Source organism: Tenrec ecaudatus, chromosome 2, assembly GCF_050624435.1.
Source record: "Tenrec ecaudatus isolate mTenEca1 chromosome 2, mTenEca1.hap1, whole genome shotgun sequence".
NCBI classification, from domain to species: domain Eukaryota; kingdom Metazoa; phylum Chordata; class Mammalia; order Afrosoricida; family Tenrecidae; genus Tenrec; species Tenrec ecaudatus.
In genome coordinates this window covers 125917500-126061678 of record NC_134531.1, presented here as the reverse complement: position 1 = coordinate 126061678, position 144179 = coordinate 125917500, and the positions used below count along the sequence as shown (strand labels likewise).

General features: G+C 43.4%; 1 protein-coding gene across 1 annotated transcript; it reads right to left on the bottom strand.

Annotated features, from left to right (window-relative positions):
• Positions 1 to 26076: 26076 nt before the first annotated feature.
• Positions 26077 to 141467, bottom strand: SNCAIP (synuclein alpha interacting protein). The gene is made up of 11 exons (XM_075543093.1): positions 141225 to 141467; positions 130290 to 130392; positions 109692 to 109764; positions 83740 to 84608; positions 81796 to 81975; positions 70864 to 70977; positions 58876 to 59001; positions 54780 to 54949; positions 44589 to 44681; positions 43228 to 44287; positions 26077 to 26646 (listed from the first exon to the last, which is right to left on the bottom strand). The coding sequence occupies exons 2-11, from the start codon at positions 130347 to 130349 to the stop codon at positions 26641 to 26643; spliced, it is 2751 nt and encodes a 916-aa protein (XP_075399208.1). The 5' UTR covers positions 130350 to 130392; positions 141225 to 141467; the 3' UTR covers positions 26077 to 26640.
• Between the last annotated feature and the right edge of the window lie 2712 nt (positions 141468 to 144179).

Here is a 144179-nt window from a genome sequence, read left to right as displayed (position 1 = left end):
CCTTCAGAAATGGACAGCATATTTCTTCTCTGTTCTTATTTTGAAAGCTCCACTGAAGCCTGTTCACCACGGGTGACCCTGCCAGTATTTAAAATACCAGTGACATGGCTTCTGACATCATAGCAACACACAAGCCACCACAGTAAGATAAACCGATACATGAGTGGTGGGTACGAGCAGTCAGAAAAATGCCAAGTTGGTTAATTCTTAGCATGTGGTCTACTTTCAAAGGGCAGCAATTATTCCATTGGTTACTCTGGAAAATTTCCTAGATAATACTTTTCCCTCCTCTCTCCCCTGTAATTCCAGATTTCTGGTAACCGAGTATCTCAAGAATTGTGAAACTGGTGGAAATTTCCTTGGCTCTATCTCTGGCCATGTAAGAAAGGCTGGCTCAGATCGCCTTACCTAAAAGCATAGTTTGGGGTCTTTCTTCAGGAAAGCTGTTGTTTTCAACATTCCTAAGGAATGGGATCAGCAGTCCCCTGAGCACTGAAAGATTTCCTTCCACCTTTGTTACTGCCAGCTCTGGGTTTGAACTGACTCCTTCACTCTCCATTAGGAGCTTGTATCCTATGGTGGTTTCTGAAACCAAGATTTGAATTCCTCAGTCTTTGGGATTCTGAACTTAAAACAGAGCCAAACTGACTTAGCAGTGAAGTTTTTAAGTGGTTTGAAAAGAGGAAACTCTTCTTGGGGGAAAGTTGTACTTTTGAGAATATAACCTATTAAGGTAGCTTATGAGGCTTTCTACTCCCATTAAAATAAATAAGATTACAGTCTTTGAAACCTACAGAGGCAGTTCTACTTTGTCATACAGGGTTGAAATGAGTCAGAATCAACTCACTGGTAGTGAGTTTGGTTTGAGTTATCAGGCTTTACCCCCACCTCACACACTCTTCCCCATTCCTCATGAAAATGTGCACAACTTTTTTTCCCCATTTACATGGAAAAGTGTTCGTCAGGAGACCGATGTCTTCTTTTGGCTAATTTGTAAGAGTAGGGAAGGCAGAGGGGTACAGGAAGAGGAGGCACATCTTGCAATTTATCAAAAGTCGGAGGTAACAGAGGATCCCCAGTGGTGTGGTTATGAAGCGCTTAGATGGTAACCAAAAGGCAGGCTCAGACTCACCTGCTGCTCTACGGCAGAAAGATGTGGCGATCCACTTCCGTAAAGACTACGGTTTTGTACACTGTCTGGGGAGGTGGTTCTCTGTGCTACAGGGTCACTGTGAACAGGATTCAACTTGATGACAACAGGTCTTAGGAAGTAACGTGTGTTTCTCCCGCCTCCTCTCCCCCTTTCCTTCTCTCCCCCCTTTTCCTCCTTTTCCCTTCTCCTTTCCTCCCTCCATTCCTCCAGTCTTTTCTTTCCGTCCTAGACATGCATGATGATAGTCACAGAGTCGGAGCCTACTTGTTGAACTGAACAATGACAACAACCCTTTTCAATTATATTGGAATAAGCTTTCTTATATTAGAATATAAAATACATATAAAAAAGTAAAAACACAAATAAAGCTTTGGGTTACAGATGTTATATTGGAATTATATGAAAAATTGGGTTCACAGTTTGCTCCTTTGGAAGCATCGGAGTGTTAGGGACCTAGATGTAGTGAGGTGCAGGCAAGACAAAGAGAATATGATTGGGTTAGAAGAGGTAATAGATTTGCTGTGAAAATTACACTAGAAAATAGACCAAAAGAGAATTGTGTGGTGTCTCATACAGAGCAAGCCCTCAATGCGCGTAGAAGAAGAGAGGGGAGGGAAGCATGCCAGTAGATGGTGCTGTTGTTGTTGGGTGCTATCCAGTCAGTCCTGATCCACTGCGACATGCACGTACAATAGAAGGAAGCTGGGCCCGTACTGCATCCTCTGAACAACTGTTTGTCTGTGTAGGCCCACGGTTGCAGCCACTCTGCCAATCCATCTCCTTGAAGGTGCCCTTGTTTCCACGGCCCTTCCAAAGATGATACTTTTTCTAGGGACTGATCTTTCCTGATAGTGCACAGTAAGGAACAAACGAGAGGCATGGCCACTATTCGGTAATTTAGAGAGGATTCCAGACTGGTCAGAGAAAACTCCTTGAAAAAAATATTTACAGATACGAAATGCCAAGTAATTGACTAGAAACAGAGCTCTCCGTTTAGGAAAAAGCTTAAATATTTCTGAGGGATAAACCCTTATCAGGCAATGTTTTATTACATCTGAATTCATTAAAATCACAAGAATTCTCAGCTCCACAAATGATGAATTTCATAAGCCAGACATAATAAAGCCACTGCTTCTCAGTCTTTTAAACAATGTCTTTGGGTATTCCATGAGCATGTCTGACAGAGGGATGGGTACATTGAAAGAAGGGGCAAAAGAGTCTTCTCCAAGGACAACTGAAAAGGTAGCAGAGACATGGCCCGCACACCATGATCCTCTCCATTCACTGCTCTACGAAGATGGTTGTGAATTTGAATGTGGATTTTACGTTCTTTAAGTGACTTCTGCCTTGTAAGTAGCTATTATTGGTATTCCTCCTAAGCTTTCACTTAGGCTCTCTGATTCATAGCTGAGTCTGAAATATTTCTTTTCTCATGTGAGGGAAAAAAAATCCAACTCCAATTCCACGTATTTCATTAGCTAGTGTTATGGAGTCTTACCCAAATATGGATGGATTGGGATCAAGTTTTCATTTCCATTTGGATCAAGCGCTCCCTCCAGATCACCCTGGATTTTGGCACACTCGAGAACTTAGTCTGGTCTGAACTTAGAAATACGTGATGTGGGAGAAAGGCATCCTGGTGGGGCTATCAGTCACCATGAGAACTTCTAACCACAAGGGTGGCAGCTCAAACCCACCAGCCAGGGAATACAAATGAAGCTCTCTGCTGTCATCAAGATGAGAGACTCAGAAACCCTGTGTCAGGTCACTCTAAGGCAGAAATCCTGTAGGGGCTGGTTATGATTTGGAATCTATTTGATGACAATGGGGTTGCTTTGACGTAAAGTGAGTAACTCAGGGTCCCTTCAAACTGCTATTTATTTTTAAACAGTTTTACTGGCACTTTATTCACATATTATACAATTCAAAAGTTTAATCATATCAAGAGAAGTTATATAATCATCACCACAATCAATTATAGAACATTTTCTTCTTTCTATACTCATTGACATAAGTGCCATTATTTTTTAATTATGGCAAAAACATACACAAGAAAACACTCTCCAATACAGCAACTTCTACATGTAGAATTCAGTGCCATCGATTATACTCTTTGTGTTGTAAAACTATCATTGATGTGCTTTTCCAAATTATTCCACCATCATTAACATAATCTCAATGTCCCCCAAGTAAAAACTATTCCTCCTTTACCCATGGTAAGCATAGGTCAAGTTGGGCTTGTTTCTTTTTAGTAGTTTAATAGTTTTTTTGTATGTAATATTCACATATACATTTCCATAATTAAACTGCTTTTTAAGAGAGTTGTATAAACATCATTGCCATCAATTCTAATACTGATCCCTCCCTCTGGCATTCATTGTTTGCTCCCCAATAATAACAATAATATAAAGTAAAAAATAAAGACTAAGAAAGAAAAGGCCATCAACAATATTTAAACAGCCAGAGAAGAAATTTCTATCATGGAAAAAGAGAGAAACATTTTGGCCTAGGGCAAATTCAGGTTGGGTCAAAAGGGAAGTCAACTGACCGTATTTTACAATGGTTTAATCCACCACAATCAAGTTTACAATAATATCTGTGTCTAGTGACAGGAGAGGTGGGTGGGCGTAATCTGACTAGATTCTCTGCAGTTGGATTTCGGACTCCTACGCTCCTCCATAGCCTTTTACAAATTAGGTGTTCACAATTTAAGCTCTGATACTTTTCCCTTCATTATCTTTGGCTTCAAACTGTTATTCTTTATAGATTTGTTTTACATTTATTTAGTAAGGAGGAGAAGAAATTTATTTTTGTTAATAAAAGAGTTCTACATATCTTTTTTAATACTATCAATTAAGAATTTTCATTTAAAAAACGTATGTGTCGCTTCTTGGAATTGCCTTTATTTAGACTGGTTTCTTGTGGAACATTAAAGTGTCTAGACTTTAAATCAATTACTTGTTCTCAATAAATAGGATTCGGACATGCTTTTGATTGTTTCAGAAAGCTATTAGCTGACTGTCGTTTAGATTCCTCATATTGGGCAGAGAGCCCTCTGGGAAGAATGATTTATACATCTCCACGAGAGGAACTGGCTACTATGTCAACAGTAGAATCTATTTGCATTTTATTGGTGTCATCTACATCTTGGCTAGAAACTGATGCTAATATTGCCATCCTTCTAAATTATTCTGCACAGCTGAATTGAGCTCTGCACGACAGGCTGGGGCTCCAGCCTCCTCTGGTATTTCCTTTAGGGCTTGCTCTTTGGGAATCACTCCTCTATGACTGCTGGCAGGGTCTTCTTATGGCAGATTTATAAAAGCATAATTGACTATTTAACAACATATTGAGTCAATTCCAACTTGTGGTGACCCTATAGGGTTGTATAGTTATGGAAACCCTATAGGATCACCACAAATTGGAATCATGATGCTGGAGAAGAATATTGAAAATACCACGGACTGTTAACTAGACAAACTGCCCTGTCGTGGAAGAAGTACAACCAGAATGCTCCTTACAGGCAAAGATGAAGAGACTTTACCTTGCATACTTTGGACATGTTGTCAAGAGAAGCACATTTATGGAGAAGGACACCATGTTTGGTAAGGTAGAGGGGCAGCCAAAAAGAGGAAGCCCCTTGAGGGGATGGACTGACACCATGGCTGTAACAATGGGCTCAAACCTGGGAACAATTGTGAGAACAGTCCAGAGCCAAGCAGTTGTCCGTCCCATTGTGCGTAAGGTTGCGATGTGTTGGCAGTGACTACTGGCACATAACAACAAAGTCTTCGCTGAAGCAGACTACCACATCTTTCTGGTTTCAAACCATCGACCTTTGGGTTTGCAGATGAATGCTTTACCATTATGCCACCAAGGCTCCTGATTCACTGACCAGATAGACTTAGTAAAACATAAGGATAATTCCAGTAGGACATCTTTCAAGCATTAAAAGTTACAGTTAAGTCCCTCATGGGCATCTTTTCCTTTCAAATTTTGAGTCATCTCCCTTTCTCTCGAGGGTTCCTCCTTCTTCTCAACTCACTCCTCCTGTCTGGCCTAATTTATAATAGATAGCAACCAGAACGATCGATAGGATGAGGATGAGTTTGGTTTCAGAGCCAGTGTATTTCTAAGTTATTTTGAAAAGTACCACAGTGTCGGCGGGACAACTTTTACCTGTGCCTTTAAGTGATCACTTCGATTGCTTTGACTCTCCAATTGAGGTCCTATACTACATGATTTGCCCCCTGGTGGAGTAGTGGTTACCAGTTGAGATGCTGACCACATGAACCATGATGCTGGCCATATGAACCATGAGCCACTCATCTGGAGAAAGATGGAGTTTTCTACACTGGTAAAAAGTCTCAAAAACTCACAGGAAGTTCTGCTTTATCCTATAGTGTCACAACGAGTCAGAATCAACTGGATGGCTGTGAGGTGTTTTTTTTCCTCTTTATTAATTTATCATTTTATTGGGTGCTCTTACAGATAGCATAACATCCCTTAGTTCAATCACATCAAGCAGTATCGTACAATTGCTACCACAATCAATTTCAAACATTTTCTTTCTTCTTGAACTTCTTGATATCAGCTCCCCTTTATGACCTCCCTCCCCGACTCTATCCCCAAGCAACTCCCTTTATTTTCCTCTAATGGTTTTTTTTGGTGCTATATCTTACATGATCCAAAGTATCCATTTACATACAGTTCTGTTGTTTGATCCAGTCAAGTGGGGTATTACAGTCATCCATGCTATCAGCTCTCCCCATTCCCCCCCCCTTCCTGTATCACCAGGGAACCATTACTCCTATTACTATTTCTGAAGGGTTATCTGTCTTGTCTTTCATGTGCCAAATGATCTGAAATATACAAACAAACATATACAAATCCAACATGATTAATGAGGTGAAACAAATAAAAGTCATAATAACAAGGGGAGGGGACACGCAGAACTAGAGGACAGTTACGTGGTTCAGAGTGCCTCCTAGCACTCGGCTTGGACACTCTGGAGTAGCTACGGTAGATTTCTTGGTGTTCCTTAAAATACGCTAACTCATTCCCATCCCAGGGTTGTGGGTTTCCTCCTCTTTGTCTGCAATGCTGCTCCCTAGGTGTTCACTTGATTCCTTCGCTCACTTCGTGAGGTAGGTGTTTGTTGCAGCATCACCTCCTCTGAGAACTTTATCTGATCACTCGTCTAAATGAGTCCCCGGCCTAACATGCCCTATCACTTTATAGATTTGTCTTTAACTTACCGCTAGCGTACCACTATATATTTATACTGTACTATAATGTGTATGCTCGTATTATTAAGTTCTGGCTCACCAGATTGCTAGACTGTCAGTTGTTGCCATGTTTGAGTCTATTGTTGCCACCATTCCATCAATCCATGTCATGGAGTCTCTTCCCTTTTGCCTCTGACTTTTCCAGGAATGATGTCCTTCTCCAGGGACTGGTCTCTCCTGATAATATGTCCAAAGTACTTGAAACAACGTCTCACCAGCCTCGCTGAGATGAGTTTGCTCTTCAGTCCAGCCAAGGTCTTCAGTGTGGTCTTTGGCATCAACACCAGAATTCAGCTGCATCGCTTCTTCCTTTTTGCCTTCGCTGTAACTGTGCAACTTTTGCACTCACTGGCCTTTGAGAACGACACAGGCTGAGCCAGGCTTTCCTTAGTCCGCCAAGTCACGCATTTGCTATTTAACACTTTAAATGAATTATTTGAAAATTTACCATATACGATATATTTGATTTCTTGACGGCCAACTCTCTGAATGTTGATTGTGGACCCAAGTAAAATGAAACCTTTGACAACTTTAAACGTTCCTTCATTCATCATCATGTTGCTTATAGGTCCAGTTGTGAAGATTTGCATTTTCTTTACAATGAGTTCTAATTCACACTGAGGCTGTAGTCTTTGACCTTCATCATCAAGTACCATATATACTCGTCTATAAGCCAAGTCTGTCAGCACATTTTTGGGTGCAGTTTTTGTGGTAAAATTAGGTGTCTCGGCTGATTTTTGGTTCACGTGTACTCGAGTATATAGGGCACTACAATTCCTCTTTGCTTTCAGCAAGTGAGGTTGTATCATTTGCACACCACGGGTGAGGGTGCTCCTTCCTCAGGCCTAATGTTGAGTACTTCTTCAACTCAGTCTATCGAATGGTTTTCTCAGCCTATAGATTAAGCATTGTGAAAGGATAAAGTGCCGATGCCACCTTTCCTGATTCTGACACCCTCACTGACCCCGTAGTCTGCATTTTTGTCCATGTACAGACTCTGCATCAGAACAATGAAATATTTTCGAATTCTGATTCTTCCCAATGTTATCCATAGTTTGTTATGATCCATATAGTGGAAAATATTTGCATAATAATTAAAATATAAGTAAATATCGTTCTGGCATTCTCTGTTTTCAGCCAAGACCTCTGATGTCGGCAATGATATTCCTCATTCCATATCCTCTTCTGAATCCAGCTTGATTTCCTAGCAGTTCTCTGCTGGTGTCCTGCCGCAAACATTGTGAACTATCTTCAACAAAATTTTATTTGCATGTGATATATTGATGTTGTTTGCTATTTCCACATTCTGTTGGGTTACTTTCTTTGAAATAGATACAAATAAGGATATATTCGAATTTTGGTGGGTGTGCTAGGCAGGATTCTCTAAAGCAACGAAACCAGTACACTTATGATTATATATCTATATTAGAGAGACAGAGATGGGTTTATACAGCAAGAAGAAATATAACAGATAATTAGTCTACACACCAGTATAGAGGGTTTAGTTCATCTCACTTCTGTGGAACAGTTAACATACTGGAAGTCCTTCAAATCACTTGGGCTGTTGGGTCCAAGGTCAAGGAAGTAGACAGCAGAGTCCTCCCTGGGGCAAGGCAAACAGAGTCTGCTCACAGGCAGCAAGCAGCAGGGTGGGTCACTAACAGTCAGTAGTTCAGGAGCTTAGCGAAGCAGCCCTGGATGGGATATTGAACTTGAGCAATTCAAGGCAACAGGATCCACCAGCCTCAAGCTCAAGCAATGTACGCACAAGCAGTGTGGCAGAGCAGGTCTTGAAGGAACCTCAAGCTGTGGTGACAGGCTCCACAGGTTGGCCTGGTCCACATGTAGTGTAGCAGAGAACTAGCTACAGAAGCAGCACACATGTCCCAGCACGTTCTCATCACCAGAGAGCAAGAGAGAGGGAGGTGGGCTTTGCAGAGCTGTTTTCTCTTGGCCCCTAATTAAATTAATCCCACATGTTCCTATTGGTCAGGCTGGTAAAATAAATCTAACTATCACAGTTGGCCTGTAGCTGTCTTCTTTGGCACAGAGAAGTGGCTACTTCTAGTGCTGCCGTGGCTGGCTGGAACATTTGAGTTGGCATTTTGTCAGTTCCTGGCACATTGTTTGCCACCAACCCTTCAGTGAAGCACACATTTTTCCCTCCAGTTTCATCAGTTCTTAATCATATGCTATCTCCTGAAGTGGTTGAACATTGACCAGATTTTGGTACAGTGATCTTTTCAAGTTCGTTTGATGATTCCTACATCATTCAGTATTATGCAATAGGACCCTTCAATATTGCATCTCAAGGCTTGAATTATTTTCAGTTCATTCACCTTGAGAAACGCTAATTGTATTCTTCCCTTTTGCTTTTTAGCTCCAGATCTTTCACACGCCATTGTAATACTTTCTTTTGTCTTCTCTATCTTCCCTTTGAAAATTTCTGTTCAGCTCTTTTCTTTCAGTTTCTCCCATTTGTTTTGGCTCAGGACCAAGTTTTAGAGTCTCTTCTGATATCCGCTTTCTTTTCTTTCTTTCTTGCCGTATTAATGATCTTTTGCTTTGTTCATGTACATCCTACCACTCTTCAGGTCTACTGTCATTAGCGTTTTTGGATGTTCTAGAAATTCAACTAAGATATACTCAATATCTTATTTTGGTTTTTGTGTATTTGTTTAATTTTCATCAGCTTCAACTTGCAATTAATGGTCTCTTCCACAGTCATCCCCTGGTCTGCTTTCAGGTGACGATATTGAGCTTCTCAATAAAGAGAGTCAATTTAGTTCCTGTGTGTTCTATCTGGTGAGGTTCACACGTACAGTCACAGTTTACATTGTTGAAAAAAGTTTTTGCAATGAGCAAGAAGTCGGCCTTACACAATTCTATCATATGGTCTTCAGCCTCATTTTTATCACTAAGGTAATATTTTTCAACAACTATTGCTCCCCCTTTGTTTCCAACTTTCGCATGACCAAAACACCACACACCAAACTGCCTTTGAGTTAATGCTGACTTATAGTAACCTGCTGGGAGTTTCCCAAGACAACGACGTTTCTGGGAGTCACAGTCACCAGTAATTATCAAGTGCACCTTGATTGCATGCTTGACTAATTTCATGCTGAAGAAATTGGTATAATTCTTCAGTTTCTTAGTCACTAGCCTTAGTGGCAATGCATATATTTGAATTAATAATTGTATGAACTAGACTTTCTTGAAGTGTATAGATAGCATCCTATCACAGATCATGTTCTATTGAAATGTTCTTTTTAGTGATGAACGAGATGTCATTTCTCTTCATTTTGTCCTTCCCAGAACAATCACCTGTGGGATACAAAAAGACTTTCCCCCAGCTTTGTCTCCCTCAAAGGTATGCCAAACATTAGAGGCTATTTGCCAGCACATAGTGGGAGGTCAGATGCTGAAGAGATATCCTCCCTGTAGGCATTCAGTCTTCAGACTACTATCTGTTCCCACCACAGGTGGGGCTCACTGCCTGCTGTTAAAGACAATGGATTGCTTCCCCTGAAAGTCTGGAGGCTCCAGCTCAAGGGCATTCAAAGTTAGGCTGCCATCATGAATCTAGGATCTGCCCATCTTGTCACATGCGTACCCCCAACCCTCCACTTCCTATTGGGTGTATACCCCTAGATCATCCCCCTCTCATTACTGTACTATCTATAGTACAACCCCTTCCTGTGACATATGTCTTTGTAATTACTGGGTTTGAATACCCTCCCCTCCACAATGTATACAAACCTTGGTTAGCAATAAAGAGCTCGCTCTACTCCTGTGCTCTCTCCCCAGGCTCTCACTCCCCTGTCCCCTTTTCCCTGGTCCTCCTTCCCCTCCCCCTCTCTCCTGCACCTCATCCTCTCCCTCCTGCCCTGTAGCACTCAGAGGAGCTGAGGTGATCATGCAACTATGAAATGTGTCTGCCTCCATTATTTCAATCTCACTTTTATCTCTCTTATTTTCTATGATTTTACTATCATCTTTACTTCTTATCGCTGTACAATTGCACCTGCTGGGCCTGTGATGATTTGTTAGGGGGTGGCTCCCCTGGCTGCCAACCATATTATCTTCTGATTAAAAATGTCCTGTACCATCTCATTTCAGCCCGCTAATACCTGTGGTATTGATTGTGATGCTTTTCTTTTAATATTTGGCAACTTCAATTTTTTTTAGATTCATACATCATGTATTCCATATTATTAGTGGATTTTTGAAGTTTTTTCCCATTATTTTGAGTTTTGCCCCATCAGCAAATAAATGGTGTTAAGACTTTGGTACATCTACATTATTATGATCAACTGTACCCTGAGGAGGCAGCTCTTGCCAATCATATTTGAGCGTTTTCACAGCTAAGGGCTCATCTTCTGGCACCAAGTCTGAAGTTGCTCCTGTGATAGTAATTAGGTTTTCAGTGGCTTTTCCTTCTTCATCTGCTGATCTTAATGTAGACGCTTAGCTGAACCCTGTTCATCTTGGGTGACCCTGCTGGTATTTGCAATAGTAGTGCTGTAAGGTCTCTCTCTCCAGGCTAGATTTAAACCTCGGTCCTTGGCTCCGCACGAGAAAGAATTCACACGGAAGCCGGACTCATGATCCAAGTGAATTTAATGAGGGTTCAAAGAAGCTTCAGGTTTTACACGGCACCCATAGGATTCCTTTGACCATGCAGCCTGGCAGAGATTGCTCAGGGTCACGTAAAGATCTCTCTCCCAAATTTTCCTCCAGAACAAGAAGACCCCTCTCCCTCTTGATTCCTGCCTTTTCAAGGATTCCCAGGGGGGGGGGGGGAGGCGTGGTGAATGACCTCAGGTCCCATTGGCTGAATTGCAATCACCTGGCCCAGGTGGGCTGCTCCAGGTTTAATGCCCATCCGAGCCCACCTGCGGGAAAATTCAGCTTTGTCCTATGCTGGCTCTCCTGGGAATGCATCAATGGACATCCCAGTCCCTAGGCTAAGCTACCTAACGGTGACATAGCTGATAGCAAGCCCCCACATCGGCAGCCAAGTAGTAGAGTTTGAAGGGTACTCTGAAGATATAATTCTCTAACCTTAATAGTTTTAAATTTATGACACAGGTAAAAATGTAAGGTGGGATGAAATGAACACTATGGATGCTTGCCCGCTCTTCCTTTAAATTACCTAGCCAAAGAAAATCCTGTAATTTTTTTGGACAAATTCCCCAACACTTTTTTTCCTTCTGAATTCTTTTCTGGTCAAGCCACATAATAAAATGATATAGAAAAGAGCACGAGGAAAGGCAGATGAAACAGAGTGATGTGTTAGAATTATTGATGAGGAATTGTGAATTAAAATCCTCTGGATGGGCTACATGTATGAATGAGAAGGGCAGCAGAGAAAAGGAAGCATTGATAAACATACTGATGGTTTTTGTATTTATATCTTATTTATAAATTTTAAGACACACAGGTGAAGAATTTGAGCTATTTGAAATTACTTTTAGTGCAGGAACCTGTTAATTTGACTGAAACCTTGTGTTAAGACTTACCCATACATGACTTGATATTATAAAGGTTGCACAAGCTTATGAATAGGCTTACCTTGCTCATCTCTTCTTACGTTGTGCTATGCTTCTATTCATTTGCTGGCTATGAGATGGTAACTAGTGAGCACCTGTCTAAACAGATTTAAGAGGGTTCCTGTAGCCTAGGGTTTTGGTGGATACCCTCTTTTAAAAGACTCAAGGCCCAGACAATAGCAGCATACAATCTTGTTCTACTTTTGTTGATATTTCTCATTATATTGCTCTTCTGAGGTGGAGAGGCCATGTAAAAGGTCATGCAGCCTCTAACTCTAAGATTTGATTTTTTAAACACATCCCAGGTCAACTGGAGTGCGAGAGTTTATTGCTTTTCAAAAAGTCAAGCCCCTGCCAAGTGAAAACAGAGAATAGAATGTTTAAAGGAAAAGTCTTGATGCTCAGATTCTGCAGTTTTCAGACATTTTATTGCTCAGTGTATTTTCTCCTAGCCCTTCAGAAAATTTTAGTTTATGATATCCCATTAACAGTCTTATGAGGCTTCTAAGAAAGCCTCGGATCTTAGCAACAGTGCTCTTTTTTCCCCTCCAGTTTATATGCGTCATATGATTCAAACCTTGCAAATATCTGGGTTTTGGTTTTTTTTTCATAAACACTTATTTTTGTTTAACCAAGAAAACAGGGAAAGCCATTTGAACAAACCATACTCGATATCAGACTAATATAGAAATTAATCAGGTCATTCCAATGGTACGTATCTTTGTGGAGAAGGAAGGGGGAGGTATATCTAAACTAGTTCTAGATAAACTACACATATTTGTTCATTCAGGAATATCTATTATTGGTCATCTGAAATTGCTGGTTGTTAAGTATGAATTTGTCTTTAAGAACTAACGGTCTTGGATACAAGATTAATCTACAAAAATCAATAGCATTCTTATATATCAATGAAGAGAGCAAGAAATCAATAAAACAATACCATTTACAGTGACCACACAAAACACGAAATATCTAGGTATAAGCCTAACTAGAGAAATAAAAGATTTCCACAAAGACCACAACTACAAGACACCAAGAGAGAACTGCATAAGTGGAATAATATTCCATGTTCATGGATGGGAAGGCTTAATATTGTGAAAATGTTTATAGTACCCAAAGAAATCTGTAAATACAACACATTTGTGATACGGATCCAAATAAGAGTTGTATGAGCACCTAATAAAATGTAAAAAAAGAAAAGAGGAGAAAATAAAAGATTAGGGCAAAGAATGTACAGATGTGCTTTATATAATTGATGTATGTATATGTATGGACTGTGATAAGAGTTGTATGAGCCCCTAATAAATTGTTTTTTAAAAAAAGAGAGATGCCTCTCCTCCCTCTCTCCGTTTCTCTGCCACCTCGAGTGCGGGGGTGCTCCGACTTCACCATGTCGTCTCATAAGACTTTCAGGATCAAGAGATTCCTGGCCAAGAAACAGAAGCAGAATCGGCCCATTCCCCAATGGATTCGAATGAAAACCGGTAATAAAATCAGGTACAACTCCAAGAGAAGACATTGGAGAAGAACCAAGCTGGGGCTGTAAGGTGCCCCCTGAAGGGTGGCACGCATGGCTGCATTTTCCCAGGCTCAAATTTTGTCCCCATCTGATGACTTGAACTTCTATTGGCAAATAATCTGGTTTATTCCTTGGTTTTTTGCTTCCTAATCAAGTTTAACAATAAATGATGTAAGGCTGTTGGTGTGAAAAAAAAAAAAGAGAGATGAAAAAAGGAGTTACTAACTTCAAATGGAGAGGGAAGGGACTCAGGATAAGCAAATAACTTCTTGAGAAGAAGAACGAAGTAGGAGACCTCTTTCCTCCCAATATCAAACTTATTTACACAATGAAAGTAGTTAAAACAGCCTGCACTAAATTGGTACAATGATATATAAACCAATGGAGAAGAATAAAGAACCCCCAAAATTCATCCACCTACATTCAACTCTTCTTTGAAAATTGGTCAAAAATATTTAGAGGAAAAGAGAGTTTCTTTAACAAATAATGCTGGAAAATTGGATCTCTTTTTGTAGAAGAATGAAACAGGACCTGTACCTCAATCCATGTACAAAACACATTCAAGATGGATCAGAGACCTAAATGTAAATCTCAGAACTATAAAGATCATCAATGAGAAAACCGACAAACTTAGGGACCCTGCTGCGGGGCATACATACACTATGAAACATAATAAAGGAAACACATTGCAAATGACAAAATGACCGGAACCTTCTAAAACTAAGATGCACATGTGTATTAAAAAGTGTAACAAAGGAGTAAAAAAGAAAAGAAAGCATGGAGTGGGAAGAAAACATTGACAATGACACAAGGAATAAGGGACTCATCTCTTAAATTTACAGGAAACTGCAACACGTCAATATGAAAAATGACAAATAACCCAATTAAAAAGTGGTCAAGGACATGAACAGACAGTTCACCAAAGATGACTAAAAATTGACCCAAGCGTATGACAAAATGCTCGCAATCACGATCCATTCGGGAGATGCAAAGAGGAGATAGCACCTGACATGAAGGACAGTCAAGGATAAAAACAGACAGCATCAAGTGCTGGAGAGTCTCTGGAGAGATTGCAACCCTTTGGCACTGCTGACGTGACTGTCAATATGCACAATCACAGATGTAGACAGTGATGGGCTGCTCCCTCAACCAACTGGGACTAGAAATTCCACACGATCCAGCAATCCCTCTGCAGGGTATCCATCCTAAGAGACATAACACAAACAGACATGTCTCCTCCCATGTTCTTTTCAACACTGTTCATAAATAGCAAGATGATGGATAAAAACGAAGAATGGATAAAGAAACTGGTACGTATACACAATAAAATACTATGCATTGCTAAAACAAAACAAAATAAAAACCAATGATGAAAGTAGAAAGCACCTCGTGACATGCATGGACCTGGAGGGATTATTCTGAGTGAAATTAGCTCATCATAAAAGGACAAAATATTACACGAGACCATGGATATAAGGGGGAAACCAAGCAAGACTTCCAAATGGAACAAACTTTGGATTTTGATTTTCACGTTCAGTGACCCTGTCAGACTGATCAGAATTGCCCCACAGAGTTTCCTCGGCAGTAATGGAAGTGACCTGCCACATCTGTCCATGACATCCTTCTCCTGTGGGTTCAGAATACCACCTTCCCGTTGAAACAGATACTGTGACCAATAAAGCATGATTCCCCAGGGGATATATTTTAGTATTTTTATGGTTAAAAAAGGAAGGGCCGATTCTCAGAAGTTTTGCTTCCAGAACTCCCCCCTCCCCCCTTCTTGTATTTGCACTGAGTTGGATAGTTGGCATGGTCAAATGAGTCAGTGTAAATGGGAACATTTCTGGGAAAGCAAGCCCACAGAAAAATTGGGCCCGGAGGACAATATGCCTGGCATTAATGGTTGCGCCGCTCTAAGAAAACTTTCTGAAAGGGATACTGGGATCTCATTCTCTAGAGCTTTAATAAACAAAGCACAGACTTTTATCCGCCTGGAATGGCATGCACATGCAGCTTCCAGAAAGGACTGGGAAGCAGCTGATCTCTCAGACCTGCGGCCAGCATGCCCGGCTCTTCTTTCCCATGTGCTGGTTACTAAAAAGCAGCCATGATCACAAACAGAGTTGATAGAGCTCTTTCGTTACTGATACTTTCGAACAGTGTAATCTTCCAGAAACAAACACCAGCCCGACCTGCAACATTTGGGAGGCTGTGGGGGTCTGAGCTTGTGTTTAGGAAAATGCTAATACTTAGTTGAAACCTCATCTGACAGCCGTTCTGCAATTGCGTTAACAGAGGAAATTTTCAATGCTGTTTTTTCATAATCTTCTCTTTTGTGGGCTTGGGAACGGACCTCAGCATTATTTTAACACAGTTTCCTCCAGGCAAGATTGACTTTAATTGGGTAGACAATCAAGAAACCCAGTTAGTGAGCATTTTGTGTAGTGCAGACGGTGTGCTCCACAGTGCTGTGGTAAACAAGAGGGGTGGGCATGGAAGTTCATCTCCTCAATGAGTCAAGTTGGAGCCTGGAATTACTTGACTTGGTCAAGTGTCCACAGCACCAGGACAAATTCTAGCAAGATGGCCTTAATATCCCACGAGATTTTCATCGATTGCCAGCGTTTCATGTGACAAGGCACAATAGCTAGGAATGCACTTGGTATGCTGAGTGTTATAGGGGCAAACACAGAGAATTGGGTGGCTTACTCTCTCCCGTCTCTCTGAAGCTTCAAGCTTAGTGACTTTCTGCTGAGATTTATTACAATCCAGAATTGCTGCCATTGTGTCATTATGAGGGTGTTTGCCTATAGTTTACCCTATAGAGAGAGACATGTAGGTGGTCAGCCACGGGATGCAGTCAGACAATGCTGGGAGAGAAGGAGGGTGTCTTTCTTCTTGACCCTTCCTAGCATTTGGAAATTGTGGGAGACACCAAGTCCTGTATGTGGGCCAAAGACAAGGTCCACCCTCTTTAATAGTAAGATGACTTCTGATGAAATTAGTATTTAATTCTCAATCGAACTCATTATGTATCCCCCGAACCTGCTATTTTCTGGCTGTACATGGATATTCTAAACATCGTTTTAAAATAACCATCTGTCATTACAAGTGAATGCAGAAAAGATAACAAACACGAGTGCTGCAGACAACAGCACAAACGGCAACAAAACAAGCTCATTGCGATTGAATCGATGCTGACTCATAGAGACCCTATAGGACCGGGTAGAACTGCCCTTGTGAGTTTCTGAGACCGGGACTCTTTACGGGAGTAGAAACCTTGTCTTTCTTCCTTGGAGAAGCTGGTAGTTTTGAACTTCTGATTTTGTGATTAGCAGCCCAACATGTACCCACTACGCCACCAAGTCTCTTGGAAGATAATGACAAATAACACAATTTGCTCAAGTTTTTGTGCGTATTGAATTAGCATGAAATCAATAATGATAAGGTGAGAGACAAGCCTAAGATGAAAGAAGGGAATGAAAGGGAGTTATCTACTTTGAAATGTAACTGTTTACAAGTAAGGGGTGTCAAATGCAGGGGGGCTTAATGTAAAAGGAGAGTTCTCTTCCAACTGATATAGAATTTTCCTTTCTTTGAACTTGGATAACATGTCTTACCTATGTTGTAATGTGCCCTTTCTTCAAACACATACTATCCCAATCCTCCCCTCTAGCCCCTCTTTTCCTCCCACCAAACAAACAACGGTTCCTCAAAACTTATGGGACCTGAAGGAACAGAGAATGATTTTTTTGTAATATGACTCGAGTTGGGGAAGGAAATAAAAATTCTATGGCATAAATTGTAGGAGACTAGTCCTTGGACCAGAGGATCTGCAGTATAGTATCCCTGCAAGGGACCTACCTAGCAAGGGAAGGAGCCACCACAGCGACAAGGACAACACTGAAGGCTTAACCCAATCAGAAGTTGAACCTTGAAAAAGAGAGGGAGAATTAAAGAAGTGTGAGAGTGTGCCAACTCTAGTCGTCTGAGAAGTAGCGGCCAAAATGGGATTATATATAGAAAAGAGTTATTACTGAATTTGCCTGTGAGGGATAAAAGTGGGGCGAGTTGTAGGAAGAAAATGTAAGGCAGGCTGAAACCTGGTTGGGGTGGGGGAGGGAAAGGAATGCTTGTACTGGAAGTGGGACATTCTGAAGGAAAGCTTGGCCAGGTCAAGCAGAGTCCCCAGGTCAGAGTTGCCCTTAGAGGAGTGCTATAGTGGGAGAATGTGTCCCAACTCCCATCGTTCTTCTGTGCTCCATCACTGCTGAACAGAAGTCTAGGACAAGTGTGGACACGAGGCGACGGCAACCAATGATCAAGTCAACGCTTCTCCCCACAGCAAGTTCTCTTGATGAGATCTTTGAATGACTGTCACCGGGAAGAACACATTATGCTGACCATGGGAGTGGCCACAAGGAAGAGTCTGGGAGTCTAGAACTAAGATTCTGGATCTGGGTTGTAGCAGAAGAGATTTTGAATAAGATGGAGAGGTTGCTTCTGAATCTCTGCTCACTGGTTGGGTTGGAAGTAAAAGACTGATTGAAATTTTCCAGAATTCTATCTGACAAACTACCAGGAAGGTCATTTGACTATAGCTACATCATGCTGTGGTCATATGATGATCCTCATTTTAACATTTAAGTACATGGGGATATGAGTACCCAATCTCTTTGTCAGAGCACATCTATCTGCCTTTCTGAAATGGGAAACTTCCACGACTCTCATGGCACAGGGTCTACTTGGCCTTGACCAACTCCAAAGGGAATTCTCTCACCTCGTAGCATTATCCGTGAGTCCTTGTCACGTGGAAAGGTCCTTGTCTTGCACTTTTGCCTTCCCTTGCACACAGGTCATGGAGGTCTTCAACTTCAGTCCATTGAAACAAGGAAGGAGCAGGATGGGGCAGGTAAGGGAGAAAGGCAGGATAGACACTGATAGGAATCTGTATTTTAGCCTACTTCTTTGTGGAAGGTGTAGAAGTACCTCGAGGCTGATTGTCACTTAGGGTTAAGTACTCTCCTGAAAGATAAGTGGTGGACAGACATGCTGAAACCGTTTAAAAAGTACAAAGAAGAATAAAAGGCCACGTGGAGTTGGAAAGAAATAATGTAGTAGAAAAAGCAGGCCAAGGATTGCTACTGAGATTGAATGCAAACTTTGCTTCTGACCTTTTCCTGGCAGCCAAGACAAAAAGGAAAACATGAGTTATATGGCTTTCTTATTAGCTAATAAAAAGAAGCATGCTGGTTATTTAATGGGGGCAGATTTGTTTTCTAGCACTAATTCTAAGATGAATTTACTTTATTGCCCCTTATAGAGCCATTGGCTTTCTAAACATATGATGGCTTCAATAACAGTCTTACATAAAATATATAGAATCTGTTTTCTATATAGCTATTCCTTATATTAAATTTTGATAAAAGCCACAGTTCAGAGAAGTCTTAGGAAATATATAGCTAAAACATCAACAGTAAAATGAGACTGATATATTACATATGGGCCCTTGGGCTATGGAAGAGCCCTGGAAAATGGTACATGTCACTAATGACCATAGCCTACTACATTAATGATCAACTTGACATTATTAGCAAACAAATGAAATGTATTTAAGTAGACTATAACTTTTGCTAGATTTCTTTGAAATTTGCTTAAATAGTTCTGCTATGACACCCAAATTTTAGTTTCACACTGTAGGCCCTCGTGAAAATAACAAGAAAATCAGTTTCCTCTGAGTTGGTTCTGCTTCATGGCGACACCAGGAATGGGCCCCATAGGATTATGAGAGGCTACATTTTTGGAAGGAGTTTGTCAAACTTTTCTTCCATGGCACCTGTAAACCTCCAGAATTTTGGTTAGTAGTTGACCCATTGGTGTCACCTATGATTGAAAAAACGTATGAAAACCAAATTCATGGCCGTAGAGTTGGTTCTGACTCATAGTGACTCTATGGGGCAGAGTAGAACTTCCCTGGAAGTTGGGGAAATGAGACTGTAACTCTTTACAGGAATACAAAGTCTCCTCTGTCTCCCTCATAACAACTGGTGTTTTTGAACTGCTGACCTTGCTATGAACAGCCCAATGGATACCCTAAATGTCTGTGACATAGAGTGTTTTAAAGTGGATTCCAGCACTTCTCGAACTGACAAATCACCATGTCAAAGGTGAAAGGTAATCCAAAACGAAAGCTCTCAAGTTCCACCCTGAATTGAAGCACCAAGCACAATTAAACACATTCTTTTGTGCCCTGGATTGCTTCACAACTTTAAGTGCTACCAGATTGTTCCAGATCGGGTTCTCTGGTGAGTAGGCCTGACGTGGAGACAAGGATTCAGACAGTTTATTAGGAAGTCTTGGAATCAACACTACAGAAGAGAGAGAAGAACGTAGGATTGGGCAGAAGAAGAAACTGGGAGGATCCTAGGAGGAACTCTGAGGCTGGGTGGCTTTTTGAGATCAGCTGGGGTTTTGCCCTGCTCTGAGAGGAGGCACCTCTGGGTCAAGGACAGCTCCAGGAGAAGACTAGCTTCTCAGGGCTTTCTGCCACTAGCACTACCGGCAACTAGAGAAAGAGAAGTAAGCTTCAGAAAGTTTATGGAAAATGGAAATAAAAGATAATGGCATTTTTCTGTGACTTCTGAAGACCCCTCAGTAAGTCATCCCTACCCCCCCCCCCCAGAATGTGGTGCATGACATATATTACAGGATTTCTTATTCACTTTTGGCCAAATTAGCAACCCCCCCAAAATAAACTCACTGCCATCGAGTCAATAGCCACTCATAGCGACCCTATAGGATAAGGTAGAAATGCTCCTGTGAATTTCTGAGATTGTTAACTCTTTATGGGAGTAGACTGCCCCATCTTTCTCCTGCTGAGCTTGCTTGGTGGTTTCAAACTGCTGACCTTGCGGTTAAGCCCAATGTGTAACCACTATACCACCAAATCAGCAAAGCATGCTTTAATCTGACAGTACAGAGAAATGTCTCTTAGATCTAGGGGTGCACAGAAAAGAGTTTTTGAAGTGTTGCTTTATTCCAGTGACCTGGATGTATACTCTTTTTATTTTGTGGGCTTAGTACATCCATTCGATTTTTACCAGAACCTACCTCCACGTGCACCACTGACAGTCTGTTCCACTGTGGTGGCTCATGTGTGTGTGGGTTGCCACCTCAATTTCAAGAACATTTCAAAAAGAGTTGACTAGAACACTAATGACAGTAAGCCTGATGAGTTGCGAGATGACATCAAGAATATAATATATGAAGAAAGCCATAGAGAATTAAAAGGACAGGAAAGAAAAAAAAAACAGTCTGAAACTTGCTCTTGAGCATAGAATAGCTCATGCAAATGGAAGAAATGATGAAGTAAAAGAGCTGAGTAAACAATTTCAAAGAGCACCTTGAGAAGCCAGAGTATTATATAAGACGTGCAAAGGCCTGGAGTTAGGAATCAAAAAGGAGCACCAACTTCTAACAGTTGACATCTTGATAAACAGAAAAGATGGGGATTTCACCTTGCTTAGATCCATAATCGATACCCATGGAAGCAGCATCTAGGAGATCAAAAGACCCATCGCATTGGGTAAATCTGCTGCACCAAGGCGTATTCAAAGGACGTCTCAAGTACTTTGGCTATGCGGCCAGAATAGACCTGACCCTGGAGAAGGATGCCCTGTTTGGTAAACTAGAGGGGCAGAGAAAGAGGAAGGCCTTCGACCAGATAAGTTGACACGGAGGCAGCGACGGTGGGCTCAAGCGTACAGCCCCTAGGACAATGGCGCAGGAGGGGACAGGGCTTCATCCTACTGTGCAGAGGGCTGCTTTGAATCAGAGCAGACTCAACAGCACCCAACAACAGCAAGCGTGAAGCGTGATGTGACAGTAAAATTTGGTGTCAACTCGGTGGGGTCATGGTTCTCGGTCCTTTAGCAATAATCCCCATAATGGGATCTAGCATCCTCTAATCAAGTCTGTGAGCAGCCAGTAGCTGGGTTGGAAGGCAATTCCCTGGATCAGGCCACAGCCTTGATCTACTTAGAAGGAAGACCCCGTGGGAGTCTGGCCTGCTCCTTTAAGCAGATGCCACGTGAAAGCTTCACTTCTGCTGGGTCTGGATCCTGCCTCAAGTGTGCTGTCCATCATACTCCCTGTGGTCTCAGGCACCATGAATGGACTGCACATTTCAGTTCAGTCATCCACAACCATCCAGCCTAGAAACTTCCTGCTTCATTGTCCTGCTTAGGGGTCATTGGTGCCTGTAGCTACACGAGTCAGAAGAGGCCTCCAAGTTACCATCTGACCCTTGGACTTGGATTGGGCTGAACTTACATACTCGTACAAGTGTGTGACCCATTTGTTGATATACATGTATTTCTCTGTACATATTCAGACGAGTCACCGGTTTTGCTTCTCTGGAGAACCCACCCTAACATGCTTGGCATCAGGTTTTCAAAAATCTCCCTCCACTCTCTCTGTCCTTGAGGGGATCCGACTCAAAGCCGCCCCACAGAACAGAGTAAAACTGCCCTCTAGGGTTTCCAAGGAGGTCAGGCTCTGTGGCAGCAGATAGTCATGTCATTCACCTGGGAATGACAGGTAAGTTTGGATTGTCAACCTTGAGGTTATTAGCCAAACACTTAACCACTATACCACCAGGGCTCATTACATAGTCACCAATACCATTTATTTTCCAGAAATAGTGTGTTGACATCAGCAAACCTAAAGTGTCTGTCATCACCCACTGCCATTGAGCTGACTCCACCTCGTAGCCACCCTGAAGGACAGAGAGTTACTACAGCGGGTTTACAAGGTTGCACATATTTACAGGAGAGGCAGCCTCATCTTTGTCCCCGGAGCAGTGGGTGGATTTAAACGGTTCACACCGTGGTAAGCAGCTCAATGCTTAACCCACTGTACCACCAGGGATCCTTAGTAGTCAGGACACAAATACTTGAAAATTGAAATAAAACTATCCAAGGGTTAAAGAACAAAGGGAAACAATATCAGTGACACCCCAGGGTGTTTGAATTATGATGATGACAGTAAATATCGATTGCACCACGGACTGCCTGAAGAACAAACAAATCTGTCTTGGGAGGACAGCCGGAACACTCCTTAGAATGTGAAGGCGGTAAGATTCCATCTCATCCACTTTGGCCATATTCTCGCGAGGGGTGAATTCATGGAAAAGGACATGGAGCTGGTACAGTGGAAGGGCAGCAAAAAAGACTATCAAGGGAATGGATTGACCCAGTGGCTGCAACAATGGGCTCAAACGCAACCGTTGTGAAGACAGTACACAGGAGAGCAATGTTTTTTTTGGTTGTGCATAGGGTGTCTGAGTCAGATCTGACTCAAAGTCACCTATCAACAACAACAACAACAGCAACAACAACAAACACATGAGATTTATGGGCAGTAGATAACATAAAATCCACTTTTATAAGATTTATATCCTTGGAAACCCTAGAAATATACACCTATTCTGCAATTAAATACTTGTTTTTATTTAGTTTTATCAACTTAACTACATATTAAAGAGATGAAAAATAGCACATATTGTATTTTGTATCAGATAATTTTTTCAGGAAATAATCTAAATTTTATAGTTCTTTTTCTATAACCTTTCCTGTCTAGGGTGTTGCTTCTGTATGTTTGGTTTGAGAAAAACAATAACTCAGCATCTTTCTGGAAACTCCCCTTTGAGGGTCTCATTTCCACTGGTGTGCAACTAGAACTCTCTGACTAGAGTCACAGTCGTGATATCTAAAAACCCATTGCCAGCAAGTCCGTTCTAACTCACAGTGACCCTGTAACACAGAGGAGAGCAGCTTCCCAGGGTTTCCAGGAATCAAAATCTTGCTCGCTCACTGCCATGGAGTCCATGCTCAGGAGAGGAGAAAGCCTCATCTTTCTCTAACACGGTGGTTGGTGGGCTTGAACTGGCGCTCTGTTTGTAACGAGCTACGCCAAGAACACTTGATGCCAATGTTTAATGAGAGTAAATAATGAGAATTCAAACCTTTCAGAGTGGTGAAGGTTTGGTCTCTTTGTTATCTTTTCTAAGAAATGTTCTTAATTAGATGTGCTGAACTCTGGCTATACAAGTCCCTTTGGTGACATAAAAGATGCCAGCCTTTATAAGATGTTGACAGATGCTGTGATGGTGGTTTTTTTTTACAGTGGAGCAGTTTCCTGCTCTGCTGTGTGTAATTAGGCATGCAGATAGAGCTCTGCTCATTTTACTGGCCCAAAGGGAGGGAGTTGGGCAGGGAACCCAGGCTCTGCTTACTAAGAAGAAACACAGATTTTCTTGAACATGTTAATGTGCCTTGATTTCCGTATAGAAATAAACCTTTTTGCTCCTTCCCATTTAAAAATTAACAATGTTGTCAGAGAAACATGATTTCCACTATCATTTTTCTCTTAGAAGAATTTGGACAGCAAAGACATGGACGGTTTAGGGTCAGTTTTTTTTTCCAGTGTCCTAGTGAGACTATTAAACCCAGAATGTTCTGTCCTGCAGTCTGGCTGATCAGAGTCTGCTCAACGTTCTCGTGTCACCTATTTTATCATTGCTCTCTAGACTTGCTTCAGATGCATCTGAACCTGAGATGCTCATTTCATGAAGACAGGGCGTTGCCAGTGCTGTCCTGGTCAAAGCAGCATCTTTTCTTTCAAACTCCTAAAATCTTCTCCACTGTAATTACTTCAGAACTCAGTGTCTGGCCATTAAATTTTCATAGAATGTCTTTCATTTCAAGTTAAAACACAGTCCGAAGACAACACTGAGCCCTTCGGGGGGCTGAGAGCTCATTCTAGGTCCCCTTCCTTCACAGGCTCCCTTAGAAGATTAAGCCCCAAAGGCCGGATCAGTTGATTCCAGTGCCACTTTGATTTCGGTGTCAAGCAGAAAATATGAATCTACATTTCACACGTGCTTATCACCTCTTCTGTCCTACAATTTCAGGCAACAGCACAGAGCATCAAGCAGGAAGACTAGGGAATGGCAGATGAAACCCGAGGCTCCAAGCAGAGTCAGGCCACTCATCTGAGAAAGGCAGAGCCAGCCACAAGATCAACCCACGGGTCCCAACAAGAACAGGGAGCTGCTGGCTGGGATTATTAGATGTACTGCTCTGTCAGTTGGTTGGAAGGACCCTCCCCGACCCAGCTGGATATGCTTGTGGGCAAACCATTAAACCAGTTGCCATTGAGTCATTTTGCACTTAGGGTGACCCACGAGTGTGAAAGTCTAACTATTCTGGGCAGGGCTTTCATGGGCGACTGTTGTTGTCAGGTACCATTGAGACGGTGCAGATCAGAGCATCTCCATGTACAACACTGCCTGGGCTCTACCCCATCCTCACCGTTGTTCCTGGGTTTGAGCCCATTGTCGCAACCACTGTGTCCGTCCATCTTGCCGAGGGCCTTCCTCTTTGTCACGGCCCCTCCACTTTACCGAGCGTGACGTCCTTCTCCAGGGACTGGTCTCAGCCTGATAGCATGTGAGCTTGTGGATACAGGTCACCAGGCTGATCTCAGACGACATCTCTGAGTGGACTTGAACCTTTTAGTTAGTAGCGGAGTGTATTACTGATCTACACTACCAGTGACTCTGTTTGTCGACAGTCTCCCATTTTCTGGATTTCTCAAGGAGATAAGTCTCCAGCCTGAAACTAATGCATTCTCCATAAGCAGAGCCAACTTGGACCTCAGGTTTCCTCTGTGCTATCCAGGGCTCGGATCATAGGGGTAATAAGCCAACTTGTACTCAAACAAAATCCTTCTATATATTAGTGTTTCCTTGAACACAGGCCTTAACCTTGCTGAGGTCTAATTTTTTTTAATCTGTAAAAATTAAGTGTAGTAATACACGGTCTATAAGAGGCACTAAAATATCAGCACTTTATTCTAAACCTGGAATCTCATTAAGCTCGCAAGATTAGCTGCTAATTCAGTAGTTCAGAGTATTTGCCTACTCGGATTCAGAGTGGCTCATGTTTGCACCAGAATCATGGCTAAACACTGCTAACAGCATCCAGGGTTCCCTCCTACTGGTAAGAATACATTCTACTTTCAAACTAAAACTTGACAGACCTCTTATAGGTCATGCCAGCACTTTGAAGATAAAACTCTTGAAGTTTCAACAGAAGTATATTTTCACATGATTGGAAGCAACCTTCTGGAACTCACTGTTACGTGGGTTGAAGGAGCTGCCTCAACAGTAGGACTGCTATGAACTCTGGCTCCACACTGTCTCCTAAAGGGATTAGGCCTCCGAAGCAAAGAAAGTGACCTAAGAAGGGAATAAATCCTTGCTTGTCATTGGCATTTTCCCATGTCAATGCTGCAATTTGAGAAGGCAGCAGGGGTCGCCTCACTTTATACACTCGCCTGGTTCTTTAGCACTTCATGAAAACGAGAATGTTTTATTTGACCCCAATGGGGAAACAGCTAAACTGGGCAGTTTATTCCCGAAATAAAATATAAGCTATCAAAATACTCTCAAAGTCCCTTAGAAATCAGAACATCACAAATTTATTAGAAAGTAGGTGCCCTAAGATTATAGGTAGCTGTTAACACCGTTTTATTTCCTTTATACAAAAAGTAGAAATGACAGAAAAAAAACACTTTTGACAGAAAACAACATCACTGACTTGGTCTCATTGAGGGACATAGCCAAAATTGCCCATATTGTGGGGAAAGTGAAGTTCAACGACAGTACTCATGCAACTGATGAAATACAAAAGGGCACAGCGGTGGCCTGTTGGTGTTCTGTGAGTCAGCTGTATAACGCAACCTTGAAAACATACATTTGTCCAATCATGCTTTCAAACAGCATCTCTTTTAAAAAACAAGTTATATACACTGATATCACCTAAACTGTGGTTTTTAACATTGTCTACCAGTATAAATTTAAGGCATCCTGATATTCTGTCCTTCTGCTGGTGAGGCTCTGTTCTCATGGTTCTTGTCATAAAATGTAGTCCAAGACGCTTCCACTAGGCCCAGAAGGCAGCAGTGAAAGCTAATAAAAAATCCATTTACAGGAAGATTCCTTTTGATTCTGGCTCAGCAATCTGCTTAACGCTGCAGGGCTTCTTCGGTTTTCTATTGATGCCGTTATGCCTAGGAAGAGAGACCGCAAAGCCAAATTAGATAAAACTACGGTCAAGTTACAAGACAACACCACTAAACAGCTCATCGAACCTGGAAAGTATCCTCATGCAAACCACAATAAAGTATACTCCATTCCATCAGGCAAATTATTTTCTTTTTATATAAACCACTTAAGAAATAAAACAATGATCATATAATAACACGTATCAAATGAGCACTTCTTCGTTAGGTTCTGGAAGAAATTTCCCCGTCTTATTGCTTGAACTCCGTACATTTTTAACATTAAGCAAAATTTATCAGAGTCAGACTAGACGGAATGTAGAGCTGAGTGATAGCAAGAGATATGTAAGTTGTATTTACATGGATTTAGTGGTGAAATCCAAGTACTGAATCCATATAGACATAGTGGTGAAACTTTTTATTGCTCAATAAACTTGAGTCTTAAAAGTTTAAGACATGATTGTAATATGCAATGATATGTTATATGTACAAAATCCTAGCTAATAATAAAAAAATTAAAGGAGAATATTTTAGGTGTGTGATTACTGGCTATGAGACAATGAGTAGATAAATTAATAAGAATCTTGGCAAAAGAAATGCTTTCCCCTTAATAGTTGCTATCTATGAAAAGGAGTACAAAACTCCTCTTAGAATAATTTTATCTTCTCACAAAGAAGATTCCTCTGGGCCAGTACATTTCTTTTCATGTGAGATTAGCTTCACTTTGTAGGCAAAATTATCCCAAGAGGCCTATCCATTGAAAATAAGTAAGCTTACTACTAAATTCTTTCTTGGTATGACACTAGAGAAAACCAATACGGCTTCTGGTCATGGCATTCATGAGCATGAGGACACATTCAGACGAGGAGAACAGCATGTGTGAGTGGGAGTGCAATAAATCGCATGTAGTTTATTTCAATGTCTAGCCACTATTGGATGATCTTCACTGTCGGAATGATGTCATTCATTCTTGTTTCTCTTTGTCCTTCTGAATTGATCTTTAGAGTACTGTCCACAGGAAAGAAAGGGACAGGGCAGAAAGTAAGAAACAGGAAACCTTGGTTGGTCAAAAGACATTCTAGGGACTTCCAATGCAACAGTGGATTGAATGCACAACACATTTAACACCTCTTTCTTGGAAAAAACAGCACTAAAATGAAAGCTGAAGGCAAAGGCATAAAGCATAAACTTACATAAATGATGGAAACGGGAGAGGAACGGACAAAGGATGAAATGCTAATAACATTTCAGGAACTGGAAGGTGAATGGCCATGTGGAACTGATTTAGGAGAGCAGAAACAAGCAGAAATCTCAGCCTACTGTCAGGGCACCCAACACACTGATTTGCACTGCCGGACCTGTGAATCAGAAGTACTGTGCACTTTGAGGGTAACAGTGGGTTCTGGGTGCATGCTGAACATAGGAAGGCTCTTTGAAAAAACAACACTAGAAGTAGCAATTTGTATTCCAGATCGACTCCCTGACTAATGTAGCCAGACTTCCCTTCCCAGGTGTGAAGAAGACTGGAGGTTACTCTCTGTAAGCAGTGAACCAGAGACACTGGATTCAGCTGAAGCCGGTAGTGACCAGATTTTAACATTGGTAAAGCGGGACACCATTGACCGGGGGTGGGGGTGGGGTTCTTGATTAAAAATTTGGTCTATATGGAGCAATAAAAATTTTCATAGAACACAAAAATAGTATTGTAATATATATTTTTTAATTTCAACATAGGTACAATTTCCAAATATAATACATTAGAATTATGTATAGTATTATTTTATTGTGGCATATTTTTCATTTGAGTGAATTTTTTTTTAGTAGATTGCTGTTGTTTAAAAGGTCATGGAATTTTTCACAAAATTTGTTAAATTATATTTCACACAAAAAATGGCTTTCAAAGTCTCAACACTTAATTGTGATTTTTCTGATGTCCACACTTTATTTACCGTAGAAAAAAAGTGTTCAGTCGCAGCATTAGTTCCTGGTAAGGACAGCGCGTATTCCACAATTTTTAGTGCATTATTGTATAGAACATGGTTTGTTTCAAAATGATGAAATATTTCTATTTGTTCTTTATTGTGATTTTTGCTGATGCCCAAGATGTAACCTTTTCCTTATCAATACATATTTCAATAATGATATCTCATTAAAATAATTTTCGATAATATTATTATATGGGAAAATTTCAGTAATATGATTGAATGATTTTTGCACTTCATTCCAATGAAGTTCTTGTTTTAATGTAACCCAATGAAAATGTTCAATATCATTGTAATGTACCGTCCACTCTTCTAAATAATCTATGCAGTTGCTATAGAACTTTTTAACGTGATTCATGATATCTGCACGATTTATTGCATCTTGTTCTTCTAGCTGTCTTATACTATTATGGATAGTTATTGGAAGAAAATTATTTTCTAACAGCTCTTGACACTGAAATTTTAAATTATTAGCTTCATTTGCTACTTCGATTACTGAAATTTTGTCACCTTCAATAAGTTTTATAATATCTTGAAAAAGAGCTGCTTGATTGTGTACAAACTCTAGCCAAATTTTTGAAGATTCTTTTCCAAAAAAACTCTTCTAAAATTCTAGGACATTTATCCTGTGATAGCAAGTAGGATTGCAAAGGATCGTATATTTTCAAAATTCTTTTGACAGCTGGCAAAAGAGCTAACCCGCGCGTTTTACTGTATCCAAGTATTTTCTGATATTCGACTTCTGCAGTTTCACAAAATTCTTTAAGCATTTCAATGCACACAGTGTATATATAGAAATGTATATTTTAATAACAACATTTCCCACCTCTATGGGCAACAGATCAGCAGCTGTTTGAATGGCGTTATGTATTATGCATGTTCCCTTCCCGTTCTCCCGCCGTTCCCTAGCTTGTCGTGCATTCTTTCCCCAAATTGGGACTTTTTAAAAATGCCGCGGGATGTGGGACAGATTCTTAAAAATCCGGGACAGTCCCGCCCAAAGCGGCACATCTGGTCACCTAGGATCAAGTGAAAACATACCTCTGGAACAGAACTGCTACACTCTCTTTGGTCTGAGTCTCACACTCAACCAAGTTTACAGAAGTTCCATCTTGAGGAATTGATGGGCTTCAGAGAAAAGACCTACAAATACACTTGGTGTGTGTCTGTTAGTCAGCAAAAAGCCTAACTCTCAACCGACCATGTTAAATAAAGCCTCCCAGTCAGTAAGACTCAGATAGCCAGAGGTTCCATTCAGCTGTCGTGCCTTGCTTTTCAAACATGAAGAGGGTCGGGGTTATGAGACATTTGAGGGATGCTCTACTCTGAGGCAGAGACCTTTCAGAGAAACAGAAAAGGACATCAAAGAGATTAGAGATGTGGAGGTGATAAGAACACCAAACAGTTATACCGCAAAATAAACACTGACAAAAGGCTTGACATTCATATTATAAAGGGTAAATCTTCATAAAATACAATTATTAGAAATCAGTAATAGAAAAGACCAGAAGGTCAATAAAATGAAAAATGGATTAAGGGTATTACATCTGTACAACAAAATAATATGCAACTATGAAGAAGAATGAAGAAATCCTCTTTGTCCAATGGCATAAAGGCTTCCAATATGTCGGGTGAACAGTAAGAAGTAAAGCTATTGAGTAGTGTTATGTCACCTTGTTTTTCATTTTAAGGAAAAGTCAAAGTTTTTGTACTTTTTATTGTAAAACTTTAAATAATAGTACTTTAATATATAACAGTATAAAATAAACAAAGGGAAAAGTAACAAAGTCCTTTGGGAAATAGGTACTGCTATATCAGGGCAAGTAATTCAATTTGGAGGGTTAGGGTCAGTAGGTATCACAGAAAGTAGAACTCAAAAAGGCAAAGCATTGGTGAAAAGAGAAGAAAAGTTGGAAAATCTTGTGATGGAACTCAGTAGGTCCCACATCAGAATGATAGACTTTATTGGAAGAGTGAACAGAGACATTGGTGGGTAGAATTTTTTCCCAAAGAATTGCCTAATATCTTTCCACAAATTAAAGCTCATAGGTTTTCAAATTTGAAAAGTCAACAGGAATGAAGGCCTACATCATGGCATAGAATAATAAAAAACAAGTACTGGGAATAATAAATCATAAAGCTTCCAAGGTGTAAGCAATCGGGGTGGCATGGGGGTTCTCAATGGACCCACTAAAGTCAAGGAGAAATGGAAACAATGCACTCAAGGTTTTGAGGCGAAATAATTATTCACCTAGAATTTCCTACCCAGCTGGCCAACAACTCCCAAACCAATGTAAGGGACAATTGAAAATATTTGCAAACATGAAGAGTCTCAAAATTTCTAGCATGTATTTACCTTCCTAGGAGGCCTGGTGGCATGGTGGTTGCACTTTGGGTTGCTATCAACTATGTCAACAGTTCAAAACCCCCAGCAGCTCCAAGTGACAAAGATGGTGCCTCCTACTCCCGTAAACAGTTACCGTGCCAGCAGCCCGTAGTTCTACCCTGTCCTATGTGGTTGCTATAGGGCTGCTATGAGCTGGCATTGACTCCTTGGCCATGTTGTAGAGGATCTCTGGTGGGTAATGGTTACGAGTTGGACTGCGATCCTCCAGTTGGCAGTTCAAAACCATTAGCCGCTCTTTGGGAGAAAGATGGGACGTCATACTCTAGAGTTAGAGTCTCGCAAACTCACAGAGGCAGTTCTACCCTGTCCTATAGAATTGCTCTGAGTCAGCATCGACTCTAGGCAGTGAGTGAGTGAGTGAGTGAGGATAGGAAGGCGTGTTTGCCAAAACAAGGAGCAGGAGAACGGAAAAGGCAGAAGTCGCAGCGCTATGTGGACGGGAAACTCCGGGATGGTAGCGATGCAGCAGCACTTGAAAGCAACAGTCCAGCGGTGACAGAAGAGATGGTGTCTCCATGACCACCGTGAACAGAGGTGAGGTACTGCATGCAACGGGATGCACTCAAAGATGCCTTCTTGATGCAGCAGAGCACTTAGAAGTGAATTACAAGTAGGTCAAATGAGCATTCCCAAGGAAAGCAACGCCATATGAAAATATAATATGCGTGTAATATACCAGAGGAATCAGCTGAGATTAATACCGCCACAGACTTAATAGCAAACGATGAGTAATAACTTAAACCCAGAGTGATAGAGCTATATTTGTAGAATATGTTGGGGGCGGGGGGGTTATGGCTTTGGGGAGTTAAAATAGAACTAGACCAATTTGGGTCATTGTTACCAAAAGCCATTGCCATTGATTTGATTCCTCCTCAGGGACTCTGAGGGGGTAAATCTTTATGGGAGCAGATCACTTCCCCTTTTCCCTTTAGTGACTGGTGGATTTGAACAGTTGACTGTGTGGTTAACATCAAACACTTACTAGACAGCACCACCTGGGTTCCTCTGGATCATTAGTAAGTATATTTTGGAGTTTGGAACCAGACAGCCTGAAATTAAATCATGGCTCTATAGTTAATATATAATACTACTGTGTAAACTTGGATAAGATAAAAACCTCTTTGTGTGTCAATTGCCAATCTGCAAAATTGTAGTAGTAGCAGTATCTACAACATAGGACTATTGTGAATATTCAAACATTTAATATGTATAAGCACCTGGAACATTCTCTGGTACATTGCACGTGCTTTGCAAGTGCTAGCTAATGTTATTTTCATCTTCTTTAGTAGGATGCTAATAGGCAACAGAGAAAATAATGAAAACTGAAATTATATGAGCAGATGCTATTTACAAATGCAGAATAATAAGAAAAACACCTGACGGCAAAGCGAGTGGCTCTTAAAGGACAGTTAGTGGGTGGAGGGCAAAGGGTAGTTTGAAGCAGGCGCAGCCAAATTTTTTTGTTGTAATCCTACCAGAAAATGTGCCTGCATTTGAAAAAAATAAAATATTTTAAAAGAATGGCCAGGTCTAATGATAACATTGTTCAGTGTTTGATGGGTTATCTGGCTCTCATGAGGTATTTAACATCGGGTGTGGCCTTTAACAACTGCAGTTTAAAACACTTGAAAGAATTATCTCTCTGCAGGATCCAGTCACGCATGTTTAGGATGTGTCGATATCGGGTATAATGCTAACTTGAGGCATTTAAACAAATCATAGCAATAGGATGCAGGCCATTTGGAGCCCTTCCTCAGCCAGTCTCGAACTGCCCAGATGCTGGAGGACCAAAGTGTTGGGGAAATCGTTCACGAATGATTCAGCTAGTGGACTGCTCTCCTACATTTCATTTTTGGATATGAAATCACATTCTGAGTGACCAAAATTGGAAAGGGCAAAGGCTTAATTTTAAATAACAGTTCCTCAGGCGGTCTAACTTGCTGACTACGTTAGGCATAGATTCCATCTTTCCACAGTCCGTGAAGAGCAGACAGCAGCGTAGAGGATTAGTCTAAAATGGTTCACAGGCATGCTCACCATTTCCACTGGTAACCAAAGTGGGATACTGTCCTGTGCTCCTCCAGAGCTCTACTGAGATGATACAATCCTTTTACTGAGTAGTGGAATTCTGCTTCAGAGTAGGACCAGTTGGACTTGAAGAGAACCCACACTGAATCATGTTACAGATGGAAGATTTCAGAATGAGCTCTCCCGTGTGGTTAGGGTACGGACGGGTTTGGTCCTTTAGGTTTTCTTATGTTTCTCCTTTCTACCACTCCCCATCTCTAGGTATTTATGAAACTCTGCCACAAGCCAGACCCGGAGGTACAACAGTGCTATCATCAAATTCCACTGAGAGGCACTGCTCTCCTGAAGCTCTCAGTACCTTTCATGGTACTTCATCATGCTTTAATGGCAGTCTCTTTCCCTCCTCAATTGGCTATGCTGCCTCTGAGGGGTGTGAGTATACAATAAAGACTTTCACTGGCCTCTGGGAGGTATTCTCTATCTGATAGAGGTGTCGAGAGCATCTGGCAGGCCCAGTCCATAGTCTTAGGATCTAGGCTGAAGAGGCCAGAAAGACTAATCATGCATTGGGCCTTGACTGAAGTACTCCCTCAATGCAAGAACACTTTATTCTATTAAGTTGGCATTCCATGATGCTCACTTTCCTGACACAATTGCTGAAGACAAAGTAGGTGCACAAGCAAATGTGGTGGATAAAGCTGATGGTGCCTGGCTTTAAAAGATATAGCATCTAGAGTTTTAAAGGCTTGAAGATAAACAAGTGGCCATCTAGCTGAGAAGCAAATAAGTCCACATGGAAGAAGCACACCAGACTGTGTAATCAAGTATCAGGAATCAAAGACGAAAAAAAAAAATCATATCATTGTGAATGAGGGGGAGTGTAGAGTGGAGAACCAAAGCCCATCTGTAGGTAACTGGACATTCCTTACAGAAGAGTTGTAGGAAGGAGACTAGCCAGCCAGGGTGCAGTATAGCACTGATGAAACATACAACTTTTCTCTAGTTCTTTAATGCTTTCTCCCCCCACTATCATGATCCCAATTCTATCATACAAATCTGGTTGGACCAGTGGATATACACTGGTACATATAAGAGCTGGAAACACAGGGAATCCAGGACAGAGAAAACCTTCAGGACTAGTAATGAGAGTAGCAATACCAGGAGGGTCAAGGAAAGTTGGGGGAGAAAGGGAGAGCCAATCACAGTGATCTACATATAACCCCCTCCCTGGGGGACGGACAACAGAAAAGTGGGTGAAGGGAGATATTGGACAGTATAAGACTGAAATAAAATAATAATTTATAAGTTATCAATGGTTCATGAAGAAGGGAGGGGAGGGAGGGGCAAAATGAGGAGCTGATATCAAGGATTCAAGTAGAAAGAAAATGTTTTGAGAATGATGATGGCAACAAGTGTACAAATTTGCTTGACACAATGGATGTATGTATTGATTGTGATAAGAGTTGTATGAGCCCCCAATAAAATGATTGAAAAAAAAGGCTAATCACTATGGTTTAGGGTAGGGACTTGGGGGTCACATGTTATGAGTCAACGTGAAGACTGAGTTCAGCCACGTGGGCAATCAATCATCCTATGTGACGAAGCCTCAATAACAATTTTGGACATGAAAGCTCAAGGGGCTTCCCTGTGTGATGACACTGTGTGCATCAGTACATGTTAGGGCAACAAGTCCTGACTCACAGGAGAGGACAATAAAAACTTCAAATTAGGAATTATTCCAGATGGCTCTATGTATTTATCTCTGCTTTTATTTGTTCTGTTGCCTTTCTCTGTAATAAACTACAATCGTTGAGTTTAATAACTTTCAATACATCTGTGAGTCTTTCTAGAAATTATTGAACCAGAGTGGCTTTGAGAACCCTCTGAACTTCCACATAGTGTCAGAAATGAAGGCAGGCTTATGGGGACTGTGCCCCAAAAACTTTGCATTTGGTTAACGCTGGGTGAACAAGGAGTCCTGAATTGAGCTGCTAACTGCGAGGTCAGCAGTTTTGAACCCACCAACTGCTCTGAGGGAGAAAGATGAGACTTTTTACTCCCATGAAAGTTTGCTGCCGTCTGAATGTGGGAGCGAGGAACGAGCACAAGAAATGATGGTGATGAGGTGTATACAACTCTTTCCAAAACTATAGAAGTGTAGGGCAGGTGAATTTGATATCAAGAAAGCCACGAATGAAAGAAACCAACATTGTCTAATGGGTACCACGAATGAAGGAGGAAACATTTTTGCTTAGGGGGCATTGAGTTTGTTAATGGTAGTGAAACAATTTTGAAAAAAGAGACCAATAATGGTCACACAACATGAAGAGTATAATCAATGACATTGAATTATACATGTTGCTGAATTGGAGAACGTTTTGTTGTCTATTTTTTGCCAGAGGACAAAAGTAAATACTTACACTGAGTACAGGAAGAAGAAAATGTTCTACAATCGATCGGGGTAATGATCGTACAACTCTTCTTGATGTGATCGAGCGATTGAATTATAAAGTATATAGACAAAATGGCAATGAAACTGATTCTTTAAAAAAAAAATGACAGTCTTAGAAACCCACAGGGGCAGGTATACTCTGTCCTGTAGGGCTGATTCGAGTCAAAAGTGACTCAATGGCAGTGGGTCTGGTTTTTTTGAGTTTGGGGTAGAGACCCCGGTTCATTCTGACACCCCAAAATACATGGCTTAGAGCTGGAGATGCTGTTATAACGAATAAAAGGGTCTAGAAATAGCATTTAACTCTCCACTGTCTTTGACGCCAGTAGAATCGTCAACACGCTCGCGAGCACAGTCTTTACATGAGGCTGAGAAGAGGAGCAGAGAAAATGGCTGGGGAAGAAGCAGCCATGCTGCATGGAGGTTCCTGGAAGACCTCCGGGAAAAAGCCTCCGTTTGGAGCTTTTAAGCCTCAACTCACATGTTACATTAGTAATTTTGCCTTGGGTTGCCATCCACATAGTTGGCAGTTTGAATCCACCAGCAGCTGTTCAGGAGAGAGACTGGGCTTTCTACTCCTGTAAACAGTTGCAGTCTCAGGAACCCACAGGGGGTCACTGTAAGTCAGCACTGACTCCTTGGTAGTGAGTGTTGTGTTCTTGTTTTTAACATGCTACTCCATAGACCTAGCCTGAGAAAAGAGAACAGACGATTTTGTAGATTATACAGCTGTTGGGGTTATGAAGGAGCCCTGCTGGCTCCGCACTCAGTCAAAAGGTGAGTGGCTGGAGCGGAGGGGCTGCCCTGCTGGAGAAAGATGCTGGAGTGTGCTCCCATGAAGATGGCTTCCCTTCAGACTCCATAGGGCAGCTCCCCCGTGTCCTCTAGATCTAGCGCTTGCAATGGACGCAAAGGCAATGGGTGTGGTTAGGGCTACACACGAAAAACTAGATTATTGGAGTGAGAAGAGACCGAGGCGGGAGAAGTTTTAAAAGTTTTCTTCTCCAAACTCCAAACTCACAGCCATAGTCTTGATTCTGACTCATAGCAACCAACCTATGGGGCATAGAACTGCCCCTGTGGGTTTCTGATACTTCTTACCGGAGCAGAGTGCCTTGTCTTTCTCCCTGGGAGCAGCTGGTGGCTTTGAAACGCTGACTTTGCTGTTAGCAGCGTAACGTGTAACCGCTCTGCCACCACAGACCGTGTCCTTAGCATATGATTACAGTTTGGAGGAGTATTTCCGGTGGGGTCACTGTTTCCAAGGCAGGGATCGCTGTGCAGCCTCCGCCGGGAAAGCCACAGGAGGTCCCGTGGCCCAGATCTTCACCTGCTGGCTTGCCAGCGCAGAGCTTTACAATGGAGGCTCCAGCAGCCTCGTCTTCATTTCAGTTCATTACTAAACCGTGTCTCACTGTCTGTAGGCGCTGGATCGGCTTCCTCCTTTCTCCCATGGGTGTAAGAAACTTATGAAAGCAAATCCCAACTGTGAATCTTTCTTTCATTACTCTGGGGAACTTTGCCAAGCTTTATAAAGTATGCTAAATTGTGCTTGGATACTGAATGGATCTGATTATTTTAAACAGTGCCCACAACATGGGCATTTTTCTATACATGCAATTGTAGCTTGCTAACAGATAATTCACTTATAATTCTACTATGCAGCACACAACAGCAAGCCAAAAGTATAGCCTGCTTCAACGAAGAAACTGCCACTTCCTTTAGGTATCTTCAAGGGCTCTCCTGCCTCTCTCTGCCTTCTAAATTTTACTTGTGGGCAAATGCTGCCCTTTGGGGCCTTGCACGTTGAATGTTCTGCAAAGCACATTCATCGTGGGTGCCGCTGTTCACTTCACAGGTCTGCCTACTGTGTGGCTGAGAGGTGAAAGACGGGTGCTTGCTTTACCCCTCAAACAGAAGCTCCACGCCGCAGTATGACATACATGGTTACCTTTTAGGTGGGGACCGAGGAGCCCGGGAAACAAGGAAGACGGCGCGGAAAGAGGGCACCTCGGCTCCAGGCGTTCCTGGAGCAGCGCAGTCACCCTCAGCTACCTGGCTGACGTCTCTGAATCCCTGCTCTTTGGCCCAGATATCAGAAATGGAATTACTAACAAAACACACTCCAGGTCAGGGTGTACCACTTAAAAGGATCATTTTTGAGAAGAAACTAGTGTCTATAGTAACAAATACCAACAGCTTGACTAAATATCTTTTTAATATTTAGTGCTTTCACACAAGTTTCAGGAATGTTCCATTGGTAAGATCCACTCTAGGAATGGGCAATCAACACATACCCAGAGAGCCTGGGAGCATGCTTTATGACCGAATAATCATATAAGTATCACTTGGACAACCCTTCCAAGGAACACAGATGAAAACTTGAGCTGGCATTCTAAAGGCCCAAACACGAAGTCAGTGTTAAAATATGATTATGTGCCTCTATTTAGAACCATCATTCCAGTGACCCTCTAAGGCAGGGTGGAACTGCTCCTGTGAGTTTCCGAGACTGGAACTGTCCATGGGAGCAGAAAGCCGTGTCTTCCCCCCTGGAGCTTCCGGTGCTTGGGAACGGCTGCTCCTGCAGATAGCAGTCCAGTGAGCAAGCACTACGTCAAGCCTGTACATTAAAAATATATACAGACACACACACATTTGTTTCGAGTGGAAAAATATCAAGCAAGCATACATCCACTCATAATTTCTATTGTCGGTCCCTTCACCGAATTAACATGTGCCTGCTGTCTAGTTAGTGACTTTCTCTTCTTCCTCCTTGCTTCCGTGGCAACCATCATTCTTCTCTGTGGAAACCTCTTTTTGTAGCGAGTCTACGCTAGTGCTAGTGCTGGGACCAGTGGTGACCCTTCAGGCGATGGTGCCCGGTGGCTGGGCAGGGCATGGCATGGGGACCGGGGAGGTCCATGCTCTCTGCTTGTCTGTCGGTCACCGGGGTGAACATGCACGCCACGTGCTACAGATTTCAGACAGACAGAAAGAGTGGGAAGTGACTATTTCCTTGGCACTTAAAGACAAGCAATTGCAAACATTCTCTTGGAGTTGTAATAACTCAACACCAACTTGTCTTTTACAAGAAAAAAAGTAAGGATAAATCTACTTGCTATAAACAAAGTCATCCTCTGCAGTTGAAACACGCTGGGATGGCTGCGGAAATAAGAGAGTTGGATCTAATTTTAAAAGGGCATTGGAAAGAAATTTAGTTTCTTTGCTATCAAGCGGTGACCAATTTAGAAAAGTAAATAGCAAACAGAACCTCCTGACAGAGCTGACATCCTTTAAGTGTGATGCTCATTGGCCCTATTTTTCCTGTAGGAGAACTAGGAGTCAGAATCAAAAAAGGGCAGCAGCATCGGGGGCTTATTTTCCCCTTTATAGGAAAATAAATTCTTGGGAATTAAAATGAGGATGTAGTGCACTGGCTCTCAACCTTCCTAATGCCGTGACAATACAGTTCCTCATGTTGTGGTGACCCCCCCAACCATAAAATAATTTTCGTTGCTACTTCATAACTGCAATTTTGCTATTGTTATGAATAGGGCAGCCCCTGTGAAAGGATTGTTGGACTCCCCAAGGGGGTCACGCCCCACAGGTTGAGAACCACTGTCTAGCGTATCCCTGGATCTAGTGTTTGTTACCCCACTTTTCCCAGCGCTCTACTGATATGGGGCCATTAAGTGGCTGTGATATCTCGGGCAAATCCAACCCAGATGATGGCTTGCCACTGTACCAATGTTGTGGGGAATCTCTGCTCTCTGACAGGTGTCGTTTGACCTTCAAGCAAATTCTTGGGGCAAGATTTGAAGGGATCACTCAGAGATGACCACTTGGGTCCCTTTCCTTGCAGTGGGATCTCGCAGGCAAAATGAAGCAGGTGCTAGAGTAAATGGGTGTTCTTTCTGCTCATACTCCTCCTCTAGGCTTCATTTCTATGAGGAACGTTTGTTTGTGCTAGGAAAGCCCTGTCTTTGCTCTACTGAATGAGTGAGCCAAGCCAAGTTCTCTCTCCCTTTGTATGATTATGAGTGAATCAAACATCAGCTACTTCTCAGGATTACACTACAGCTAGGAAATCCCCTGAGTCTTCTCGAGCGGGAAAGAATCAAGACAGAGAACTTGCCAAACGAAAACCCTGAAAGTAGGGGTCCCCTGTCAGCTGCCAGTGTACCATGCAGAGTGGCTTGTGTGTTGCTAACTGATCTGTTATAGGATGTGATATGATATGCTATGGTATGATGTGATGTGCTATGATATGATATGGTAAGTGTGGTGACTCTTGTTACCACCAGGGATACTCGATGGTAGCCACCTGCAGCAGAACTTCCAGCAATAGGTAGGAAGATTTTACAGTTGAATTCTAAAACTGAGCCAGTGAAGATCTTTGGATCCTAAGTGAATATCGCGCTGTGTAGTGCTGGAGGAGGCACCTCTCAGGAGGTTGGAAAGGTCTCAAAATAATGCAGCGGCCGCACACTAACTATGCAGAAGCTGGGACAGAAGAAGGCAGGACACCATCGTACTGCCCACAGGGCCGCCTGGAGTCGGACCATTTAGGGAAGGGGAAGTATGATGATGCTTATTTAAATACACTGATTTGCGTTTTTAAAGCAGTTATTGCTGCAATCACATCTGCTAGGTTCTAAGACTGAGCCTCCAGAAAGAAAGATTACGTTGATTCAGCAAAGTGCAACCTCTCAGCAGATGGCTAAGTAGGTCCACAGTATCATGTTGAATTCAGATGTCTGTAATCCTAATACCGTAGACTGTTCAGTTTTGTTCCGTGGCTTGTAAAGGCAGGATTATTTCTGATAGGAGAATCTACTGGGTTGACTATCTTGCCTCGAGTTCCTGCACGATCCTGGAAGAAATGAGAAGGATTCTCTTTCCCTTCCCAGAGAGTTTGCCAAGCTTTTTGAGTTTCCTTGCCTCTAGATTTTCTAGTGGCTTCTGTTTTGGGACAAAAGAAGAATTTTCCAGGTGCTGGAAAATATACCCAATCAAAGATGGACACGGTGAATGGGGTAGAGGGGAATTCTAGGTTGGAGATAAAACAAGAGGTCCTATCCCAGAGTCTGGCAAAGGAAGTGGGACTTCTTTCTTATCCCTTTCATACCCAAGAAGTAAGAATCTCAGCCCTTGCCCAAGTGTTGTTGGAAGCAGCCCAGATGCATGCTTTCAGGCAACAGAGAGTCTGACCCAAGCAGATCACTGGTGGTCAGTAAAGAAGGACTCTCCACAGCTCTTCTTTCAAAATACTGAGTTAATGAGATCCTGAGGGACATCCTTAAAATGAGAGAGATTTACTTTCCTTCCAGTCTGACGGGCGACCTGGAGCAGATTCAATTTGGTCAGAGGGGAGTCTGGGTGGAGACTGACTTTCTCAGCACCACAGTGCTGTGAACTAAGGTTGCTACCCATAACACCCATACTCACACACGGACATGCACACTCTCTGAAGGATGTGGAAGAAAAGAGTCCCAAGTGGCATGTATCATTTTTTCTTTTGAAAATTACTTCAAAGTGAGAGTCTGTAAGATACACTTGGGTGTTTAACTTTTCTAACATTGAGTCTGTCAGGAGACGCTCGCTGACTCTCCCTCTACTCCTTCCATTTCACTGCTTCCCATGTCTTGCACTGCCCAAGAATGGGCATATTCTCTGAAGAGGAGAACTGAGCTGTTAGAGGACTTTGTTCAAAGAGACTCCCCAGCCATTAGAGACCTCCCAAACCAACCCTATCTCTTTCTTGTCTATGGCCCATTCACTTTGAATGATAAACACCTTGTCTTAGAAAATCCCTTGCTTTGCTGCTGAACGCTCATAAGACTGATCACTAACTGGTACTATGGGCTTCAGACGCTAGAGACATTTCCAATTGACCAGGCCTTGCTTTTCCCAAGGTCAGAAGTTGGTAGCACCGGGAGTTTTTATCCTATATTCAGGAACGGAAGCAAACCCAGCTCTGGTTCAAAGTTCTGATTCTGATCTGAGCTTGACTCATTCCACATGTGACAGGAAATTTAATTTAAATACTTGCTTGGCACTTGACCTCATGACAACAAAGGCTGAAAGCCAAAGTCAACAGAACATAGGGACTCTGAGAACTGAGGAGGTTCTTCTACCCTTTGGTGCTGGATGAAGGCCCCCGGCCCCCCGCCCCACACACACATCCCAATGAGGCACTTGCTACCTTCCTGTGGCCTAGTTAATAGCCTGCACCTGCTGCTGTTTGGGGGAAGAGATGTATTCTTCTTTCTTCATGCCAACCCCCATCAAAAGCCCATAATTTGGATGTAAGGCATGATTTAAAAATGCACACCATTCCAAGCAAAGGCCGTGGCAAAGCTGGATATCCCATCCCCTAGCACCATATAGCCTGCATTGTTCTGCAGCTGCCTCTCCAATCAGCCAGGTAGAGGAACGACTGATGCCGCAGCTGTCAGTCTCCTCCAGAAGTGCAGTTTCAGGTCATCTGAGATCATGCAATAAGCCCATCACAGGCACGGGTCTCAGTACACACAGAGCATGCCATGTGGGAGGCAGGTTAGAGTACACCAGCTTACTCCAGGCCATAAGGGGCACAGGAAATAATTGAGCCCCTTCGAGTTTTACTACTGAGAAAAACTGCTCAGTTAATTGGAAACATTTTATTCAGCAAACATACGTTTTGGTATATTTAACCTATGCTATTCTGGGAACAAGCGTGCCATTTCTAGCAGAAACAAAATATACACTAATGTTCCTGGTAACAGGGCAAATCATGGCAGACATTGCGGTGCATGGTAAAAAAAATTGGTGTGCAATAGATGAGGGTGACATTAATTGAAAGTTGAGTTTAGTATAACGGAAAGTCTTTAAACCTCCTGTAATGGGATTTTAACCTTGTCGCAAAATAACAAGCATGCGAGTCCCGAGTCTCCACTCGGCGGTTGAACTAGATTGCCCAGTGGCTATTGTGGGTCACTCCATTCCACATAGAGAGTTTCCCATTTTGGCTGTGATCTGCTTTTAGATGGCAGGAAACTGCCTGCAACGCTGTCCGTGGTTCTCATGCACGGATGTAAGCCATAGATTCCAGTGCACGGGTTTCCAATAAATGTGATTATGAAAAGAAGCTCGCGGCACCCGCTGCCATCCCCTGCGTTTGGGCAAGCACTTCAGATTTCTATAGGTTTTTGATCAACACTTGGAAGCCTGAATTTTAAAATTCCAATGTGGAGGTCCCTATGGCATATTCACTCAAAGGTCATTCTGAAGTGGAGTGGTTACGGCTTTGGAAATGGAGTTTCTATTTGCATGCTTTTTAATCGGGCATAAGGATAAATGATTCAATCACACGAAGAGAATATACTCATCCTGAGGCAGAGTGGGTGCCAGAGAAGGTCCTTTCTCATAAAGACAGGTGCTTTGATGGTACAGAAATGCCTCCTTATCCAGAGCCTCTACTACGGGGGGATCAAGCCAGTCAGATAAATAGAGGAGCCAGAGTATCATCTCTCATGAATAAGTTTCTCTACTAAAGCATTTTTCCAAAGAAGAACAAAAGGTGTGCACCGTACCATGACATATCTCATTAGAAACGTGAATTTGGCTTCCCGTGCCTCCCTTTGGAGTTTTCTGGGGCTATCTGCACCAATGTCAAGGCTAGGATCTAGAGCATAAGACATCTGAAGGAATGAAGAGAGAGAGCATCCAAGTGTACTCACTGCCTTATTCTTTCCTTTGCTAGACAAGCTCAGGGAGCTTCCCTTGGCTTCTGCTGTCTTCTTTCCCAGTGAGGTCAAGGGCGGCGTGGAGAGCTTCAGCTGGCTGACTGCCTGATAGTTGTTGTTATTGTTCTGGTTGCCACTGAGTGTTTCCATGATGGATCGAAAGGTCCCAAAAGGCCTTTTCAATTGATCCCCTGATTCACTGTTGGTGGAGGTCCGCTGGGGCGTCCTGCCCCTGTCTTTGTCCTTTTCCCCATGAAGTTCAAGGTTAGGTTGCTCCATCTGCACCACAGGCTCCTCAAAGGTAACTCTCAGTTTCAAGTTCTGAGAGGTGCGACGCTTGGAAGATGGAGACTTGAGGGCACTCTTGGGGCTTGTGGCAACTTTCTGCGCAGCTGGGCTGTCAGGGCTGGGCTGAGTGGGGTCTCCAGGGGACTGGTTTGGGGGAGTATTCCCAGAACCTGGGTACTGGGTTTCCAAATCTGGTTCACTGCTCTCTGAGGTGGGAGAAGGGCTATGGCCATCCAGAGATTTGGAAGTCTTGATGCTAAAAGGAAACCTGCGTCCTGAAGCCAAGGTGTGCTTTTTGATCATCAGGTGTAAGCTTTCTGCACTGTCTGCAGTCTCCACAAGGGGCTGTGGCCGGGGCCTGTCAGCCTTTCTCACAGGCGTGGTCTTGGGGTCCTCGGAATGGTTGGAGTCGGTGTCTGACTCACTCAGGGACCTCTGCATTAACTGCCGCAGCCTGGCTAACTTCAGTTCTCTCTTCTCGGGGGGAGTCTTTTTTGCATTTCTAGAGCATGCCTGAGCGTCCTGGAATTCCAAGGACAGCTTCTCTTGGGTACAGACATTCTCTGAGATTTCTTTTCCCAATAACTGGCGTAGGATTTTATCAGAGTCTTCATCTTTAGCCTTGGTCCTAGCTCGGCTGGACGCTGAAAGGCTTCCGAGAATCTGAATCCCCTCCTGCACTCCTGGGTGGCTTCTGGCTATGGCTTCATCGTCCGTGTCAGGAGGTTTCCACTGGGAAGTTCTGGAGGCTGGGGAAGACGGAGAACTGGAAAGAGGGAAAAGGGCATGAGAGATGATTTCTTCCAAAACCAAGACCAAACTCATGGCTATCGAGTGGATTCCAGCTCACAGTGACCATGCAGGAGAGTTTAGACCCACCTCTGTGGCTTTCTGAGAAGAGACGGGAATCTTTACGGAAGCAGAAAGCCGCAGCTTTCTCCAGCCGAGCAGCTGGTGGTTTTGAACCGCTGACTTTGCAATAGTAGCCCAACACATATCACCATCATCGACTCAATGCAGTGAGTTTGGCTTTATGGCTTTGGAGGTATCAACATTGCTGGTATTACCTGGGAGAAGAAGGGAGTGACTTGCCCTCTGATCTCTGGGCTTCTAGAAGCTGTTGGAGTTGGTTCTGCAGTGTGACACGTTCTACTGTCTGCCTGGGGAAGAAATATGTAAACCCTTTAATACATGGCTACTATGAAAAGGAGTGTACTTCTATATTGTAAAATGATGACTCGCAATAATTGTTCCAAAGCCTTACAAATAGGCACAATCTTTAGGTTCACAGTTCAGAAATTTCCCTAAGGAACCAATCAAAAGTGCCTAAATGGATTTTGTGATTTACAGTAGTGAAAATCTGTAAGCAACCTAAATCCTCACTAATAAGATCTGAGTAAATCAATCATGATTTTAAATATATAGCATTTATGTAAAATAATAATACAATTCAGACATCTAGTGACATTAGAAAAGGCCTTCTTGACAAGATTATTAAGTAAAATGGGTAGCTATAAAATACTATGTGGAGTATAATCTCATATTTTAAAGAAAACTGTCTAGCTATATATATCTCCCCAGGAGCCCTGGTGGCCTACTGTGCTGTGAGTTGAGGTGGTAACTGCAAGGCCAGCAGTTCCAAGCTACCAGCTGCTTTGTGGGAGAGAGATGAAGTTTTCTGCTCCTGCAGAGATTCCTGGCCTCAGACACCCACGGAAGTTGTTCTACGAGGTCCTGTAGGGTTGCTTTGAGTTGGAATAGACTCACAGTGACCTCTGTTTTTCCCATTTTTTATCTGTATATATCAAAAAGAATATATACATGAATTTATAGAAATAGGAAAAATATGTACAAATATGCACTTCAAAATTGTACTATTTTTAAATACCTGGTGTACATTTAAAAATTAATCATCAGAACTGCTCTAGATTGAATGATGAACCCACCTCCCGCAAAGTGTGAATCCTATTATACAGTGGTTATAATACCATTTTGGAGTAGGGTTTGTTATGTTAATAAGTCAATGTTAGTGTAGGGTGTGTACTGCAAAGTGTGTCTGAAAACTCTCTCTTTCGAGAGCACATCAAGGAGGCAAGCAAGTAAAAAAATGACTTTCATGGCGTTTATTCCAGCTCACAGTGGCCCTCCAGGGCAGAGGAGCACTGCTTCATAGGGCTTCCAAGACAGTACATCTTTACAGTAGCAGGCAACCTCATCTTTCTCTTGGGATTGCCAGTGGATTTGAACCACAAATCTGGTAGTTAGCAGTCTTGTGCTTAAGCTCACTGCACCCCCAGGGCGCAGCACGCACGCACCCATGCATGCACACAGACCTGGGGAAAGACAGCTGCCACGTCACATGAAGATCACTAAGGAGCCAAGGAGCAGAAGCCAGAAGAGATGAGGGATTTCCCACAGAACCCAGATAAAGAGGGAGAGAGACTTCCCAGAAAGCCAGGGCTGTGAATTTGGCTGTGAATTTAGCCTCCTCGACTGTAAGAAAATATAATTTTTTTGGTTAGCAAAAGCTAGCTACTTGTAATATTTCTGCAATAGCTAACTAGCCAACTAAGATAAAAGTGAAACTATCTACTTTACATAAAATTTTATTTTATTATAAAAGGAAATGTGTGGCAACACTAATATCCTCTAGAAATATAGCATGTCCTTCAGAACATGGTTTAAAGTTTAAAAGTAATGTGGTAAAAATGGCAGGTTAAAGAATCTACCACCCATTAAGAAAACCCGTATTAATGACTACAGAACTTCTGACTTACACGAATGTCAAGTTACCGACTTGACTCTGAAGGATGAAGTTGTATGCTCCTAGAACAGTTCAGTGTGGGAAACCCTATAGGGGGCTGCTATGAGTCAGCACGGACTCAGTGGCCGTGGATTCGGCTTGAGCTTGGTTATTGTTAGTGTGATAGGCAGAATAGTGGCCCCTCAGAGATGGCTACAGAAGAATCCCTTAAACCCGTGACCATGTTAACTTCTATGACAAAAGGCAGTTAAGGTTATTGATGGAATTAAGGTTGCTCATTCGCTGGTCTTCAAACAAGGAGGGTATATCCTGAATGATCAAGTGGGTCCACTGCACTCATGCAGAGCCTTAAGAGGAAGAGGAAGGAGGTTAGGCCCGAGATTCAAGTTGTGAGAAAGACTTGATACGTAGTTGCTGTTCTTGAAGGTAGAGGTAGAGAGCCATCAGCTAAGAAAAGCAGCAGCCTCCGGAAGCTAGAAATGACTCAGTTTACAACCATTAACAATAAATAAATAACAGACCTTTTCCCATGACCACACTGCTTCTACCACCACCCTCCATAAGCAGAAATGGTCTCATATTCAGAGCCACCAGAAAGGAATATCGGGGGTGGGGTGGGGGGAAGGGTGTACTTCAAAAACTCATGGGAAAAAAATTCCCCTGTACAACGTGCTGGCACTTGGATTTTAGTTTGGCACCATGTATAACAGATGTTTGATCTGCATCTCTAAGATGTCTCTAAGATAATGAATGTATGTTGCTTTAAGACCCAGAGGTTGCTGTAATCTGTCATAGCAGCAATAGAAAAGGAATCCCATTAGCATCAAACATGCTGGCAGGTCTCCTGAATTCTCGTGGAATTAAATGAATGAGTTACAAATGTTCTTAGAAGAACTGCTGAACCTTAGACACTGGCTGGAGGAAGCCCAGGGTCCTCTCTGCCAAGTGTTCCTTCCCACGCTCAGAAACGGCTGGCAGTCCAATGACATTCTGTGACAGCAAATTCTGCTCATACTCCACCAGAAGCCCCAAGCAGATTCCAGTTTTGTTGTTTGTTTGTTTGTTTGTTTGTTTTCCAGAAGTGGTCATTCTCAGTCTTAACATTCCATCCCTAAAATCAGAGAAGTCTGTGTTTTCATTTTATCTTATTCATTGTGGCAGATTGACCTGCTGACAATGTCATTCTCTACAACAGGAATCAGTCAGATTTCTCTTAAGGGTCAAATACAGCAGGCCTGTGACCCCATGACCACTGCCATAGTGGCTTAATTCTGTCGCTGCAGCAGGAAATCTGCTAATTATGCTGCCACTTAATTTTGGCACTGGAACCCTAGGAAATAGCACAACTGAATGTGTGGCTATATTCTAATAAAACTTTATTTTAAAAAAAAACATGGGTTGCATTAGACCATGGACTGGGTTTTTTGAAACAAACAAAAAATTCAAAAATGCATTAGAGTGTTACTTTACTCCCACTTTGCTAGTTGGTATAACATATCAAGTTTTGAAAAATATTTAGTGAAGGGCTGAAACAGATGATGGGAAATAATGGTGTGCTTTCACTGTATTTTCAAGTGTCTTAAAGTTAATTACAACACCTTTAAAAATTAATTATTTCAGAGCAATTTGGTTGGCTGATAATCAGAATCCTAACACGTAGAGGCAAGCTCAGCCTGAATTGAAAAGGATGACGTTGGACTAACTGAAAGGTCAGTAGTTCAAAACGACCAGCAACTTTGCGGGAGAAAAATGAGGTTTTTTTCCCTTAAAGATGTATACTCTCAGAAATCTACAGGAGTCATTCTGTTCTGCCCTAAAGGTCCCTGTGAGTTGGCATCCACCATATGGAAATGAGTCGGGTTTTTGGTTTTGATACTATTTAAAAGCTAAAGGAATAATGACCTTAATAATGGATTGCTATTATTTGGGGACTGTGGCAGCTATATAATCTGTCAACTTGAGGAAGGGGTGAAGTCTGGCCTGTCAATCGTGCCGCAACTTGATGACTTCATTTGGAGGCACGATGGAGATAAGTAGCTCAATGGTGGCAGGACACAGTCACTCCCTGTGAGACATTCCTGTTGACAAGATACATGGAGCTGCTCTAGATGGCCCTGGAGCTGGAGAAACTACCTGCCAGTGCTGAGATGCTTCCAGTGCCACTGGATCCACAAGACTTTCCACCCACTGGCCCGTGATCCTCCTACACTCAATGTCATTGCATGTCTTGCATGAGTCTGAAGAAGAATTTACATACTGGTATTGGGCATATAGGCTAATATTGGCTTATGGACTTGATCCGGACTGGGTTGGGATGTTTTCTTAATATACAATTGCTCTTTTATATCAAGCTCTCGCTTACACACATTGTTTCTCTAGTTAACCCAGACTAACACATTGCCCTCACGTTGTCTCTGACTCAGGGTGACCTTATGTACAACAGAACAAATCACTGCCTGGCCTGGCTCCATCCTCACACCGTTATGTTGGAGCCTATAGCTGCGATCACTGCATCAATGCATCTCGCTGAGGGTCTTCCTCCTTTCCCTTGGCCATTTGCATGCATGATGTCCTTTTCCAGGGGCTGGTCTCTCCTAATAACATGGCCACCATACACGAGATGAGCTTTCATCACCCTTGACTTTAAGGAGCATTCTGGCTGTACTTCCTCCAAGACAGATCTGTGTGTTCTCCTGGGCGTCCATGGCACTTTCAGTGTGCTTTGTCAACACTGTACATCAAGTGCATCACTTCTTCTCTGGTTTCCCTTATTCACGGGCCAGTTTTCACATGCAGATGATGTGAGTGAATTTATCATAACTTGGGTCAGGTGCACCTTAGTCCTCAATGTGAAATCTTTGCTTTTCAACACCTTGAAGAGACCCTTTTTGTTGACTGGGATTAAGACATATATTTATCATTCCACACATCTAGCAGAATTGTACATTTGCTACCACAATCAATTTCTAAGCACCTTGAAGAGGCCCTTTTTGTTGATTGGGATTAAGACATATATTAATCATTCCATACATCTAGCAGAATTGTACATTTGCTACCACAATCAATTTCCAAACATTTTTTTCTATTTGGCATTGACATTGTCACCCCTTCCCTCCACCCCCACATCTGTGCCCCCTCCCACCAAAACCCTTATTCCACTTGCTGAATTTATAGGGTCCATCGGTCCTGGTTTTCACACACCAACAAGCAAAGAAACATATACTGCAACTTTAAGCAGGTGACTACAAGGACAACATTTCTGCCCTTTGTAGATGATTTAACCAAAGCAACATGTCATCTGAGCTCTTGGCTGCTGCTTCCATGACTTCTCTTAACTGCTACTTCATGAACATTGATTATGGTTCTAAGTAAAATGAAATCCCTGCCAACTTTAGCCTTTTCTCTATCACATCGATTGGTCCAGTTGTGAGAATTTTTTCCCACAGCAACCTTTGGTTTTATATTTAAGTAGGTAGATCCCATGTGACCCCAGGACTTGCTGACTGGAAATTCCAAAAGGCGAAAAAGACCATCCTCCTGTCGGGCTCTTTGCTACAAAGTTAGCAGTTCGAAGCCACGATCCTAGCTGCTTTGTCAGAAGAAAGACAAGGACGACTGATGGTCTCAGAACCCCACAGGGGCAGTTCCACTTGGTCCTTTAGTGTCACCAGGAGTCGGAACCGACTGGGATGAAGCCAAGCGTTTCCCTGCTGTTGAATACATGCGGACACACTCACTGCCATCGCCCGGGTCTGACTCATAACGGGTGACCCTGTAGCACAGAGAAGAACAGCTCCTGTGGGTTCTGAGACCGTGACCCTTGACGGGAGTAGAATGTCTCCTCTTTCTCCCATGGAGTGCCCAGTAATTTGGAAGTGCTGACCTGGAGGTCAGCAGCCCACTGTATACCCACTACCCACCCCACCAGGGCTCCTCTGCTTGGACGGAGAGGCGATGTTGCTGTTTTTGTCATCCTGGCTACACCCCGAGGGTGGTTGGGGTTTACCTTGGGGAACACAAAGCCCACGTGCTTTCCTTGGGCCCTCAATCTCGAAGTGGTGACTGCGTCTGGGGCCATCCTTTCTCTAACGATTGAGGGTCCCCATGGTCTGGATGAGGCATCCCTGACTTGCCCTCTGGAGGTGGACATTCGGACAGCGTCCTGTCCAGTAGGGGGAGCACACACACGCAGACTGGGTCAGCTGGGTCTTGTCAGAACAAGTTTCAGGAGTGGAACCGGGTCACCAAGGTGCTGTGCACAGCACTCTGAGAGGTGCCGTCATCTCTGCTGCACAGGCTGTCCTGTCACAGTCCCTCCAGAAGCGATGGCGAGGCCTGCTCCTCTCACTGTGAGAATTTTGGTATTTTTTTTTTTAAACATCGAGTTTGAATCTACACAAATGCCTGCAGTTTTTATCTTCATCAAGCCTTCTTTGTTCTCAGCAAGTAAGGTAGCCTCATCGGTATATGTGAGGCTATTACTGGCCCTTGTTGAATCCACGTCCTCTTGGGAATGCAGCTTAAATTTATGGCAGCTCCTTATTGAGGCAACGCTGTATCAATTTGGATTATCTTCAGAAAATTTTTACTTTATTACTTGGTAATTTCCAAATTCTTTTGGGTTACTTTTCTTTGGAATGGACTCAAATATGGATCCCTCCGTTAGTTAGCTAATTTCTTGACGTAGGCTAATGAGTGCTTCCAGTACTGCATCAATTTGTTAAAATTCCATCAGTTCCAGGAGCCTTCATTTATTGCTAACACCTTCAGTGCAGCTTGGACTTCTTCCTTCACTACCATTGGCTCTAGATCACATACCGCCTCTTGAAGTAGTTGGTGGTTGCGCACCATTGTTTTGGTACGGTGGTTTGGTGTATTTCTTCCATCTCCTTTTGATAGTTCCTATGTATCATTCAATGTTTTGCCCCTGGAATCCTTCAATATTGGAACTCAAAGCTTGACTTTTTCCCGACCTTTTCCACTTGGTTGTGCCGAGCTTGCTATTTTTTCAGACTTTCTAATTACAGGTCTTTGTACATTTCATTATAGTGCTTTACTTTGCCTCTCAAGCTGTCTTTTGAAATTTTCTGTTTATCTCTTTTACTTCATTATTTCTTCTAATTTGCCCTAGTTACTCTATGATCAAGAACGAGTTTCACAGTCTCTTCTAAAATCCACTTTTGTCACTTCTTTATTTCCTATATTTTTAGTGACCTCTTGCAGACTTCATTTATGATGTTCTTGATGTGTGGAAACACACAACTTGTCTGGTCTTCAGTCCTTAGTGTTCAGTTTGTCAAGCCTGTTCTTGAGATGGTCTCGAAATTCAGAGGGATATACTTAAGGTCATTTTTGCCTCTCTTGGACTTGAAATTTTCTTCAACTTCAACCTGAACTTGCAAATGAACAATTGGTGGTCTGCTTCACAGTCGGTCCCTGACTTTGCTTTTGGCTGATGATACTGAGCTTCTCCATTGTTTCTTCCCAGTGATATAGTAGGTTAGATTCCTGTACATCCCATCTGGCGAAGTACACATACGTGGTTTTGAAAAGAAGGTACTTGCAGCATTCTGTTATCTCCTTTATCATTTCTATCACCTAGCCAATATTTTTCAACTCATTAACCTTCTTTCTCTCCAGTTTTCTCATTCCTATCACCAGTAATTGTGAATGCATCTTACTGCATATCGGCTCAATTTCATACTGAAGAAGTTGGGAGACACATGACAGAATGGCAGGGAGACTTTCGCTGCACAAGGAACATAAATGAGTACATGCCTGGGCTCATAGATTAGTGCTACAGCAGAGCCCAGAGTTGCCATTTCTAAATAGTAACCATATTTGCTAACTATAAAGAGTTGGTAATGGAATTCTAGCAGGTAAAGACACCCAAGACTACCTACTCTTCAGAATACTGAGATGAAAAGGCTTTCTTTTCCATTTGTTTCCTTTACCTATGGAGGTTCCTGGTACCCTGGGGCCTGCCGAGCAGAGTGCTCCGTGGCAATCTATACAAAGGTAATTTCTCTATGCAATTTTAGATTTGCCAAGTTCACTGAAGCACGCAGAAAGTGAAATACTACAATCTACAACCCCTCATATTTTATCTTGTCATTGGCCTGAGTACCTCTGCAAGACTGTTGACAGCATTCAGCCCTGGAGAGAACTGAAGGACTGTTGGCTATTAGTGTGTGTGGATTTTATCCCAGCATCAACAGAGAGAGTTGCCAAGACCCTGACCTGGAAGAATTTGCCAATAAGACAACGATTGTAACTCATGAAAACTGATCAGATTCCATGGTTCAGAGACTGTGGAGAATGTTGTGTGCTGTTTTCCCTGAATATGAGCCTTTTACAAAAGGCTTTGACTGGATCATTTAGGAGTTCCTCTCTAGAAATGTCTATATAGTACTTGAGAGTATGGACCGTGGGGCATGATGGCATCACGTCGGGAAGGCTCCTGGGCAATCCGCAGAGTCAGTGGAGATGTCTGGGTGGCTGAGCTGCCAGGCAGCCTTCAGTGGACCGGAACACGTACTAGGAGGACACGCCTGGCAATCTACAAACAAAACCCAGCCCACGAAACTCCACCGATTACAATGCGCCCCGTTGCAATTGATGACAAGAATTTGGTAAAGACGGAGGCATCATTTCATTCTATTGTGCACGAGTTCACCATGGGTCGGAGACAACTCAACGTCAGTTCACAGAAACGGCAGCAAGAAGGCAATGCCTATGTACAGTTTATATTCTTTGTTCTCCGTTAGGAGCCCTGGTTCTGATGACTGCTGGACTGCGAGCTGCAAGGTTCGAGCCGCCAGCCACTCCTTGGATACAAGATAAGGTGATCTGCTCATGACAATATGGGCAGCCTTGGAGACCCTTTATAGCACGAGCTCCCCAACGGATGTGATCTTCCACACTCCTTTCAGGGGGAAAAAATTATTCTACACCACGTTCTGACCCCCCACCCAATGAAGATTTTTGTACTCTAGGCCCTTATCTAAGATAAAATACAGGTATCTGATTTTTGCAGTTCCGCTGGATCATTTCCCCCCAACCTCCTGGGATGGAACCATCCACTTTGGGAAGCGCTGCTGTATAAGGTCACTATGAGTCAGCATCAACTTGATGGCAGCGAGATTTGGGTTCTATAAATTCACTTTCTGGAAACGCATCTTTAAAAGAAATATACAGGTGCATAAAGACATATGTACAAAGTGTTCACAGTGGCAAGACAAGTTATTAAGTTATTAATGCGTGTATACCTGGGCAGAGGATGCTCTGAGGTAATTTATTTACAATATTTTACTGTATTTAAGGGGGAGATTTTTCACATGAAAATTGGGTTCCTATTTAACAATGTCTCCATCGACTATCAGTGATATTAGGTACATTGTTTCTACCATGTGTCATTAGGTACATTGTTTCTACCATGTGTCATTAGGTACATTGTTTCTACCGTGTGTCATTAGGTACATTGTTTCTACTGTGTGTCATTAGGTACATTGTTTCTACTGTGTGTCATTAGGTACATTGTTTCTACTGTGTGTCATTAGGTACATTGTTTCTACCGTGTGTCACTATTCTCCATGGGTCCATTCAGGATGAGTCATTTCCAATACTCTAGATTCTCTGTCCCCTTTCCTCCCACGTCTCCATTCTTGACACTTCATCTCCTGTAGTTACTTTCATTTTTTAAAGAGCTCATTGCTCATGGTGATATTCTTTATTTTATGTGTCAATCTGATATCTAGCAAAAAGATGACCTCAAGGGATAATTTCAGTTGGAGGTTTAATGAGTATCTCTGAGTGATAACTCCTTTATTTTACCACCTTAATTTAAAAAACAAGTAAAAACCTGAACTGAATAAAGATATTGTTCCAGGTATGGGGGTGGGGGCAGAAGTGTGTGTCTCTAGAGCAGGGGAGTGGGGAAAGTCTGGCACGAGGGCTGTATAAGGCCCATGACATCATCAACACCAGCTAAAATCACACAGGGCACCAAAAGAAAAGTTGTGCCAACCACCACATAGGGACAAGTTAATTACATGCTTGACCAAATATAACAGGCCAATTTTTAATTTGATCATTTTTATGGCCCGTGAATAATGTTATAAATATCCAAATGGCCCATGGCAGATAAAGGGGTCCCCATTCCTGCTCTACAAGAAAAGAATGGTAGTAACATCTTCTGGCTTCAACAAGGAGACAGGGGATCAAAGGCTACGTCATATTATTAATTAACTATACTTCTAGTCATGTTTCTAAAGCTGTAGATATTCACAGGAGAAGAAAGTCTCATTTCTTCCACATGAAGCAGCTTGTGGGTTTGAATTGCTGATCTTGTGTTGAGCCGCCCGACAGTAACCCACTTCACCGCCAGGCCTCCTAACCCAAGGCTTCTGCATGGAAAGTGTGAATCCCACCTGCTGAACCTGGGTCCAACCAGTGCCAAGTCTTACTGTTCTTAGGGACCACACAGGACACTTACTCCTTCAGCTGCTTGGTTAACTTAACCACCTGGGAGGCCAGGGACATGCAGGTCTCCACCACGACCAGGTATCGGGAACACAGGGTGTGGCCGTGCCGCTCAGCACTCTGGGAGGGCTTTTCCCCTGTGTGGTTCTGCATGGTGACGTTTGCTCCATATTCAACCAAGGTCTGTCAGAAAATGTAGAGAAACAACTGTCAGAAGGAGGTGATGCCCTTATAGCAGAATGCTGAATGAGACTTTCCTGCACTCCAAAACCAGTTACAAGGGCCCACAATGGGGGCTGGGGGGAGAGGGGTACCATCATACAAAAGAGAGGCTCTGCTGAATTTTCACCTGCTGAAAGCATCAGCTACCCCCCCACTTCAGAACCTACAAAGGGGTAGCAGAGTCACGCAGGACAAAACATCGCTGCTCCCACCAGTGCCCACTCCGAAGCTGACAGAAGGAGAGGGCCGAGAAGACGAGGAGGCTGCACCTGCCTTCAGAAACCCTGGCTTTACGGAGCGTGTAGTGTTTGGGGTGAGACAGTCGAAGTTCCATCCAGATCGCCCAGGCCATGCGAGGATGAGGAGGCTCCTCAGGGCCCTTCGCATAGCCCACTCACGGGGCCCACTAGAGTCAGTAGGTGAAGACCTACCACAGAGAACACTGGTGGAAACCGCTGTGAGCCAGAGACGCTCAGTTGGTGCCCTGACCTTTCCCAGGTACTCAGAGAACACCCCAAACACTTTTTTTGTCTCTAATGCTGGGCTTGAGAAGAGATAGAGAAGAAGCTAAAGTGATGCGTCAAAAAACTCCTGAATCTAATCTGATTTAGGGAGGGTAGACTTTGAATTAGACCTGAGATTGAAATTTTTAAATTGTCTGGAGTAAATTTTCACTGACAAAAGCCAGCAGAAAGTTATGGCATCTGGCTGAGGTGTTATTAACAGAGGTACGAGAGGTCAGATGGGGCGTGGCTAAAATCAATCACTGAAAAGAGAAAAAAAAACCCAAAGCTGTTTTGTATTTCTCGTATGAGAACATTAGATTTAACAGAGAGACAGATATTCTGATAATCATCAACCATCCCAATCTGAGCTACTTTGTGGTGATTTCATCATGGGACTGGAGGGCTCTGGGTCTTTTTCAGTAAAAGGCCATCATCATTCCCTGAGCTCCTTAGACCCAGGCCATCAGGCACTTCATTTCCCTTTCAATGGATGATCACTCACCATGACAAGGGCAATTCTCTATGAAACCATTGCCACCTACCTCCCAGGAGTGCTACAGAGAGCACATTGGAGATGCTCAGTGGAAACCACCCTGTGACCCTCTGACTGCTGCATGTTTCAGCCCACGGCTTTCCTTACTCAGCCCCTTTACTCCGCTGAAGGCGCCACTGCTTAATTCACTCGCTTTTCTGTCTCTCTCTTATCATTTAAAAAAATCTCACGCCCAGTAGATACACCCTCTTCCAAGAGTGTCTGAGTTTCCACATCTACTGTACCGAATCTGGTGCCAAAAACATCACTTGTGTTAAGTGGTGTAATGAATGTTCTGAAGGGCTAGATCACTTATCTTCCAAGGTGATTAATATTTCGTATATTAAAAAGAAAAATAACCTAAAATCCCAAATAGAATTAAATGATATTAACTGGTTTTCTTTGGCTTTCAGTCACTTGTTAGATGAGAGAAGGTTCAGTTCAAGATTACCAAACATTAGTGTTTTTTAAATGGAAAAAAGCATACATTTTAAAAAAAATTCAATTATCTTTCTGTCACAGAAGTAATGCTAGTCCTTTAATCTTTTTGCAGATCCTGGTAATAATTTTAAAATTTCTTCTTTCTATTCTCTCCAACTTCTTGCCACTCAAGTTTAAACTTGGTGCTTCCAATTACAAGATGGAAGCTTTGCCAAGAATAATGGGAAAACGTTCAGAAATGTGGCCTCTTTCCACCGACTTCACTTTCTGGAGGGCCTTTTGCTGTTACGTCTGCTTTTTGTTTTGGTGAATCCTTGTCTTTTCTATTCGCGGTGTCTCCTGTGACTCGGGGCACTTTCTGAGCCTCTGTCTCCTGCAGCAGCCCCTTCTCCCTGCCCAGCTTTCGGCTGCAGATACAGGCTACTTTCGGTCCAGTAGGACCTTATCAATACCTACTGAATAGACAACCACACTCTGTGGGTCTTGATAGAGAAGCGAAACACACAGAAGGAGAGAAAATGCTGTTTCCTCCGAGTTTGTTCCACAGGTCACTTCTGAGCAGTATGGTCACAGGATTGTCTCGACTCAAAGCCTGTAGCCACATGCTATCAATCTCCCTTTCTGACATATTAGGCAGACATGGAAATGTATCCATGGTTTTTTTGGTCCTTTAGAATTATAAGAATGACTTATGATTCACATCTAAACCCCCAAATCTAGGCCAAATCTCAACTCAATTTTGTTTTCAAGGCAAAACCCCCATCTCCTCACACTTCCTTCTACCTGCTCCTCTCCATTGTCCCTGTTATCCTCTCTCTTTGCTTTGTCCTTGGGGACCTTCCAAATGTTCCAGGTAAAAGGGTCTATGCAGTTCTTGCATTCTTTCACACATGCTCAAACGTGTGTTGATTCTGGGTGGGCTGTTCCATTACGCGCGAATGGCTGTTCCGTCGTTGGCTCAGAACTCTACGCAGCCTGCACGATGGGGGGTTGTGGTGCCCGCTCCTCTGTCTGCAGGAGCCCGTTCTTTCTTGGCATCCCTCCTCAAGTTTTCCCTGGTGTCACTGGGGAAGGGGGGAACCTCCCTCTCCTTGCTTGAGGCTGTGTTTCCAATCTTTTTACATCATTGTGCACAAAGAAAATGAAAGTTATTGGCAAGGTCTGTTGGACTTGAGACTCTCGGCGAGTCTACACTGTGGGCATCAACGTCTAAGGCTGCCTGTCACCGCTTTGGGGCCTTTTGGAGATGCACTTCGAGAAGCCCACTCCTATTACAGAGACAGGGGAAAATCCTAAGCCCTCTCCCTCTAGTCTACCACCCTCACTCCAAAGAATTCAAATCCTTGCCCCCAAACTTTATCCTATTCTTCACCGCCCTGGGGAGGGGCGGGGAGGTATGGTCATGGTGGCAAAAAGTGGTCTAACGGTGGCAGCCTGGTGGAGGGTTGCCCGGTGTCTTGAGAGCACGGTGGGGTGGTGATGGTGCTTAGTGCTACTGTTCTTAACTCGGAGGTTTTGGAGGCAACAGGAGCATTTCTTCAAACGTGACAAGCAAACCGACTCTTAGGGAAGTTTATGTTTGTGTGGATTTCTGGGGGAAAAAAAACCCTGAAACTACATCTACCCTTATTTATTGACTATCTCATTGCCCAACATTTTGCAATTGTGGCAATAATAAAAAATCAACTATCCAATTATATTATGCATGAACCTGGGTCTTCTCTATGCATGCTGTGCAGGGCCTGCCAAGTGACCCAGGCCTGTCAGCCTGGTAGCTGAAGCAGTAGCTCAACAGAAGCCTTTCGGTTGGTCCACTTCCTGCCTGTGGAGTCACCACTGCAGCTGTCCCTGTGGAAGACGAGACTGGACACTGGGCAGGTTTCCATGGAGGCCTTCCAGGAAGGCCCACGAGCAGCCTGGCGCACTGAGGAGGAGGGGGAGGTGTAGGAGTGCCTCTGCTGCTGCTCTGCTCTACTCCAGTGCCCAGAAGAGACAGAGCCCATCACAGGAAGGGCCCTAGGGGTAATCTGGTGATGAAGGAGGGTCGGATGCCCCTCCTCTGTGGCTCAGGTTGCTGAGCTTCCCTTTCAAGCAATTGTTCAAAGCAGCCCAGGATCAGCAGAGCATTGGTCACTACTCTGGGGTCCTTCCCAGCCTGAGGGGTGGGAGCAGCTGGCTGGAGGGAGTAATTTGAGCAAGCATGAGCACCCCCCCCAACAGTCTGCCCCCCCCGCCAGATGCAGGAGTGCCTGGGACATCAATTGTGCACATCTGGCCGAGCCACCTAAACCAATTTTCCCTTATTGTCTAGCAGAAAGCAAATGGTGATTTCATCCCAACATTCTCCCGGCAATTTTTTTAACTTGATAAACTCATTTCACTCTGCAAAGCAGCCTGGAATTACGCACCTGTATGCAGCCGAGGTAGCCATGCTGGGAAGCTATGTGGACGGCGCTGTTGCCATCTTGGTCTACTTCATCCAAAGAGATGCCCTGTTCTTGCATAAACTGCAGAAGCCACAGGAGAATCTTTTCCTATAGACACGAAGACGGTTGGACTTAGTGGAGTATGCCACAGAGAGGTCAAATGTCGAGACAGAGGAAAACTAAACACCACCTTGAGGCTTCCACCCAACTTGTCTGCGATAGCTAGGTTTTTGTGCCAAGATGGCACCTGCAAGATGATATGGGTGGAGTTCAGCCTGTCGATCAGGTTGAAGCCTGATGGTGCGACCAGATACGTAGCTCCCTGGAGGTAGGCCCCTCCCTCTGCCTGCCCTTCCTGCTTGCTGGTCACCCTGAGAGCTGCCGGAGCCCTGCGATGTCCCCACTAAGCCCAGACCTACATGGCTGCACACAGTGGCCTGTGTGCACTCTGCAGCATTGCATGTGGCTGCTTGAATGTGAAGAGGGACTTATGGTCTAGTACTAGAATGATGGTCTTGAGTTGGACTGGGCTGGAATCCTTTCTTGATACCTAGTTGCCACTTGATAGAAAGCTCTTTCTTACACACATATGAGTATCACTGGATTTGTTTCTCTAGTCAGCCCGCCCTAACACACCATCTTACGATTACACCCAAACATCTGGTGCTGACCTTTCCTGAGGAGCCAAGGGCTTAACCAGTGCTCTACCAAGACTGCTTCTGGTTTACAAGGACAAGCAAGAACTCCTGCTTAAACTGAAAATTCATAAATCGCCGGCCGACAGAAATGAGTAACAGTGGACTGCACATAGAGTTTTAGGAGCAGGCTGTTCCCTTGGAAATGATCTTGTTCTACTTGTGTCTTTTCTAGAGGCAAATGGGTCCAGGGGCAGTCTGAGTCCCAGCGCCACAGTTAGAACGAGAGAGCCCAGAGCTTAGGAAAACCTTTCCGAGCCATGCTTTGGATTTCTGAAACTGTTGGCACCAACTCCAGGTTTGAAGACTATTACCAAACTCTGGACGATGGACACAACTCGCTCCTTCTTTTTAATTTAGAATCTTCCAACGTGCCTTCCCAATCCCTCCCTGCTGCGTGGGAGAGCCTTATGAAAAGAGGCTACACTGCAAGCTACCAAGTATAACCTCCTTAAGGAAAACCAAAAAACAAAAACAAAGCTATTCTTGTAGTTTCTGACCCAATGGTGGTGGTTTCAAGGTAAGGCATTCTCTTCTCCCAGGTTAAGGTGATGGACATTGAAGCTGTGAACACAACCCTTCCCAAAGCAAAGACACAGAGCGCTGTCAGTGGGCTTTGTCATAATCTGTTTGCATTTTACCCACTGAGCCCTTTGGGGGTATTTTCATATTGTGCTTGGCTTTGGGGGAAGCCCGGGGGATGGGATTTCATTGTTTTAAAATAGAATTACATATAAAGTTAAAAAAATATGAGAGTGGTAAAAACAACAGCATGAAGTTTAGTGCGTGGAATGTGACATTTAAAAAGATAATCGTATGTTTAAAATAGCCTTGAACCTCTTCGTACCCTTTTGAAAGACTTTCCCCGCCAGTTATTTGTTCGGACTGGTCATGAACTTTTTATACTTTTCTGGATTAAATTTGCTTTCACCTTCTGAACATGCCAGCTAATCTGCTGGAGGAATGTTGGATAAAAACAGGCAACTCCTTTAATGTCTCCGTCCTCCCCGCCCCTCTCCCTTGTGCTGGCACCGTTTATGAAGGTCTCTGAGACATCAGGGGCCAACTGATCATATGCACTCCAGTTTTTCCAAATGAGCAAAAGCAGGAGGAAGACCGAAAACCAAGCAGAGAAAAACGTAACCAACGCCTACAACCTACCCAGAAGGCACCCAGGGGTTTCAGGGTAAGCGTGAGCTGCAAAAACAGGCAGACCGAGAGAGAGAGAGAGAGAGAGAGAGAGAGAGAGAGAGAGAGAGAGAGAGAGAGAGAGAGAGAGAGACCCTCCAGGGTCCCTAGACATTGAGCAGGAGAACTTGGAGGCCAAGGCTGGGAGTCAGAATGAGGAAAGGAGATGCCGATACGCTTAACCTTGTCTTCGAAAACACACCTGGAGATGATGTTTGGATCAGAGCAAGTGGTGTATATCACACATGTATGAGGTAGATCTGTTTGCTCTATTTTTTTCCCTAAAACTAAATAGTGGCCAACCACCCCACCCCACCCCACCCCCTCCGGAAAGCAAGAAAGAAAAGCAAGCAAGCAAGCAACTGGAAGACTTGTATTTGGAAAAAGATGACTTTCATGTGATGTAAACTCCTTAAAGGATTGGGCGAGAGGCATTATCCCAAGATCAAAGCCACAGTGGCCTAGTTTGGGGATTTCAAGAGAGCAGGTTGTTGTGCTTGTAGGAGTGAAGAAAGGTCCCCGTCACAAGTAGAACAAATCCTCTTTCATGGGTCACTCTTGTTCTCATGGTGACTTGGTTTGTCCCATGATATTAAATCATGTAACCTTAAAACTGCAGTGTGTGAGACATGTTAGGGCATTCACCAACTCAACAGCCTTATTTTAAAAATCAGAAGATCCAAGAGAGAAGAGCGCTCCTTTCTTTGGCAAGTAAAGTAATAGAAATTTTAAGTGTTTTACATATACCTCTTTTTCAGACCCAATTAAGTATTATGGAGGAAATGCTTATATGCACAGAAAACAACCTTTACTAAAATTCATAGTGCTTTGATGTTTAATAGAGGTGTTTTTAGGAAAAGGAATATGGTATTTTTATAAAATGAAACATTTTCCCCTTGTAAAAAACTAGGGAGAATCTAGGGATCTCTATTTTTAAGGGGTTTGATATGTGAAGAGAAGACATCAAGATTCTGAGACATGAGTTTTCTTGGCTCCTGATGATTTTCCGAGTTAGACTGCCATTATATGCCGTCTTCTGTTAAAATGGCATGAGTCACTCTTCCTTCTAATTAAAGAGTTTCCATCATCAAACATGCACTGAGATACTACATAGAAACAAAAATTTCCCTTAAGTTATTGTGCAGAGGAGGACTAATATAAGTGACTGACTCACTAGACGCCTGGCATTCTAACGAGCAACATTTAGGACTTTTGAGATGGACGTGGAGAGTGCTGGAGCCCCAGTTTTCCTAAGGAACGGCTTGGTATCCAAAGGAGCTTGATGACATGATGGGTTATGATCTGGGTCGCTAACCACAGGGCAGCAGTTTGAACCACCAGTGGCTCCGGCGGAGAAAGGTGAGATGGTTTTGCTCCCATGCGGATTTATAGCCTCAAGAGCCCTATAGAGTCTCACTCTGAGCTGGAATCTGCTCGTGGCCATGGATTTGGTTTACTGGCTTACTCGATAACCACTCTCAGAGAAAGTGAGCTTTCCTCCCTGATTCAGAAGACCATGCCTGGGAGATCTTCATCTTCGGATTTAGGCAGTGGCTTACTTGACCAATGAATACACCACAAGGAGGAATGAACATTGCAACATTTTCTCCAACTAAGAAAGCCCTGATTCATGTGTTGGTGTATTGCCCATGGACGGTGTCCATTTCCCCACCTAATTCTATAGCTGTGTGTGTTTTTGTATAGAGACGAGATATTACAGGATGAATGTAATTCAAATCTTCATCCCCCTGCGTATTGATTTTCAGTGAACACCCAAAGCTGCCGCATAGGCAGAGAGGCCCTTTTGTGTGAATTCTGCTTCACAGAATGCCTCTCTATCTTGTGGCTCAGCTCTCTACTCACACATCCATCTGTCTGTCCAACTTTAATCTATGGACTGAAAACTTCCTTTGTGGACAAGTTTGCTCTTGTAGGGATTTTCTTTTCTCATGGGACTCTTCTGTTCCTTTCTTTTAACGTTTTATTTCATGTATGCATAAAAGACCAAACAGGTTATTTAAAGAAGTAGTTAGCATACTTATTTTGTGAGATTTTCTAGACAGTTTGGCTGAAACTGTACCGTATATACGTGCGTATAAGCCGAGTTTTCAGCACGTTGTTTACGCTGAGAAAGCCCCTCGGCTTATATTCGAGCGAGGGCCCCACTCCCCTGTTCTCCGGTACAGCTAAGGCTTTTCTCCTTTCCAAGCTCTTGTTGACGTCATATTGTGTTTGTTGACCCCCTTTTCCACTTACAGAGCTAGTTTACTGTTTTTCTTTGAAATGAATATTCAAAAACATTTAACCTCAATTGATGTCATTTTTATTGGTATCTATTTTTATTTTGAAATTTACCAGTAGCTGCTGCATTTCCCATCCTAGGCTTCTACTCGAATCAATAACTTTCCCAGATTTTTGTCATAAAATTAGGTGCCTTGGCTCATGTGCTGGTCGGTATATACTTGAGCATACACGGTAGTTGAAAAGCGTGCCACAGTTTCTGTGTCCGTAACATGTTGATAGTTGATGGTGCAGTCATAAATTCGCGGAGTCTGCCTCATTGCAACCATGGTGGATCAAATATAACATGCCATCAATTATTGGATTCATTCCAGGTTTTAAATGTTAAAAGGTTAAAAACATGCCAACAATAACTTCAAAATGTAGAACTCCAAGATGATAAAATATGAGGATGGTGTGTGGGAAGACACTGTATATACTCGAGTATAAGCCAAGTTTCTCAGCACATTTTTAATGCAGTTTTTGTGGTAAAATTAGGTGCCTCAGCAGATACTGGGTCAGCTTATACTCAAGTATATATGGTAATAGAGTGAGGACTGAAGAGCATTTTTGTAAGCTTTGTCTTCTACTTTTACTCACGGTGAAATAAATAAATATGAGGGTGAAATAGAAGGAAAAGTCGAATGAAAAGATAACAAAAATTCCCACACCTTTTTGAAGCTTCCTCCACTTGAGAGCAATATAAACAATCACAGCAGACAGCGGTCCCCCTGGTTGATCATTTACCTGGCCAACCCTGTCGGAGTCCGGCTGTGCTCCCGAGGATTTTCAAAGGCGGCTTTTAAAAGCAGGTGACCAACTCTCTCTTCAGAGGTATCTGTGGGTGAACTTGACTTGCTGGTCTTTCCGTTAGCAGTCAAGCCTAATTATCTGCACCATCCTGGGGAGCCGGCGTTCTTCTAGTGTCTACTATATGCAGCAGCCCTGGTGCTGTAGTGGATTATGTGTTGGACTACTAGCGACAAGGTTACCAGTTTGAAACCATCATGGCTCCCTGGGAGAGAGATGATGCTCTCTACTCTCATAAGGATTTTCAGTCTCGGAAACCCTCTGCAGCAGTGCTCCTCTGTCCTATGGGGTCGCCATGAGTCAGAATGGACTCAATGGCTGGGAGGTGGCAATCCATAGATAGTGCTTCAGGGGGGTTTTCTCAGTGAGTTCTCACGTCTAAACCTAAGATGAAGTTCTAGTAATCTGATTTTACAGGTAGAAAACAGACCCAGGGAAAACTTTCCTTTTAGAAAAACAATGCATTTTTATTTAAAGCCAGGGTTAGGATTTGAATTGAGGCCACTTGACAACCAGCGCCAGTGTTCTTTCTGACAGCACTGCTATCTTCGTGAGGATGAACATCCATACTCATTCCCCACTACGCTTGACTCCTTAAAGGAGAAGTTCCTTTGCACACCTTAGGTAGAGAACTCAAGCTCACAGCCTGCGGGTTGGCGGGGATCTGTCTCAGTTGTGCTTTTCCATATAGCTGTCCTCGGAGCGCACAGTGTTAATCAGAGACGTTTCTATTTGCTTTCATCTGCAGTCGCAGCACTTTTAGCATTGTTTACGTATTTCTTCCCCATGACAGTGAAACAATAAACTCCAGGGAAATATTTTGCCTTTTGAAAAGTAAACTGTGGAAAGACAACATGAACACTCAGCCTGTGGACGCACCCCTCTCACCAGCATACCTCCCCCTGCACATGCCCAGTACTAGGAATTGCTGAGTCTTCTTAAAGCAAAACACATCTATCAGTATCAAGCCAAACATTCAAAATGGACACCTAACCCAGGCAGACAAAGGCCCTCTTGGTGTATGCGCATTTCTGACTTGCAGATTGGTTTTACAGAAGACGCTCCTGGCCCCAAATTACCATGAGTGACTGACAAGCAAAACAAGTGACCATAGATTCAATGTGGAAAAGAGCATAAAGTCTGGAACAACGACCACTGCCAAATAGGTCAAGGGGCCCCGTAGTGCCCTGAAAAAGACGAGGGCAGGAGGTCCCACCTAAAGGGTCCGTGTGGGAGGCCGCTAGACAGACTGGACCCTTGTGTCATGAAGAAAACAGCTCCTTCCATAGGTAATAGTTTTGAATTAAGACAATTTTGTCTCCATGGTCTTGTCAATAATCTCCCTCTCAAGGGCCAGCCAAGCAAACATATCCGAGGACACTCCCTGCTTGTTCCTAGAGTGTCCCCTGGGCTCCCCCTCCCCAAACAGTCCCTGTGCCTCATTCTGCAAGGTGCAATCAGGCAATGAAATAATTGCACCCTCTGAGACTTCATGTGTCAAGAAAAGGAAAATCAATTTCTGTCACCCAAAGATCTATCACTCCAGGAGGCCACTAAAAACTCTTGGCAAGACTGAGACACTGGAGTATTTAAAGGTACTTTTTACAAGAAAAAAGACACAAATTGGGAGTCAACTGTAACCAATTCTTTAAGAATCTATATGAGGGCAGAGGGCAACTAAAATAAACTGAGGGAGGAATTTCCCCTGTACTATCCTTTATAGAGGTATTTACTAAAGAAACCAAAGCAGAACACAAGCAAGTGCCTGCTGGATGTAGAAGAACCCGCATGTGCTGAATCCATTAGAAAAGTGTTCAATAACAGTCTTTCTTGCAAAAATATTAGCCTTGTACCGGTTCCAAGTCCAGCATCTCCACAGGTGATCTCTTGCATAAGTGGCCGCGGCGGATGTCAGATGGCTGAACAGAGTTCGAAGTTCTAATGGGCTTCTGCAATTTCCACTTGGGTAGGAATGCTGTCTGCAGCTCCACTGCCCCGCTGAAAACTGTACATTAGGTCATTATAAATGCTGATCAGCTTAAAAGAACAACCCGAAGACTGATATCAGCATGAAGCAAACGCTTGACACGGCTCTTCAAAAGTGTCACTGATTTCCGCCTTTCCCTTTAGTCTGGCCAAGTAAGCCACAGGATCACCCAGCAGGTCCAGAAAGGGCATTTTCTTTTGTTCTGTCCCAGTAGCTTCAATATTATGAAAAACCTGCTGTGAGAGTTGAATGAAGAAACTGGCATAGGTAAGCAACGTTTCCTAAGACAGCGTTCCAAAGCCCAGCAGTTTATGTAGAGTCTCAGAACAGCAAGGCCACCCCTCTTTCTTGGCTTTGCTGTGCTCCCCCTCCACCAAGAGCGCAAGCGAGCTGTCCCGGATGGGGAGCAGACATCCTCCGTTAGGCTGTACATGGGCAAATGAAATTAGTGCCACAACTAGATTAGTTAGGCAATTTGGGAAGACGTCAAATTCTGTTTTAAACTAAAAGTGACTTGTGAAGATTAAAACCCAACTCTATGACGGCTTTATCCACCGCCACCAGGGCTCTTTTGATAACGACGAGCAGTGATCATACCTCCAGTCATTAGAAAGGCCTTTGTCCCTTTGCCAGTACAGTAAACTGCGCAAAAGCCAGAATTAATATAATGTGGAAACCTATCAGGGAAGGAAAACACATTTTCCACAAACAGAGAGTGATTAAAAAGTGGTACGTTGCGCCCTGTCAATGTTGGAAAGCTTTTGAGATTTGGGGAAGCAAGGCTGTCTTGTTGAGTTCTGATTCTCACAGATTTCAGTGTATAAACAAAAACCAGGCATCTTCAGATAATGCCTGTTGACTTTAGGGTCACTTGTAGACCGAGCAGGTTGTAGGGCTGGGAGCTGGTAGGTGCGGTATCTTGAAGACAGCAGCTTTTTGTGCAGTGGCGGGGCGGGAAAGAGAGGCAGGCCCTCCAGGGCTGGACAGGCACCGTGGTGGCTGCAACACTGTGTTCGAGCACAGGAACCGTGGGTGAAGATTGTGCAGGGCCAGGTTGTGTTTTGTTCTGTTGCGCGGACTCGATGGCACCTAACAACAACAAAGCTTTTTGCAAATTTATTTTAAAATTTATCTATTAAAAATTTAAAATATTCTTCCTGCTTTTCTTTCTTCACGTCAAGAAATGTCAGAGTTGCACACTTCTATGAGTCACACCCGTATTTTAACGATGAGCATGTGCTGTTAGATAACACACAGTAAACTAGCGTACTTAGGCTGTGTGAATGCCCTGTGCACATTGACAGGGTTCGGGAGAAAATGGAATCGATTCCTGAAGCCAGAGGAACGAAGTCAAAATCCAGTCCTCGCTTGCATTAGATATTAGCCCATGCACACAAACCAGTTTTCATTGTTCAATCTGCTCATCTGTACAATGGTGGTAAGAAGTGAGAAATCAGTATAATGATATATAAAAAGCAACCTCACGGCGCTTGCCACAGAGGAAATATACATGCACACAGCCACACATACACGTGTGCGCACATTTTTGGTGCCGTTGAGGTCACAGAAGAAACACGGCCAGGTGCTGCCTCATCCTGGTAGTCGCTGCTCTACTTGCACCAGTGTGGTGATCACTGTGCCAATTCATGTCCTTGCCGGTCTTCCTCTCTCTTTGTTGATCATCTACTGGCTGTACAAAGTATCGTGTCCTTTCCCAGGGACTAGGCTCTCCTGTTAACATGTCCAAAGTGCAAGAGAGGAGGCCCTACTTTCCTTGCATCTAAGGAGCATTCTGGTTGTACTTCCACACGTCCACCAATTCAGATGTTTGTTCTTTCAGCAGCCTGTGATATTTTCACCAACAGAGTGAGGGAGAAAATATAATCTAGTCCTGGAGCCATGGGAACGAACTTGAAATCCATTCTTTGCTTTGATTAGACATTATTCAAATGCATAAATTCTTCTCTGGTTTTCATTATTCAGTGCCCATTTTCATATGCACATGAAAAACTGGAAATATCATGGCTTAGGTCAAGTGCACCTGAATCCTTCACATGATACCTTTGTTTTCTAGCATAACAATGAGGTAGATTTGCCCAGTGAAATGTTGTGCAGTTTCTTGACTGTTGCTTCCATGAGCATTGATTCTGGCGTCAAGCAGAATGAAATCATGTTTTCCATGATGCTGTCTACTGGTCCGGTAGAGAGGACTTCTGTGTTCTTGACACAGAATTGCACTCCATACTGAAAGCCAGAGTCCTTGCTCTTCAGAAAACAGTGCTTCAAGTCCTCTTCACGTTCAGAAAATAAGTGTGTGTCATCTGCCTAAAAGGCCTTCCTCCAATCCTGAGGCCCATTCTCCTGCATATATTTCAGCTTCTCGGATTATTTACTCAGCATACAGATTGAATAAAGAGGAGGAAAGGGTACAACCGGAAACACACCTTTCTTGATTTAAAAACCACACAACAGCCCTTTGTTTTGTGCCAACAATTGCCTCTTGATCCACAGACAAGTTCCACACGAGCACCTTTAAACCCCAAACAAACAAACTCACTGCCATTGAGTTGATTCTGACTCACAGTTACCCTAGGGAGAACTGCTTCCAAGACTGTAACCTTTTATTGGAGTGAAATCCTCTCATTCCCCTGTGGATCAGCTGGTGGTTTTAAACTGCTGACCTTGCAGCTAGCAGCCCAATACATAACCACGATGCCCCTGGCACAATGAAGTGTTCTGGAATTACGATGCTGTTCAATGTTATCCATTGTTTGTCATGATCAGTGCAGTGAATGCCTCTGCATCGTCCATAAAACACAAGAAAACATCTTTCTGGCATATTCTTTGCTTTCAGCCACGATCCACATGGCGTCAGCAAGGATACCCTCCTTTTCATATCCTCTCCTGAATGCTGCTCGGATTCCTGTAGCTCCAGCAAAATTTTAGTTGCATGTGAAATCAATGCTATTGTTCAGTAATTTCCTTATTCTGTTGGGTCATCTTTCTTTGGAAAGGGCACAAACATGGATGTCTTTCAGTTGGCTGTCCAGGGAGTTGTCTTCCATGATCTCGGCACATGCTAGTAAGTGCTTCCAGCACTATATCAGTATATAGGCATCAATGTGTGTGTGTATGTGTGCATTTGTGTGGGGTGTTATTGTAGTACAAATAAACTGTACTGGCTAACATGACTCCCACCAAATAAAGACTGGTATTCGTAAATCTACTTTTAAAACTTGAGATGGCTATCCTTGAAAAATCATACTATCTTGTCGAAAACACAATTTATTGACACCAGGAAAGTTTATGAAGTCAAAGGGGTGTGGTTAAATGCATATGAAACTATTTTCTTTGCCACAAACAAATACAACTGAATCTATGTTAATGCAGCGGTGAGTTGTTTGTCTTTATATAAAAGATGGAGATTGGCATGTTGTGGTTCTACTTTAAAAATAATTTACACTTACTTATTCTCCTTAAAAGGAGAAAGTGAAATGTTTTACTCACACTTAATGTGATCTTTATAAATCACTTAGTAATGTGAGGATTCTCTAATGTAAAAGTCATCTTCTTATTATGCCTGCTCATTTTTGTTTATTTATTTTTTTCAAAATCATTTTACTGAGAGCTGACCCAGGTAGCACACCATTCCGTAGTCCCATCACATCCATCAGTATGGCACCATTGCAACCAGAGCCAGTTTCAAACCCTTTTCTTCCTTCTTCAACGATTTAATATCCGCTCCCCTTTACCACTCACTCACCCCTACTTCCCTCACCACACCCCCAGGAACCCTTATTTTAACTGTTGTTTCTATAGGTTCGTCAGTCCTGGGTTTCATATAATGAAAAACAGAAAAACATAAAACAAAGATTCACGAAGGCTATCTACAATGCCAAAATATATCAGACCTCAATATGGAAAGAAACCCCCCCCCGAAAATATTACAATCCTGATCAAGCCCAATGGGCATCAGAGGGGGATCAAGGTTTTAACCACTTGATTAGGTTTATCGTTTTGATCTCCTATATTCATTCTCCAATACTTTCTGTTTGATAACTAGTTTATTCTCACCTTTCAATTGTGGCTAGAGGGAAATCACCAGAGGCTTACGTCCTGTGTAGATCTTCCATTCTCATCGAGCCTTCTGTAAGCCTGAATCTCACAATGTTAGCTCTGATACTATTCCGGAACTCCTTTGGCTTTGGATTATATAATTTACACTCCTTGGGGAGCGGATGCTGGTGTCCTTATTCCATGTGGACTTAGTTACCATGTCACTTTGGAAACAGGCCTTTATGACCCCAGACACTATTCTATTTGATAGCTGGGCACCATCTAAGTTTTTCACCACACTTTGCTTAGCACCCATATCTTCTGAGTTTGTAATGCTTAACAAAAAATTCTTAACTTTGGGTTCCAGAAAGGATATCATTTTTCACTTTTACAAAAATATATTTATTATAAAAATCTAGAAAACCACAAAAGAGAAAGTAAAACTCTTCTGTAATTCCACCTTGAGTGATAACGACTATAAACACACAATTTTTATATTATTTTTCTTCTTTTGCCATCTCTCTCATTTATTTCAGTCCAAAATTCAAAATTAGTAATAAATTATAGGAGTAGTTTTATAACATAGATTTTTTAAAATCTAACAAGGATTTCCCATAAAATTCTACTATAAGGAAATACCTCCACTTACTTCTCTAATTAAAGATCTTGGGAATATTTACTGTATATAGTCGTGCATAAGCCGAGTTTTTCAGCACATTTTCTAATGCAGTTTTTGTGGTAAAATTAGGTGCCTTGGCTGATATTCAAGTTGGACATACGGTATATTATCAGAATTTTTCCCCCGATTAAAAGAGTACTAAAATAAATATCATTGCACATAGATCTTTGGATACATTTTAATTATGTTTTCCACTTGGATTTAATGGAGCCATAAAGTAATACATGAATGGAATGCATGGAACGCCCAGGGACCATGTTAAAACTCGTTCATACCTGGCCATAGCAACCTGCGTAGTGAATAAGGCTCGGGAAATCCTTGGAGCAACTCAGTTCTGCAATGGCTTCCGTCTCACTCACCATCCAGCGAACACACTCCAACTGACCATTCTAGATTCGAGAAGAAAGAGAAGTTCAAGATTACTCTGGTTGAAAACATTCGTCAGTGGCAAATTTCCCGAAGGACGAGATCGTCTGAATAGTGGCCCCATCTGGCTTGATTTATTCAGGCGAAAATGGTGGAGTACTTCAGTACCAGCTAGGAGGTCGATAGTGTGAACGCACCCAAACATGCCGCAGAAGATCTGTCGAGGGATCTTCCCTGAAAGGTGACCACCCTGAAGACCTCTCTGCGCACATTGGGTCTCCATGGGTCAGAATGGACTCAGAGGCAACTAACAACATTAGCCTTTTTGGCCTATGGTTTTGCCTTTAAATCAAGTGAAGACTTTCACTCAAGTGCATTTTACTAATTATTTTTAAATCCGTTTTTAATGTAGAGTTTGATTACTTTTCAGAATATGAATCCAACTGAAACTCACTGCCATTGGGTTGATTTGACATAGCAAGCCTACAGAAGAGGGAAGAACTGCCCTGTGGGTTCCTGAGACTGTAACTCTTAATGGGAACAGAGAGCCTCATCTTTCTCCCAGGGAGTGGCTGGTAGTTTTGAACTGCTGACTCTGGTTAGCAGCACAATTCCTCACAGGGCACCACCAGGGCTCCTGTGACAAATGTGTGCGCTCTGGTCATTACTGCTACAATCAAGCTTTTGAACATTCCCCTTACTTATAGTTTTCCTTTACTCCTTTTCTCTCGTCCACTTCACCTCTGCCTCAAATAAGCACTGATATTTATGTCTATTAAAAATGTTGGACACTTTTGTGGCTAGCTCCTTTCAGTCAACATAACGTCTTTGAGAGCCATCCAAACTACTACTAGTAAGTTTTTTTTTAAATTTCTGAGAAGCAGTCCATTATATGAATACATCACAATTTACTTATCCACTTGGGAGAGGTAAATAAAGTCACCGTGAATACTCATGTATGTGTCTTTTTCGTGAATGTGTGCTTTCATTTTTCTTGAGTAAGTACGGAGGGGTGGAAGTCCTGGCTTTTCCGCTCGGTACATATGTAACATTAGAAGGAACTGCCCAGCTGCTTTCCAAGGTGGTTGATCATTTTACATCAATACCAGAAAAATATGAGCATATCAGTTGCTCTAGATGCAAGCCAACCCAACGCATAGTCAGTCAATTAGTATTCTTCACTGAGGGTTCATACAATAGACCAGTAATTTTGAACGGCTAAATAAAATGTTATAGAGTCAATACATTTCATTTGTGGAGTGAAAATTTCATTCAGTGGCCCTGTGATTATATGAATGAGTAAAATACAGTTTTAAATGGCATACATTATTATGAAAGCATCATTTGTCATTGGTGTAATGATGAGAAGAGAAAATGTGCCCAATTCTCAAACTTTCTGGGAAACCACAACATGATTCCCAGATAGGTCAAGAGGGGCAGTAAAGTCAAAGTGGGCAGAATGAACTGGAGTAGGGTTTTCTGACAGCCTTTGTGAGGCTTTTGTAAGACTAGCTATTCCTCTCTTGATTTTTTGAAATTTAAACTGTTTTCCCATCTTTAAGCATTTGCTGAGATGTGAACGCTTTCAGGCATTATCATATGTATGTGAAAATTACAAAGAGTGATCAAGATATGTAAACAGCAATCACGACAGAGGCAGCTTGGGTTCTAGTAGGTTGCCCCTACAATTTAAAGATCATCACTACATATATAATCTAGTGATCACAATCCAAAATTTAAATGGACTTGATTCCTTAATCTATGGCTTAGTTACAAGATGTTAGGCAAGATGATTCATCTCTGATGCTGAATTAGCTCATCTGTGAATTATCTGGCATAATATTAATTACCTCATGAAGTGACCATGAAGATTAAGTGAGACAAAGCAGCTAAATTTACTAAGCACACGCTGTGTGTTACCTAACATTCTTTGAACGCTCTCTTTGATCCTCAAAATAACTCTTGAATCTAAAGGACGCCTTCTATTGCCTTCCTGCGTTGGCCCCTGTGGAATCACAGCGCAGCAGAAAAGAGCTAGCGGGGCATGGAGCCAGGGAGGCTTCGGTGAAGGCAGCATGTGAGCTAGGATAACAGGATGATTTCAGAGCACTGGACTTTCGAGCAGGCAAGCTTACTCCAAAAGGAAGGCAAAGGAGGTGACCTGCTCATTTGTCCTACCTGGACGGGAGGGTTCCCGTCGTCAATTCCTAGCTGTCCACATGCAGCTGTCCTCCTCTCCGATGGCTCACCCAGCATAAGGGGATGTATGCTGAACAGCTTCTAGGCGCCCCGTTGTTCCCTGCGCTGCCCTGTTGTCTACCCTGATCTGGGTGGACTGCTTCCCTTAGTCTGTGGTTTCTGACTGTGTTTGGCTAATGAGAAGCAGCAGCAGGAAATAGCAATGAGAAGCCGAGTTTTGTCTTCTTCACTATGAACCTGTCATTCATTGGTTGAATTCCTTGATCAATCACAGAGCAAAAAAGGCAACCAGTCCATAAACTCTCCCTCTGAGGTTCTTGGAAACATTTCTTCTCCAGCTCCGTCAGGTTTAAGGGTGATGGCAGTTCCTGGGCTGGCTCTGGTTGCAGAGCACTGAGCTATCCTGCCATGGGTCCCCACTCTCGTCCGCCCTCATGGGTGGATCCTTTCACTACAGGCTCTTCTTAACTTGCTTAATTGGCACATGCAAAGTGAGTACTAGCTTTCAAAAAAAGTCACTCATGACATTGTGTTTGCTTCCTCTGATGGGAAAATGAGAATCAGTCACTGAGAATCTGCTCGCAAGACAGTTCACATGTACTCTCGTTTACACAGAAATATGAAGCAATATTTCTGATTTTAGGAATTTGAGTCTTCTCTCTTGCTTTTGTGATAAGTCTAGCTAAACGTTCATCAACTGTGTTGATTCTTTCAAGAGCCAACTTGGATTTTGCGGATTTTCTTATTATTTCAGTTCTGGTCTTTGTTATTTCATTCTTTCTGCTTGCTTTTAATTTAGTTTTCTCTTCTTTTTCTAGGTTCTTAACCTGGAAGGCTAGGTTATTGATTTAAGATCATTTTCTTTTTTTACATCCATATACAACTATAAATTTCTCTCAAAGCACTGCTTAAATTTTTAATCTGTATATTCTATTTCATTCATCTCTTTATTTTATTTTTTGCCCAATTTCTCTTGTATTTATTCATTAACCCTTTATTTAGGGAAAAACCTTTTTGTTTGCACAGCCTTTGAGATTTTCTCAATCACTTTCTATTACTATTTTCTGGCTAGTTCCCATTGTGGTCAGTGAACATAGCTGGTACTATTTTAATTCTTTCCAATTTACAGACACTGGCTTTCTGACCTGAGCTATTTATGATGTTCCACATGCACGTGAGAAGAATGGGTATTCTGTTGCTGGGTGGAGTGCTTTTCAAGCTCTTAGCAAGTCGTGTTGGTTTGTTGAGTTGTACATGGAGACAGCATTTAAATAAATAAAATGTCAATATAAAGACAGATGGAAACCTTGTATAACTATCATGCAAAAATAGTTATTCAGGATGGTGCAGAACTGGGCGGTGTTGCCTTCTGCTGTGCAGAGGGTTGCTAGGGATCTGAACTGCTGTGGGCACGTAACAACAACAACAATGACTTTTCATAATAGAAGTATGAAGACAAAAAAGTTTTATTTAACTCTAGTGGGAAAATTCTTCCCGATGAGTCTGACATATTTTTTAAAGAAGTGTACTATCAAGAGGGTTTATATTTTAATTCATGTTATCATCAGATTTATACTTTCCACTTAGGTTTAATTGGAAGGACTGGAAAAAAAATGAAACAAACATATGTTATTCAGTTCCAGATTGGTTTACCTATTGCTGTCCAGTCACTGTCAACTCATAGTGACCCTATAGGACAAAGTAGAACTGTTCACTAGGGTTTCTGAGCCTCATTGCCCTGCCAAGGAGTGACTTGTAGGTTTGAACCTCTGACCTTGGGGTTAACAGTCCTATGTTTACCTACTAAATAATTTCCTGTGCTAGACTTTATAAAGAAGATTCTCTCATCTCCTTTTAGAAATCTTTCTCTCTGATATGTCGTTTAATTATTCCCAAATGACTCTCAATAATACCTTGCACTTTCAGAGTATCTAATACTGGGCCAACAAGTCAATAAATTCTTCGTCAGATCCAAGAACTGAAAATCATATCAGTGGGTGCCCACCTTCCTGATACGATCACTGAAGCCTAACGTGTGCATAAACAAATGTGGTGAAGAAAACTAATGGTGCCCAGCTATCAAAAGATATAGCATCTGGGGTCTTAAAGGCTTGAAGATAAACAAGCGGCCATCTAGCTGAGAAGCATCAAAGCCCACATGGAAGAAGCACACCAGCCTGTCTTACCAAGAGGTGTAGAAGGGACCAGTTATCAGACACCAAAGAACTAAAAATCATATCAGTGGGTGCCCACTTTCCTGATACGATCAATGAAGCCTAACGTGTGCATAAACAAATGCGGTGAAGAAACCTAATGGTGCCCAGCTATCAAAAGATAAATCGTCTGGGGTCTTGGAGGCTCGAAGATAAACAAGTGGCCATCTAGTTCAGAAGCAACAAAACCCACATGGAAGAAACGCACCAGCCTGTGTGACATGAGCTGTCGAAGGGATTAGGTATCAAGCATCAAGGAACAAAAAATCATATTATTGTAAATGTGGGTGAGTGCAGAGTGGAGACTCAAAGCCCATCGGTAGCCAACCAGACACCCCCTTAATGAAGGGTTGTGGGAAGGAGATGAGTCAGTCAGGTGCAGGGCAGCAACGATGAAACATAACTTTAGTTCTTAAATATTTCCTGCCCTCCACTAGCATGATCCCAATTCTACCTTACAAATCCCGCTAGACCAGAGGATGTACATTGCTATAGAAAGCAACTAGAAACACAGGGAATCCAGGAAAGATGACTCCTCCAGGACCAGCGGTGAGAGTGGCAATGCCTGGCGGGTAGAGAGAATGAGGGGTAGAAAGGGGGAACTGATGACAAGAATCTACGTATAGCCTGCTCCTTGGGGGATGGACAGCAGAGAAGAGGGGTGGGGGAAGACATTGGACAGTGGAACATATGACAAAATTATAATAATTTACAAATTATAAAGGGTTCATGAGGTGGGGGAGTGGGGAGGGAGGGGGAAATTGAGCAGTCGATATTAAGGGCTTAAGTAGAAGGCACATGTTTTGAGACTGATGATGGCAATAAATATACATATGTGCTTGACACAATGGATGTATATATAGACAGTGATAAGAATTGAATGAGCCCCTAATAAAATGATTAAAGAAATTCTTTGTCTAACTAGCAAGTGCTAGTTATGTTCCCTTTAAGGAAGTCAAGAATGAAAAGAATTGTTCTTAAACCTGATTATAACTTCAAAGCGTCTTTCTCAGGTAACCGTTTTATTTGGTACCTTATCTCTTAGTCCGTTTCCTGTCAGGGTTCATATTATCTGAGTAACCACCTCCCAACTTTAGCAAGTCGGTGTGTACGTAATGACAGCAGGGCTGTGCTTAATGAGATAGAACTCTACCAGTTAGTTACTGGTGTTCAAAAGGATGTCATAAAACAAAAGACCGATAACTCCTTAGGATTCTCTGAACTCCAGCAATGCCCATCAGAATTTACTGAATGGACTCAGGCAAGAAAAGTTTCAGGGCAGATTTCTAAAGGAGGAGGTATTTATTTTAAAATACCTATACGAATTGCTGTTTAAAATTAAATAGAAATATAGAAAAACCCCTACTCTTGAAATCATTGTTGAGAAGTTAATTATGAAAAACCTGACATACCAAATCTGAAAAAGGTAAAAGCTTTTGAGTCTTAAGAATTTGATATGTAATAAAACAATAAAAATATTCTATGTAAATTTACCCTCTGATTGATTCTATGTTGGCAATGCTATAATGAGTTGACAAACTTGAGAAGGAATTAATCCAACACAGACACCAGCTAGGGCAGAGCTTAACTGACCCATCGGGCATCCAAGTCTTTATAGCAGCAGACGGTCACCTCGTCTTCATGGCAGTGGGTTTGAATTGCTGACCTTCAGTAAGCAGCTGAGTGCTTAAACTGCTATGCCACAAGGTCTCAGGGATGCCACTGAAGTTTATATAGAGGGACAGCTGAATATCTATCAAGTTTCTTAAGTGCCATCCGATTCAGAGATTCGTATCAAGCCCTGTTGTCATCGTTATGTGCTATAGAATCAACTCCAACTCACATCCTATACGTATATGACAATGTAGAACCACCTCTAAAAGACCGCCCAGGTTATACCCCTTACACGAGCAAAATCACCAGGTCTTTTCAAATCCCATGGAGTGGCTGGTGTGTGTGAGCCACTGACCTTGAGTTAACAGCCGGATGTTTAATCATTGTCCCACCAGGGCTTCTTAAGTACTAAAACCCCCAAATCCAACCCAGTGCTCACCAGCTGATTTCTACTCATATTGCCCCAACAGGAGAGAAGCGAATCATCCCATAGGTTTCCAGGACTGTCATCTTTATGGAAGCAGACTGGCCGATGGGTTTGAATTGCGGACCTTTTGGTGTATAGCTAAGTATGTAACTATGTCGCCACTGGGACACCTAATACAAACACTCTTCTCACAAGCAGACCCAAATCCTGTCTTCCCACTGGATTAGACCTGTATGTGCATAATTTATTAAACTACCTGCCTCATCCACCAGATTATCAGTTCCTCAGGAAGGACTATGTGTTGTTTAAATTTGCATTGCTAGTGTCTCACACAGCACCTGCTAGACTCTGTATAGGTTGTTGAACTAACAGGCAGTCCCCAGCTCATGATGGGAGTCTCTTCCAACTCCTATGTAAGTTCGGGCATAGATTAGAATATAGAAAATCCCTGAGTTACATATGTCAGACTAGGGACAACTCCAATTTTCCCTTTAAACCAGATGTGTCTTAGTCAATGGAGTGAAGATCGGATCATACCCAACACTGTACACTTAGACAAATTTGGCAACAACAACAACAAACCCAGGTAAAGCCCAGGGATGAGAGACTTGGACAAGGCGTAGCGAGTCCTTTCAGGAGCCAGATGCATGAGACTGGAATATTGGCTGGACTGTAGGCGAGTGACACATGCTCAAATCAGTGCAGTTGGCTGCCATGTTTGCATGGGGTAACTCCGGACAGTGTTCGACACGAGGGCAAGGGGACTGAGCTCCCCCTCGTGGTAGATTAATCAACCATTCGAAGACCACGAAGTCAGCATTTCCACCAGGGGAAAGTTTGGAGGGTCCAGAAGGAAGGAGGAACGATAACAGAAACACTTGGAAAAGGCAGAATAAATGATGGGGCATTGAGGGGACTGCAAAGGATGATTTGAAAGAAATGTATATGCCCCGTGGGGTTTCCAAGGTTTCTAAATGTATATGAATTTTAAACAAAATATCGAAAGTTAAAAAATATTAATTGCTATTGATTGCTTCTGCACGATGGAAGGTACGTTTCTAGCCAAGCTTCAACTCCTGTTTTTCCAAGTTCCAGAGAGCTCTCCTGTTCACCCCGACTGTTTTTGAGTCTGTCTGGTGATGTTTCCTCGGCCATGACTGACCCGGACAGAACCAGCGTGAAGCCCGACAGACTCTTCTTAAAGACCCTCTTAGGAAAAGATCTGGAAAAGACCTAAAGACGCATACCTCCTTTTTTCATTACTCTTGTCTATTTTATCAATATTTTAATAAATCATAATGTTGAAAATTTTGGGGTAAATATCTGAGAATAACATCAGCAAATTATGCACTACAGCACTATATTTTATATCTTATAGTACATATTATTAATGATAAGATTTTAAAACATAGAAGTATGAACTGCAGCTCATCATAACTTGAATACCTTAGAAATCAAGAACTACCTGTATACTGAGCCTTAATTTATCATAGCATCTTTCAAATATGATTATCTTCTGGATCATAGATTCTTACTTTAGCTGAAAAATGATCTTCTACACTATTTATAAAATCATAACCTCCTTTAAAAAAATAAAATAGAAAATAACTTTTAAATATATCCAAACTCTACTGAATGGCAAATGGATTAAGGACATAAAAAATTAAAGTTATAAAAATATAGATGACGATTTTTAAAAATGTAACATTCTCTAAAGAATTCACAAGTAGATTTTTTTAGTTTGCTAGTCTCCCCACTTAAAAATCCATTTATAAGAATTATAATCATGAACTTTCAGAAGGCACAATTATTACATAAAGTGAAGTGCACAATATATTCCTCTGGACTACACTTTGGCTTCCTAATGACTGAATTCTATACCAAGGTGCCAAAGATTGTAAAAGTAATTTGAGTGTATTAGCTAAGTTCACAGTGATGTGTTATATTTTACAGAGGCACTTACTGCAGTGCTTGAAAAGCCCATGTTTTCCTGTACAAGGGTTTCTAGATTTTAACACTGGCATTAATTTAACACTCCCCCACTGGCATGAATACGAGGGGACTTCAAGGAATTTGTGGAAACACTATGTTCACTGCATCGCTCTTCACAATAGCAAAAAGATGGAATCAATCTCAGTGCCCATCAGTGGAAGAATGAATAAATAAATGTTGGCACATACATACAATGAAATACTACAGAAAGTTAGAGAGTAACTTCGACCTGTGAAACACCTCATAATATGTGTGAGCCTGGACAATATCATGCTACACGAAATCAGTCCATTACAAAAGGACATACATTGCATATGATCACGCTCGTAATTCAAGAAAACTTTCGCTCTAAAACTTTCCTTGCCGGTTATCAAGGTGAGAGGGGGAGGGAATGAGAGCAGACGTGCTAACTTGGGTACAAAGGAAGCGATATACAGCGAGCCGGAGGTGGCAGACCATGACGGAGGCATGGGAAGACACCAAGAAGAGTCCAGGCGTTAGAGGCGACAGGGGCAAGCGCTGTTCTGTACACTCAACAGTGCTGATCTGCACATAGAAGCATGGAGACAGGTGTGACAGATGTGTATTTGCACACGGGCATCTACTTTTGCTGGAAATAAATCCACGAATGTGGAGCGCACACAGGAGGAAAAACTATGAAAACCTCTTAAACATAGCCAAATGCCTTGAGGGGATGAGTCCTTAGACTGGGGTCATAGTCTCTGGAGACACGGGGGTCAATCGGCACAGCACAGGCCATAAAGACATTCTACAACCCGCTTTACAGCAGCCCTGGTTACGCACAGGGATGCTAACCACTATGTCAGCAGTTCAAAACCAGGAGCAGCACCACGGGAGAAAGATGGGGTTGTCTACTCTACTCAGGAGGTCCCGCCTCAGACACCCGCAGGAGCAGCTCGACCCTGCCCTACAGAGTAACCGTGAGTCAGAATCACCTTGATGGCAGTGCGTTTGGTTTTGGTATCTCCTAATTTGGTAAGTAAACACCGAGGTCTTAAAACCTCTGAAGTAAGTATGATGCAAATATTGGTCTCTTCCTGTCTGGAGAAAAGAAGAGTGGAGAAACTGAGGAAGCATGGAAACATTAATCCAACAGACTAATGGACAACTTGAACCCCACTCGCCACAACGCAGAGCAGAAGGGCCACACTGTGCCTGCTTACCACAACAACGTGCTCTGGAAAGAATCACCTTGCAAGATCTTGGGGATAGTGGAGAAAAACATGGAACACAATTCAAAATCATTTAAAAACAGACAGACAAACCAGATATATGACAGAGACTGGTATAACCCAGGACATTTTGGCCTTTAGTCACCCTTCAGATCTGAAATTGAACTTGCACAGTGGCTCAGTTTCCAGCCAAGCAATATATTGGTCTGCATAAGGAACGATAATACAAAGGGGTACACACGCCCGAGAATATAATTTGAGATCAAAAGGACAAAGTTCAGAATGGTCAGAAAAGAAGGAGGAATGGAAATGGGAGCATAGTGTGGAATTAAAATAAATATGTCACATTGCGGAGAATGAAATTAATGATATGAAACAAAATGTACATGACTTGTTGACTGGAAAACAGATCTGCTTTGTAAACATTCATTCAATTCACAATTAGGAATTTTCTTTTAATATATAATTAAAATGAACTTCATGGAAAAATTTTATTCCCTTTCATTTCATTTCCCACAGATTTTTGAACACCTCCCCCCCCCGCCCCTACCACCACCACCTTTATGTGCTGTTCTGGCAAAACACTGTGCTCTGCAAGATGTAAACACAAACTGGGCCACATATTCTAACTACTCCAGATCCTGCAGACACTTAAATCTTACAGGCACTCGTAATGAAAGACTCCTTAATTATCTGAATTATTTTCAATTGCGATCATCCCTTAAATTACACCTTTTCCTCATTTGTCTCTGACAGACACAGGTATGACGAAGATTCTAAATTCCAGTCACCATGAAGAGCAAAAGTTCTTAGAACCACAACGAATCATTTTATTTTCCCTTTATTAATTGATTTGAAGTTTATTGTATCTATTGGCTAATAAACTGAAATACACCCTCCAAGGAGCCCTAGTGGCCTGGAGGGTTACAGGTTGGGCTGACAGGGTCGGATCAAAGCCATTAGCCGCCCTGTGGAAGATCCCCACAGCGGCAGTCACTGAGACTTGCCATCGACTCCATAGCACTGAGTAGGATACGCTCTAATTTTCAAAACCATTAACAACAAAGACTATTCCTCTCTTAACTGTGATCTGTTCATGCGCTGCTTACTTCTCTCCCTGTTCTAGCATTTCAGTTCAGTGGGGATCTTGAAAGCACAGAGAGGCGACTTTCGGAAGCCGAGCGCCCGGCTCCCACCCCTCACCTTGATGGCCAGGCCAGCTGGAGTCAGCTTCTCGATGTTTCGCTCATTGAGACAGTCCTCTCCCATCAGAGACGTGAGGTGCTGCAGACAGTCCGCGTGGCCCCGGGATGCGGCAATGTGCAACAGATTGTTGCCCCTGTCGTCGTGAATTTTGTCCAGATTGTCAGCAGCTAAATGTGGCTACACAAACAGTAACAGTAGAAAACTAGTCAGTAAATCAGAATGCTACGCGGGGAGTGGGGAGTGGGGAGTGGGGATGTGGGATGGCTTTTGCTCTGGTCATTGGGAAGAAGAGATGAGGCTGCAGAAACAGGGATCTAAGAAACCAGTGTTCCTTACTACTGGTTTCTAATTTCCTATTATACTTTTTTCATATATAATATTTAGAACCTACGTTCTCAGTTGCCAAGTCTCCATGTAAGACACAGTGATAGGAGAGGCTAGAGCCAATGAGCGTGTTCCAGCTGCCTTTAAGTAACAGCGGCGACATTTCCACTCAGTGACAGGTTCCTCAAGCAAGCTTCTCTGCTGACCACTGAAGCCTTGCGGGGTCCAGGATTGCTTTAATCCCTGTTGTAGATTTGTTGAGTGAATAAGCTCAGAACTCTGGTTTGCAATGGAGAACTGACTGACTTCAAACCACACGATGCCTGCAGATACTGGTGCTTCTGGAGGGTCTCTAGGCTTTTTCATCCCCAAACTCATTCCCCAAGGTGTCTGCAGGTTACCAAACCTTTGATTTTCCAGTGTCACCAACTTCTAACCTAAAGGTGGTGATTTGAACTTACCCCGTGGCACCGTGGGAAGTCTAGCGATCTCCTTGTGGGAAGATTGTAGCCAAGAAACCCCCCAGTGAAGTGCTACCCCATAACATTTTACATATTACATACATTGCTGTATGCTGGAAGTGACTCCACAGCAATGGGTGGAGACGTGTAGTTACTTGAGCTAGAACTGGTTCATAGGTGTTATTGGGTAAACTGGGAGGTGTTACTATTGGACAACAGGGAACAAAGAACAACAACAGAGAGCTGAGAGCTAGAGAGCCACAGACAGGAAGAACAAGAAAGAAGGGAAAGGGCATTTTTAGGGTAAAGTGGAAATTTTAAAAATCAGTTTATTATTAACACTCTTCCATCATATGTCCTATTGACGCTATGAGAGTTGTGATAACGGACTGAGCTCATCTACATTTATCTAGAGGTGGCCCCAGGTAACTAGCTAAGAAACGGTCATTTTCTTGAATGGGGCTTTAGTTAACATTGTAGTATCAACCCGGGTTTGGTACTGCTTGATCCAAGCATGGAAGCCAGAAAATAACAAGGTAGGCAGATGGTCTGCAACTCCTGTTTGAGTCTAAGCTTAACAGGTTTTTCTTACATCATGTAAATCTGTGTCTAGAGTCTTTGAAAGAGATTCTTCATGCTCCCTAGACATTCGGAGCTGGAACGCCATGTGGGTCAGAGGGCAATCAAGCTCTAGGGTAAGTTTCTATCTGCAAATGATTTTCAAACATCCTGGTCCAAGTCCTCTGAATAATAAGCAGGATAAAACAGAAGATCCTCTGTCTGAAGATCTGGCAGGGTTACCATCAGCAAGCAACTGACAACCGAGTGAGAGAGTTGGGAACAATTGGCAAAGCCAAAAAGAAAGACATTAAGATTCAAGTTGTTTTAGACTGTGTCCTCATCGCAGTTGAATTCGTGTAAAGCTAAAATAAAAACAGCACTCCCACTCCAGACATTTGTCTTTCCTAGGTTAATATCTTTCTTCTTCTTCTTTCTTTTTAACTCAAAAAGGCTCACCCGTCAACTAAAGCTGCAAGTGAAGATGAAATGGAGCAAGAACCAGAGCAAGCGCATCATCGTTCTGGGACTGATAAATGGTGTGTCGAAAGAGAGTGTCTACATTAGTCACGTGCAGACAGAACGAGAGCGTACTCACCAGGAGAGAGATCTGTCCTTCCTTCACAATGTTCAAGATGCTTTTTGCTTTTTTTGCATATTCACTCCTTTCTTCTGGGCCTTGGGGGCAAGTCCAGCTCAAGCCACCGATCTGCTCTTCTGGTTTGGCTTCTGCAGCCGAAGCCTGCAGATGGAAGGCCCGGTGCTGGCAGTCTGGCTTTGCCTTCTCGACTTTTCGGCTCTGAGGTTCACTGAAGGAACTGTGTAGGAAGTCCTTGCTCTGGCTTTCAGGCTGGTGTGTGGCGGCCCCTGGAACCAGAGGGGGCGCGCTCTGCGGCTCTTCGGTGGGCAGCCTGTGCTTGTCCTGCAGGAGAGAGGCTGCCTTTCTCAAGTGAGGGCTTTGCACGGGGGAAAGAACACAAAATGGCGTCAGGTTGCACGCTGGGGGCTCAGCATTTGCCGGAGGATAGGCTTTTCCAGAAAGGCCGTTGAGAGTTGTGCCCAAGCCCAGAATCCGTTTTTCTGAAGTGACCTTGGTAAACGAGGCAAGCTGCTGACCGGATTTAATGTAAGGCACATCCAGAATCTCATCCATGTCCAGGTCATAATGCTCCAGTTCACCCAGCAAAGTGCTGGGCTCCGTGCCCTTCCCTGGAGCCCCACCTTCTCCCTCTCCAGGGCTGAGTGCCTCAGGCTGGAGGGCCGGCTCAGAGTCATCCCCTTTCCGGCAGTCCGCCTTCTGGCTCTTCTGGTCCTCGTTCTCACTGCTCTCCAGAGTCTCTGGCTGATGTTTCAGTGGGGAAACCCGCTTCACCGGACGGAACTTGCTGTACACATCTGCAATTCCCGTGGGCTTCTGTGTGTTTGTAATGAGAGTGGAGACACCACAATTCCAGCTAGAGCTAGAAACTAACAACAACAACAACAGATTAAAAGAGAAGAGCATGACAGTGAAATGCTGAACAAATCCTGGTCTTAGCCAACTCGAGTCATGGTCACATTAAATTCTTGTGTAAAAGGAATGAATTAGAGAGAACTTATATCCACAAAGCAAATAATTCATAATCACCACTGTAATACAATGAATTAAAAAAATTAAGGCATATTAGTCAAAAATTAAAGCAGAACAAAAGAGAAAGCTAGAGAAAAATAGACCCACATATTTAGGCTTATTCCCTGGACATATCCCCTGCCTCGGCAGTATTTCACACTAACTACATGTGTACTCTAACAGAGTTAGAGGGTGTGACTCTTTATGTTAAACTTCTGGACCAAGTTAATTAGGGAGCTAAGGAGCGTGTGTGCATCTACCTTCCATGTTACATGTACCTTTAAGAAGTCTCACAGAGAAAAGGGGAGGCATTACTCAAAACCGGCCAGACTCAACTGTGACCTACTGGGTGACCATTAGATGTGGCTTAGGGGAAGAAGAGGGGCATCTCAGTGTCCTGTTAAACAGAGGCATCAAGCTGCTGCCTGGCACTACCAACACTTCACTACAGCGCATGTTCTTCGGGATGGAACACAGTCCTCCATTGTTGGGGAAGTTGGAACATACATAAACATATTAATAACAGGAAAAAGAAGTGAGTTGGAAGGACGTGTTAAAAATGAAGGTGGGACAGCAGTCTGGGTTTTCTCATTACTGTGCAAAGTTTAGATGAAGGCCATGGGTTGGTTGGAATTTAAGTGTCTGGTTGTGATGGAGTGGAAAGTGAAACAGTTAGACACATCTGGAGGTGGAAGATTAGAACCAGGCCCAGTTCCAGTGAGCTTCATGTGAGGGGCCACTTGTGCCTTCTCTCATGGACAAGCAGGTAGAGAAACCAGTCTTCCTCAACCATCATGACACTGCTGCCACTCTGGGACAGCCTCTGCCCCCCATAATCAGTCACCTGATGAGCCAGCCCACTTGGAAATCAGCAGGCCACTGATGGATGGATTTGCTCTCCTTTTCCACTTAGCTTGTAATTTCCCCTATAAAAAGGGGAAGATTCTGGAACATACCCTCCAATGAGACCTTTTATCTATTTTCTTCCTCTGGAACAGGAGCAGGTGGGAAGCATTTAAACTGAGCGCATGTATATGCATGTGCTTTGGGAAAATAATTTAAGAACTAATGTATCATTGCTGCTACACTGCACTCTGACTGGTTCGTCACCTCCCCATAGCCCTTCTGCAAGGGGATGTCCAATTTCCCACAGATGGGCCCTGGGTCCCCATTCTGCACTCCCCCTCATCCACAATGCTATGATTTTTTGTGTGTGTGCAATTTTCCTCTGGTTCTTGAATGCTTCCTCCCCCCTACATGATTCCAATTCTACCTTTCATAACTGGCTGAACTGGAAGATGTACACTGGCACAGATGGGAACTGGAAATACGGGGACTCCAGGACAGATGAGCCCTTCAGGAACAGTGGTGAGAGTGTCGATATCAGGAAGGTGGAGGGAGGGTGAGGGAGAAAGGGTAAACAGATGACAAGGTCTACATGTAACCTCCTCCCTGGCCAGCGGACAGCAGCAGAGAACTAGGTGAGGGAGATGTCGGATGGTATAAGATATGAGAAAACAATAATTATAAATTATCAAGGGTTCAGGGGGAGGGGGAGGAAAAATGAGGAGCTGATACAAAGGGCTCAAGTAGAGAGCAGGTATTTTGGGAATGATGATGGCAATAGATGTATGAATGTGCTGGACACACATGATGTATGTACAGATTGTAAAAAGGGTTGTATGAGCCCCTAATAAAATGATGATAAATAAATAAATAAATAATTTTTAAAAAAGAACTAATGTATACTTGGGTCTGTAATTTCTGCAACAGTCACTAGATTCCTGGGGTTAAAAGTGGCATGTGCTGTGTTTAAAGTTCCCTAAATGTGGACCATTGGTGATTCTTTCTCCTGCTGGGAACGTGTCCTAATGGGGTTCGGTGAAGCACTGGAATCAAATTAGATGGAGAGGCACTGCGCTCTGTGGATGAGCCAGCACTTCTCCCGAGACCAGTGATTTGCCGTACGGTTTTAGAGGCTCTGCAGTCAACTGTCCACCTCGGAGGCCCTTTTGGTTCTGGTGTTTAAGAGTCTAAGAAGCGATTACTATGAGTTCTGGAGAGAGGACTGGAGTCGCTCTACTAAGGAAAAAGTGGAACAGGAGAATGTTCTGGAGTTGAGCTGTTAACCACAGGCTCAGCAGTTGGAAACCAGCAGCCACTCCTCCGGAGAAAGATGAGGTTTTCCACTGCCACGCACAGTGACAGCTTCAGGAGCCCACAGGGGCAGTTAGTGCTACTCTGTCCTGGAGGGTCGCGTGCCGTCAGGATGGACTCGATGGCTGGGAGTTTGGTTTGAGGTTTTGGCTTCTTCCCTTATATTGGTTTGAGCTCTTCATTGGGCAGTGTTTGGCACAGAGCAGACAGTTAATAAATGCTAATGTGAAGGGGCCTCAAAAAGGTCATGGAAAAATGAGAAGGAAAGATAATAGAACTTTTGGAAGGCTCTTTGGATTTAAAGCTGAATCTCACTTAGCAACAGAACAAAACAAAACATTAGGTCTTTAAAAAAATGCCCATATTGCACCCTTCTCAGGGATTTATAAATTAATTTCATAAGGAACAAAAGTCCTGCTAATAACCTCAGCAGGGGTGGTTATCTCCAAGACCTGAATTTCTCAAAGTTGCTTATGAAACATAAATTTGCAAAGGCAAAGATGAATTCTAATGGGTCCATTATACATTTAAAAGTTTTCCTAGCTTTTATACGTGTTTCTATCCCTAAAACTGTAAAGCTCGTGAAAATGTGCTTAATGTGTGTCAGAAATTTCTGCCAAGTGTTTCTGTCCTCTTTACAAGGACACATGGTTACTTACTTATTTAAAGTAGCAAAGAGATAGTGGTCACAGGGTTTGTAATGGAGAAGCATGCCTTTAATTCTACTCATCAATTTTCTGAAGATTTCCAAATAGAGTATGAAACCTTTCTATATTTCAGAGTCAGTTGTGAGATACATGCTCATTAGTAGGTATGGTTTGCTAATATTTTGCCAATTACCCTGATTTCATCAGAACTTCTTGGAAATGTGCACCTCAGGACTCAATAAAAAATGTGAAGGTACATGACTCAGTGGGTTGATACAACGGATGCACTGTACCAATATATTTATGTATTGTATAAGGTCATGGGTTCAAAGGGCTACTCTTTTATGTTGGCTTTATTTACATGAGACATTTTTTCCAAGTGATACAGGGAAATGGATACCACATGTTTCGCAGCTGTTTTGTTCTGACAGGAGCCATTAAGAACACTCTATGGAAATGAATTCTGTCTGAGTCTTATAAAAACACTTCTTTCCACAGAATGGTTCTAGAAACTGAAGAAGGGACATCAACATTTAGGCTTGCTGCCCTCTCCTTATTGAAGCCTATGATTCTCTGTTTTAGGCTGAAATGAAATTCGTGCTTTTGAATCTGGGTCTTGATTGCAGAGGGGCTAAAAAAAATCCTGTCATGAAAAATGGATTATTTAATGTGTCTTCTTGATAATGCTTCAATGGGTTGTTATTTCATATCCTCTGCTGAGGTCAATTTTATGCTAATACAAAAAAGGGTCAATTAGCTTATTTACATGAAGCTGGGCAAAGGATCATTTTTAGCACAATTCACGAAAAAAAGTGGCTGATGACTAGAAAGAGTCTGACTTCCAATTCTCTGAGTCTACTCCAAATCTCACTAATAAACAAGTTCATTCTTAACGCTATAGTACATTTTTTAAAAATACCTGGAACAAAGTTTTGACTGTTCCTAGAAGGACTTTTGAGGCTACATTTGTTTTCTGGAAATCATGAGTAACTGCTTTTTCAAATGTGGACAAAATTTAAATTCCTGAAGATTTTATTCCCAGTATCTTATTAGATTTTAACAAGCTTCATGAGAACAGAGCTAATGTCTAACCTTGCTCTCTAACTCATAAAATACCAGTAAATTACTTTTTAATTTAAATCATTTTATTGGGGGCTCTTTCAGCTCTTATAAAATCCATACTTCAATTGTGTCAAGCATATTTGTACATATGTAGCCATCATTATTTCCAAACCATTTTTTACTTGAGCCCTTGATATAAGCTCCTCTTTTTCCCCTCCCTCCCTCACCGTCCGACCCTCACGAATCCTTGATCAATTATATGTTGCTATTTTTATTTCATATCTCACACTGTCCGTTGTCTCCCTTCACCCACATTTCTGTTATTCATCATACTGGGGGGGCTATATATATCCACCCTTATGATAGATTCCCCTTTTTCCCCATTCCCCCTCCCTGACCATCCCCTAACCTCATGATTTCACTACTCTCACTACTGTTCCTGAGGGGTTTATCTGTAGAACTGGGTCATGGTGGTGGTGGTGGTGGGGAGAACCATTCAGAAACTAGAGGAATGATGTGTGTTTCATTGGTGTTGTATTACACCTCGGTTGAATCATCCCTTCCTTATAACCCTTCTATAGGGGGATATCCAATTGTCTACAGATGGGTTTTGGGTCTCCACTCCAAACCTCCTCATTCACATCAATTTAGTTGTTTGTTTGGGATCATTTGATACCTGATACCTGATCCTGTTGACACCTTATGATCACACAGACTGGTGTGTTTCTTCCATGTGGGCTTATTTGCTTCCCTGCTAGATGGACGGTTCTTTAATTCAAGCCTTTAGGACCCCAGGCGCTATATCTTTTGATAGCTGGGCACCATCCGCTTTTCATCACATTTGCTCATGCACCCATTTTGTCTTCAGCAATCATGTCGGGAAGGTGGCTATCAAAGAGTGCTAGTTTATCAGAACAAAGTATTCTTGTGTTTAGGGAGGTCTTGAGTAGAGACCCAAAGTCCATCTGCTCTCTCAATACTTAACATATAAATATATGTACATTGATCTCTATCTCTTTCAATATAAATGAATACATTTAGATATACATGCCTATAACTATAAAACTGTAAATCTTTATGGAAGTAGAAAGCTGCATCTTTTTCTGGAGGATTGGCTGGTGGCTTCAAACTGCTAACCTTGCAATCAGTAGCCCAACTTGGAGCTAACCATTCTCTACCCTTGCCTCACCACCTCAACACAAACTCTATTTCCCTTCCCCAACAGATTCCCCCTCCTGTGACCTTGGCCCAGAGGACTGCACTGCCCCTTAGACAGCCTCCATCACCTAGGCACCACTGGCTCTTCACTTTCCCTGACACATGCAGTATGCCTCTTGCACCAAGTCTTGCCGTGGCCTCATCCTAAACCTCTGCCAAATCTGTACCCTCTTCTTCATCCTCACTCTGCTCTTCAGAACAGCCTTGTGTTGTGACTTCTTAGCTCAAAATTCACAAGTGTCCCTGCACTGCCTAAAACACGAATTCCCCCGGGGTGGGATATATGCTCCTGAAGAGTCTGCCATGTCACCAGGCATCACATTACAACATGAAAATACGATGACACTTTTAATTCTATCAAGTACTGTCTTCCTGTCAAGTACTTTAAGGAAAACCATGGTTTGGTGCAAGACAAGATTTAACTCCTCTCCCAAACTTTCCAGTGTCCCTTTCTAACAATGAGTCTGCTGGCCTCGACTCCAAGAGTTCCATAAACAAAGAATTAAGAGCAGTGTTTTGTTTTCATCACATTCATTTCAACAATTAAGTTGAATTTATTATAAGCAACACTTATTTTACTATTTAAACCATGACATAGTTTATTTTCTAAGTAAATATTTAAAAGTGAATAGTGTTACACCTTCCAGATGATCACTGAAGACAAAATGGGTGCATAAGCAAATGTGGTGAAGAAAGCAGATGGTACCTGACTATTAAAAGATATAGCACCTGGGGTCTACAGGACTGAAGATAAACAAGCCACCATCTAGCAGGGAAGCAAGTAAGGCCACATGGAAGCAGCACACCAGGCTGTGTGATTATGAGGTGCCGATGGAAACAGGTATCAAAATTTCAAAAACATGCAACCACCTCATCGAGTTGAAGGAGAGGGGTCGAGGGAGAGACCCAGAGCCCAGCTGGGGATAATGGGACATTCCGCACAGAGGGGCTACTGTGGAACAGAAGGTGCGTACAGGGGGCAGTATAGCAGCGACTGAACACACAGCACATCTCTAGGTCCTTAATCCTTCCCCCTACTATTATGATCTCAGACCTACCTTGCAAATCCAGATAGTCCAGCATTCATCTATCGGTATAGATGAGAGCTTTCAATTGATGGAATTCAGGATAGACAAGTCCCTCAGCAAGAGTAATGGGAGTAACGACTTCAGGAGGATAGGGGAAGGAAAGGGGAGAGAGGGGGAGCTGATAACAAAGATGGTGAAATAACACCAGGATTGCAGGTGAAGGGGTAGAGGGAGCACTGTAAGATATGTATAAATAACAATACATAATATTAAGGGCTTGTGAGGGTGGCAGGGTGGGAAAGGGAGGGGGAAAAGAGGAGCTGATATCAAAGGGCTCAAGAAGAAAGGTCATGTTTTGAAACTGTTGTTGTCAATATTTGTACATAGCTGCTTAATATAATGAATATATGGACTTTTATAATATATGTAAGTGTCCCCAGTAAAATAATTTATTAATAGTATATATTTATCAATTACATTAAAAACAAAACAAAACATGCAACCAGCTCAATGTGAAGGGGCACGGATGCAATGGAGACCCCAAATCCACCTGCAAGATGATTGGTCAGTCCCTCCCAGAAGGGCCAGACTGAACGGATGATAGAGCCAGCGTGTGCGGTATGGCACTGACACCAGTCACCACCACAGCACACATGCTCTCAGAATCCACCTACCCAGAGCAAGGGCAGTTCTTAAAAGCCAAATAAACATCATCCTTTGAATTCTCAAACAGGCAGGCACCAGGCACAAGTTTGGAAGTGTCCACAATCCTTATGGCTAACTTGGGTTTGGTAATTCACTGGAATGAGTCAGAGAACACATAGAGTATCGTGCGCATCATATTTACGTATGAGTCTTGTCGCAAGCATGGTCCTCCCTGCTACTTCTTCAGGTACACTAACAGGGCTGGGTATTTCAATAGCACACTTAGTAAGCCACGGAAACCCCTCTGTAGGAGAGGTGCTACATACTGAAATATTTTTCATTTATTTCGTACAAGCGTGTCAGAAGCCTCAGCTTTCTCGTCTGGAAAACACAGGGTTTGGGCTGCGTGACTCCTAAGACCTGATCCACTTCTAAATTTCTCTGACTTTATGGAATGTCGACAAATAACAGGGCTCTTTCCTCGGAGTGACTCACTCTGAAACACTGTAATTCTTGTGGATCCATGTCTTTCACCAGATCCTTGCAAATTTATAATTATGGGGCTAAGCTGATTGCGGACACAAAACAACGCCTTGGCTCTTGGGACTGATAAATTATTATTTTCTTAGGACGATAATGTATAGTTTGCTCTTGCAACGGTGGATCTAATTTTCAAGACTGAACGTCATGCTGGCTCCCCAAATGCCTGTTTATTTTGCTCCCTAATCCCGAGCTAGGTGACCGGATTAGAGGGAGCGCCAGAAGCCTTGCAGAGGAAGAAAGGGCTACGCCATCATGGTAACATTGCGCTTCCCCTCTGGATTTTTTAGCTTAGTCTGTTTGTTAAACATTAAATACATTTGATTTCTGATGGGAAATAAAGCAGCCAACTTTAGTTGTAACTGACTGGCAGTTTACATAATAATCTACAGCTATTGGAAGGTGGCACTTCCAAAAACGGACTTTCTAATATTGTTCAACCTCCCATCTCTTTCTGTTTTGACACCGAAGCGAGGGAGGAGACCTTTATGAAAGATTCAGTGTCAAGCATTTCAGGTTTCCACGATCCAGTGGAAACAACTTTATGGTCAACACCCCAAGTTCTGCCAGAAGTGACGGCAGGTGGCTTATATGATGTCGTGACGACAGGAAGAAGCGCGAGGGCAGGGCAAGGATGTCTTGCGGCTCCTCTGGACGGCCTTCGGGGACTGAGCTGTCCGCTGACCAGACTGGTCTGCACGAACGGGGTCTGGAGAATCGTGTCAGAGGGATGATGTTTGTGAAAGCGAATTCACCCCAGGAGTTCCCTGTGCTACGGAGTGGCTTGTTTATCTCTTTCACGGGTTTCCCTTTTGGGAGTAGTGTGAGGCTCCAGGGGAGGAAGAGAGGACTTTATTATTGGAAAGCGGTCAGCCAGTGGTCTAGTCACGTCAGGGTGCTAAAAGGCTTTGGGGAAAGATTCATCTATTTGGGTTCCAACCTTCCTGACTTTAAGTGGTTACTGACATCAAGCAGCTGTCCTCCAATGTGTCGGACTATGTTTCCTGATCCCTAGGCCTGCCCAGAATTTCCAAGACCTGCTCACGGAACTTCGCCTACACCCATGCCTTTGTTCAATGAGAATGCGTTTAAACGTTCCAATCCCACTGTCCTGGATCGAAAAGACTTTTCTTCTCAACCCTGTTCTGTCATATAGTCAGACACAATATTTTGACAAGTTAAAACCCACAGCCTTCAAAGGGACAGTTCCTGGAGAGTGGCAGATGGTGGGTCTGAAGGAAGTGCATGTCCGTCGTCTATAGCCTATGCTGGCCTTCACATTGACATTAACAGTCCCTCTTGAGGGAATTAAAGGTTGTATTCACTCCAGGGATGGGTACCCGGTTTCCCTTCTTTCTCTCCTCCTGTGTGCTGAGCTATAGAGATGGATACACATCAAGGGTCAATGGCAAGGAGCATCTTGGGGAAGCCTAAACACAAGCCCAGCGTGGTTTCGGAGCACTCAGGCAGCCTTGCCAGTTTAAACTGAAGGTGGCGCTGTTTTACAGTTTTAATCTACTAAATGGGACAAAGGACCACATTGCAGCTGCTCGATAAGAAAGCCAGACTACAGAGCTGGCAGGTGAGAGTGTTTGATGACCCCCCAGATGCCTTTTATTTTATTCTAAATACGGAGGTAAGGGGAATGGATGTCTTTAGAGTTCAAGGAGGTTTCCCTACAGTTTCTTGCAGTTAGCGGAATTCTGTTTTCCATGAGAAACAGACGGCTGGGTCTGTGTACTGATCTTCTTTTGAGAGGCACACATTGAAGGTCTCCAGTGAACAAGAAATGGGGAGAACAGGAGTTGGCTCACAGTCTGTCCTTCCTGTTGGCTGGTCCTCAGACCCACCCACGAAAACACCTGGCTCGGCCAGACTGCTCAGTTGCAAGGCCGGAGAGAACGGGGCAGCTGCCGCTGGGACCAAGCCAAGCAGCTCTTCCTGGGATGCACAAACGATGGTGCTCTGTGTTACAGGCTTCAAATAGGCGCAACCAGAGACACACCATGCAAATATGCCGGGGAAAAGGACTTAAGAAAAAATGGGGCAAAAATGATATGATAGTTTTTAACTGGAATGTTTCTAAAAATTCCCTCTGCTGAGCCGTTCTTTTAAAAATTGCCTGTATGTTTGTGTAAGGCTATCTATGTATCCGAGTAAAAGGCAAGCATGTGATTTCATTAGAGGTTTCCTGATAAATATAGAGTGTGGCCGAGAAGTTTTTAGTTATTCTCGCTTAAAAATAAATTCAGGACATTTTAATGATTAGGTAGAAAATTACATAGTAAGCGGAATGCTCAGCCAGGAATGAGGTTCTCTGGCTCCGACTTTCTTTCCATAACACCACAAGACCACCTTATCAAGATTAAATTTATTCCTTAAACATGCAATTCACATCATCTCTATTTTAGGTCACATGTAGGCAACAGAATCCCAGAAGCCAGGGGTGAAACATAGTCATTTTCATTTCAGATTCATTTGAACTTAAATCCAAGACTGGATTTAGGTAATCATTTACTTTGAAACTTGTATGACACCAAAGTTAGAAAACTGGGTTTTAAATAATAATAACTTTCCTTAGAAATATATTGGTGGGAGAATTTTCCTACTCTGCTTATCTTCAGTGACATAAGCCTAGAGTAACATGAGAGCCACGGACCACTGGGAATTTGTTCTCTCGGTTGTCAGTCTTTTCAAGCGCTGAAACGAGGCCACATCTTTACTGTAGGCCAGGGATGCAGGCGAGCATGGCAGCAAGCTCAGATGTGCTACAGCAATTGGAGGGAAGATAAAACTCTCGTGCAGTGTTCATTCAGTTAGCAAAGGTTTACTGAACGTCTTCAGTCCGCATGGCGCTGGAGACGTGGTGGTGAATGAGACAGACATAATCCCTGTCCTCATGGGAACCCAGACAATAAGCCAAGTACAGAGATGAATAAGGAATTACAAAATGCAAAGTGCTTCGAGGGAAACAAGCAGGGTGTTAGAACAGAGAACAGCTGACGGGACCTATTAAATGGAACGGCTGGAGAAGGCCTCATTAAGCAGGTGATATTTAAGCCAAGGCCCGAGGGATAAGAAGCAGCCCATTAAATGAGGATCTGGGGGGAAATATAAGAGAAAACTAATTTGCGAGATCTGGAGAGAAGGAAACATGCACAAATGCCTATCGCAGGGGAGAAGGTAGCTGGCTCGGAGGCTCTTTCGGCTGGGGCAGAGCGAGATGGGGCGAAAGGTACAGAGCACATTTGGGCATAGTGTTAGCTACAGGATTTTGGGGTTTGCTTTCTGTTTAACTGAAATGGAGATGTCACTGGAAAGTTTTAACAGGGAGTGAAATGATAGGCTTTCCATTTTTCCCTACTTTTATTGGGGGCTCTTACATCTCTTATCACAATCCATACATTCATCCAGTGTGTCAAGCACATTTGCACATAGGCCGCCATCATCATTTTCAAAGCATTCTCTTCCCACTTGAGCACCTGATATCAGCTCCCCATGTCTCCCCTTCTCCCCCCAACTCCAGCCCAGCCTCCCACACAAACCCAGGATAAGTTAGATTATTATTTTCATATCTTACATCGTCCTCCTTCACCCTTCACCCACTTTTCCATTGTTCATCTTCCTGGGAGGGGATTATAGACGGATCCTTGTGATCGATTCCCCCTATCTACCCCCACCCTCCCCATGCAATATAGAAAACCAATGAAACACACATCTTTCCTCTAGTTCTTTGGTGCTTCCTTCCCCCCCACTATCATGACCTCAGTTCTACCTTACAAATCAGATTAGACCAGCGCATGCACACTGCTACAGATAAGAGCCCACAACACAGGGAATCCAGGATAGATAAACCCCTCAGGGCCAACAGTGAGAATAGAGGTATTAGGCTTTCCATTTCTAATTCTTCTTCCTACTCTGTTCGAAGTAGATTATTCCTGCAACAACAAAAACCCCAAGCACACTGCCATCCAGTCAACGCTGACTCATAATGACTCCCTGTGGGCTTCCAAGACTGTAGCTGTTTACGGGAGTAGAAAACCCAGTCTTATGGCCAACGGACTGCAGATGGCAGCCCAACACATAATCACTACACCCCCAGGGTTTCTGATTATTCCTGCAGTGGGCAGGAAGTAGTATTTGGAAAAGTGGGAAGACTAGTTAACAGGATACTGATCCAGATGAAACATACAGATGGACAGGTGTTGGTGGTAGCCAATCAAATGGAAGGAGTAGACAGGTGAAGATGTTATTCTGAACACAGAATACTCAGGATGTGATCATGTATTAGGAATCCAGGGGCAGTGTAGATGATCAAGTGCTCAGCTACTAAGGGAAATTTTGGCCGTTGAAATCCACCCACAGGCATCTAGAAAGAGAGGCCTGGAAATCTACCTCCAAACGATCACAGCCAGCGGATCCCGATCGGGCACCATTCTCCTGCGAAACTCCATGAGATGGAACCAACTCAATGAGAGCTGGCTTGGTTTGTGCAGGCTTTACTGCGTGGTGGATTAGTGTGGGCTATACCGACAAGGGAGAATTTTGGCTTCAGTGCCTGAGTGGACAAAGGTGCTGCTACTGATTTATGGAAGACTCTAAGAGGATCATGTTAGGGAGGTGAAATCAAGAATTTTTAAGAATTTCATGAGACATACTAATGAAGATATTGGAAGATCTTAAAGTAGGGGGTGAGTCCTGGAACCCTGAGGAGAGTAGCTGCAGCCAACAGAGTGTTTTACATGTCGTGAGAATGGATGAGATGTGTCCTAAGAGACTGGGACTTGAGAGGGTTCTGTAAGGAAGCCCACCAGCATAGTCAGAGGTTCAGAAGAGGAGGAAGGGTGAAGTCTGAGCACTAGGAGACAAACAATGAATGGCAGCATCACAAAGCCAAGAGGAGAGTGCTCCCAGAAAGAAGTGCTCAGCAGTGTCCAATAATGCTTGGAGGTCAAGACGGATGAGAATGTCAAAATGCCAATGGGTTGGACGCCATGCAAAGTATGGCTTACTACAGTGGAGAGACTCAAGATACATTAGTGGTGGAAGACTGGGGACAGAGTTTCCATAACTCTTTAAGGACATTTGGCTCTGAAGTGTGTGTGTGGGATGGGGGGTGGGGGGGGTAGGGGGCAGAGAAACTACCAGAGAGAGTTTTGTTTGCTGAGACGGGAGGTAGTAGACAGAGTTTGCTGAGACGGGAGGTAAGTAGACAGAGTTTGCATTCTGAAGGCAATGACTGCTTAGCGAGGGGGAGGGAGATAGATAGGAGCAGATTCAAGAGGGGACAATGGAAGGACCAGGGTGTCAAACACAAGTGCAAAGAAGTGAAATACTTGCTGCAGCGTGAGTGACTCGGCTGCGACACAAAGCCAGAGCAGCAAGCTGTCCTTTCTGCCTGGTCACGCCTCACTGACCGCAGAGACGTGCTGGCGCCCCTTCTCAGACGGGCTCACCTTTCCTTTCTGTGCTTCAACTTCCTCCTCCTCCCCACTGCACTGGTCCTTGAACTCATTCACAGAGAGAAGGTTCCTCTCTCACTTTTCAAGGTGGGAGAAAGGGTAGTCCCTTCCCTTGAGTTTTCTCTTTCTCTAAAATGGTTTGTCTTGATGTCCTTTTCCTTTTCTTTAAAAAATAATTTGATTGGATATATATCATTTGGATATTTTAAATGTACAATTTAGTGAGCCATTGACAATGTTGTACCTGCATCACCAAACCCTTGAGAGACGTTTTTTTTATCACCTGAAGCAAAAACTCAATATTCCTTAAGCTGTAACTCCCAATTTCTACCACTCCCCTCTCACATCCCTGCCCTTCCAATCCCTGCTAACCACTAATAAAATCAGTTCTGTAGGCATGTGCTATCCTAGATATTGACTACATGAATAGGATCATAGAATATCTGTTCTTTTGTTTTTACCCTATGCACTCAGTCTAATGTTTTTAAAAAGGTCCCAGGTGGCACTGTGGGTTAAGCATCAGGCTGCTAACTGCAAGATGATCTGTTAAAACCACCAGAAGTCACTCAGGGGTAAGGGAGAGAGCAGGGCTTGTCTGCTCCAGTGAAACTGTACAGTCTCAGAAACCATTGAGAGCAGTTCTACTCGGCCTGATAGAGGCACAGTGAGCAGCCATTGGCTTGATGAGAGTGAGTCAGGTTTTCAAGGTTCCTCCATGTTGGAGCGTGTACCATCCATGTTGGAGCATGTATCAGAACCCCATTCGTTTGTGCATGAATAACATCCTGTTGCATGTATGTACCACATTGCATTTCTCCATTCACCTGTTCATGCACGTCTGACTTTTTCCTGCCATGTGAACCTTTCATACAACCAGGGAACTGTGACGGATCATAGGTAAGCACTGAGAGGAAATGATCAAGTGCAGAGAAAGTGTGAACATGAATGGACTGAAACTCTGCCGCCTCCAGCCCATTTCATTATTTGGATACCACCAAGGGTTCCCTTTCACCCAACTGACCTGCATCCTTATGCTCAGAAACAACAGCACATGGACGAAAGGTAGAAACGACCTCGCTCCTTGGGCGGGCAGAGAGGGGTGCCGCTCTGCTTCCATGTGTAAGCTCGGTGGCTCACTAAAATTAACAGCACACACATGCAGGAAAAAAGCAGGAGACTGAACTGCTCTCGTGCTGTGATCATGACTATATTAAAAACATGCCTCAGGGGACAATACTGGGGACAATATAGTAATTTTGTGTTGGTGGTAGGGCTAATTGTACTTTTCACTCTTCATTTTTTTCCCTAGCGGATGGCACCACCTACATAATTAAAATCATAATTTTGCTAAAGAAAAAACGATGGGGCCCTTGATTCAGCAAACATCTGATATAGATGGTTTACTATAGCTGACTTTTTTTTCCTGTCTGAGTTATATAAATGGGAGTTCTTGTTAATAATGCTAGATTTATTTTTGCTGCACCATATTAAAGTGCCCCTTATTTTCTTATTAAACTCTCTGGAGTCCAGTTTCTGTTCCATTGTGTGAAATGGACTAATAGACAGGCTCGAGTATCCACACCTCCCTTCTGTTTCGTGTTTTCAGCTGCAGGCCTTAATCAAAATTAAACCCAGGAGCCTTATAGATTTAGGTTTACCAGCTATGACATAGCTATGACACAGCTATGACATAGCAACGTCTACAGGATACATTTCATGTCAACTTAGTATTTTTTTGGTGCTGACTGAAACACTTGACAATATAAGAAACCCGTATGTTTTATTTTCATAAGCTAAGGGGTTGTCATATAATTTGCATACAAAGGGATAAAAATATATAGCATTTTTGCATTACTTTAAAATATACATTCAAAAAGACCTTTACTGATGCAAAGTTAAAAAGGGAGCTTTCTTTCATCCCTTGCCCTGCAAATATTTTATATTATTTAGATATTCAAATTCTTTTAGAATCTATTCCCAAACATATCACAGGGTCATGGACTATCATTACATAACTGAATTTTCTAACCTCGGAGCATCTAAGTTTGTAGATGCAAAGCTGCATTAATATTTATCTGCCCTCTTCCATGAGAAAATTAGACAATGATTTTAAAAGACTCACAAGTACATTTAAAGCACTGAGAATTTGAAGGTGAATTTAAGTGTCTTAATGAATACCAACAAACAACTTAAAGTCAATGAAATCTATGGTGCTTTGATTTGAACACCACATGGCTACATAACTACTTTGAGCCCACACTTAGAGAAATCTGGTGAGAGCAGAGTCAGCCCTCATTGACGTGTGAGATAGTTAAGGTTTATTGTGCCAACTTGGCTGATAAACACATGTGGGATTAACTGAAGGGCGGAGAGATAAATGGCTCCCTGAGCCTCGCCTTTGTGGTTCTTCGGTCTCTTGCTCTCTGATGGTGGGACCAGGGTGCCGCTGCCTTAGCCAGTTCCCAGCTTCAGCTGCAAGACTCACTTCCTTTGAGATATCCCTGAGGAGAACCCACATGGACCTACCCTGATGTTGCGCTGGGTGCTGGAGCAGCCGCGTGGAAACCCCTGCCAGTGCTGAGATGCTTACACCATCACTAATTTGGCTTTCCCCCTGCAGTTGGCATCATTGTGTGTGTTTGTGAGATGGAAGAGGACTTTTTAGATTGGTGTCGGACACATGGGCTAATGTTGGACTTATGAGCTTGGACAGCACTCGGTTGCGATGTTTTCTTAATGCACACTTACCCTTTATATGAAACTCTTATACATACGAGTTTCCCTCATTTACCAGACTAACATACTGTGTGCTAGCCTCTGGTCACAAATGAGCAGCAGCCGTTAAGCAAAGAATATGTGCAAACTTCTCATAAATAACGTTCTTGGTTTCACTCATAGTGTCATTTGCTTCTACCCCACACTCTTACACTACTAGCCCCACCCGGCTCTTTGGGCCACATTCGTCCTGAGCTGGTCAACTTCACAGGCGCTCCAGTGAGCAGAGATGGTTTCAAAGGCACTGGTCAGCTCCAGGGGCCTGGGCTGTTCACAGTCTGTCAGACTCGGTTTGCCTCGGTGGTAAAATGGGCACAATAGCCCTCCCTCCAAGAGTCAGTGTGAGGAAGACTATGTCACTTATAGAATACCTGGAACCACGTCTGGCGTGCTGCTCTTGTGAAGTGCCCTGGAGTCAGCTCTGCCTCAGCATCTCTGGGTACAACAGACTGAAACGCTGCCCATCCTCACGGTGGCTGCTCGGTTGGAAGCCACTGCTGCAGCCCGTGTGTCCATCCACCTCCTTGAAAGCCTTTCTCTTTGTCATCTCCTCGAAGGCCTTCTCTTTTTCACTGCCCCTCTAAGTCCTTTTCCAGGACCGGGCTCTCCTGATAACATACCCAGAGCACAGAAGGCAAAGCCTCACTGCCTTGGCTTCTAGGATGCATTCTGACTGTATGCCCTCCCAGACAGATTGGTTTGTTCTTCTGGTGGTCAGAAATACTCTCAGCTTTCTTTGTCCAAACAGTAATTCAAGCACTTCAATTCTTCTCCTGCCTTCTTTATTCATTGTCCAGTTTTCCCATGTGTACCAGGTGATTGAAAATACCCTGGCTTACTTAGGTCCGAAGCACCTTGGGTACTGAAGGTGAAATCTCTGCTCTTCAACACTTTGAATGGTTAGTACACAACAGACTTTCTCAATGCAATGCATCGAGCGCTCAGAAGAAATAACTCGGAAACGTCCGCAGGACAAGAGCAGCTTATTGCACAGGCATCACGGTGTTCGGGCTTCCAGCTCCTCGCTCTTCACTCCCTCCCACCCCTTGTGGTGTCTACAGTGCCTTCCTTACTCCCTTCCTTTCCAACCTCTTTCTTCCTCACAAACATCTGACACCTAATCAGACTGCAGTGTAAACGGTGGAGAGCAGATCAGAATGCTACTCCTGCCGCGGGGAAGTGCACATCTCCATAGGGATCAAAGCCGTCACTGGGCAGGAGTGAGCTATGAAAGCCATAAGGACGTGGCTCCCAGGCCTCTGACAACATCTAGTCACTTCTCATTCTTGGAGTTGGCCTAGGGCTCAGGAATGGAAGGAAGTGAGTCCCGGCCTTTATGTCTCACATAGGGATGTGCTAGGGTCCTGCTTAGTGTTCATTTCACATGTCTGTTCCCCTCAGAACACACAGGAACAAGCGCAAAGGGCAGGCCAAGGTCTCTTTGTAGCCCGCATCAAAGGGTGGGAGACGTGTGTGGTAAAATCCAGGGCTACTCTGCAAGTCTGAGAGGCTCTGATCAGACCATGTGTGTTGCTGGTAAAGGCAGTGCTTCGAGGGGGAGCCAGAAGTTTGAGCAGAATACAGCAAGATAGGACCCAGAGCTACTGTTGACCCCAAACAGGAACACCCTGGGCCAGGAGTATGTGTACATCTCTACTAGGGCTGCAAGGGAAGAACCAAGACCCATGTTGTAAGCCGCTAACTGCAAGGTGGGCAGTTTCAACCCATTGTGGGCTCTATTGGAGAAAGATCAGGTTGTCTGTTCTCATAAAGGTTGAATCTCAGAAATCCTATATAAGGTCTCTAAGATTTGGGATCGACACAACAGTAGTGCGTTTGGAGATTTTGGATGGGCTGCCTTGTGAAACAATGGGTCACTTCGCAGGTGTTATTTTCTTTTTTAAATACTTTTATTTGGGGCTTTTACATCTCTTATCACAATCCATACATTCATCCAGTGTGTCAAGCACATTTGCCAATAGGCCGCCATCATCATTTTCAAAGCATTCTCTTCCCATTTGAGCCCCTGATATCAGATCCCCATTTCTTCCCCCTCCCTCCCCTGCCTGCCCTCCCTCATGAACCCTTGATAAGTTATAGACTATTATTTTCATGTCTTCCATGGTCCTCCATTGCCCCTCACCCACTTTTCATTATTCGTCCCCCTGGGAGGGGGTTCTAGTTTGATTCTTATGATCAATTCCCTGTTTCTCCCCCCACCATCCCCTAATCCTACTGGTATCTCAACTCTCATTTTTGGCCCTGGATTCCCCGTGTGTGGGCTCTTATCTGTGTCAGTGTGCATGCTCTGGTCTTATGCAATTTGTAAGGTCATGAAAGTGGGGGGAAGGAAGCATCAAAGACTAGAGGAAAGTTGTGTGTTTCATGAGTGCTATACTGCACCCTGACTGCCTCATCTCTTCTCTGTGAACCCTCTGTAAGGGTATGTCCAATTGTCTACAGATGGGCATTGGATCTCCGAAGTGACCCCCCCATCCACCTTGGGTATGGTTGTGTTCTGGGTCTTAGATGCCTCATACCTGATCTCATTGACACCTCAAGATCACACAGGCTGGTGTGCTTCTTCCAGGTGGGCTTTGTTGCTTCTCACCTAGATGGCTACTTGTTTATCTTCAAGCCTTTAAGATTTCAGATGCTATATCTTTTGATATCTGGGCACCATCAGCTTTCTTCACTACATTTGCTTAGGCACACATTTTTTCTTCAGTGATCATGTTGGGAAGGCGAGCACCACAGAATGCCAGAATGTTAGAACAAAGTGTTCTTGTGTTAAGGGAGTATTTGAGTCGAGGCCCAATATCTATCTGCAACCTTAATTCTTAACATATAGATATGGGTACATAGTTCCATTCTCCTTTCACCATATATATGTATGTATATATATATTTACATATGTACATGCCTGGATTTAGGCCTCTGTAAATGTCCTTTGTCTCCTGGTTCTTTTCTCTATTTTCCTTTTACTTTCCTCTTGTTCCATCATCATGTTTGGCCTTCATTCGGGTTTACTAAATCCTCGCTGCTACGTTGCTCTTGATTAAGCCCCACTAGGAGATATTCTTTCAAAGCATGGTGTCTTTCCACTCGATGATCTTTTTCCTGGTCAGTCAGAACCAGAGACACACAGTTTGCAGTGATCCTTCTCATTCCCGAAGCTTCTGTTAAAATTCGCTGAACTGAGCTCCAAATAATCCAGGTAACTTCCCATTTTATCACTTGTCCGTTGTCAGTCTTGGAGCACGAGTGCACGGAATTTTGTTGACATTTTCGTCCATTCAGGAAGCTGACAGACATCCAGGACGAGGTTTGTCATCAATAGACATTTCACCTTTTAGAAACGAGAAAACCACTCGTACACTTGTGTTTTTCTCACAGCGCTGTCCTTGTAAGCTGTGCTCAATGTCACAACAGTTTTTGAGGCATTTTTCCAGAGCAGGAAACAAAATTTCACAGCATAAGGTTTGAGCAAAACTGCTTTTACAAAAAATTCACTGTGACCAGAGAGCATCTTTCCAGGCAATGCCACTGGGTGCACTAACTCAGAGCAAATTGCTGGATGGGTACCATGAAAGCTCTGCCCAGTGGAGCTTCCTTGCATTTTGGGGGTGGGGTGGAGGTACCCCTCCTATTTCTTTGCAGGAGTACAAAGCTCTATCTTTCTCCTGAGAAGTGGCTTGTGGTTTCAAACTGTTAGCCTTTCAGACCACAGCCCAACTTGTAACCACTACACCACGAGGGCTCCATATCTTGCCACGGGGATGAACAATATAGGCTGGGCGACTTCACAGGCGGGGTGCTGGGAGTCGCCTTCACAGAGATGTGGACTTTGAAGTATGTGATTTATTTAACCCCTTCTAAAAATTTTTATTTCTAAACAGTTTAAAAACTTTTCATTTGGAAATATATTTATATAAGTTGTGAACCATAACACAAAGACACATTTACACCCACAATCCTCTAGAGCAGTGGTTCTCAACCTTCCTAATGCCGTGACCTTTTAATACAATTTCTCATGTTGTGATTGACCCCAACCATAAAATTATTTTAGTTGCTACTTCATAACTGTAATTTTGCTACTGTTATGAATTATATCATAAATATCTGATATGCAGGATATATTTTCATTGTTACAAATGGAACATAATTAAAGCATAGTGATTTATCACAAAAACAATATGTAATTCTATATTGTGAAATATTTATTTCTAAAGACAAATAAATGAAATTTTGTCTTGAAGCATGGTGTAGTGTGGGTAACAATCTTCAAGCAGGGTACTTGTATGTGGGTGTACCTGCATGTAGGCGGACCCGCCTGGAGACAGATAGAGGAGCAGTGTCTTGGTTCCTAACACTATCAGAAATATGTTTTCCGATGGTCTTAGGTGACCCCTGTGAATGGGTCATTTGACCTCACAGGGGTCTCGACCCACAGGCTGAGAACTGCTGCTCTACAGTCAACTTTGATCATTTTTGCAATATAATCTTTACTTTCTTCAAGTGCTGAGCATTATATCTTGGAACCAAGACGATTTGTATGCTGCCACTTTCTTGTTCTCTTTGTTTGAGCGATGTGATTTTTAAGGTCCTTCACTGTGAGAGTTGCGATCCTATGTGCTGAGAGACCTTTTTACAGGTCATAGGGTTTGGGGTAGACTGGAATTCTGCTGGCAGAACTCTCACCACACTCAGCATCGATCTGAACTCTGGTTAGGAGACACCGGTTCCTATAGAATCGAGCCCGGCCCCACCTTCCTCCTCCCACCTCCTCCCACTCCTCACTTTGCTCACCAGGCGGCAGCTAGGCGGACTTTCCGCATCTTCCTCCTACACAGTAAAATCATTCCTGGCTCAGAGACTTTGCTGGTTTCTCTGCCCTCCCCAACGCCCACCTCCGCCCTCTTCCCCCAGTGTTCACCTTGCCCGTAGTCCCTAGACTCTGCATCTCTTACTAACGCCCATTGCCATCTCATCTATTCTATTTTTTATGGATGGGGCAGGTGGAGGTGTGTGTGCGCACCATTGAGTCGTTTCCACAACAGCGTGAAGCAGCGCCCGGTTTGTTCTTCGGTTTGAGTCCATTGCCGAGAGCCTTCTCTATTTCCCTGCCCTTCTGCTTTACCAAGCATGATGGCTTTCTTCCGGAACCGATTTGACTTGACAACATGTCCAAAATATGTGAGATGAAATCTCACCATCCTTGCCTCTAAAAAGCATTCTAGCTAGACTTACTCCAGGTCAGATTTGCTTGTTCTTTTGGAAGCCCACGGTACTTTCTTGGTTTTGAACCATGAGCACAATGAAGTGCTCTGAATTCCCATTCTTCTCAAGACGGTCCAGACTTTGCTTCGCTCCACCCAGCCCAACGCCTCGGCCACACCGACTCACAGCGACCCTCGCAGAGCAGGCAGCACTGTAAGTCTCCGAGGGAGTAGGTGACTTCCTCAGTCTCCTGTTGACTCGTGGAACCACTGATGTTGCAGTTAGCAACGCAAACACCACCAGGCCTCGCAGTCAGCTCCCACCGGTTACTCTACTCCACTGCCCACTCTCACCTCTTACTAATCTCTGCAGGGCTCTCATTTGTTGGTTTACGTTTTGTCTGTCCTTCACTGGAATCTAAGCGCTATGAGAACAGGGGCCTCAGTGCTGGAACGGAAAACATTTAGACAAATAACTGTTGAATAAACAAACAAGGAAGCAATGGGTACAAGTGCCCTATGTCCAAAATTCTAATAAAAGGAAGTATGTTAACATTTGGCAAAATACAGAAAACAGTATGAAGGGAAATACCATTATTTGGTCAGGGCCCATTTCAGCTGAGAGGCGAACTGGGGGAGCGTTTCCTGAGAAGGTTCCCCATCCAAAAGAAGAGGTACACGTTTCTCTATAGACAGTGTGCCTGTGCACCATCTGTTTGAAAATATTAAAATAAGAATGGAAATCTTCAAGAACTCCATACGCAGAAGCCCTCCTAGGTATTTGGTACAAGAAAGATGGCGGGGAGGGGTGTTATTTCTATACATGGACACTTATGAATGCCTCAGCTCATCCTGGAACTGGCTCTGAAAACTTCACCACATGGAGAAGAGGTCTTTCGATCAAACCAGGGGTAATTTCATGGCAATGTTGTACTGAGATGATTTCCTCTCCCCATGTATGCCTTCTGCTCGGGTCATTCTCTCTCAATCAAGAAGTGGTTTACCAGCCTCCACTGCCCACTGAGCGGGAGACACACAGGGTATTTTTACAGGAGGCCTGTGCCAGTTGGTTTACCACCCTCCACTGCCCATACACAGGGTATTTTTTCAGGAGGTCTGTGCCAGTTCCCCATGTATCCATCTTCCAGCAGGTCTAACTATTTCTGATACCTTTAGTGTTAGCTCATTGAGTGAAGTTTAAAAGCTTTAAAAAGTTTTAAAGCTTCAGGACTTGAAATGTATCTCCCCCTTCAAGAAGAAATGTCTAACATCAACTACAGATGAAGTAGCCAAATATCTAACATCAACTGCAGATGAAGTAGCCAAATATCTAACATCAGCTGCAGATGAAGTAGCCAAAGCTTATGAGTCATGAAGAAAATGGAAGGAACCAAAGAAAGGTGGTTTTATTTATAATTTTCTGTTTATTCACTCAATGTGGTCAGCACGAGTAATTATTAAACAGAGAAAATAAATTTACTCTTTGAACAGTGAAGGAAAATGCTGATTAAATTTTTAAAAAGAATATCGTATAAAATCAAATGATTACTGAGAATTCTAGTTATCCAAGTTGTACAGGATAAGCGAATCGAGTCTAGGGGCTGACAGCCTGTGTTTGGAATTCCACGTCTGTATTTTAATTGTTGTGCGACCTGGGCAAAATAATGAACTGTTCTGTGCTCTCTGCCTCGAGGCCTCTACGTAAAGATCATAATGGGATTTTGAATTAATTTAGATAATGTCTGTGAAGTGTTTATAACGGTGCCTAGCACATTAAGCACTACCAAACTGTTTGCTTGTATTATTTCTTCACTCTGTGAGATATAGTCAATTAATATAGTCCTTCGAGCCGTAACTCCCTGTGTGATGTACCGTAATTCTAGACTCTATGCCTGTGGCTATGATCTCACTTTGGAGGCAGTGCTCTGTTACAGGATTAAAGTGGGTTCAGTCTTGACCTTAATAAAGAAGGTCAACCAAGTCACTCTCTGTTTCCTTGGGGAGGGGGGAGGGTGGGGGGGGTTCAGGATCTTTAAGACTACCAGAGGGTGTGATGTAAGACACTATCTTTCTTTTTTCTTGTGGGTATGGTCAGTTAAAAGACAAAAATGAAATCTTTATCGAAGCTATTTCTCTGTGTATAAGAGTCACGTGGGACACAGAGGGACACCCAGGGAACACTGGATGAGCGTGTCCCAGGTGTCTCTGTCTGAACTGATGGAGGCTGCCGAGACCAGGTATGCCAGAGACAGTGGTCATGGAGACTATGGACAGAGCCAAGTAACACTATGGGATTGCAAGATAGAGGAACGGGCTGGCTTCCTGGACCATGGAGGCAAAGGTCTTGCAAAGGGATGACATGGCTGAGAGTCTGAAGACCAAAGAGAGGCATGGACGCTGACTGAGGAGAGGTGATAATGTGGTCCAATAACGGAATCCTTACTGCTTGTTGATCCTGATTTGTGGTCACCTATGAACTTCCCTAGTTGGCCGCCTTAATCATTAGTGTTGTCTGTGGGTTCTGTGTGGCCATTGAAACAAATGATCAAACCCAGCTGAGAAACAGAGTGCCGTGAGAGGACTGGTTGGTTGGTGCCGTGAGAGGACTGGTTGGTGTCAGACTAGGTTAAAGAAGGGGGGAGGGGAAGGATACGTGGCAGTAAGAAAGCCGGAGGTGGTCAGACATGGCCAATCCGATGCCATGTATCATTCTACCCCTCCAATTAAAGAAAAAATACATTGGTAAATTTGCTTTTCCATTTTGACCCTAATTTTGATCCTGGAAACAACCTAGTGGCATTGACATAACACATTTCATCTTTATTTTGCAGATAATGAGTCAGGAGCTCAAGGTCATGTTGCTGATGAATGGTTGAATCTAATCTTAACCGCAGTCTTTAGACGTCTTTAAACATCACCACTGCCCACTGTGATCTGACCACAGTCATTAAGTCCAACTTTGAAACAGGTGTGATCTTTTAAACAGATTCAGTTTTTCTATTCCTCCGATCGAAAAGCCTTTGTTAGACTCTGCAGAAACTAGACTGTGTTCGAAATGAAAAACAGAACAACCCAACACTAAGATTAGGTGAGTTTTCCATTTGAATTTAAAACCATCTTCTGTGACATTTCTAACCCAAGCATTGAAGCATAACTTGTGCGTGCATGTATGCATGCACATGCGCACGCACACACACACACACACAAACCCACAAAGATAAACAAACTTAGATGACTAATTATTTTCCCTGTCTCATCTAAGCAAACCATCAAAAGCAAACAAGCAATCCAGGAGAAGAATACGGCGCTAGCTTCGTAGACAGTCCGAGGACGCTGGTAGCTCTCCAGATAAAGCCTAACTCTTCTCACCTGAGCATCCTCCTGGGGCCTCGCTCACCCAGGCTTCTCAGGACTCTAGCTCCTCTCAGAAGAGGCCTATAGCTTTGGCAAGGTTAATGGGGATGCTTTAAAGTAATTACTGGAAAAAATAATAAACATCATTTCGTCGTTTATTTAATACCGCGGTATCTTTGCCATCAATATCTCTTTTATTTTTGCCCATCACAGAGAGCAAAGCAGAGAGGCTTAATTTGATTTACCAAGGGAAAAACAACCCTGGCTGTACGATTTTGTGTGTGTTGCTGCTAGAGGAGGGGGTGGGGTGCGAGGAGGAAAGGTCACCCAGCTGGTTTTCATCTGCACGCCATAATTCTGTGTAGTTTACCCTATTAAACTCCAAAGCCCGGCTTTCATCTTAACTGCCACAGTACGCCTCATTGCAGGGACTATCATGTCACATCCCTGACAGGGTTTCAGCCTTGGCACAGCACCATCCCCCAGGCTGATGTCACAGCATCCAACATGGTTCCAATGGCGCCTGCATCACTGTGTTTTGTCACCAACGGTTTCTCGGGTTTTCGGTAGATTGCGGCGTGTACTGTGGTTTGGAGCTGCTGAGATCATCTACATTTATTTGCATACAGCCGAGTCCTGCTCAGGGCTTCCCTGTCCTGTTAGCCTTGGGGAGGCGGCCTAACATCTGCTGGGTGAGGGGCAGGGGTGAATCCATGAAGGACAAAGAAAACAGAAAGCAGAGGCAACCACATGGTGAGCAGCCAGCCGCTGCTCCCAGGGGTTCTCACACCAACCCAGGACCTGGCGGGGAGGGGAGGGGGGAGCGAAACCTACCTGGCCTGTCTTCGCTTTGTGGATCACATCTTCGGCACAGTTCCGGGATGGTCTTGAGTGAAGTGATGGAATACTGAATGGGAGGCCAGAGGAGAAAGAGCATACAACAGTTGTATTAAAACGAGAGTGCACTAGATTCACCCAGCGCCCGTCATGGCAGATGGAGATAGATGAAATGTGACATCCTAGCATTTGATCAGCCCCTGGACCCATTTCAAAGCTGTTTGTTTCTAACGCTTCCTGCCATCTTTCCTTCTCTCGTTTTTACTCACTATTCCAGTTATATCGAATTCTTTAAAAGGCAGAGCAATGGTGACAGATGGTAGACGGATGACGGCTTGGGGCAGGGGTGGAGGGAGAGGACTGCAATTGGAACAAGAGGGTGGGATGGAAAAGTTACAGTTCTGCATTGATTGTGCAAGCAGCCCTTTGACTGCACATTTGTCAATATTCATGAAAAATGTATCCTGAAACCGGGCAAGTTTTGCTCTATGTCAACTATCCATCAGTAAAGCTCACCAATGCCCACCTTTAAATCAACAAGTGTTCTCATAGCAAAAGAATGCCCATACGCATTTTATTTCTCTAGTCCACTTTTCCCTTCCTTTATAGCCTAGGACAATGTAAGTTCTGTGACTTTTAAATATACATTTTACCTAGCATATGAAATTTTTTTTCAAAAATTGGAAGTTAATACATGCATTACATCATTCCATAGTTCAATCACATCAAGCAGTGTTGTATAACTGCTACCAAAATCATTCTCAACGCGTTATTTTCCTTCTTGAACTCCTTGACATCAGTTCCCTTCCACCACTACTCCCACCACTCAATTGAGGTTGTTTTGTTTTGTGTTGTTTGTGTGTGTGATTTTCTGTATATGAAATCCAGAAAAGGTAAATCTTTATTAATTATCCTGGGGCGTTGCAGGGGAGGTGGGGGAAATGGGGAGCTACAAGGAATATGAGAAAGGAAAATGGTCTGTGATTGACTACGGTAATGTATGCACAACTCTTGTTAATATGAATGAAGTATTAAATTATAGAATATGTGAATCATATGTCACCAAAACTATTAACGAAAAATAAAAGTGCAAGAAGTGATGCTTCAATACAACAAGCATCTTCAGAAGCGTACGGAGCCTTACCCTGCATGGATTACACAGCCGTCTGGCCCCACCGCAACCTCTTTCTCAGAAGCGTACGGAGCCTTACCCTGCATGGATTACACAGCCGTCTGGCCCCACCGCAACCTCTTTTTCAGAAACGTACGGAGCCTTACCCTGCATGGATTACACAGCCGTCTGGCCCCACCGCAACCTCTTTCTCAGAAGCGTACGGAGCCTTACCCTGCATGGATTACACAGCCGTCTGGCCCCACCGCAACCTCTTTCTCAGAAGCGTACGGAGCCTTACCCTGCATGGATTACACAGCCGTCTGGCCCCACCGCAACCTCTTTTTCAGAAACGTACGGAGCCTTACCCTGCATGGATTACACAGCCGTCTGGCCCCACCACAACCTCTTTCTCACAAGCATATAAGCAGATGGGGAGTGGGACAGGGCTGGACAGCCTTTCTGCAATTAACCATGTGAGAGAGGTGTGGTCAGCAGACACACCGTCTCCTGTCACTTCCACTGCCTGCAGTACTTAAAAAAAAAAAAAAAAGCTGCTGCCATCCAGTCGAGTCTGAATTACAGAGCTCTTATAGGACACAGCAGAACTGCCCCTGTTAGTTTCCCAGGACTGTACCTCTTTAGAGTAGACAGCCCCCTCTTTATCCCCAGGTGTGGCTGGTAGTTTTGAACTGCCGATGTTGTGGCTAGAAGGACAACATGTAACCCACTGTTTCCCACAGCTGGCCGTAGTATTTACATGCAGAATGTGAATTTTCTGTTTCAGTGTGAAATGCTGTGTGGGTGAGCACCCAGCTCCTGCAATGTCCAGGGCAAGCAGGAGACTTACGTGCCCTGCTGAGGAGATTAATTGAAGGACCTGATGTTGTCACACCTATACACTTTTATTGTGGGGCATTTGTAATCCCCTTGGGGGAAAGCAGGGCAATGTCACAAATGGCAGAAGATGCATGGTTCTGTGTTTGAAAGCCCATCTGTTTCATATATAGATTAGTTTGAACTGAAAGAAATCACCTTCCAGGCTTAGTCCCAGCACCAACTCAGGGGCGAGCTATCAGGATAACAAATTATGACATAAGGGGACATAAAATTGGAAGAGCTAAAACAAATGTAAAATCAATAGCTATGATTTATGGAGACAACATTTGATGCCAATCAATCTGTCTTTAGGGAAGGGCTTTTTAAAATGAAATATATAGGACAGACTCTTTCTTTAAAAACCAAGTTAGAGAGTGTCTTCAATCATAACTACACTTTAATTCATAAAATACTCCAATAACCACTGCAGTAGAGTCAATTCCAACTCTACAAGCCTATATGATAGAGCAGAGATGTCCCCCAGGTTTCCAAGGCTGTACATGCTTAGGGCAGTAGCCTGCTGCATCTTTCTTCTACAGCGTGATTGGTGGATCGGAACCACTGACCTATTGGTTAGCAGCCAGGAGCTGAACCACTGTGCCCACCGCCCAGGCTCCTTCATAAAATACAGTTTCCTATGAAATATCTTGTGCTGTTCTTCTCAAACCAACATTCTTCTATGTAAATGAGCACACATCTGAATTACTTCACTGGGGAGTGAAGAAAACATACTTAATCTCAAAGAAAAATGATCATGAGAAGCTCATTAGGATTATTGTAGCATTACATGTGAGGGATGTGTAATTAGGATACATTTTTCAATACCAAGGGTACTCTCGCTAGCTTGATGTTGACCGATGAAGCGGGGCACACACACACGGAGACCCACTGAAGCATTCCACACTCCGGGCGGCAAGACACGGGGACGTGTGGGTGGAGCCACTGTCAGTTTGCCAATTGCAAGTCACAAACAAATTAAATTTGAGTACGTCCAAGTGAAAAATGAAATCTCAAGTGACTAATTAGAGCGAGTACTCGTTGCTGTCTGATGCAATCGCCTCCTGCTTGTGCTGGGCAGTCCGTAGGGACTACAGGTGTAGGCGCAAATCCATTCACACTCCATGGGAGGGGTCACTGCCTCTTAAACCAAAAATGAACTCTCAGGTTCATTCCCTTATCCATTATGGTCTTCGGAGACTGGGGTAACAGGTACAGAAGGCATTTTTCTTGTTACTAATAAGGTACCGTATGTTTCAGGCCAAGTACAAGCTCTCTAAGGAATCTGGTAGCTTCAGAGACCAGCTGGTACAGGTTAAGTAATTACACAGTCTGTAATTCAATTAAAATTGGGTCTCTTGTTTTCAGTGGCCATGTGCCCCATGAAGTACCCTTCAGCAAAGTTCTCTCTCTCCCCCCTCCCCCCGTCTTTTCGTCCAAGGTAGAATTTTGGTGACGAAGAAAATGTACAATAGACTGTTTAAAATATTAACCCAAACCAAACTTGCTGCCATGGAGTCAATGCTGACCCACAGCAACCCTCCCGTGGGGTTCCCAGACTGTAACTGCTCACAGGAGGAGAAAGTCCAGTCTTTATCCATTGCAGCTGCTGGTGGTTTTGAACAGCCGACCATGCGGATCTCTGCCCACTATGCTACCAGGGTTCCTGTGTTTAAAATATAGTTAGGGATAAATTCAGTAAGTCTTGCTCACTAGACCCACTGCTATCTATTTGACCAAATTGGGTGAGCTGTTATCTATTTCCAAGGCACATGCGTCCTCACTGCCACTGCCACCCAAGAGACAAGCATGTGAGGACCTCTATCCATGTATTAACCATAGCTTCCACTCTCCCTAGAGACCTCAAAGGTCTGCAGCAGGGGCCCTCAAACTCTTTAAATAGGGGGCCAGTTTACTGTCCCTCAGATCCGTTGGAGGTCCGGACTATAGTTTAAAAAAAAAACTCTGAACAAATTCCTATGCACATTGTACTTATTTTGAAGTAAAAAAAACAAACGGGGCAAAAACACCTGGTGGGCCAGATAAATGTCCTTGGCTGGCCACATGTGGCCCGCAGGCCACAGTTTGAGGACGCTTGGTCTACCAGGTGAAGTGATTTTCAATTTAATGGTGCTGGCTGGTGACTGAATCCCAGGCAGAGACTGTACCTAGTTGAGCCACACCCAATGCTGCTCATCTACATTGCTTGTGGCTTTGCCACTCTCCACCCATGGGCTATGGTCCCCTAGGCAGCCCCCTCCTATGAAGACATAGATCTTAGCTCTTTGGGAATAATGGATGACCTTGCGGAAAAAGTCATGAGGTGCTCCTAGTGATGGAAATGACGACAGCAGAAAACTACAAGAAGGATGATGTGTTGTAGTCAGAAAACTGAAGTTCTGGATACTTTTTAGGGTGGACGGAATGTCGAACTTGGCAGCGACTCCAATATACACTGTGAACAAATCCACCATTCTTTATAGAGGCACAAGGGGGGAACATTTCCCCCCCTGGATTTGGGCGATCACTGGTCTTTGGATGGAAGTAAGGCTTAAGTGAACTTGGTGAAAGTAGTTAAAACTGTGCTGTAAGGAGATGCACAGAACAAAATCCTCACAACCAACATGCAAAAATATGTCTGGATTTCCAAGTGGAGACTGAGCAATGGACCCAGGAAATCTCCTTTGCTAAGATGCGGGGTGCTACCATCTGGGGGCTGAAACAGGAGGCTCCCAGGCGCTCATCCCAGTTCATGGAGACAGATGGCCTTTTATAAGGGGCTGCCAGGTTGCCAAACCGCCTCTCACTCAGGACAATGCCTGTTCCCAGAACCCAGCCATAACCAAGGCCTCATGGAGACTTCCTCTCCCAAATCTTGGAATTCTCTTCCCTTGATTCCTGTTAATGATGGGTTAATCAGAGGGGAGAGGGGGGCTTGCTGTCTGTTGAGAAGTATTATACATCCAAACTCTGTTGCCCTACTTAATTCCTTTTCTAAAAATCATCCACTTCCTTATGGAAACCACTTTTTGGATCCAAATTTCCTTTCCCTCCCTCCCCTATTGTTCTCTAAGCAGAGGCTCTTCCCTGTGTTACGACAGCTCCATCAGTGTGCCTCTGCATCTGCCATGCACCCCCACCCCCTCCTGTTCTCTGGTCTTGAGGAACATGCTTAGCTGCTACGCAAAAGGCGGGGGGTGGGGTTCCATTCCATAGGTGCCTCTGGAGAAAGGTCTGATAGCCCTCTTCTGACAACGCAGACCCGGAAACTCTAGGAGGTACAGTTTCACTCTGACATACGTGACCACCATGAGTCAAAATCATCTCATCAGCAACTGGCTTCTAATGGCTTCTGATCTTTTACCTTCTGGAGATGGCTTTCCTTTAGCCATATAATACCACTAGTCCTCAAGCCCAGCCATCTCCATCAAACCATGGCTGATGGCGCCGGCCCTGAGTGACCACTCTCATTCTGTCATTGGTGGAATCCTGTCCTGCCGTGTGCTCTGTTGGCTCCCATGTGTCAATATTGGCTCCAACAAGTCCCTGACATCAAGGAAGGCGTCTTTGACTTACACATCTTGAGGGACTGATTAACCACTTACTGTATACACCATAATGTAACATGTATCTGACTGATCTCTTGAATATTATAGATCACCAAAAGATCTCTTTCATGTTTAGGTGGTGTGATAGGTAGGTTTATTGTGCCAACTTGGCCAATGGGAACATGTGGGATTAAGGTCACAGTTTGATTGGAGGGCAAGAGATAAATGGCTTGATAAGCCACACCTGTCTCTCTCTTGCTCTCTGGAGATCTGACCAGTGTGGGGCTGCCTTAGCTAGTTCTCTGCCTCAACTTGCGAGCAACACTACTTGTAGCACATCCAACCTGTGCACCATATCTCTAGAGCTTGAGGATCCTTCAAGACCTGCTTCACCACACTGCTGGTGTGTACATCGCTTGAGCTTGGGATGTTGGATTCCGTCATCTGGCTGACTGCTGGTGACCCACCCTGCTATTTGATGCCTGTGTGGCAGGACTGCCTGTATTGCTCTGTGGATGACTCAGCTGGCTGCTTCCTTGACCTTGGACACAGCAGCCCTCGTGAGTTGAAGGACTTCCAGTATATTAATTGTTCCACAGAAGTGAGTTGAACTGAGCCCTCTGTACTGCTGTGTGGACTAATTAGCTGTTATATTCCTTTGTGCTATATTCTCTCATATATATATATATATATATATATATATATATATATATATATATATATATATATATATATATATATATATATATATATATAAAATCATAAGTGTCCCTGCTTTTATTTTATTTTTCTAGAAAACCCTAACACAGGTGGAAAGTGAGAATTGTCACTAAGTCCCATGCTGTCATTTTGCCAATGCCAATCTTGACATGGTGCTTCTCCATCCCAAGTTCCTCAGTAGCTCTGTACAGCCTAGAGAAAGAAGATAGGCCACGCGAGCATGGCACTTGAAGCAACCATGACCTCTGCCCCACTACTGACCACTTCTCATTTCATTTGGCTGCAACACCTAGTTTCTTGTCAGTTCCTATTTAGGCTTTACCTTTATACAAACTGTTCCATCTATGAAGCACCATTTCACCCATTACATTAGGCAAACTTCTTTTAACCCTTCAAACACTGCCAGGGTGTCACTTCTGACCCTCCAAGATGGAAGAAACAGCAGCTTTCAAAGTACAATCTCCCAACCAATGACATCAGCACCACCTATAAACTCTGAGTTTGGGCCCAGCAGTCTTCTTAAGCCACTCAAATGTATTTGATGCTTTTATCACGTGGTGTTTACTTTGTTTTTTTTTTTGTGCTTATTGAAGGAATGGAAAATATTTTATTTATCTAGGATACTAGAAACTCACTGAATTGTATTAAATAAATTTCCCTAAGCAACCTGTGATTTTAGTGGCTATAAGAATAACAAGTAATAACTGTGTAAGGAGCCTCAGTGGTAGAGTGGGTTACTTGTTGGGCTGGTAGCCACAAAGTCAGCAATTCAAATCAATCAGCTGCTCCATGGGAGAAAGGTGAGGCTTTCTACTCTCATAAAGAGTTACAGTCTCAAAACCCCACAAGGCCAGTTCTACCCTGTCCCATAGGGTCACTACAAGTCAGCATTGACTCAATGACAGTGAGGATATTTGTACAGTGCTAATCTTGGAAAAAAAGAATACCTGTTAAGTACAACTTTAGCAACATAAGCATACTCAATTAAGAGAGTACCTCTTCAGTTTGTTAATATTAACGATGACTGAGGCCTTAGCCTTTTGTACAATTACAATGGATTTGGAGCCAGGTGATCCAGATTCAAGTTCCACCTGTGATGCTCACTAACTGCTATAGCTGTTGTTGCTAGGTGTCACTGAGTCAATTATGGTGCTAAGAAACCCTTCATTTTCCCTACATGGTTCACCTTTCATTTGCATATGGAGGCAACGGAGTCAAGTACACCTTATCTTCAAAGTGACATGCGTGCACTGTAACACTCTAAAACCATTCTGCTGGAGCAGGTCTGTCCAGTGCAATACAGTGTTTGCTTTCTGACTGCTGCTTCCATGAGCACTGGTTGAAGATCCAAGCAAGGTGAAATCCTTGCTAACTTCAGTCTTCTCTCCATTGATCGTGGTGTTGCCGATTGGTCCGCTTGTGAGGATTTTGGTCTTTACATGGAGCTGTAATCCGGACTGAAGGCTGCCATCCTTGATGTGCGTCAGCAGGCGCTTCACGTCCTCCCCACGCTCAGCAAGCAAGGTGTGCCTTCTGCAGATCCCGGTGTCCCGCTTCTCGAATGATGTGCTGGGCACACGCAGACTGACTGAGTGCGGGAACCAGAAGCCCTGATGCCCACGGCTCCTGATTCTAAGCCACGCACTCCTCCATTCTGTTCACCCGACTGCCTCAGGTGCTGTGTCTGTGAGCCAGTAAAGCACGGGCTCTTTCTGGGCTTTCACTTCCTAAACTGCAAGCTACAGATAATTAGATGAGCTCATGTCTAGGAAGTGATTTTGCAAATTATAAAGTGGTGGTAAGTGCCTGCCCTTTTCTCTATAACCTATCCTGTGCCTCGTGCTGCAGCGCTGCCTCCCTTTACTCCCCTCCTGTGAAGACTGGAAGCGCAGTGGGCTGGGATGTGAGCCCTAAGGAGGCAGGCAGGCAGGCAGGCATCGAGGAGGAGCTGAGCTGAACTGGAAAGGAAAGATGGCTCAGCGGGTGATTTTGGCTGATCTTTGTTCTTTTCTCACTCAAGAGAGTCTGTGGCCATGGGCCAACACTGACCCAGAGCTTCACGAACCGCATAGCATTGAAAGGATGCAAGACAACCGGTGCATCACCACGGACGCTACCTGGTTTAACCGCCCTGCCGTGAACATAGGTGCGCACGCACAGGATCTAGAAGAATAGCAGCGAGTGATTTCTAGGAGGAATATGGGGATCTCGGACACCCTAAGGTTTTTCAGGACTGAAAAACTTTGGCCCTTCTTCCTGAGAACGGGAGCCAACTGGGTGAACACGCAGACGTGACTCAAATGGTAATGAGCCACGGAAAATAAAAGAGAAAATCTCCAGCACCTTTCCAAGCTGGACACTTTTAAACAACTAAGGTCCCATGAGGTCCCCAAAGAAACTATCAACCCAGTCAACCAGATACGATCCTGAAATTCATTACTTCTTACACACACAGCTTTCCAAAATGCAGAGCGGCATCTTAGCCAAACGCACAATAAAGCAGCCACACCACAGTGCGATGATTGAGATGTACATGAGCAAAGCTGACAGTAGAAACAAAGGCACATAACTGAAGTGAGATTTTCTCAGCAAAATATGCCCCCCTCCCCGTAAAGTTCTCACCTCCTTTCCACGGGCCTGTCCTTTCATTCAGGAAGACATGTCTTACACCCCCTGAAACCAATCATGCCTGCTAAGACTTTTCTGAAACTGAATGGTGGGCTTTTAACTGGAAAATCCATGGACATTTCCCAATGCTTTTCTTTATAGTGACATAGTCACAGGAGTCCCCACGATAGACTTGGTAATGGTGGTAAGGTGCCACTGGGTCAGTTCTGTTGCACCCAACAGAATGAAACACTGCCTGGCCCTGCACCATCTTCACAATGGTTGCTATGGGCATGCCCACTGTTGCAGCCACTTGGCAATCCATCTCACTAACGGTCCTCTTCTTTTTCACTGACCCTCCACTTGACCAAGCATGATGTCCATGAGCCAGTCTCACCACCCTGGCTTCTAAGGAGCAGTCCCATTGTAATGTTTCCAACACAGTGTGTCCCTTGGCTTTGCTGTCCAGAGCACATTTGTCATTGTTCACTAGCACGATTCACTAGGCACTGCTCCCTTTGAATTTCCCTTCTTAGCTCCCATGGTTTTCCTCTGATAACTTCTCTTCACTTACTGTTTGAGAAGCTAGCTCCCTGCCTGGTCCCACTCATCAAACACACACACACACACACACACACACACACGCGCGCGCGCGCGCACACACACTTCTCCACGATTACTTGCTAAAAAAATCCTTCTCTTCCCGTTTTCTATGTTTCACAGGTGATCTTATTTACTTCCAAAGGTTCAACCACTTCCTCTTCCCAAGAGCTTCTGATAAACCACACCTTCATATACATCACATGATCCCTGATCACATTAGTGTATCTCTCTCCATTGTTTACACGCCACTGAAGAAAACTATTACAATCTCATTTTCTAATACATTTAGATTTTGGTCTTCTTCCTAATTTTAATCATATCTTCCAAGAGATTATTTTAAAGTTAATAATAATCAAATTTCTTTATGCTAAGCTATTGCTTCTGGTTTTGTATTAAGGAAAATTCATGAGCTTTTTTGATCCTTTTAATAAAGCAGAAGTGACTTGGTCTGGAGCCCGATGGAAAGAAAAGGTGCTCCTGGTGAAGCTAGTGAGCTGCCAAGTGATCACCTTCTCCTGGGAGAATTGCCCAGAGACAGAACAGTGTGGGGCGGCCTGGGCCAATCAGCAGTTCCCAGGGGACATACAGACTGTGGAGCCAAAGTGCCCAGGCTGTATGCAGGCACTTCTATTTTTTACTGATTAATATTTCAGTTACCTTATCTTATCCAAATAATGTGTGTTATTCCAGAGTCCTTTGCAAACCATGTAACCCCCCTTGTGCATTTGTTTTCCATGCATGCTATATACATGTGCACATTATTTATAGGAAGATTTTATATGTAACAATACATTACTTAACCTCTGTACATCAGTTGCTTCCTCTGTAAAACAAGCTGGTGATAATCCCCACAGGAATGTGGTTGTAAAGATTCTGAGCTAACAATGGAAAACACGGAGGAAAGTGATTGGTGCATAGTAATCAAAAAATATTAGCTACTAGCGTAAAGGGAGTCTGGCTGTACTATAGATTAGGCATTGCTCTGCTAATCACATGCACAGCAGTTCAAACCCACTGGCTGCTCCTCGGGAGAAAGAGGAGGCCGTCTGCTCCTGTGAAGATGTACAGTGTAGACAAGACAAAATAGTAATAATTGATACATTATCAAGGGTTCGTGAGGGAGTGGGGAGGGAGGAAGGGGAAAATGAGGAGCTGATATCAAGGGCTCAAGTAGAAAGAAAATGTTTTGAGAACGATGATGGTAACAAATGTACAAATGTGCTTGACACAATGTATGTATGTATGTATTGTGATAAGAGTTGTATGAGCCCCCAATAAAATGATTTTAAAAAGAAAAAGATTTACAGCCTTGGAAATCCTATAGCGGATCGCTGTGAGTCAGAATTGGCTTGATGGCAGTATGTTTGCTTACTACTTTTACACTTTAAAGTAATAAAAGCGAACATTTAAAAACAAAGCCACAGGCAGTTACTATTGAGGCAAAAATGTCAACTTACAAAAAAAGGAAAATTTATCTTATCATCCAGCAGGTGGCCTATTATAAACCTTGTTCAAATCCAATATTTATCTAATTTAAATTGTGGGATAACAATCAATCACCACGAAAAACATAAAAACTTACTGTCAAGAATCAGGGTTGGCACTGTAATTCAATCTATCCTACTATGACACATAGTTGACATTTCATATGCGCTTACATGCTGTAATATCCCACTTGTAAACTCCATGCAAACACAGACCAAGTCCATGTCATTCATCCAAGCCACACTGGGCCTGGCACCCTGTCAATGTTAAATAAATGCTCAGTGAATGGGTTGGCATAAAAGGAAAACAGTTTGTGTAAATCATCTGTATAATCAAATTAATAAATCCTATTATTACAAGCTAAGACATGAACCTCTAATCTTATCTGTAAAGTAAGAGAGGAGAAAATAAAATGAAAAAGCATGTAGCAGCTGCCCATTCTTTTCAAGAATCACTATATCCACAACACAGAGAAATCCATTATGTGCCTCAGGCAGAGACGTGCAGAACAAACTTTGGTGTCTTAAGGTGCCATGCACATCAATTCATCTTTTTATATGAGATGATCCCCGGTTATTTTTTTTAAATTTTGGCAAGTGTTAATATCCAAGGTGAGAATATAGCACGTGATGTCAGAGTAGGGTTTGGCCATGTGGAATTGGAAGGAGGGAGTGATGAGAGGTGACTTAGATTCAAGGGCAGTACAGTGCAGAAAGAATAGGCGGAGGAATGTGGAGGGCAGTGGGAGCCCCAAATCCATCTGCAGATCCCTAGTCAGATGAAGCCCCTGGCAGACCCCTCTAGCCACGGTGAGCACTCGAACAGCTTCACTGTCAGTCAGAGACTATTGTCAACTTGATTATGGGGATTGAATCATGGTATGATATGATACTTGGTCAATTGACCTCCCCGTTGATCCAACCTGAATTTGCTCTAGGCTCCAATATTTCTCACTTGTTCCATAACAGAAATTTCTTCTCTGGCTTTTTAAATATTGTTGGTGGTAATCTCTTTCTTACTCTCTATTTTTGTTTTTTAATTTAAATTATTTTTTTTCTTTCTGTTTCATTTTGCTTTTCATTGTTTCTGCTAGGTTTTCCAGTTTATAAGGCATAGAAAGAGTGGATACTTAGAAACAATAACTGAGCACTAGTTTATCAGGAATGCGTGGGGTTTGAGGGGACTTGGGGAGCAAACAGTGAACGCAGGAGCAGGGAGGGAGCATTAGAACTGATTGTGATATTGTATATACAACTCTTTAAAAAGGAATTTAATTATGGACGTGTATGATATGTGAATATTATACCAAGAAAACTACTATAAAAAAATCAAAAACTTGACCTATGGTTACCATGGGTGAAAGAGGAAGAGATTTTGCTTAGGGGCACTGAGGTTATGTTAATGGTGGTGGAACAATTTGGAACAGGATCTCAATAATGGTTGTGCAACATGAAGAGTGTCATACTGGATTACACACACGGACGTTTTTTAATTGGAGAACATTTTGTTGTGTATATTTTGCCAAAATTTAAAAAAATACATGAATAACAATGAGTACAAGAAAGAAGAAAATGTTCTACAGATGGATTGTGGTGATGATTGCACAACTCTTCTTGATATGACTGAACTATTGAATCGTATGATATATGGATGAAGTGCCAATAAAACTGTTAAAAGCAATAGATGGAGGATTTTGAACAGTTGATGAAAGTGGACAGAGAACATTACATGACGTTTTGATAGCGAGAAGAGCAGGGGATTGGCAGCCTTGCTGGAAGGGACTAGTGAAGACTGGACTGAGGCAGACAAAGATCACATGCGTGACTTAGTCATCCCCGAAAAGAGGCAGAAAAAGAGGACTCATCTTACTCTGGAGCATCCTTTGCTAGAGAGAAGGGCAAGTCAGAGTCTTTGGACCTGGATTATCTCTATATTCTTTATATATTAAAATCAGGGGGAAAGGTTTTTTTTAATTGTCTTTACCCACCGCAACTCAATGCCAAGTTCACTTGGAATGCTCTCATGCCCCTCCCAAAGCTGCTTTGAAATGCCTCTCTGCCAAAATGCAACAAATGTGGGGACGGGTCCCTGGTCTGCCAACGAACAGCAGGTGCACACAAAGCAGAAGCAACGCAGCATTTGAGTGAGAACTGTGTGAGATGGGAACACGAAGCTTTCTGAAACCAAGTCATATTTGCACCAAGGGTTTATTTTGCCACAAGCCAGTGCTTTGGGCACCTAGGAACATGAAATGACACGATGAATGCTGTGGAACTGTGCCAAATCGTAAGCGCTCAATCAAAGGGGGTGGTGGAATGGAAGGATACTTCTTTATCTTGGTCTTAGTTGTAGGATTATTCACTTTTTTTTTAAAAAGTCATCTTTTATCAAAGTTGCCGCAGAGCATACACACACAATAACTATTATGTTCATCAGCGTTTATATGTGTATACACTCAAATGTGTGTGTGTGTGTGTCCTAGAACTGTCATGGGTCACCTCTTGGGCTGCTAATCTCAAGGTTGGCAGTTCAAGCCCAGCTGTTCCCTGGATGAAAGATGGGATCATTTTTGAAAACTGCAGGGCAGCTCTACTCCATCCTGTGGGGTGGCTATGAGTCAGAATTAGCTTGATGGCAGTGATTCTTTTGTTTATATGTAGGTGTGTTTGCATGTGTATGTGTGTATTTATGTATATTTATATATGTACATGTATGCATAAAATGTCTATGTGTGGATATACACCCAAATAACAGTCTCTGTCAAGTAGATTCCAACTCATGGCAAGCTCGTGGGTGTCAGAACACAACTGTGCTTCGCAGGGCTTTCAATGGCTGAGTTTTCACACGCTGGAGAGCAGGCCTTTCCTCTGAGGTGCTCTGGGTGAATTCATACTTCTAGGTTTCCAGTTAGCAGCCAAACACCTCAGCATGGTAACCACCCAGAGATGTAAACACACACAGTAAAAAGATATTGCTAGTACAGTTCCAATTCATACATGCATGAGTTTATTTTAAATGTGTTTAGACATGTCCCCAAAGGTCAGTGGGTAGCTATAGACAAGCTCTCTTAGTAACACACTTGTCTCAGTCTCAACAGGGTCCCTTCTGAAGAAAAAAAAAATTTTAAAAAGCTTCCATCCAAACAGCGGCTTTTGAGGGATCTCCCGGGCAGTTAAGTTCCAGGCAGAGAGAGAAACTCCAGAAATGTGTCGTAGCTGGTATTCCAAAGGGATCAGTCGTAGCTGGTATTCCAAAGGGATCAGTCGTAGCTGGTATTCCAAAGGGATCAGTCGTAGCTGGTATTCCAAAGGGATCAGTCGTAGCTGGTATTCCAAAGGGATCAGCTTCCTTTAGGTAATGGGGGAGTAATGTGAAGAAAAGAGGTAAAAAAAAAGCCTTGAAGATTGCACTGGGGAACAAACGTGCAACATTGGGTCAAGAAATTGTTTCCTCCATCATGACAGTGTGCCTGCTCATTCTTTGAGGGTTGCAAGAGCTGTCCCACGAATGTCTCATTAGCAAACCTTACCCTATCCTCCTTATAGCCCTAATCTTGCACATACAGATTTCTTTTTGTTCCCCAATCGCAAAGAATATTAAAAATATTTTTTGAGTTTCTCACAATTCCAAAAGAGCGGTGTTAATGTTGTGTAAAGAAAGAGTAGAGAATTCTTCAGGGGAGGGTTACAGGGATGGAAACACTGCCCTCAGAAGTGTATCGACCTAGATGGAAGAGGAGATGTCAAAAAAAAATAGCTTCACATTTTAATGTTTTGTTTAATGTTTTTGTTTAATAAAGAGTTCTGTGATTTTGTAGAAATATGTTTTCAGAAGTTATTACTTTCATATATATATATATATATATATATATATATATATATATAATCTCATTCCCCCCCACACCATTTTAGGCAATAGATAGACATTATTCTTATCAATTTATAGATGGAGAAGTTGAGAGTGCAATTAATTAAGAGATTCACTGAAGTTCTTTTTAGCTTGCTGTATTTATTTCCTTATAACATATACAGGCAATCTTATTCCAAAAACGAGATTTGCCATCACATCAGAGCCAACTGAGTATAGTGAGTGAAGGATGTGATTTTCTACTCAGTCAAGCTGCCTAGAATGGGAAGAGTAGAGTGATCAAGCAATTCTGCTTTCAAATTCTGACCTGTACCCCTATCAATCTCGAACTGTGGGAAGCCTGTCCACGCAACCTCTCCCGGCCTCAATTTCCTCATCTGCCAAGTGAAGCAGTAGCAGAGTCTGCATCTTGGAGTTGGTGTGAGGCTGAAACAATACAGGCCTGAAAGAGCTGAGCGCCATGACTGGCTTATTCGACATCCTCCGAATGGGGGTCCTGAGTGATGGGCTTCCCGAAATCCAGGGTCCCGCCTCTGCTTGCTTCAGTGCTGTTCACAATACTCCTCTTGAGACAGCAAATGATCCTCTCGCAATAGAAGTACATATTAGTGTCTAAGAACCCTAAAGCCAAATAGTATCCAGAGGGATTTTGCTTCTGTTTTGTTTTTTTTTAAGATGGCTATTTCTGGCTCCCAAAGGAAGGAAGACTGAGTCTATCAACCCATCTTCAGTGAAAGAAAAGCCAACCTGGATCCATTGTGTCCACGTGCGTCGCCCTATCTCTCACAGGTCTGTAGTTAATGGCCGGCGTCCTGCCCTCCTCGGTGATGGCAGGGTTACAAGAACGCATAATTTAATCTCTGTATTTTGCAAAAGATGCACATTATTTCAGAGTCTGGGAAACTTCAAAATAATTAGATTGCCTTCTGTGTTTTGTCTCATTAGGTAAAGGCATGAATGTTCTAGTTGTTTTTGTACCAATATACAGCTTGTGTTTTAATTAAAACAAGAACTAGGCTCCTAACCAGGAGCACAATCACGAAGCAGAAAGTCTACACTCTGAATGAAACAGGCGGGGGTGGGGGTGAGGGTAGTGTGGGGGGCTGGAAAGCAAGGAGAGTTTTAAATTCAGGCGTCTTCTCTGAAAATCTCCTTTTCAAAAATAATGTGCATTTTCCTCTTCATCCTTGTCACTTAACCTGGAGAGAGGCTTAAGGGCCATCCGAGATGGAGGCTTCTGGGAGACCTCCATTCATTTCAGAGTTATTAGCCAGTTGAAACTATCTTCATTTTTCAATGCTAGCATCTGAATAGTTTCCATGTAGCTCTAAAAATAGCTGCAATATTCATTGCTCGTAGGTTAGAGACTGAGACAATAATTTTAATCTTTAAGAGGTTATTTCAGCTTCCCATGATCCCAATGAAATCAGTAGGTTAGGCAAATATAACTCTGAAAAATTTAAAGTTTGAACTTGAAACAGACTGTTCATAAAATAACCTACCACGTTTAGATGGGAGTGTGTTGCCTCAAAATATGTGTTGGAATCTTAACTCCTAAACCTAGACAGAGATCGCTGGGTTGACACAGATGGCTCTTCAACTATGAGCCTGAGGGATGGCGGTTTGAATCCACTCAGAGCCTCGCTGAAGAAAGGCCTGGAGATTGGCTTCCTTCAAAGTCCAGCCAAGAAAATCCTCTAGAGCAGTGCTACTCTTTCAGACATGGGTATTAGGAGTTGACTTCAACTCGATGGCAAAAAGTCATTTTAATACCTATAGATTAATACTCATTTAATTTGATGTGATTGCCTTCCAAATGAAATCTAATGTAATATAATCAAGTAATCAGTTACAGTTATGATAGGACATGGTGGATCCTAACTTAATCACTATGATTACATAATCAGTAGTATGTACACAAAGCCCCAAGTCCATGTACACAAGGGGGAAGACAGATGCCACCTGAAGATTGCTGAGGCTCAAGGGATGCCCGGTGCTGTAGACAAGGTAGAAGTTGTCAAGGCCAAGACAAGACTTGGTCTCCTAGCCTCCTGAGTCCTGAGAAAATAAATTTCTGTTCTTTAAAGCCATGTACTTGTGGTATTTCTCTTTCAGCAACTTTAGAGATCTAAGACCCATGTTATAGAAGCTTCCAAAGGAGAGTGTCTTTAGTTTCATGTGACTGAAACTAGGCCAATGTTTCCCCATCATTGGAAATATTGATATTTTAGGCCTTTGCTATAGAAGACTTGTCAGGCCTTTTTTGTACGGGGCTGTCTTGTGTATTATAGGCTATTTAGCAGCGCCTCTGTAATGACAGCCAAAGTGTCTCCAAGTATTATCAAATGTCTGGGGTGTGGGGAGAGACAGGGGAGAATTCACTCCTAAGGGAACCTCTGAAATAGATCCTGTGCAACGCCAGGAGCCCTGGTGCTACAGTGTGTTAGGCATTGGGCTAATCACATATTCAGTGGCTCTACACTGAGTTGCAGCTCCATGGGAGAGACATGAAGCTGTCTACTCTGAGACTACAAAAGATTTACAGTGAAGCATTTCCATGCTGGACTGCTAACCACAAGGTCAGCAGTACAAAACCACTAGCGGATCCTCAAGATAAAGACAAGACTTTCTACTCCCATAAGGAGTTGTTCTACTCTGTTCTGTAGGGTGGCTATGCGTTGGAATCAACATGTTGACAGGGAGTGAGCTGAGTCAACATAGGTTGAAGTAGACGGGATTGCAGGGGGCAGTTGAATCCTAAAGAACCCCGGTGCTACAGCGGGTTAGGCATTTGCTCACGAAATCAAAAGATTCGTGGTCTGACCCCAGCAGCTGCCCCCTGGGACGAAGATGAGATTTTCTTCTCCCACAAAGATTTGAGTTTCCTTTGAAACTTAAAAAGCACAGTTCTACCCTGTTCCATAGAGTTGCGATGAACTGGAACAGGCACAAGGACAATGGGCTTGGGTATATACATGTGGGAGAAGCAATCGAGTGTTGTTACTAAAAGTGTATATTTTGGAGCCAGGCTGCTACTAACTAGTTGGATGACTCTGGACAAGTTACTTCCTATCTCTGAGCTTTGATTTCTTTACACGGAAAATTAAACTAACACTACCTTTTTTGTATGATTATGATAAGAAATGAAAAGATATGTGTGTAAATAACCTTTAGGATAATGCCTATTTCAAGGTTTAAAAAATAAATAAGTGTTAACTATTATTATATTTCAATAAAAAATGCCTAGTTGATTCCAGCTCATAGCAACTCTATGTAGGGTTTTTGAGGCTGCAAGTCTCTCTAAGGTGGGCAGAAAGCCATATCTTTCTCCACTGAAAGGCTGGTGGGTTAAATTAGCAACCTTGTATTAGCAGCCCAATGCATAGCCTACTACATCACTAAGGCTCCTTACTTCAAAAATTCTAGGTGATTTCATTGCTTTCTTTCTAATTTAAGTTTTCATGCACAATAAAGATCCAAAATAATAAGTATTAACTTAATGAGGGAAGGTTTGGGGTCAGTGGTACATGCAGTTACAGGCAGTTATTTTTATTTATGATTCTGTGTGGTCAAATTATAGAACCTTCAGCCATTACATCACCCTGCATCCTAATTGAAGCTGTTAAAAAGCCGCAATTATTGCTTAGCATATTTTATTATCTTTCAAGTGAAGATACCTCATTCATCAAAATTATGGGCTGCTGCCAGATGATTCCTCTGTAAATACAACTGCTCTTCTGTTGTATTTAGTAAAAGGGGGAAAAACAGTCTTGACATCATGTCTAGTGTTTTCCCTGGAGTTCCTTCTTCACCATTGGTCATATAAATATTGCTGTATTATTCAGTTACCAATAACAAAAGCTACCATTTATAAGAGCAATTATCTCTGTGCCAAAAGCTCAGTGCTTGACATATATTCTCCTTTCTCTCAATCCTCAACACAACCGTAAATATTAAGTTGGTGACTAGCGGGTGAATCTAATGTGCCCCAAACCAGCAGCTAACAAATGTCAAGAGAAGGTAAGAGTCTGGGATGGCTTCCTACAAAGCCTACACTCTTAAACGTAAACTAAACTTAGTGATGTACAATCAAACTTAGAAGATTTTTCCCTTCTGTGAAACCTTCCATCCTCTCTCCACTTCCAAAGCCATCGTTCACCTTCCTGCGTATTCCCACTTAGGTACGTGGGGAAGTGCCCAGAAAAGAAACACATGCCCTCAACACTTTTAAGTCCAGGGTAGTGATTAAGAAAAAGGGGAGTGGTGTCTACAGACCCGACTGGGAGAGAGAAACGTACTTCACTGGTCTTAGTAAAAAAAACAAAAACAATGTGATTGAACTATGGCACAAGATTATAGCTGTGTTAGCTCTCGATAAAATATTTTGGAAAACAAAACAAAACTCACTGCCATCAAGCTGATCAGAGTGACCCCTGTGAGTTTCCAAGACTGTAACTGTTTAAGGGAGTAGAAAGCCCTGTCTTTCTCCTGAGGAGGGCCTGGTGGTTTCGAACTACTGAAGTTATGGTTAGCATGCCAGCTTGTAACCTCTATGTCACGAGGGCTCCAGGTCTTATTAAGGGCTAGTAAAAATTATCTGGTGGCAGGACCAAGGAAAAGCTGAGATTTCTCATTTTTCTGAGAGAAAGAAAAATTCACCAGAAGCCGTGCAAAACTGCTGACTGATCACCCTCATCATGTAATTCAATTCTTGTGTGCAGAGCCATACTTTATTTCAAGCTAAGAAGTAAAATCGAGGCATGAAGCCATTGCCAGAGACGAGCTAAAGTCAACTCATCTGGGGGACGCATTTCCAGTGGTGGCCTTAGGACCTCGACCCTTCAATGGGAGATCAGAGGGGAACTGTGACCTTGGAAGTCCTCAGAAGAAAAGAAACACGGATCGTTTAGACATGGCAATCTTCTGACTACGTTCTCTGAGGGCTGGTCCAATGGGCCTGGGCATGAGAGCTAGCATGCTGGATGGCGGGCAGAATTTATTGGGCAGCCCAGGATGAGCCACATGTAGCTCTAAGTAAGATTCTGTTAAACCACCCATTCTGGGGAACCACGAGTTAACCTGGAAGCAGTGGGGTATGATGGGAAATCAGAGAGCCCTGCGGTCCAGTGCAGGAGCCCTGGTGGGTTCAGAAATGTCAGGAAGTTCTACTCTGTCCTATAGTGTCACTAAGAGTCAGAAGAAACGTGATGAGCGTGGATTTATGAAGTGCACAGCACTGAAGAATTAAGAAGGACCTGAGAGAAAGGCTATTCCTGTCCTTCTTAATGAAGGAGTTGCCTTCAAAAGTCTCAGGAAGGGTCAAACCTATGCTCTGATCCCTACAAAGTTTGGAAAGATTCTCCTTATTGTTCAATCAATCAATAAATTTCGGCTTGACCATCCTTCAGTCTAAGTTCTTGCGAACTGTGGCGTATACTGGCTGTATTGGAGCGAGCCACATAAAGGGATTCAAAGGGTATTATCTATGCAGACCCAGTGAAAATGTACTTCCGTGAACAATTTTGAATGTATTGAAAGGTCTAAACAAAGGAGGTTCCGCAATGTTAAATGGCCTATCTACACAAGTCAAACCAGCAGGGTTCAGTGTCTGGTCTAGCAGACTCTCAAGTCATATTTGTCACCCAAACAGGAGTTCTACTGTTCATTTCTGAACTTCATTAGAATTGTTTGGGATATACAGACTATACCAGAGGATGTGCCTGATGTGGCTGAAGGCAGAATGCCCTGAAAAGATTGCTTGCAATTAGTACTACTTACAGAAACGTCATCACTGAAGTCGATTTCATCCAAATCAAGGTACTCAGGGGCTTCCATCATTCTTCTTTGCACATTTTGAGTAAGGACAAATGCTTAAAAATTCCTGGACAAGACAAGCAGAAAAGACAGGGAAAGCATCAGCTGTTTATGAATAAAACCTTACCTTTCTTCAACCAAGCCCAATTAGAAAGATAAGTGGGTGCAAGTATTACTTTGAGCAAGTTTCCTCTCTTGAATGTCCGCACACTGGCTCTCCATCGATCCCCTAGGATCCTGGCCGAGGGTCCCCAGTAAGAGCCAGAGTCCTTTTGCCTCACTTGATTTCGTGTGAGTCTGCTTGCCAGAGAGAGTAGCTTGGACTAGAATTTTTACCAATAACCCTATGAGCACTCACCAGCCTACCCAGCATTTACCACACTGTGGTCAAAGTAGATGTTCTGGGGACGAAAAGCCAGACTGGAAATCTTAGGAACCCATACTGAAATGCTTGCCCTGGACACATCCCTACACACTGCACCTACAGCAATGAATATTGGCTCTCCACCATAATTATGCAAGACCAGTGAGACAGACACCCTCCAATCAACAGTCATAGGAATTCCAGAATGTACAATACAACCTCACCAGAGGGATCAGGTGGGAATAATCTGAGGAGAGATTCCAACCATGAAATGGTGATATTGCCCTCAGTTCTAACAGCTTTGCTTCAGGTGCCCTGGCAGAGCAAGAGTGACCCGAGCAGCAGCCAGACTCTCTCCAGTCAGCACTTGCCGCGGGGCTGCCTGTGGCAGTCCTTTCGATGTGTCAGGGTGCGACGCATCGCCTCCCAGGTCCTTTTCCCATCACTTACCACCGTTAGCATCAGTGGTGGCAGTGGCACTACAGACGTCAACCACAGAAAGAGATCTCCTGGCCGAGCCGGGGTGAGCGGCTCTTCCCCGCAGAGTCGACTCTCAGATACCGAAATAGGAGGATTCCATTCCCCAGAACTTGTCTTTCTTGGTGGAAAACTGCCTTCTGACTTGATCATCATTTGAAATAATTCCGTCTCCCCTCTTTCTAGTCTCTCTCTTTGGGGTGTCCCTCGCTGCACAGTAAGAACCATGTGAGTGGCCAGTGGAAATAAATCTAGCATGGCACAGGAAGATGATAACCCTGTGCCTTTAAAGGGAAAACCACCTTACTTTAACAGTGCAGTTTTCTCATGCTGAGTTGTCCTGTTTTTTGGAAGCTATGCAAATGGTGTAATGAGAACGAAGGGGAACCGCTTGCAAGCCCACACCCAAACCCACACAATGATCGGAGCTTCTGCATTTCCTCGCATTCTTCCCCTGCGTGTGCACCATTAGAAAGCATAGCTAATTACAGAGGACACCGCGCAGCTCTGTGAAAGGATGAGGGTGCTACTACCTTGCTCAGATGACGCTGTCCATTTAGAGAACATCGCAAAAGTTCTTCGAAAACCATGGTAAAGCTTGAAAGAAAACCAATTGGTCTTGGTGAAAACCGCCTAAGTTGTGTCCGCTATATATTGCTGCTGTTAATTGCTATCAAGTCACCTCCCATTCAGGGCAACTGCACATTCACTAGGGTAGAAAAGTTGCCTGGTCCAGCACCGTCGCATGCTCCATTCCATTAGGGTGCCTGCTGTGCCGTGCATGCTGAGTGCCTCCAACACCAAGGGGCATACCAATGATGGAGCATTCAAGAACGTGCTGTGTCTATGGGACAAGATTAGTTATGCTCCATGGAGTTTTCACTGGCTGCCTTTTGGGAGCAGATCTTAAGGCCTTTCTTCCAAGGCTGTCTTAGTCTGAAACCTCTGCTGAGAGCCTGAGCGTTAAGAACGACTCTGCCAGTGTTTGAAATAGGAGTGGCATCGCTTCCAGCATCGTACACCCCACCACTGTCCCGTCAAAGGCGAGTCATAGCAGATGCCATCCACCACAATATGACAAGCTGGCAGACGGGTGATGGCTTGTTATTTATAGCAAGCTAAAAATAGATTCTTAGGCAAAGTGCGGATATATAAAAACATATCGCTTTTCTTCTTATCCTCACCGAGCTGTTCAGAGGAAAATACACACACTCAGACTTGCAAGTTACCCAAAGCAACTTTCTCTTCCACTCTGATGGAGTGTGAGACCATCCAGACCTCGGATTCCAGCTTGTCAGATAAAAGGCCTGCTTCCGACCCAATTTCTCTGCACTAAATCTGTATTCCCCAGTGAACTGTTGATTACAGGCCCCCCTCACCACCGCCCCTTGGCCTTGGTGACTACAATGATGTGGCAAAGACCAACAAAATCCCATCAAAAATATGGAAATAAAGGGAGACGAAGCAGCAAAACAAAACTCTCTGATAACCAAGAGGATTTAAAACACACAGAAACACAAAGTAAAATAGAAACTGCGAATGAACGCACCACAGTGAAGTCGATCAGCAATTCATTGCCAAGCCCGTTTCAGGTGTTCCAACAATCTGGAGAGCAATGTCTTCTAGGGGAGCTTAGCTCTTCCACTGGAACGTAAGCGGCACATGGTCTGAAGTCTGACGTTAAAGCAGAACATCTTTCCAGTTCACTGTGGTAGCGAGATTGCTTATTCTGTATTTTGGAAGAGTTACACCAGTTTCAGCTCATTACTTGAAGACCCAGGCCACTGATCACATTTGCGGACTGAAAGGCCCTGCCCAAACTTGGACTTAGTGGTCCAAAGTACCCCACACTCTCCTTTACTTCCTAACAGGAACTCATACTTCTTGAGTTTTCAAGATGCCCCTCTCGCTCTTATCTGGTTGTTGTTTTGAGGGGTGGGGGTCAGGTTTCAGCCTGTATCCCTTTCCAAATGGCATTTTGGGAACATCAGACCCAACTCATCATGTGCAGACATCTCTGGGGTTTACCATGCCTGACAACGTTTCCTCCCAATTTGAGCTTCTTCGTGTTCTAGGGTGTTTCCAGTCATCCGGTTACACCGACATGCCTTCCTGTTCTTTGCTGCCGTTCCACTAGAGAGCTAGTACCCTAAGCCGCTCCTTCTGAGCAACTCGGGATGAGATGGGCAGGGAAGAGGCCAAGTCACAACAGCTGCTGTAAATAATCAAGCATGATAAGGAATCCGAGCTGGACTATGGTTATTCTGTCGTGCTCTTCTGCCACCTCCTGTCTAATGCTACAGCCACAATGGAGCCAGTCGGTCCCTCTGGAGATGAATGATGCACAGACACATTAGCCCGGGTCACCACAGCCCCTCCCACCCTGCCTTTGTCAGTGAGTGACCTAGCTTACTAGCCTTGACGGTATTTGAATGGCTGACCCCCTCAAAGGAATCTAGTATAATACAATATGTACCAATGCCTCCCGGTCCTTCCTTTAGTTGGTGCCTCCTGTCCAATGATGCTTACTTCACCCAGCTGAAGTCAGACTTCTACATTCTGATACCACAGCATCTTACAAAGAAGCTGCCTGCAGGTCCCCGGCTGTGCTTTTGCAGCGCCTCCACACGGTCTCTTGTTCACGGGAGAAGGAAATGTTTACAAACACCCTAAAATGTGAGGGGGCAGCGGAGATGAGCTTTCCTTCACTTTACCACCGGGGGAAGGAAGGTTTGGCTCTGTTTCACGGAGATGAGCACTGGGGTCCTTCTAACTGGTGCCACTTCCCTGTTGTGAGCAAACAGAAAAGGGAGGACACTTGCCAGCACAAGGCCAGAACATGACCAGAGCTGCTGTCTACCCAGCCCAGTCCAGCCAGCCACGTGGGCAGCAGAGCTGACCCTCCTCCGAGCCAAGAAGAGCCCTTTCAGGCCTACGTGAACAATGTGTTTTAGGCTCCCCGGAAAGGCAGTTTGGCTTAAAATCCTTGACATGAAATCGGTGCTGTTGAGCACCCAGGATGGCTGGACCCTTTAGCGCTCTGGGGACCAGCTATCTGTAGATCAGTACGTCCTGCACCCACCACCCCCACAGCCCTGTCCCAGGGATGACACAGCGTCACCATCATTTTCTGAGGTCTCCGGAGGAGGCCGCCTTCTGGATGGCTACCTCCTTCCCCCTCCTACACGTCGTGCTTCCCGCAAAGTCCACGCACCTCAGTCTTGCTGGTGGAAACAACTCAATGCAAGCTCAGCTCTGATTTTAGTTTCTCTCCATTGATATTAGCACATTTTACTCTGCTCTTCAGTTAGGCAGGTGTGTGTAAGGATTTTTTTGGTGGGTGGGGTGAAGATTGCTTGTTTGTTTGTGTAATGGGGGACAAGCAAAGTTGGGCATGAGATGGGAGAGTAAGGAAGGAAACATTCCCCAATGGTTGAGAGAAGAATTTGTAGGGTCCGGAAGAAGGAAACTAGGGTCGGAAGTGGAGACAAGAGCCGAGGTAACAAATCGGGTCCTTCTTTGGATGGGTGAAAGGCATCGGAAGAATCTTACCTGAACCGCACACGGATACCCCGCCTGAGGATGTGTAGAAATAACGTGCACCAATTATACAGGCCGCGCACGGGAGGCTCTTTCCAACGCTCACCACTTGTGATAGCCGCTTAAGCACAGCAGTGCCTCCAGGGACGCTTAACGTGTGCGGAGGGGATCCCGCCCCTTTGGGTCTATCAACATCATGTCACCTTCTCACGACAAACCTCGCGGATCCTACAGCTGCTTCTCTGCAGCGGAGATCTGATTGGAGAAACGGCTGCAAGTAACTAGGAGGTAAACCTGACCATAAAGCGTAGACACGCGGTGTTTAAATGTGGCCCTCCTCCCCAAACAACAGCACATTTTCCGATGATTTGAAATTGTATTTTATGGTTGGGACTTAGAACTTGACTCTGAACATCATGTCACAGGAAGACTTCCAAAAACGTTTGGGGGTCAAGGCAGCCTCCCTGGACAAAGCTTCGAGCAGGCGCGTGATTTCTCAGAGAACCTGCATTCGTTTTCCCATGCACATTCTGATGGGCTTGGCTCATAATAGGCTCGCTGCTTTGTGACGAGAGTCACATATCACATAAATTGCTCCACTGGACTTCTTTTCAAATGCATGGCCTCACTCCATTTTACAAGGAGTCAGCATGGACTCATTCTGACGGCTCAAGTTACACGTTTCTCCTTGGGCTGCCCAAGTCCCTGTGGCTCCGTTTACCAGTGCACTAGGAGGCCTGGTGATTAAAAGTCAGTCGGGCTCGTCAAAATAAATGAGCAGAGGACATTCGGTGATGAGGTAACCTGCATCGATTGGCATTATAGATTATTTCTTTCATCTTTAATCCACCCTCACTTGGAGAAACACGGCAGCTCCGTACACACACATGCCTCTGACAAACATGTCCTGGGATAAATTTTCCATTTTAAAACCTGAACATCAATTTTAGCCTTACATTCTTCATTATAACGAGAGCTCTGTATTTTATTTTTTAGCTAAGTACTTGGTGGAAAAATGGGGGTGTGGGGAATATATGAAACGTTGTCCCCAGTTGACTCAAGTAGCCAGACTGGCAAGGAAGCAACTCACTCCAAATGTTGGATTTGGTTTCTTTCACCTTTTCGTTCACAGTGGCCAAAAGCATGGCAGTCACTGAATGCTTATTCCTGAGGCAGAGAAACGATGGTGGCAAGACGTCTCTACTGGCAGAGGTAACCGAGGGAGTGCCAGGCTGTGCAGGTGCCTGCCAGGCAGATTATCATCCAGCTCTTCCTTCACTTGCTGAGACCCTGCATGCCCGTTGCCGGCATGAGCCACACAAGGGGAGACAGGCAAGAAAACAGCCCAATGTGGTTCTTGCTAAACAAATAAATATAAAGGAGCCCGAGACACTGACCTAGACCTTTGCGAGGAAAGGAGAGGGGTGTGAGGTCTGAAAGCTGAAGAAAGAGGAGAATGACTCAGGACGGTGAGAGGGTTCTACAGACGGCGGTAGGGAAGGGGGGAAGAGGAGGAAATGGTCCAGGAAGTGGTTCCAACATGGGCAAAGTGATAAATCTGAATCCGAATTTCCAGAAAGATGACTAACTCAGCACCTATTGCCATGTTTTACTTCCACTAAGGTGCCTCGATGGATGAGGCCAGTGTGGGGTGCTGGCAGGCAGATGTCACAGGAGGACTTCCAAAGCCGAGGGTATAAAGAGGCACATCTTCCTGGAAGATCGTATTTCCTGGCATGTATGGAGGAAGTGCAAGTGAATGTTGACTATCAAGCAGGAGGTTTAAATGTAGTTTATATGGAACCTGTTCCAGTTTCTGGTAGAAGGTGCTGGATATTTTTTCCCAGTCGACTCAGTGAGTTTGAGTTTGCATTTGGGTTGAAGGAGAACTCATACAGCAAACTTTGTGGGAGCACAACTCCATGCCAGAGCCTTGGTCTGAGAGCTTCATATGTACTCTCTCACTCATTTCGTCTCACAAATATCCTGGGATAGAAAGACCTTCATAATGTCCTTTTTGAAAATAAGGAAACCGGGCTCTGAAAGGTTCTTTAATGCCTCAGACACACAGCCAGAGCTTTTAACTTCAAGTCCAGTTCCATCCCAACCCCCTCTTATTTCATCTTGCCCAAACCGTAATACTAAAGTAATGTGGTATCTGAATGAAATGTTTTATTTTCAAAATCACCTTTAATATTTTTGTCTAACCATTTAGTACAACTCTGTGAGGGCAGTAGAAGGGGTGTTTGATGATTTGCAATAATATTTTTCTTATCTTATAGAGGGCAAAACTCCGAACCATTTTTAACATGCAATTTACTCCTAAGGTGCCAAGCCAGTTCAGACAAGCTGTTTCTTACAAATGAGTCCAGAGATCTTCGGATTTGCCATGGGACCGTTTTGAATCATGGGCATTTCTTTGAATACGCTAGGTAAGAATTCCACAGACATCCTTAGTTCTAGACTGTACTGTTTGGGGTGCTCACAAACCATACCTACATGAACTATCTTTTTTTTTTTTCAGCCCAAGGTCACACAGAAACATTAGCCTTGATTCTCATCTTTAAGGAAAAGTGCAGAAACCTTCTGATACCTAATATATATTACCTATAGCTATCTGTGGACCAGTCTATAAAGTATTATATTCTATATCCAGTTAGTTCAATATCTATACTTCATCTTCAAGGAAAACATAATGGCCAGCTCTCTTAATAAAAAATGAAGTATGACAATGCTGCACTTAAAAAACACTCATTCTATAAACCAAGTCTGTTGAGATAAATCTCTATAAAGACTGGACCTTTCATAGTTTAAATTTGTAATTTATGATTGATTTTTCGGTCATTTTATTATGAAAAAACAAAAAATATTCATACACTGAATAACTTACTTTACACAAGAATGCCAGACCAAGTTGGACTTAGTTCCTAAGACTTGGTTCCTTAAAGTTGGTTCCTAAGGTCAAGTTGTTATGCAAAATTTGTCCTTCCGTGAAACTGGGAGATGACCACATCAGCTCACAACATGGAGGCTGATGCACCATTACATATCTGCCAACCCCCCGAGGATATAGTGGCCCAACGAAGCTGAAGAGCTCTGATCACCACTGTCAAGGCGACCCTGTCTCTCACGTCCGTGTTTATTACAGGAAGATTTGACTTTAGGGATCTGGGAAGAAGTCGGAAGTACAAATTTCATCAAGCTTCCTAGTAATGGCATTCTGAATGAATTCCGATGGAATTGGTGTGTGTGTGGGGGAGGGACTTTACTCGATCCCAAACCCTACATGATTTTTTCAAAAAGGGGTCTCAAGAATCCTTTGTCAGGAAGATAAGAATCCTGCATTGGGAAGGATGAAAGAATCTGTGTAAATGGAAAAGGCACAGGAAATTGTCCCCGGTCTCAATCCAGGACCTTGAGCCCGTTCCTGACCAAGTTTGACTCTTCTTCAGGGTGCTGCCATGACAGGCTCCGTGGAACTCCCCCATCCCCTGTCACTGCTCCCCTGATTCTGCCCCGAATTTTAATGATGATCATGGAAGCTACAGGACAGGAAAAGTCACGGCAAGCAAGGGATTTAACCTGAAAACACACTGAAACTGTGCGCACACACACACTCACACACGAACTAGAATGCTATTCGTGCAGTGAGAATATGATTTACTGTGTCTCACAGAGGGGACTCCATCAATCCCAGCATGACAAACCCTGTGCTCCCTGCGGCTCAAGCACAAAGGGTTCTGGAAAGGAAAACATGTCTAGCACTGGGAAGTTGAGAATGGGCTTAAGCCAATCATGTCTTGTCCTGGCTTCTGGAAAGGAATTCTGGACTAATGTGGGAACTGGATCCCATGCTCAGTTATGTGCACGAATCCATCCAAGTTTTAAAATTTTTTGGCGCACCTGAAACGGCCAAGCTTTAGTCTTGATTTTGCAAAGGTCTGTTAATAGCGACAGTGGATTTGTGTGGAAACGATCATTGAGAATGTATGCAGCCCAGACGGCAATCCTGATTCCCGTTTTAGAAACCAGTCGGCAGGACAGCAATCTGCGTGGGCGCCCAGGAGACGACACCGGGCGTTGGTCATGCTGGCTTTTTTCGCAGACCTCTGATTGTCCATCAGACTTAAACTTTGGAGGAACCCCGATTAGTGGTTCTCCAACGTAGCCGTGTGCACGAGAACCTGCCCGAGGGCTCGGTGAGACAAATGCCTAGGGCCAAGCCCCAGAGTTTCTTATTCAATCTTAGGTCTTGGGATTCAGAACCAGCATTTCTCACAAGTTCCCAGGGGGTGTGCGTTCTGCTGTTCACAGAACCACACTCTCAGAACCACGGCGGAAGAGCAGTGGCTAGCCTCCGCCCCAGCTACATCTGCACTTAATTAAGAAGACGGTGACCTCCTTTCCACAGCCCCCATTTCCCCAGATGTTAACTTCATTATACAGGATCCATGTCTAGTGCCCTTGTGATTAAGCTGCCTCAGTAGATGCACGTAAGCAGTTCCCATGAAGACCACCCAGAAACCTCAGAAGGGCTTAAATCTGTGCTTAATTTTTTTTCTCTAATTCCTGTGCTATACAAGGGGCAGGCATTGGCCCACAAAATCCTGCAGGATTCGGGCCTTGGTTACTTTAAAGTTGTCTTTCTCTGTAGCACCTCATGGCAACAACGATATTCTAAGTCTCTCCTGCTAATGAGATCCAGGCTTACAATTTTAGAAGCAGCCATTGCAGGGCAGCAATCCCCCGTGAGGGGAATAAGGACTCTCCATTCATTAGAACTGTAGTACAATAAACCTTAGAAGGGTCCTTTTTTAATTCAAGAACCTGTTAAGAAGCAACTGAAAATGCCGTGTATAAGCAGCATGTGTGCACGCAGTATTCAGAAGAATGACTCAAGGTATCCAAAGCTGTCCAAATGACTGTGCTGACTAACCATGAGAAATAAAACCCTTATCATCAATTTTACATTAGAATGATAATGTGCTTATTTTTACCGAGTCTAAACCTAGACATCAAATTATTATTGGGATCATTTTATCAATTCTTGCAATATGAGAATGTGTCAATTTAGTAATCACAAGAGGAAGTATATTACCTAGGAAAAACATGTCCTTTCTCGGAAGAAAAAAATGCGCGCACACACAATTAAGCACGGTTAGTGGGTTACATATCTGTAATAAGCAAAATATGTATACATCTATACCAATATGCAAGGTATGGGGTAGAAAATACTAATTCTTTAATCCAATGATTTTATCTAGTCCTAACCTACTAAAGATGTGTAGGGTGGAAACCATGAACAAAACCCAATGGCAGCTTAGTCGAACTCTCCCGGCTCTCAGTGCAAAAACGGAACACCACCTAAATAATGTAGCCTCAACATGTGCAGAAGCATTTCAAGAACAAAGAAATGATGAAAACACAGGCTTTCTTTGAGTACGCTTTGGAACTCAGCTAAGGAGGGTCATCCCTCAGTACCAATAAGGTGTTTTCTGTTAGCATATCTCGCAGAATAAACAATACATATTTGTTGTGTTGAGTTCATCTTCCGACTGATCACTGTTGAGTCACTTAAGAGTTTTTAAGTCAGAAATCTTAATATTATCCTAAATAGTAAATGGCAAGATAAGTTATAATCACTTAGTATGTGTATATTTTCTTCTCGTAGTTCCCCTAGGAGTTTGTTTTGGAAGAGAGGTCCATTTCCTAGTCCCTCTCTCCAAGTGGCCCAAAAAAATCTGTCGAGGGAGGCTGTGAAAACTTCAGCTCCACCATGAAGTGGTGTGTGTGTGTGTGTGTGTGTGTGTGTGTGCGCGCGCGCTGGTTCCCAATAACGAAATCCAAGCTATTTTGTCATTGAGCATATGGAGAAAGAGTCACAGTTGCAGACTGTGCTGTGCGTCTTGTCTCCCTGGCACCGCAGAAGGAGACCAACTTCATTTTGTAATGAACCAGCATAAGCAGGAAAGGACTGAGAGCAGAGAAGCCTGACGAGAGGGCTGTGAGAGCAGCTGGAATAAAGACACGTGCTGCCAAGTCTTTCAAGAAACAGACTAAGACAAAGTGAGAAATCCAAAGCGGAGTGATCAGCAGCGTTAATAAAATGCTGAACTTGGCTCCTCTGAGGATTTCAATTTCTGAATCATCCTCTCCAATCCAGATGTCACCATATGTCATCTTCTTTTTCTCCAGAAAGAGGAGAGACATCCAGAAACAGACAAAGACTAAGACGGCTAAAGGAACAGCATCAATGAGAGCTAAAAATATTTTCCCATAGTAAAGCTCTACTTGCTTATTCCCAAAGTCAACCTGGCAATCCACGTAAACCCTGTTCGTAGACAAGAGGTCTGTATCATTTCCTGTATTCAGGGGGGCTGATTTTCGAGCATAAATTAAAACGGGGATGTAGACGGCCACCCCAGCTACCCAAAGAGCAGAAATCAACGTCAAGGAAGGCGTCCGATGCTCTACGTTGGGCGTCACCCTCAAGGGGTGGACGATTTGGTAGAACTTACGGTGGTGGAGCAGCGCGAAGTGCAACATGAACCAGACGGCCAGGGAAGTCGTCAGCGCGGCTGTGAAGTGCAGAACTTTGCAACCCACCGAGTCCAACGCGAAGCCAGAAGAGTAAACAATCTTCATGACGTTCACCACCAAGTTTTTAATCAGGTGGACACATACAAGGCTGAAGATTGGAAGAAAGGTGGCCTGTAAACGCCCGGTGATGCATTTCCTTGTAGAGTAAAATAAACATGTGTTTCCTATGACGCTCACGAAGATGAGAACAGCACAGGCGGCGATCTCAAGCACGTCTGCAGCTGCCTTCATGATGACAGGGCGAATCAACTCTCTGGAATGTCTTCTCCTGGCTCTCAGTCATTGGGCATTCACAGAACAGTGAAGAAATCTTAAGTGAGAGGACTGGAATTTCCTCTTAAATCACCCTGTTGACAAAAATCACCAACCAGTACCACACTAACAGTTGAAATATGGCCTGTCATAGCATCCTGCTGACTCCACTGACGAGTTACTGAAAACAGAACCTCTTGTGTCTCAAGAGGTTTCTGCTTTACCTTCTCCAGGGGACTGAGCAATAATGAGAGATCATTAGGAATAATCACCTAATTGAAGGTTCTCAGAAATGTATTTATAGCACTGAAATGCAATTTCTTAGGTAGTTCTTAACAACCCCAAGCAGGTGAATAACATTAAACTTCTGACACCCAGTCCAAGATGGTCCGTGGTCAAAACTAACTCTTTCCCTCCAGGGAAAATATTGACAAGCAGGAGTACCTGAACAGCCTAGAAGATTTTCAAACAACCAAAGGGCAAATTAAGGATGAAGAGCATGGCAAGAACGAGAGAGTTATGCACGTACGAAGGGGACCCACACACACCCCAAATTGGGATTCCCTCACCCCACCCCAAAGCTATGTATTTAACTAAAAAGAAAAAAATGTTATCACCTTCAACGCACTCTCCCTTACCCTCAATACATTTGTCAAATCTGCAATTCCATTCTTAGAAACATTTTTCAAAACCATCTGTTTGGATGGCTGACAGCACCTGTCTTATTTTTTTCTTCACCTCTTCCACATGCTCAAGTCACTGTCTTTTCATGTCCCTCTGCATTCACAGAAACAAAAAGAAGTCACTCTGAGTGAGGTTAGATGAGTAAGGTGTGTGGAGCAAGAGAGACATGCTGCTTGTGCCCCAAACTGGTGCACTCAGATGGCTGCGTGAGCAGTGCTCTTCCATGGTGGCAAATCCAGTCCCCATTCTGTGACAAATCAGGCCTTTTTGTTACACAATCTTTTCAGAAACTTTAAATAGAAAGCTTGATTAACAGTCTGACCTGGTGGGATGAACTCCAAATGCACTGTGAGTTGACTGCTGCCATCCCTCCAGACCAGCCCGTGGAAAAATAGCATAGCCTTTAGGGACTTGCCTGAATGTGCCTTAATGGAATTTTGGGTGCTAAAATCCCATTGTCCCTAGTCACATCCTGACTGCCTTAGTCAGGGGGCCCTGAACCAATCCTGTAAACTGTCTAACCGTCATGTTCCAATCATGGTCCCTTTCCTGCTTCTACGTTCCACGTGTAATTGTGATGTATTGGTCTGTGGCCAACCGTGCTTTCTGACAGCTACCCTCACCCTCTCCCATGTCCCTTTTAACTCTCAGGATCTCTGTCAACCCTTGGATGCCATATGACCTCACAGTAATGATCTCCCTCATCTGGGCAACTTGCCTTCCTCTTTTGTCTGGTCTTTTCCTGTTTAAGACTTAATAAATGTTCTCCTTAAGTTATATTTGAGATTAGGGGGTATCTTTTGTGCTCTGAAACACTACTAAGATAGGTAGCCACCCCATGAGATAGCTAGCAGGAACTATCTAGATCTTTATCAGAGTACCTCCACCCACACGTTCCTTCCAAAGCAAACAGCTGCTACTGCAAGGGCAATTACAATTTGCCAAGTAGGCCATCCCTGCATTTAAAATCAAAATAATGACGATCCAAAGTAGTAATTGTAACAGAATAATGCTTATATTATGTCCTGTGAATCATTGTGTTGATGTGTGTGTTCACACGTGTCATTTCACTTAATCTTCACAACTGTTGTAGGCATTACCATCCTCCCTCCTCCTTCATGAAGAAATGGAAGACCAGCGAGTCATTTGCTCACCGTTGCTGAATATGGGGAGAGCGTTCAAGCTAAGCAGGCCTGACTCAAAACTCCCCGTTCTAAATCACTGTCTCTCCAAATGCGCTGCCAGACTGTAGATTTACTGCGCATCCAACGTATGCTGACGAGAACGCACTTCTTTTGAGAAGAGCTTCCTTCAGTTTATTAGACGAAAGGTCAGATCGCTTTTTGAGTGGCAACAATCTTCAATGATAAGAATGAGTCTTAAGACTGAATAAGCACAGATATTCAGAATGACTATGAAGGACATTAAGACCTCATCTGGAGCAGTTTGGGCACGACATGAGGCAGGACCGATGCTTGGGGAGAAAGAACAGAGGTCAGCAAAAACAACGACAACACTCAGCTACGGGAATAAAGTGGCTGCAGCAAGCGGTGACTGCAAGGCTTTTGCAGAACCAGCCAAGTGCGTTCTGTCGAATGGAATGACTGTGGTTCAATAACGCTCGGGGATTATGTCTCTGCTAAATAAATAGTATGCATTAGAATTAAATTTTAAAAAGCAAACAAATCTGTTGCTGTTGAGTTGAGCTGGATGATGTCTCCCTGTGTTACAGAGTAGAAATATATTCCCCGAGGTTTTCTTGGATGCAATCTTTATGAAGCCCTGGCGGCAGGGCCATTGCCCATGGAATGCTAGCCACAAGGTCAACAGTTTGAAACCACCAGCTGCAACAAGGTGAGGCTTTCTACTCCTGTAAAGAATTAAACCCACAGGGGCAGTTCTACCTTGTCCTGTAGGGTCGCTATGAATTGGCACTG

Bases quoted from the DNA above. Each gene is read 5' to 3' on its own strand.
- SNCAIP (XM_075543093.1), bottom strand. From the start codon at position 130,349: ATGATGGAAGCCCCTGAGTACCTTGATTTGGATGAAATCGACTTCAGT. The intron at 81,976-83,739 runs GTGAGTACGCTC...CTGTTTGTGTAG, and splicing joins AAGGACAGATCTCTCTCCTG to CCACATTTAGCTGCTGACAA. The intron at 44,288-44,588 runs GTAATACCAGCA...CCCTCTTTCCAG, and splicing joins TCACTCCCTTCTTCTCCCAG to TTCTCCGTCTTCCCCAGCCT.